The sequence below is a fragment of the Quercus robur genome, chromosome 6 (genome assembly GCF_932294415.1).
Source record: "Quercus robur chromosome 6, dhQueRobu3.1, whole genome shotgun sequence".
Taxonomy (NCBI): domain Eukaryota; kingdom Viridiplantae; phylum Streptophyta; class Magnoliopsida; order Fagales; family Fagaceae; genus Quercus; species Quercus robur.
This window is the reverse complement of record NC_065539.1, coordinates 29,349,815-29,493,993: the sequence shown is the minus strand read 5'-3', so window position 1 is coordinate 29,493,993 and position 144,179 is coordinate 29,349,815.

The following is a 144,179-nucleotide window of genomic DNA, read 5'->3' as shown; positions in this document are numbered from 1 at the left end:
TTTTTTTTTATTATCTATTTTTCGGCCTGTCCTGACCCGTTTCGTCTTGAAATGAAGCCTGGACGATGTTTTTTTATTTTTAAAATTTTTCTGCATTTATTTTTTAATTTTCTAACTTGGGTCGAGTTCGAACGGATAGGAAGGAAATTGTTTTTTTCTCTATTTTTCGGCCTGTCTTAGCCCGTTTCGACTTCAAATGAAGCCTGGACGATGTTTTTTAATTTTTAAAATTTTTTTGCATTTATATTTGAATTTTCTAACTCGTGTCGGGTTCGAACGGATAGGAAGAAAATTTTTTTTTCTCTATTTCTCGGTCTGATTTGGCCCGTTTTGTTGTGAAATGAAGTCTGGACGATGTTTTTTAGTTTTTAAAATTTTTTTCCATTTATATTTGAATTTTCTAACTCGTGTCAGGTTCAAAAGGATTGGGAGGAATTTTTTTTTTCTATTTTTCGGCCTGTCCTGACCCGTTTCGTCTTGAAATGAAGCCTGGATGATGTCTTTTAATTTTTAGAATTTTTTTGCATTTATTTTTGAATTTTCTAACTCGGGTCGGGTTCGAACGGATAGGAAGGAAATTTTTTTTTTCTCTATTTTCGGCCTGTCTATGCCCGTTTTGCCGTGAAATTAAGCTTGGCCGATGTTTTTTAATTTTAAAAATTTTTTTTGCATTTATATTTGAATTTTCTAACTCGGTATGGGTTCAAACGGATAGGGAGGAAATTTTTTTTATTCTCTATTTTTCGGCCAGTCCTGACCCGTTTCGTCTTGAAATGAACCCTGGATGATATTTTTTAATTTTTAAAATTTTTCTGCATTTATTTTTGAATTTTCTAACTCGGGTCGGGTTCGAACGGATAGGATGGAAATTGTTTTTGTTCTCTATTTTTCAGCCTGTCTTAGCCCGTTTCGTCTTGAAATAAAGCCTGGATGATGTTTTTTAATTTTTAAATTTTTTTTGCATTTATATTTGAATTTTTTCTATCCCGGGTCGGGTTCAAACGGATAGGGAGGAAATTTTTTTTATTCTCTACTTTTCGGCCTGTCCTGACCCGTTTCGTCTTGAAATGAAGCTTGGATGATGTCTTTTAATTTTTAGAATTTTTTTGCAATTATTTTTGAATTTTCTAATTCGGGTCGAGTTCGAACGGAAAGGAATGAATTTTTTTTTTCTCTATTTTTCGGCCTGTCTTAGCCCGTTTCGTCTTCAAATGAAGCCTGGACGATGTTTTTTAATTTTTAAAATTTTTTTGCATTTATATTTGAATTTTCTAACTCGGGTCGAGATCAAACGGATAGGGAGGAAATTTTTTTTATTCTCTGTTTTCCGGCCTCTCCTGACCCGTTTCGTCTTGAAATGAAGCCTGGATGATGTCTTTTAATTTTGAAATTTTTTTTGCACCTATATTTGAATTTTCTAACTCGGGTCGGGTTCGAAAAGATAGGAAGGAAATTATTTTTGTTCTCTATTTTTCGGCCTGTCTTATCCCTTTAAGTCTTGAAATGAAGTATGGATGATATTTTTTAATTTTTAAAAATTTTTTTACATTTATATTTGATTTTTCTAACTCGTGTCGGGTTCGAACGGATTGGAAGGAAATTTTTTTTTCTCTATTTTTCGGCCTGATTCGGCCCGTTTCGTTGTGAAATGAGGCCTGGACGATGTTTTTTAATTTTTTTTGCACTTATATTTGAATTTTCTAACTTGGGTCAGGTTCAAATGGATAGGGGGGAAATTTTTTTTATTATCCATTTTTCGGCCTGTCCTGACCCGCTTCGTCTTGAAATGAAGCCTGGATGATGTCTTTTAATTTCTATAATTTTTTTGCATTTATATTTGAATTTTCTAACTCGGGTCGGGTTCAAACTAATAGGGAGGAAATTTTTTTTATTCTCTATTTTTCGTCCTGTCCTGACCCGTTTCGTCTTGAAATGAAGCCTGGACGATGTTTTTTAATTTTTAAAATTTTTCTGCATTTATTTTTTAATTTTCTAACTTGGGTCGAGTTCGAACGGATAGGAAGGAAATTGTTTTTTTCTCTATTTTTCGGCCTGTCTTAGCCCATTTCGACTTCAAATGAAGCCTGGACGATGTTTTTTAATTTTTAAAATTTTTTTGCATTTATATTTGAATTTTCTAACTCGTGTCGGGTTCAAACGGATAGGAAGGAAATTTTTTTTTTTCTATTTCTCGGTCTGATTTGGCCCGTTTCGTTGTGAAATGAAGTCTGGACGATGTTTTTTAGTTTTTAAAATTTTTTTGCATTTATATTTGAATTTTCTAACTCGGGTCAAGTTCAAAAGGATTGGGAGGAATTTTTTTTTTTTCTATTTTTCGGCCTGTCCTGACCCGTTTCGTCTTTAAATGAAGCCTGGATGATGTCTTTTAATTTTTAGAATTTTTTTGCATTTATTTTTGAATTTTCTAACTCGGGTCGGGTTCGAACGGATAGGAAGGAAATTTTTTTTTTCTCTATTTTCGGCCTGTCTATGCCCGTTTTGCCGTGAAATTAAGCTTGGCCGATGTTTTTTAATTTTAAAAATTTTTTTTGCATTTATATTTGAATTTTCTAACTCGGTATGGGTTCAAACGGATAGGGAGGAAATTTTTTTTATTCTCTATTTTTCGGCCAGTCCTGACCCGTTTCGTCTTGAAATGAAGCCTGGATGATATTTTTTAATTTTTAAAATTTTTCTGCATTTATTTTTGAATTTTCTAACTCGGGTCGGGTTCGAACGGATAGGATGGAAATTGTTTTTGTTCTCTATTTTTCAACCTGTCTTAGCCCGTTTCGTCTTTAAATGAAGCCTGGACGATGTTTTTTAATTTTTAAAATTTTTTTGCATTTATTTTTGAATTTTCTAACTCAGGTCGGGGTCAAACGGATAGGGAGGAACTTTTTTTTGTTCTCTATTTTTCGGCCTGTCCTGACCCGTGTCGTCATGAAATGAAGCCTGGATGATGTTTTTTAATTTTTAAAATTTTGCTGCATTTATATTTGAATTTTCTAACTCGGGTCGGGTTCAAACGGATAGGGAGGAAATTTTTTTTATTCTCTATTTTTCGTCCTGTCCTGACCCGTTTTGTCTTCAAATGAAGCCTGGATGATGTTTTTTAATTTTTAAAATTTTCCTGCATTTATTTTAGAATTTTCTAACTTGGGTCGGGTTCGAACGGATAAGAAGGAAATTATTTTTGTTATCTATTTTTCGGCCTGTTTTAGCCCGTTTCGTCTTGAAATGAAGCCTGGACGATGTTTTTTTAATTTTGAAAATTTTTCTGCATTTATATTTGAATTTTTTAACTCGGGTCGGGTTCAAACGAATAGGGAGGAAATTTTTTTTATTCTTTATTTTTCGGGCTGTCCTGACCCGTGTCGTCATGAAATGAAGCCTGGATGATGTTTTTTAATTTTTAAAATTTTTCTGCATTTATTTTTGAATTTTCAAACTCGGGTTGGGTTCGAACGGATAGGAAGGAAATTTTTTTTGTTCTCTATTTTTCGGCCTGTCCTGACCCGTTTCGTCTTGAAATGAAGCCTAGATGATGTCCTTTAATTTTTAGAATTTTTTTACATTTATTTTTTAATTTTCTAACTCGGGTCGGGTTCGAACGGATAGGAAGGAAAATTTTTTTTTTCTCTATTTTTCGGCCTGTCTTGGCCTGTTTTGCCGTGAAATGAATTTTGGACGATGTTTTTTAATTTTTAAAATTTTTTTTGCATTTATATTTGAATTTTCTAACTCGAGTCGGGTTCAAACGGATAGGGAGGAAATTTTTTTTATTCTCTATTTTTTGGCCTGTCCTGACCCGTTTCGTCTTGAAATGAAGCCTAAATGATATTTTTTAATTTTTAAAATTTTTCTGCATTTATTTTTGAATTTTCTAACTCCTGTCGGGTTCGAACGGATAGGAAGGAAATTGTTTTTGTTCTCTATTTTTCCGCCTGTCTTAGCCCGTTTCGTCTTGAAATAAAGCCTGGATGATGTTTTTTAATTTTTAAATTTTTTTTGCATTTATATTTGAATTTTTTCTATCCCGGGTCGGGTTCAAACGGATAGGGAGGAAATTTTTTTTATTCTCTACTTTTCGGCCTGCCCTGACCCGTTTCGTCTTGAAATGAAGCTTGGATGATGTCTTTTAATTTTTAGAATTTTTTTGCAATTATTTTCGAATTTTCTAATTCGGGTCGTGTTCGAACGGAAAGGAAGGAATTTTTTTTTGCACTATTTTTCGGCCTGTCTTAGCCCGTTTCGTCTTCAAATGAAGCCTGGACGATGTTTTTTAATTTTTAAAATTTTTTTGCATTTATATTTGAATTTTCTAACTCGGGTCGGGATCAAACGGATAGGGAGGAAATTTTTTTTATTCTCTGTTTTCCGGCCTCTCCTGACCCGTTTCGTCTTGAAATGAAGCCTGGATGATGTTTTTTAATTTTGAAATTTTCTTTGCACCTATATTTGAATTTTCTAACTCAGGTCGGGTTCGAAAAGATAGGAAGGAAATTATTTTTGTTCTCTATTTTTCGGCCTGTCTTATCCCTTTAAGTCTTGAAATGAAGTCTGGATGATATTTTTTAATTTTTAAAATTTTTTTGCATTTATATTTGAATTTTCTAACTTGTGTCGGGTTCGAACGGATAGGAAGGAAATTTTTTTTTTTCTCTATTTTTCGGCCTGATTTGGCCCGTTTCGTTGTGAAATGAAGCCTGGACGTTGTTTTTTAATTTTTAATATTTTTTTGCATTTATATTTGAATTTTCTAACTCGGATCAGGTTCAAATGGATAGGGAGGAAATTTTTTTTATTCTTTATTTTTCGGCCTGTCCTCACCCGTTTCGTCTTGAAATGAAACCTGGATGATGTCTTTTAACTTTTAGAATTTTTTTGCATTTATTTTTGAATTTTCTAACTCGGGTCGGGTTCGAACGGATAGGAAGGAATTTTTTTTTTTTTTTTTTTCTGTTTTTTTCAGTCTGTCTCGGCCCGTTTTGCTGTGAAATGAAGCTTGGACGGTGTTTTTTAATTTTTAAAATTTTTGTTGCATTTCTATTTCAATTTTCTAACTCGGGTCGAGTTCAAATGGATAGGGAGGAAATTTTTTTTGTTCTCTATTTTTTGGCCTGTCCTGACCCGTTTCGTCTTGAAATAAAGCCTGGATGATGTCTTTTAATTTTTAAAATTTTTCCGCATTTATTTTTGAATTTTCTAACTCGGGTCGGGTTCGAACGGACAGGAAGGAAATTGTTTTAGTTCTCTATTTTTCGGCCTGTCTTAGCCCGTTTCATCTTGAAATGAAGCCTGGACGATGTTTTTTAATTTTGAAAATTTTTCTACATTTATATTTGAATTTTCTAACTCGGGTTGGGTTCAAACGGATAGGGAGGAAATATTTTTTATTCTCTATTTTTCGGCCTGTCCTGACCCGTTTCGTCTTGAAATGAAGCCTGGATGATGTCTTTTAATTTTTTGAAAAAAAATTTCAGTTATTTTTGTATTTTCTAACTCGGGTCGAGTTCAAACGGATAGGAAGGAAATTTTTTTTGTTCTCTATTTTTCGGCCTGTCCTGACCCGTTTTGTCGTGAAATGAAGCCTGAATGATGTGTTTTAATTTTTAAAATTTTTCGGCATTTATTTTTGAATTTTCTAACTCGGGTCGGGTTCGAACGGATAAGAAGGAAATTATTTTTGTTCTCTATTTTTCGGCCTGTCTTAGCCCGTTTCGTCTTCAAATGAAGCCTGGACGATGTTTTTTAATTTTTAAAATTTTTTTGCATTTATATTTGAACTTTCTAACTCGGGTCGGGTTCGAACGGATAGGAAGAAAATTTTTTTTCTTCTCTATTTTTCGGCCTGACTTCACCCGTTTCTTCTCGAAATGAAACCTGGATGATGTTTTTTAATTTTTAGAATTTTTTTCCATTTATTTTTGAATTTTCTAACTCGGGTCGGGTTTGAATGGATAGGGAGGAAATTTTTTTTATTCTCTATTTTTCGGTCTGTCCTGACCCGTTTCGTCTTGAAATGAAGCCTGGATGATGTCTTTTAATTTTTAAAATTTTTTTTCATTTATTTTTGAATTTTCTAACTCGGGTCGGGTTCGAACGGATAGGAAGAAAATTTTTTTTCTGCTCTATTTTTTGGCCTGTCTTGGCCCATTTCGTTTTGAAATAAAGCCTGGATGATGTTTTTTAATTTTTAAAATTTTTTGGCATTTATATTTGAATTTTCTAACTCGGGTCGGGTCCGAACGGATCGGAAGGAAATTATTTTTCTTCTCTATTTTTCAGCCTAATTTGTCCCGTTTCGTCGCTAAATGAAGCCTGGACGACGTTTTTTAATTTTTAAAATTTTTTTTGCATTTATATTTGAATTTTCTAACTCAGGTCGGGTTCAAACGGACAGGGAGGAAATTTTTTTTATTCTCTATTTTTCGGCCTGTCCTGACCCGTTTCAACTTGAAATGAAGCCTGGATGATGTCCTTTAATATTTAGAATTTTTTTGCATTTATTTTTGAATTTTCTAACTCGGGTCGGTTTCGAACGGATAGGAAGGAAAATTTTTTTTTTCTCTATTTTTCGGCCTGTCTTAGCCCGTTTTGCCGTGAAATGAAGCTTGAACGATGTTTTTTAATTTTTAATTTTTTTTTTTGCATTTATATTTGAATTTTCTAACTCGAGTTGGGTTCAAACGGATAGGGAGGAAATTTTTTTTATTCTCTATTTTTCGGCCTGTCCTGACCCGTTTCGTCTTTAAATGAAGCCTGGATGATGTCCTTTAATTTTTAGAATTTTTTTACATTTATTTTTGAATTTTCTAACTCGGGTCGGGTTCGTACGGATAGGAAGGAAATTTTTTTTTTCTCTATTTTTCGGCCTGTCTTGGCCCGTTTTGCCGTGAAATGAAGCTTGGACGATGTTTTTTAATTTTAAAATTTTTTTTTGCTTTTATATTTGAATTTTCTAACTCGGGTCGGGTTCAAACGGATAGGGAGGAAATTTTTTTTATTCTCTATTTTTCGGCCTGTGCTGACCCGTTTCGTCTTGAAATGAAGTCTGGATGATGTTTTTTAATTTTTAAAATTTTTCTGCATTTATTTTTGAATTTTCTAACTCGGGTCGGGTTCGAACGGATAGGAAGGAAATTTTTTTTTTCTCTATTTTTCGGCCTGTCCTGACCCGTTACGTCTTGAAATGAAGCCTAGATGATGTCCTTTAATTTTTAGAATTTTTTTACTTTTATTTTTGAATTTTCTAACTCGGGTCGGGTTCCAACGGATAGGAAGGAAAAATTTTTTTTTCTCTACTTTTCGGCCTGTCTTGGCCCGTTTTGCCGTGAAATGAATTTTGGACGATGTTTTTTAATTTTTAAAATTTTTTTTGCATTTATATTTGAATTTTCTAACTCGGGTCGGGTTCAAACGGATAGGGAGGAAATTTTTTTTATTCTCTATTTTTTGGCCTGTCCTGACCCGTTTCGTCTTGAAATGAAGCCTAGATGATATTTTTTAATTTTTAAAATTTTTCTGCATTTATTTTTGAATTTTCTAACTCGGGTCGGGTTCGAACGGATAGGAAGGAAATTGTTTTTGTTCTCTATTTTTCCGCCTGTCTTAGCCCGTTTCGTCTTGAAATAAAGCCTGGATGATGTTTTTTAATTTTTAAATTTTTTTTTGCCTTTATATTTGAATTTTTTCTATCCCGGGTCGGGTTCAAACAGATAGGGAGGAAATTTTTTTTATTATCTACTTTTCGACCAGCCTGACCCGTTTCGTCTTGAAATGAAGCTTGGATGATGTCTTTTAATTTTTAGAATTTTTTTGCAATTATTTTTGAATTTTCTAATTCGGGTCGAGTTCGAACGGAAAGGATGGAATTTTTTTTTTCTCTATTTTTCGGCCTGTCTTAGCCCGTTTCGTCTTCAAATGAAGCCTGGACAATGTTTTTTAATTTTTAAAATTTATTTGCATTTATATTTGAATTTTCTAACTCGGGTTGGGATCAAACGGATAGGGAGGAAATTTGTGTTATTCTCTGTTTTCCGGCCTCTCCTGACCCGTTTCGTCTTGAAATGAAGCCTGGATGATGTTTTTTAATTTTGAAATTTTTTTTGCACCTATATTTGAATTTTCTAACTCGGGTCGGGTTCGAAAAGATAGGAAGGAAATTATTTTTGTTCTCTATTTTTCGGCCTGTCTTATCCCTTTAAGTCTTGAAATGAAGTATGGATGATATTTTTTAATTTTTAAAAATTTTTTTGCATTTATATTTGAATTTTCTAACTCGTGTCGGGTTCGAACGGATAGGAAGGAAATTTTTTTTTCTCTATTTTTCGGCCTGATTCGGCCCGTTTCGTTGTGAAATGAGGCCTGGACGATGTTTTTTAATTTTTTTTGCACTTATATTTGAATTTTCTAACTCGGGTCAGGTTCAAATGGATAGAGGGGAAATTTTTTTTATTATCTATTTTTCGGCCTGTCCTGACCCGCTTCATCTTGAAATGAAGCCTGGATGATGTCTTTTAATTTCTAGAATTTTTTTGCATTTATATTAGAATTTTCTAACTCGGGTCGGGTTCAAACTAATAGGGAGGAATTTTTTTTTATTATCTATTTTTCGGCCTGTCCTGACCCGTTTCGTCTTGAAATGAAGCCTGGACGATGTTTTTTAATTTTTAAAATTTTTCTGCATTTATTTTTTAATTTTCTAACTTGGGTCGAGTTCGAACGGATAGGAAGGAAACTGTTTTTTTCTCTATTTTTCGGCCTGTCTTAGCCCGTTTCGACTTCAAATGAAGCCTGGACGATGTTTTATAATTTTTAAAATTTTTTTGCATTTATATTTGAATTTTCTAAATCGTGTCGGGTTCGAACGGATAGGAAGGAAATTTTTTTTTCTCTATTTCTCGGTCTGATTTGGCCCGTTTTGTTGTGAAATGAAGTCTGGACGATGTTTTTTAGTTTTTAAAATTTTTTTGCATTTATATTTGAATTTTCTAACTCGTGTCAGGTTCAAAAGGATTGGGAGGAATTTTTTTTTTTTCTATTTTTCGGCCTGTCCTGACCCGTTTCGTCTTGAAATGAAGCCTGGATGATGTCTTTTAATTTTTAGAATTTTTTTGCATTTATTTTTGAATTTTCTAACTCGGGTCGGGTTCGAACGGATAGGAAGGAAATTTTTTTTTTCTCTATTTTCGGCCTGTCTATGCCCGTTTTGCCGTGAAATTAAGCTTGGCCGATGTTTTTTAATTTTAAAATTTTTTTTTGCATTTATATTTGAATTTTCTAACTCGGTATGGGTTCAAACGGATAGGGAGGAAATTTTTTTTATTCTCTATTTTTCGGCCAGTCCTGACCCGTTTCGTCTTGAAATGAAGCCTGGATGATATTTTTTAATTTTTAAAATTTTTCTGCATTTATTTTTGAATTTTCTAACTCGGGTCGGGTTCGAACGGATAGGATGGAAATTGTTTTTGTTCTCTATTTTTCAGCCTGTCTTAGCCCGTTTCGTCTTGAAATAAAGCCTGGATGATGTTTTTTAATTTTTAAATTTTTTTTGCATTTATATTTGAATTTTTTCTATCCCGGGTCGGGTTCAAACGGATAGGGAGGAAATTTTTTTTATTCTCTACTTTTCGGCCTGTCCTGACCCGTTTCGTCTTGAAATGAAGCTTGGATGATGTCTTTTAATTTTTAGAATTTTTTTGCAATTATTTTTGAATTTTCTAATTCGGGTCGAGTTCGAACGGAAAGGAATGAATTTTTTTTTCTCTATTTTTCGGCCTGTCTTAGCCCGTTTCGTCTTCAAATGAAGCCTGGACGATGTTTTTTAATTTTTAAAATTTTTTTGCATTTATATTTGAATTTTCTAACTCGGGTCAGGATCAAACGGATAGGGAGGAAATTTTTTTTATTCTCTGTTTTCCTGCCTCTCCTAACCCGTTTCGTCTTGAAATGAAGCCTGGATGATGTTTTTTAATTTCGAAATTTTTTTTGCACCTATATTTGAATTTTCTAACTCGGGTCGGGTTCGAAAAGATAGGAAGGAAATTATTTTTGTTCTCTATTTTTCGGCCTGTCTTATCCCTTTAAGTCTTGAAATGAAGTATGGATGATATTTTTTAATTTTTAAAAATTTTTTTACATTTATATTTGAATTTTCTAACTCGTGTCGGGTTCGAACGGATTGGAAGGAAATTTTTTTTTTATCTATTTTTCGGCCTGATTCGGCCCGTTTCGTTGTGAAATGAGGCCTGGACGATGTTTTTTAATTTTTTTTGCACTTATATTTGAATTTTCTAACTCGGGTCAGGTTCAAATGGATAGGGGGGAAATTTTTTTTATTATCTATTTTTCGGCCTGTCCTGACCCGCTTCGTCTTGAAATGAAGCCTGGATGATGTCTTTTAATTTCTAGAATTTTTTTGCATTTATATTTGAATTTTCTAAATCGGGTCGGGTTCAAACTAATAGGGAGGAAATTTTTTTTATTCTCTATTTTTCGTCCTGTCCTGACCCGTTTCGTCTTGAAATGAAGCCTGGACGATGTTTTTTAATTTTTAAAATTTTTCTGCATTTATTTTTTAATTTTCTAACTTGGGTCGAGTTCGAACGGATAGGAAGGAAATTGTTTTTTTCTCTATTTTTCGGCCTGTCTTAGCCCGTTTCGAATTCAAATGAAGCCTGGACGATGTTTTTTAATTTTTAAAATTTTTTTGCATTTATATTTGAATTTTCTAACTCGTGTCGGGTTCAAACGGATAGGAAGGAAATTTTTTTTTTCTATTTCTCGGTCTGATTTGGCCCGTTTCGTTGTGAAATGAAGTCTGGACGATGTTTTTTAGTTTTTAAAATTTTTTTGCATTTATATTTGAATTTTCTAACTCGGGTCAAGTTCAAAAGGATTGGGAGGAATTTTTTTTTTTCTATTTTTCGGCCTGTCCTGACCCGTTTCGTCTTGAAATGAAGCCTGGATGATGTCTTTTAATTTTTAGAATTTTTTTGCATTTATTTTGGAATTTTCTAACTCGGGTCGGGTTCGAACGGATAGGAAGGAAATTTTTTTTTTCTCTATTTTCGGCCTGTCTATGCCCGTTTTGCCGTGAAATTAAGCTTGGCCGATGTTTTTTAATTTTAAAAATTTTTTTTGCATTTATATTTGAATTTTCTAACTCGGTATGGGTTCAAACGGATAGGGAGGAAATTTTTTTTATTCTCTATTTTTCGGCCAGTCCTGACCCGTTTCGTCTTGAAATGAAGCCTGGATGATATTTTTTAATTTTTAAAATTTTTCTGCATTTATTTTTGAATTTTCTAACTCGGGTCGAGTTCGAACGGATAGGATGGAAATTGTTTTTGTTCTCTATTTTTCAACCTGTCTTAGCCCGTTTCGTCTTTAAATGAAGCCTGGACGATGTTTTTTAATTTTTAAAATTTTTTTGCATTTATTTTTGAATTTTCTAACTCAGGTCGGGGTCAAACGGATAGGGAGGAACTTTTTTTTGTTCTCTATTTTTCGGCCTGTCCTGACCCGTGTCGTCATGAAATGAAGCCTGGATGATGTTTTTTAATTTTTAAAATTTTGCTGCATTTATATTTGAATTTTCTAACTCGGATCGGGTTCAAACGGATAGGGAGGAAATTTTTTTTATTCTCTATTTTTCGTCCTGTCCTGACCCGTTTTGTCTTCAAATGAAGCCTGGATGATGTTTTTTAATTTTTAAAATTTTCCTGCATTTATTTTAGAATTTTCTAACTTGGGTCGGGTTCGAACGGATAAGAAGGAAATTATTTTTGTTATCTATTTTTCGGCCTGTTTTAGCCCGTTTCGTCTTGAAATGAAGCCTGGACGATGTTTTTTTAATTTTGAAAATTTTTCTGCATTTATATTTGAATTTTTTAACTCGGGTCGGGTTCAAACGGATAGGGAGGAAATTTTTTTTATTCTCTATTTTTCGGGCTGTCCTGACCCGTGTCGTCATGAAATGAAGCCTGGATGATGTTTTTTAATTTTTAAAATTTTTCTGCATTTATTTTTGAATTTTCAAACTCGGGTCGGGTTCGAACGGATAGGAAGGAAATTTTTTTTGTTCTCTATTTTTCGGCCTGTCCTGACCCGTTTCGTCTTGAAATGAAGCCTAGATGATGTCCTTTAATTTTTAGAATTTTTTTACATTTATTTTTGAATTTTCTAACTCGGGTCGGGTACGAACGGATAGGAAGGAAAATTTTTTTTTTCTCTATTTTTCGGCCTGTCTTGGCCCGTTTTGCCGTGAAATGAATTTTGGACGATGTTTTTTAATTTTTAAAATTTTTTTTGCATTTATATTTGAATTTTCTAACTCGAGTCGGGTTCAAACGGATAGGGAGGAAATTTTTTTTATTCTCTATTTTTTGGCCTGTCCTGACCCGTTTCGTCTTGAAATGAAGCCTAGATGATATTTTTTAATTTTTAAAATTTTTCTGCATTTATTTTTGAATTTTCTAACTCCTGTCGGGTTCGAACGGATAGGAAGGAAATTGTTTTTGTTCTCTATTTTTCCGCCTGTCTTAGCCCGTTTCGTCTTGAAATAAAGCCTGGATGATGTTTTTTAATTTTTAAATTTTTTTTGCATTTATATTTGAATTTTTTCTATCCCGGGTCGGGTTCAAACGGATAGGGAGGAAATTTTTTTTATTCTCTACTTTTCGGCCTGCCCTGACCCGTTTCGTCTTGAAATGAAGCTTGGATGATGTCTTTTAATTTTTAGAATTTTTTTGCAATTATTTTCGAATTTTCTAATTCGGGTCGGGTTCGAACGGAAAGGAAGGAATTTTTTTTTGCACTATTTTTCGGCCTGTCTTAGCCCGTTTCGTCTTCAAATGAAGCCTGGACGATGTTTTTTAATTTTTAAAATTTTTTTGCATTTATATTTGAATTTTCTAACTCGGGTCGGGATCAAACGGATAGGGAGGAAATTTTTTTTATTCTCTGTTTTCCGGCCTCTCCTGACCCGTTTCGTCTTGAAATGAAGCTTGGATGATGTTTTTTATTTTTGAAATTTTCTTTGCACCTATATTTGAATTTTCTAACTCGGGTCGGGTTCGAAAAGATAGGAAGGAAATTATTTTTGTTCTCTATTTTTCGGCCTGTCTTATCCCTTTAAGTCTTGAAATGAAGTATGGATGATATTTTTTAATTTTTAAAAATTTTTTTGCATTTATATTTGAATTTTCTAACTCGGGTCGGGTTCGAACGGATAGGAAGGAAATTATTTTAGCTCTCAATTTTTCGGCCTGTCTTGGCCTGTTTCGTCGTGAAATGAAGCTTGGACGATGTTTTTTAATTTTTAAAATTTTTTTCCATTTATATTTGAATTTTCTAACTCGGGTCGGGTTCAAACGGACAGGGAGGAAATTTTTTTTATTCTCTATTTTTTAGACTGTCCTGACCCGTTTCCTCTTGAAATGAAGCCTGGATGATGTCTTTTAATATTTAGAATTTTTTTGCATTTATTTTTGAATTTTCTAACTCGGGTCGGTTTCGAACGGATAGGAAGGAAATTTTTTTTTCTCTATTTTTCGGCCTGTCTTGGCCCGTTTCCTCTTGAAATGAAGCTTGGATGATGTTTTTTAATTTTTAAATTTTTTTTTGCATTTATATTTGAATTTTCTAACTCTAGTCGGGTTCAAACGGATAGGGAGGAAATTTTTTTTATTCTCTATTTTTCGGCCTGTCCTAACCCGTTTCGTCTTGAAATGAAGCCTGGATGATGTTTTTTAATTTTTAAAATTTTTATGCATTTATTTTTGAATTTTCTAACTCGGGTCGGGTTCCAACGGATGAGAAGGAAATTATTTTTGTTCTCTATTTTTCGGCCTGTCTTAGACCGTTTCGTCTTCAAATGAAGCCTGGACGATGTTTTTTAATTTTTAAAATTTTTTTGCATTTATATTTGAACTTTCTAACTCGGGTCGGGTTCGAACGGATTGGGAGGAAATTTTTTTTATTCTCTGTTTTCCGGCTTGTCCTTACCCGTTTCATCTTGAAATGAAGCCTGGATGATGTTTTTTAATTTTGAAAAGTTTTTTGCACTTATATTTGAATTTTCTAACTCGGGTCGGGTTCGAACAGATAGGAAGGAAATTATTTTTGTTCTCTATTTTTCGGCCTGCCTTGTCCCTTTAAGTCTTGAAATGAAGTCTGGATGATATTTTTTAATTTTTAAAATTTTTTTGCATTTATATTTGAATTTTCTAACTCGTGTCGGGTTCGAACGGATAGGAAGGAAAATTTTTTTTTCTCTATTTTTCGGCCTGATTTGGCCCGTTTCGTTGTGAAATGAAGCCTGGACGATGTTTTTTAATTTTTAAAATTTTTTTGCATTTATATTTGAATTTTCTAAATCGGGTCAGGTTCAAATTGATAGGGAGGAAATTTTTTTTATTCTTTATTTTTCGGCCTGTCCTGACCCGTTTCGTCTTGAAATGAAGCCTGGATGATGTTTTTTAATTTTGAAAATTTTTTCGCACTTATATTTGAATTTTCTAACTCGGGTCGGGTTCGAACAGATAGGATGGAAATTATTTTTGTTCTCTATTTTTCGGCCTGTCTTGTCCCTTTAAGTCTTGAAATGAAGTCTGGATGATATTTTTTAATTTTTAAAACTTTTTTGCATTTATATTTTAATTTTCTAACTCGTGTCGGGTTCGAACGGATAGGAAGGAAAATTTTTTTTTTCTCTATTTTTCGGCCTGATTTGGCCCGTTTCGTTGTGAAATGAAGTCTGGACGATGTTTTTTAGTTTTTAAAATTTTTTTGCATTTATATTTGAATTTTCTAACTCGGGTCAGGTTCAAACGGATAGGGAGGAAATTTTTTTTATTTTCTATTTTTCGGCCTGTCCTGACCCGTTTCGTCTTGAAATGAAGCCTGGATGATGTCTTTTAATTTTTAGAATTTTTTTGCATTTATTTTTGAATTTTCTAACTCGGGTCGGGTTCGAACGGATAGGAAGGAAATTTTTTTTTCTCTATTTTCGGCCTGTCTATACCCGTTTTGCCGTGAAATTCAGCTTGGACGATGTTTTTTAATTTTAAAAATTTTTTTTGCATTTATATTTGGCTTTTCTAACTCGGTATGGGTTCAAATGGATAGGGAGGAAATTTTTTTTATTCTCTATTTTTCGGCCAGTCCTGACCCGTTTCGTCTTGAAATGTAGCCTGGATGATATTTTTTTAATTTTAAAATTTTCCTGCATTTATTTTTTAATTTTCTAACTAGGGTCGGGTTCAAACGGATAGGATGGAAATTGTTTTTGTTCTCTATTTTTCGGCCTGTCTTAGCCCGTTTCGTCTTGAAATGAAGCCTGGACGATGTTTTTTAATTTTGAAAATTTTTCTGCATTTATATTTGAATTTTCTAACTCAGGTCGGGTTCAAACGGATAGGGAAGAAATTTTTTTTATTCTCTATTTTTCGGCCTGTCCTGACCCGTGTCGTCATGAAATGAAGCCTGGATGATGTTTTTTAATTTTTAAAATTTTTCTGCATTTATATTTGAATTTTCTAACTCGGGTCGGGTTTAAACGGATAGGGAGGAAATTTATTTTATTCTCTATTTTACGGCATGTCCTGACCCGTTTTGTCTTCAAATGAAGCCTGGATGATATTTTTTAATTTTTAAAATTTTTCAGCATTTATTTTTGAATTTTCTAACTCGGGTCGGGTTCGAACGGATAAGAAGGAAATTATTTTTGTTATCTATTTTTCGGCCTGTCTTAGCCCGTTTCGTCTTGAAATGAAGCCTGGACGATGTTTTTTTAATTTTGAAAATTTTTCTGCATTTATATTTGAATTTTCTAACTCGGGCCGGGTTCAAACGGATAGGAAGGAAAATTTTTTTATTCTCTATTTTTCGGGCTGTCCTGACCCGTGTCGTCATGAAATGAAGCCTGCATGATGTTTTTTAATTTTTAAAATTTTTCTGCATTTATTTTTGAATTTTCTAACTCGGGTCGGGTTCGAACGGATAGGAAGGAAATTATTTTTGTTCTCTATTTTTCGGCCTGTCTTAGCCCGTTTCGTCTTGTATTGAAGCCTGGACGATGTTTTTTAATTTTTAAAATTTTTTTGCATTTATATTTGAATTTTATAACTCGGGTCGGGTTCAAACGGATAGGGATGAAATTTTTTTTATTCTCTATTTTTCGGCCTGTCCTGACCCGTTTCGTCTTGAAATGAAGCCTGGATGATGTCTTTTAATTTTTTAAATTTTTTTTCATTTATTTTTGAATTTTCTAACTCGGGTCGGGTTCGAACGGATAGGAAGAAAATTTTTTTTCTTCCCTATTTTTCGGCCTGGCTTCACCCGTTTCGTCTTGAAATGAGGCCTGGATGACGTTTTTTAATTTTAAGAATTTTTTTCCATTTATTTTTAAATTTTCTAACTCGGGTCGGGTTCGAATGGTTAGGAAGGAAATTATTTTAGCTCTCAATTTTTCGGCCTGTCTTGGCCCGTTTCCTCGTGAAATGAAGCTTGGACGATGTTTTCTAATTTTGAAAATTTTTTTCCATTTATATTCGAATTTTCTAGCTCATGTCGGGTTCGAACGGATAGGAAGGAAATTGTTTTTGTTCTCTATTTTTCGGCCTGTCCTGACCCGTTTCGTCTTGAAATGAAGGCTGGATGATGTCTTTTAATTTTTAAAATTTTTTTTCATTTATTTTTGAATTTTCTAACTCTGGTCGGGTTTGAACGGATAGGAAGAAAATTTTTTTTCTTCTCTATTTTTCGGCCTGGCTTCACCCGTTTCGTCTTGAAATGAAACCTGGATGATGTTTTTTAATTTTTAGAATTTTTTTCCATTTATTTTTGAATTTTCTAACACGGGTCGGGTTCGAACAGATAGGAAGGAAATTATTTTAGCTCTCAATTTTTCGGCCTTTCTTGGCCTGTTTCGTCGTGAAATGAAGCTTGGACGATGTTTTTTAATTTTTAAAATTTTTTTCCATTTATATTTGAATTTTCTAACTCGGGTCGGATTCAAACGGACAGGGAGGAAATTTTTATTATTCTCTATTTTTCAGACTGTCCTGACCCGTTTCATCTTGAAATGAAGCCTGGATGATGTCTTTTAATATTTAGAATTTTTTTGCATTTATTTTTGAATTTTCTAACTCGGGTCGGTTTCGAACGGATAGGAAGGAAAAAATTTTTTCTCTATTTTTCGGCCTGTCTTGGCCCGTTTTGCCGTGAAATGAAGCTTGGACGATATTTTTTAATTTTTAAATTTTTTTTTGCATTTATATTTGAATTTTCTAACTCTAGTCGGGTTCAAACGGATAGGGAGGAAATTTTTTTTATTCTCTATATTTCGGCCTGTCCTAACCCGTTTCGTCTTGAAATGAAGCCTGGATGATGTTTTTTAATTTTTAAAATTTTTATGCATTTATTTTTGAATTTTCTAACTCGGGTCGGGTTCCAACGGATAAAAAGGAAATTATTTTTGTTCTCTATTTTTCGGCCTGTCTTAGACCGTTTCGTCTTCAAATGAAGCCTGGACGATGTTTTTTAATTTTTAAAATTTTTTTGCATTTATATTTTAACTTTCTAACTCGGGTCGGGTTCGAACGGATTGGGAGGAAATTTTTTTTATTCTCTGTTTTCCGGCTTGTCCTTACCCGTTTCGTCTTGAAATGAAGCCTGGATGATGTTTTTTAATTTTGAAAAATTTTTTGCACTTATATTTGAATTTTCTAACTCGGGTCGGGTTCGAACAGATAGGAAGGAAATTATTTTTGTTCTCTATTTTTCGGCCTGCCTTGTCCCTTTAAGTCTTGAAATGAAGTCTGGATGATATTTTTTAATTTTTAAAATTTTTTTGCATTTATATTTGAATTTTCTAACTCGTGTCGGGTTCGAACGGATAGGAAGGAAAATTTTTTTTTCTCTATTTTTTGGCCTGATTTGGCCCGTTTCGTTGTGAAATGAAGCCTGGACGATGTTTTTTAATTTTTAAAATTTTTTTGCATTTATATTTGAATTTTCTAAATCGGGTCAGGTTCAAATTGATAGGGAGGAAATTTTTTTTATTCTTTATTTTTCGGCCTGTCCTGACCCGTTTCGTCTTGAAATGAAGCCTGGATGATGTTTTTTAATTTTGAAAATTTTTTTGCACTTATATTTGAATTTTCTAACTCGGGTCGGGTTCGAACAGATAGGATGGAAATTATTTTTGTTCTCTATTTTTCGGCCTGTCTTGTCCCTTTAAGTCTTGAAATGAAGTCTGGATGATATTTTTTAATTTTTAAAACTTTTTTGCATTTATATTTTAATTTTCTAACTCGTGTCGGGTTCGAACGGATAGGAAGTAAATTTTTTTTTTCTCTATTTTTCGGCCTGATTTGGCCCGTTTCGTTGTGAAATGAAGTCTGGACGATGTTTTTTAGTTTTTAAAATTTTTTTGCATTTATATTTGAATTTTCTAACTCGGGTCAGGTTCAAACGGATAGGGAGGAAATTTTTTTTATTTTCTATTTTTCGGCCTGTCATGACCCGTTTCGTCTTGAAATGAAGCCTGGATGATGTCTTTTAATTTTTAGAATTTTTTTGCATTTATTTTTGAATTTTCTAACTCGGGTCGGGTTCGAACGGATAGGAAGGAAATTGTTTTAGTTCTCTATTTTTCGGCCTGTCTTAGCCCGTTTCGTCTTGTATTGAAGCCTGGACGATGTTTTTTAATTTTTAAAATTTTTTTGCATTTATATTTGAATTTTATAACTCGGGTCGGGTTCAAACGGATAGGGAGGAAATTTTTTTTATTCTCTATTTTTCGGCCTGTCCTGACCCGTTTCGTCTTGAAATGTAGCCTGGATGATATTTTTTTAATTTTAAAATTTTCCTGCATTTATTTTTTAATTTTCTAACTCGGGTCGGGTTCAAACGGATTGGATGGAAATTGTTTTTGTTCTCTATTTTTCGGCCTGTCTTAGCCCGTTTCGTCTTGAAATGAAGCCTGGACGATGTTTTTTAATTTTGAAAATTTTTCTGCATTTATATTTGAATTTTCTAACTCAGGTCGGGTTCAAACGGATAGGGAAGAAATTTTTTTTATTCTCTATTTTTCGGCCTGTCCTGACCCGTGTCGTCATGAAATGAAGCCTGGATGATGTTTTTTAATTTTTAAAATTTTTCTGCATTTATATTTGAATTTTCTAACTCGGGTCGGGTTTAAACGGACAGGGAGGAAATTTTTTTTATTCTCTATTTTTCGGCCTGTCCTGACCCGTTTTGTCTTCAAATGAAGCCTGGATGATATTTTTTCATTTTTAAAATTTTTCAGCATTTATTTTTGAATTTTCTAACTCGGGTCGGGTTCGAACGGATAAGAAGGAAATTATTTTTGTTATCAATTTTTCGGCCTGTCTTAGCCCGTTTCGTCTTGAAATGAAGCCTGGACGATGTTTTTTTAATTTTGAAAATTTTTCTGCATTTATATTTGAATTTTCTAACTCGGGTCGGGTTCAAACGGATAGGGAGGAAATTTTTTTTATTCTCTATTTTTCGGCCTGTCCTGACCCGTGTCGTCATGAAATGAAGCCTGGATGATATTTTTTAATTTTTAAAATTTTTCTGCATTTATTTTTGAATTTTCTAACTCGGGTCGGGTTCGAACGGATAGGAAGGAAATTATTTTTGTTCTCTATTTTTCGGCCTGTCTTAGCCCGTTTCGTCTTGTATTGAAGCCTGGACGATGTTTTTTAATTTTTAAAATTTTTTTGCATTTATATTTGAATTTTATGACTCGGGTCGGGTTCAAACGGATAGGGAGGAAATTTTTTTTATTCTCTGTTTTTCGGCCTGTCCTGATCCGTTTCGGCTTGAAATGAAGCCTGGATGATGACTTTTAATTTTTTAAATTTTTTTTCATTTATTTTTGAATTTTCTAACTCGGGTCAGGTTCGAACGGATAGGAAGAAAATTTTTTTTTCTTTTCTATTTTTCGGCCTGGCCTGACCCGTTTTGTCTTCAAATGAAGCCTGGATGATGTTTTTTAATTTTTAAAATTTTTCTGCATTTATTTTTGAATTTTCTAACTCGGGTCGGGTTCGAACGGATAAGAAGGAAATTATTTTTGTTATCTATTTTTTGGCCTGTCTTAGACCGTTTCGTCTTGAAATGAAGCCTGGACGATGTTTTTTTAATTTTGAAAATTTTTCTGCATTTTCATTTGAATTTTCTAACTCGTGTCGGGTTCAAATGGATAGGGAGGAAATTTTTTTTATTCTCTATTTTTCGGCCTGTCCTAACCCGTTTCGTCTTGAAATGAAGCCTGGATGAAGTTTTTTAATTTTTAAAATTTTTATGCATTTATTTTTGAATTTTCTAACTCGGGTCGGGTTCCAACGGATAAGAAGGAAATTATTTTTGTTCTCTATTTTTCGGCCTGTCTTAGCCCGTTTCGTCTTCAAATGAAGCCTGGACGATGTTTTTTAATTTTTAAAATTTTTTTGCATTTATATTTGAACTTTCTAACTCGGGTCGGGTTCGAACGGTTAGGGAGGAAATTTTTTTTTATTCTCTGTTTTCCGGCTTGTCCTGACCCGTTTCGTCTTGAAATGAAGCCTGGATGATGTTTTTTAATTTTGAAAATTTTTTTGCACTTATATTTGAATTTTCTAACTCGGGTCGGGTTTGAACAGATAGGAAGGAAATTATTTTTGTTCTCTATTTTTCGGCCTGGCTTGTCCCTTTAAGTCTTGAAATGAAGTCTGGATGATATTTTTTAATTTTTGAAATTTTTTTGCATTTATATTTGAATTTTCTAACTCGTGTCGGGTTCGAACGGATAGGAAGGAAATTTTTTTTTTCTCTATTTTTCGGCCTGATTTGGCCCGTTTCGTTGTGAAATGAAGCCTGGACGATGTTTTTTAATTTTTAAAATTTTTTTACATTTATATTTGAATTTTCTAACTCGGGTCAGGTTCAAATGGTAGGGAGGAAATTTTTTTTATTCTTTATTTTTCGGCCTGTCCTGACCCGTTTCGTCTTGAAATGAAACCTGGATGATGTCTTTTAACTTTTAGAATTTTTTTGCATTTATTTTTGAATTTTCTAACTCGGGTCGGGTTCGAACGGATAGGAAGGAAATTTTTTTTTTTCTGTATTTTTCAGTCTGTCTCGGCCCGTTTCGCTGTGAAATGAAGCTTGGATGGTGTTTTTTAATTTATAAAATTTTTGTTGCATTTCTATTTCAATTTTCTAACTCGGGTCGAGTTCAAATAGATAGGGAGGAAATTTTTTTTGTTCTCTATTTTTCGGCCTGTCCTGACCCGTTTCGTCTTGAAATGAAGCCTGGATGAAGTTTTTTAATTTTGAAAATTTTTCTGCATTTATATTTGAATTTTCTAACTCGGGTTGGGTTCAAACAGATAGGGAGGAAATTTTTTTTATTCTCTATTTTTCGGCCTGTCCTGACCCGTTTCGTCTTGAAATGAAGCCTGGATGATGTCTTTTAATTTTTTTAAAAAAATTTCAGTTATTTTTGAATTTTCTAACTCGGGTCGGGTTCGGACGGATAGGAAGAAAATTTTTTTTCTTCTCTATTTTTCGGCCTGACTTCACCCGTTTCGTCTCGAAATGAAACCTAGATGATGTTTTTTAATTTTTAGAATTTTTTTCCTTTTATTTTTGAATTTTCTAACTCGGGTCGGATTCGAACGGATAGGAAGGAAATTATTTTTTTTCTCTATTTTTCGGCCTGTCTTGGCCCATTTCGTCTTCAAATAAAGCTTGGATGATCTTTTTTAATTTTTAAAATTTTTTTGCATTTATATTTGAATTTCCTAACTCGGGTCGGGTTCGAACGGATAGGAAGGAAATTATTTTTCTTCTCTATTTTTTGGCCTGATTTGGCCCATTTCGTCGTGAAATGAAGCCTGGACGATGTTATTTAATTTTTAAAATTTTTTTGCGTTGATATTTTAATTTTCTAACTCGGGTCGGGTTTAAACGGACAGGGAGGAAAATTTTTTTATTCTCTATTTTTCGGCCTGTCCTGATCCGTTTCATCTTGAAATGAAGCCTGGATGATGTCTTTTAATTTTTAAAATTTTTTTGCATTTATATTTGAATTTTATAACTCGGGTCGGGTTCAAACGGATAGGGAGGAAATTTTTTTTATTCTCTATTTTTCGGCCTGTCCTGATCCGTTTCGGCTTGAAATGAAGCCTGGATGATGACTTTTAATTTTTTAAATTTTTTTTCATTTATTTTTGAATTTTCTAACTCGGGTCAGGTTCGAACGGATAGGAAGAAAATTTTTTTTTCTTTTCTATTTTTCGGCCTGGCCTGACCCGTTTTGTCTTCAAATGAAGCCTGGATGATGTTTTTTAATTTTTAAAATTTTTCTGCATTTATTTTTGAATTTTCTAACTCGGGTCGGGTTCGAACGGATAAGAAGGAAATTATTTTTGTTATCTATTTTTTGGCCTGTCTTAGACCGTTTCGTCTTGAAATGAAGCTTGGACGATGTTTTTTTAATTTTGAAAATTTTTCTGCATTTTCATTTGAATTTTCTAACTCGTGTCGGGTTCAAATGGATAGGGAGGAAATTTTTTTTATTCTCTATTTTTCGGCCTGTCCTAACCCGTTTCGTCTTGAAATGAAGCCTGGATGAAGTTTTTTAATTTTTAAAATTTTTATGCATTTATTTTTGAATTTTCTAACTCGGGTCGGGTTCCAACGGATAAGAAGGAAATTATTTTTGTTCTCTATTTTTCGGCCTGTCTTAGCCCGTTTCGTCTTCAAATGAAGCCTGGACGATGTTTTTTAATTTTTAAAATTTTTTTGCATTTATATTTGAACTTTCTAACTCGGGTCGGGTTCGAACGGTTAGGGAGGAAATTTTTTTTATTCTCTGTTTTCCGGCTTGTCCTGACCCGTTTCGTCTTGAAATGAAGCCTGGATGATGTTTTTTAATTTTGAAAATTTTTTTGCACTTATATTTGAATTTTCTAACTCGGGTCGGGTTTGAACAGATAGGAAGGAAATTATTTTTGTTCTCTATTTTTCGGCCTGGCTTGTCCCTTTAAGTCTTGAAATGAAGTCTGGATGATATTTTTTAATTTTTGAAATTTTTTTGCATTTATATTTGAATTTTCTAACTCGTGTCGGGTTCGAACGGATAGGAAGGAAATTTTTTTTTTCTCTATTTTTCGGCCTGATTTGGCCCGTTTCGTTGTGAAATGAAGCCTGGACGATGTTTTTTAATTTTTAAAATTTTTTTGCATTTATATTTGAATTTTCTAACTCGGGTCAGGTTCAAATGGTAGGGAGGAAATTTTTTTTATTCTTTATTTTTCGGCCTGTCCTGACCCGTTTCGTCTTGAAATGAAACCTGGATGATGTCTTTTAACTTTTAGAATTTTTTTGCATTTATTTTTGAATTTTCTAACTCGGGTCGGGTTCGAACGGATAGGAAGGAAATTTTTTTTTTTCTGTATTTTTCAGTCTGTCTCGGCCCGTTTCGCTGTGAAATGAAGCTTGGACGGTGTTTTTTAATTTATAAAATTTTTGTTGCATTTCTATTTCAATTTTCTAACTCGGGTCGAGTTCAAATAGATAGGGAGGAAATTTTTTTTGTTCTCTATTTTTCGGCCTGTCCTGACCCGTTTCGTCTTGAAATGAAGCCTGGATGAAGTTTTTTAATTTTGAAAATTTTTCTGCATTTATATTTGAATTTTCTAACTCGGGTTGGGTTCAAACAGATAGGGAGGAAATTTTTTTTATTCTCTATTTTTCGGCCTGTCCTGACCCGTTTCGTCTTGAAATGAAGCCTGGATGATGTCTTTTAATTTTTTTAAAAAAATTTCAGTTATTTTTGAATTTTCTAACTCGGGTCGGGTTCGGACGGATAGGAAGAAAATTTTTTTTCTTCTCTATTTTTCGGTCTGACTTCACCCGTTTCGTCTCGAAATGAAACCTAGATGATGTTTTTTAATTTTTAGAATTTTTTTCCTTTTATTTTTGAATTTTCTAACTCGGGTCGGATTCGAACGGATAGGAAGGAAATTATTTTTTTTCTCTATTTTTCGGCCTGTCTTGGCCCATTTCGTCTTCAAATAAAGCTTGGATGATCTTTTTTAATTTTTAAAATTTTTTTGCATTTATATTTGAATTTTCTAACTCGGGTCGGGTTCGAACGGATAGGAATGAAATTATTTTTCTTCTCTATTTTTTGGCCTGATTTGGCCCATTTCGTCGTGAAATGAAGCCTGGACGATGTTATTTAATTTTTAAAATTTTTTTGCGTTGATATTTTAATTTTCTAACTCGGGTCGGGTTTAAACGGACAGGGAGGAAAATTTTTTTATTCTCTATTTTTCGGCCTGTCCTGATCCGTTTCATCTTGAAATGAAGCCTGGATGATGTCTTTTAATTTTTAAAATTTTTTTGCATTTATATTTGAATTTTCTAACTCGGGTCAGGTTCAAATGGATAGGGAGGAAATTTTTTTTATTCTTTATTTTTCGGCCTGTCCTGACTCGTTTCGTCTTGAAATGAAACCTGGATGATGTCTTTTAACTTTTAGAATTTTTTTGCATTTATTTTTGAATTTTCTAACTCGGGTCGGGTTCGAACGGATAGGAAGGAATTTTTTTTTTTCTGTATTTTTCAGTCTGTCTCGGCCCGTTTTGCTGTGAAATGAAGCTTGGATGGTGTTTTTTAATTTTTAAAATTTTTGTTGCATTTCTATTTCAATTTTCTAACTCGGGTCGAGTTCAAATGGATAGGGAGGAAATTTTTTTTGTTCTCTATTTTTTGGCCTGTCCTGACCCGTTTCGTCTTGAAATAAAGCCTGGATGATGTCTTTTAATTTTTAAAATTTTTCTGCATTTATTTTTGAATTTTCTAACTCGGGTCGGGTTCGAACGGACAGGAAGGAAATTGTTTTAGTTCTCTATTTTTCGGCCTGTCTTAGCTCGTTTCATCTTGAAATGAAGCCTGGACGATGTTTTTTAATTTTGAAAATTTTTCTGCATTTATATTTGAATTTTCTAACTCGGGTTGGGTTCAAACGGATAGGGAGGAAATATTTTTTATTCTCTATTTTTCGGCCTGTCCTGACCCGTTTCGTTTTGAAATGAAGCCTGGATGATGTCTTTTAATTTTTTTAAAAAAAAATTCAGTTATTTTTGTATTTTCTAACTCGGGTCGAGTTCAAACGGATAGGAAGGAAATTTTTTTTGTTCTCTATTTTTCGGCCTGTCCTGACCCGTTTTGTCTTGAAATGAAGCCTGGATGATGTCTTTTAATTTTTAAAATTTTTCTGCATTTATTTTTTGTAAGGTTGAATTTATTCAACCATCTAATTGGCTTTATTCCGTGCCAAATTTGCTTGTAATTCAGCATTTAGTAACCCTGTATTTAGGTGGGATTGTTGTAAGGGTAGTGAGTGAGTTAGTGTGAAGATTGCTCAAGAGTGTGCAAGAAAACAGAGTGTCGCGGCTGGGACTCGCGGGTGGACTCGCGGCTTCAACCCGCCAGAAGATGCACACGTGCCAAGCATGCTGGAAGATGAACAGTCATGCTAGCTGGAGCACTACAGGACAAAACAGGACAACTGGCCATACGGTTAACTCGCGACTGGATCTCGCGACTTAGTCAAGCCGCGAGGTCAAGCCGCGAGCCACCCCTGTTTTGGAAAAACCTGACGTTTCGCATTCCTCTTCACTCCAGTATAAATACCCTTTTAACCCACGATTGAAAGAGAGCTTCCAGAGAGAATTTTGAGAGAGAAACCCTAAAGAAAAACCAGATTGTTTCACCCACAATCTCTACCTTAGAGTCTCATCAAATTCCCTCACTCTCTTCCTCTCCATTGTCAAATCCTTGAGAGGCATTATCCCAAACCTGGTTCTCACCATTATCATCCCTGTGAGACAGACGTTTGGAGTTCTGGGAAGCAATTAGGAAGGAGCCAATATTCATTGGTTGATGCTACGGTGTAGTAGCGGAATCCGGAAAGCTAGAAAAGAAAAAGGTTCGGCGCAACCTCGTTGGAGCAAGAAGCTTGGAGGGCTTAGGTGCATTGGGTAGATTAGGCTTGGAGGGTCTATTGCTGTCCTTGTATCCCAACTGTATTTTCTAGTGGATTGATTACCGCTTGGAGGGCGGCGGAGAGGTTTTTCGCCGAGGTCTTCGGTTTCCTCTTCGATAACATATCTGGTGTTATCTCTGTGTTTGCATCTTCCTTCCTCTCTATCTCTGCCTTTACATTATCTGCTGTGGTTTATTTTGTTGTGGCTTAGATAGTTGTTTAATCAATTCCATATTATAGTATATGTTAAGTTTCCGCACACTAGTTGTTTAACATATTGCGTGTGTTGATTAAATTAGTTTTTGGGGGTCTAAACGTTCAAAAGTGTTTTTGTACACGTTTTTGAACTTTCAATTGGTATCAGAGCGGGTACACAGGTGTTTGGTTTCATTACCATTGTGTGATCCTTGACTCCCTTTCTTTTTGAGATGGATAGGTCTCAATCCCTTAATGCACCTCCATATTTTGATGGAAGTAATTATGCATTTTGGAAGGTTCGTATTAGAGCCTTTTTATGCTCTATTGATGAATCCGTGTGGGATGCTGTTGAGATTGGTTGGGCCAAACCTGAGGCAGCCAAATCCACATGGGATAAGGCAGCACTTGCTACATCTAATGCTAACAGTAAAGCACTAAATGCTATTTTCTGTGGTGTGACTCCAGATGAATTTCACAGGATTTCTCACATTACTGTTGCCAAAGATGCATGGGAGATTCTGGAAACAACTTATGAAGGCACGAAGAAGGTGAAAGATACCAAGTTACAAATGCTGACCACTCGGTTTGAGGAGCTCAAGATGAGTGAGGATGAGTCTTTCGACTCGTTCTATGGGAAGTTAAATGAAGTGGTTGTCAGTAAGTTTAACTTGGGGGAGAAGATGGAGGACTCTAAGATTGTAAGGAAGATCTTTCGATCATTGCCGGAAAGCTTCCGTGCTAAAGTGACAGCCATTGAAGAGAGCAAGGATCTTGACGACATCAAGGTACAGGAGCTGGTTGGATCTCTACAGACCTATGAGATGTCACTGCCAAATCAACGGAAGGGTAAATCCCTTGCTCTAAAGACCACTAATGAGAAGGTGGAAGATCAAGGCTCATCGGGAGAAGATATGGTGGACAAGGATGTAGCCTATCTTGTTAAAAATTTCAAGAAGTTTTTGAAATTCAAAAACAATGGAAAATTTGATGATAAGAGAAAATTCCAAAATTCTGGAAGGGAGAAGAGGGATTTCAACAGGAAAGATGGAAAAGAATCCCAATCCACACAAGGTGTCACTTGTTTTGAATGCAACGGGCATGGACACTTTAAGAGGGAATGTCCGAATTATTTGAAGTCAAAAGGCAAGGTGTATGCCACGACCCTGAGTGACTCAGATTCGTCCGACTCAGAATCTAAAGAGAGCTGTGACGGAGAAGGGAACTATTCAGCTTTCATGACTATTGATCATGTTGAGTCGTCGGATGAGTTAAATTTGCTTGTACAAGACCTTGGAGAACATAGTGATGATGAATCACTAGGAATTGTTGAAGAATCAGAAGCTGAAGAAGAAGAAAGCACAGCAACTCTTCAAGAAAATTACAACTCACTTTTGGAGAAGTCTGGTGAATACACAAGGGTGGCCAAGGCTGCTGTGAGAAAGATGAAGAAGGCTGAGGAGGACTACAAAAGTCTCCTGATCCGGTATAGGGAGGCCAAATGCAAGATTGAAACTTTGAATGGTGAGCTCTCCGAAGCTTACACTAAAGTGAGATTTCTTGAAAGTGAGGTTGTCCAAGCAAATGCAAAAATAGAGAGGGTCACCACCAAGAAGCTAGATGATGTTATATCATCTCAGAAGAGCTTTTCAGACAAATCCGGACTGGGATTTACCGGAGGAAGTAGCTCAACTGGAAATGTCACTAAAGAAGTGAAGTTTGTGAAGGCCAAAGATCCAGTTGTAGCTGACCCTATTGGTGTGAAGCTCGAGGTGGAGGAGAAGAAGAATGTGGTGGACCAACGGATGCTGAATCATCGTAATCAGTATGTAGGCAGGTCTGAGTCTCGTACCAAGTCACGTCCTCGACCACAAAGAGGTCCTAGAGGAATGTATGTGTGCCATTATTGCGGACTTCAAGGGCACACTCGACCAAATTGCCAAAAGCTGAGAGCAAAGAACAGTGCTACTCCTCAAAGGTCAGGAGGACCAAGAATTGATAGGAGAACTTGGGCAGGGGATCAACCTAGAGAGCAAAATGGAGATCCCGGAATGATGGACGTGATGAAGATGATTGGTGCATTCACCAACTGCTTGGAAAGCTTCTCACGAAGGTTTGAAAGCCCTAACTCCCGTACCCAATCCTTTAAGGAAATCACCGCAAACGCAAGTGACGTGTGGGTGAAAAGGGGTACTCATGCATAAGCATTACAACATGTCCATGCATTAATACTTCCTATGCTTTGTGACTATGTTTGTTTGGTATGCTTGTTGTGTTTGTTCTTGGTTGCTTGGTTATTCTTCTTGTGAATATTTCTTAATTGTGTTTTATCAATCGTTTTGTTTCTTGAGTCAAAAAATCCAAAAATTACATAAAAATTTGAAAATCAAAAAGCTTGATTGACTTTGTTGAGTTTTTGTCTTAAAACTCATTTTGCCTTGTACCTTTGTGCTAATGGCTTTGTGCATTTTCGAGCATTGCTTGTTTTCATGCACTCATATCACTATGGGAAAAATCTGGAAATCTATGTGATTGTTGTAAATAGATCTTCAAGCTTGTCATGAATGATTAGTGAATGGTTATGTTGATCTTGAAACATGCATAGACTTGTGTCTATATCTCTTCCCACTTTTTATTTTTTTTGCTAAAAAGAGCTCACCAAATGTAAATCTCCAAATGAAAAGAGATATTGAGCTGCAAAAGCCTGTCGCACATTCTAGTATTTGACTAGGAAAAAGGGTAAGCGACCTTATATTAAAAGTGAAATTTTATTCAAAAAGGCCAAAGGCCTGTTCTTCAAAGAGAAATGTTACATATCCCTCTCACAATGAGAGATGATTGTCTCAAAAAGATCAAATGTTATGATTGAAAGTGGAGTCAAATGAAAAGCTCCAAGTTATGTTATCAAGTTGTGTGGGAGGTCATATATTCATATTTCTATAATTGAGATTGGTCACATGATCTAGTGCTAATTGTGTATGCCTTGGTTGAATTGATCATTGAAGCTTCACATTAGACAAAGGACTATCTCATTGTTGATATCCACACACAACACACAAGTTTATGTTCAATAAATGCCTTATTCATTTGTGTGATTGTACTTGATAAAATGTGTTTTCACATGCTCAATCTTTGTTAATTCAAGCACAAAAAGATTTTTGAGTGTTTTAAGTGTTTTTGGAAAGTGTTTTGTTGGAAAAATCTGAAAATTTCAAAAATACAGTTTTGCCCTGTTTTGGCGGCTCAGTCGCGGGTATGTCAAGTCGCGAGCCTCAGTCGCATCTTCGCTGGTCAGTTTTGGCAACTTGTTCGCGAGTGGAAGGTCCAGTCGCGAGATTCACTCAGAGATTTTCGCGGCTCAGCTCGCGACTCACTCGCGGGTAGACCTTCCAGTCGCGAAAAACACTTAGAAAATTTTTTCAAAATTTGGTTCTTGAGTGCTTTGGCGGCTTGAGCTGGCGACTGTGTGGCGACTTAATCCAGTCGCGAAAATCGCGTGTTTTGCAGAAACAGGAGCAGTTTTTAAACCTCTTTCAGTTTTTCCCTCGAACTTTTGTAACTGTTCATCTTCTCTTAAAACTGTTGTTTCCTCCCAAAACTCTTCGTGAATCCATTTTTCAAAACCCCTTTGGTGCTTCGTTTCTTCTCCAAATCATCAAGAAAAGGTATGGGTTTTGTCTTCTCAATCTCTCATTTTCTTTCTCCTGCATATTTCTGTTACTGTTTGGTCTGGTATTGTATTCGTTATACTTATCTCTATGTGTAATGGGTATGGAGTGTCTTGTTTGATATTGTTCTCCCATGTTTTCATGCTGAGCAGTCACAATGTGTTTTTCATTGTTCTGATTTTTGCTTATTATTGTATCTGAGAATCTTTTCTGAAATGGGTTTGATGTCTATGTGACTTACTCATTACACTTGCCTGAATATTGATGTTGGTGTTTGTTTTTGGTCACTGAGTGGTTTTGATATCATAATGTATGTCTCTCATCCACGTGCTCCCGTGTGGATGTTTGGTTTCTTCATGTTTGAAATATTCTCCCTATGTTCATTCCTCTGATGAAGTGTTTTATGCTATCTGCTCAAAATGTTCAAATGCTGTTTCTAATTGCATATCATGGTCATGTTAACCTGACTCAATGACAGTTGTGGTGTCTTTCTTTGTCTTGGTGCACTTTTACCAAGTTTGTTGCTCGTATTAGTTTGTACTTCTGTGTTTTGTTGGAAGGTTTGGTTGGGTCTGCACTATATTAAGTCTAGTTTTCATATTGCATACTGTTTATACTGAATCTTGTTGACAATTTTTTGTGGGGTATTGTTGCTTGGTTCTTTCCTGTTGGCCTGTTCTCTTGCAGATGTCTCGTCGATCTTCCAGGGGTAAAGACACTGTTGCTGACGAACCAGCAACCCCAGTTGCTAAAAGGACTCGTCTATCATCTCAAGCATCTCAAGATCCCAATGAGGATAGATTCAGAGTTCCCCTGAACTCACACGCTTACTCAAATGTGTTTGACAAGTCAACAACTATAGTGGAGCGGGTAGTAGAGTTCAACACCTTAGGGACTACATTCATCCCTCGAATCTTTGAGAAACGAGACTGGGCAAACTTGTTCGGAAACTTTGATGATCCAATGGATGAGCTGGTCAAAGAATGCTTCTCCAATGCATCTGATCTTGGACCTGTCCTCGTTTTCTGGGTCAGAGGAACAGAGTTTAGTGTTACCCCAGACTCCATCGCAGATCTTCTCGGCATCACCAGACCTCAGAATGTGAATTTAACTCCCTATGATGAACGAAATCCAGAGGTTGGGGAAATTCTACAAATCCTAGGACACGATCATGAGGTGTCTAGTGCAGGAACTTCCATCAGCACCGCAAAGTTTGCACCTGAGTTGACCACACTGAAGTTGATCATGTTCACCAATCTCTACCCACTGTCCAACACTACATTCATCAATCTTGGGAGAGCTATATTTCTGTGTGATCTCATTACCGGAGCCCCCATTGATATATGTGCTCACATCTACTACAACTTGAGGAAGACCGCGTGTCGATCTACAGCTCGAGGAATCATTCCATTTTGCAGTCTCGTCATGAAGCTCATCTTTAGTGCAGGCATTACTCCTCCTGCAGATGGTAAAATGTTGACTCGTCAACGTCCCATTTCTTTGTTCACTCTTCAAGCGAGTAGAAGTCACTCCTCCAAATCACCAAGAAGTGCTCACATCTCTCCGGTTCCTTCATTTGCTCCTGACTCAGAGACACCTGCACATACCACATCTGCATCTCGTGATGTTCCTGAAGCTTCACAGGCTGGTATTCCGCAAGCACAAACTGCTTCTCATACTGACAGAGTTGGCAGTGTTCTTGAGCATATTCAGAAACACGTTGATGAGCTTGTGGCACTTCTCTATTCCACAAACAACCATGTCCAAATGCGCCTCGAAACTATGGAAAATCAGCTAGATGAGATTCAACGAAAGTTGGACGAGAGTCTTTAGCTATTCGTGACAAAAAGGGGGAGAGCATTCAGTAAGGGGGAGAAAAGTTCAAAGGGAAGTGTGCATAGTGATAGGGGGAGTACACACATACTTTTGTTTTTCGTCTTATCTTCTAAACTTATGGTTTTTATGGTTTTGATACACTGTGTTTTGGTGTATATCTGTTTCTAACTCTCTTCATATACTCATGGTTTAAACTTTAATATATGTTGATGATGTTATTCAGGTATTTGTTGGTTTGTACCCATATGCTTATGTAAGCTTTTAGGGTTATTGTTTTATGCATAGTTTGTAGGCTTTATGGTATGTACCATGCTTAAGTGCAGCCTTTATGCTATGTTGAAATCAGTACTTTAATCTAAATGTTCTGCATTGTGATTGTTGTACTGTCACTCTTGTGCCCTTGTAGGATTGTTCCTAGATGCATATGCCTTGTGTGCTATGCATTGGTTGAGTGTTGAGCATACAAGTGTCTTGCCTTGTGCTTGTTAACTTGTATGTCCTTGTGTTCATTCCAAGTGTGAATGAGCACTGTGATCACTATCTTGTGGTGATTCACTTGGTTGATCAAGCCATGGTTTGTTTATTAACTCCATTCTTGCTTGATCTCATATTGCCTGCTTCATATGCATTTATAATTTTCTGCTTACAATGATCATGGTGTATTGTTGTGTTTCAGGAGTTTATGTTCATATGATTCAAGTGCTTCACAGCTTCTAGAGTTAGGTGTGAGTGAGTTTTGATCAACTGTTCCCAACTCACATGTTAAGTCTAGAGTCTGTTTTAGGGTTTTGTCACGGAATAGCCAAAGGGGGAGATTGTAAGGTTGAATTTATTCAACCATCTAATTGGCTTTATTCCGTGCCAAATTTGCTTGTAATTCAGCATTTAGTAACCCTGTATTTAGGTGGGATTGTTGTAAGGGTAGTGAGTGAGTTAGTGTGAAGATTGCTCAAGAGTGTGCAAGAAAACAGAGTGTCGCAGCTGGGACTCGCGGGTGGACTCGCGGCTTCAACCCGCCAGAAGATGCACACGTGCCAAGCATGCTGGAAGATGAACAGTCATGCTAGCTGGAGCACTACAGGACAAAACAGGACAACTGGCCATACGGTTAACTCACGATTGGATCTCGCGACTTAGTCAAGCCGCGAGGTCAAGCCGCGAGCCACCCTTGTTTTGGAAAAACCTGACGTTTCGCATTCCTCTTCACTCCAGTATAAATACCCTTTTAACCCACGATTGAAAGAGAGATTCCAGAGAGAATTTTGAGAGAGAAACCCTAAAGAAAAACCAGATTGTTTCACCCACAATCTCTACCTTAGAGTCTCATCAAATTCCCTCACTCTCTTCCTCTCCATTGTCAAATCCTTGAGAGGCATTATCCCAAACCTGGTTCTCACCATTATCATCCCTGTGAGACAGACGTTTGGAGTTCTGGGAAGCAGTTAGGAAGGAGCCAATATTCATTGGTTGATGCTACGGTGTAGTAGCGGAATCCGGAAAACTAGAAAAGAAAAAGGTTCGGCGCAACCTCGTTGGAGCAAGAAGCTTGGAGGGCTTAGGTGCATTGGGTAGATTAGGCTTGGAGGGTCTATTGCTGTCCTTGTATCCCAACTGTATTTTCTAGTGGATTGATTACCGCTTGGAGGGCGGCGGAGAGGTTTTTCGCCGAGGTCTTCGGTTTCCTCTTCGATAACATATCTGGTGTTATCTCTGTGTTTGCATCTTCCTTCCTCTCTATCTCTGCCTTTACATTATCTGCTGTGGTTTATTTTGTTGTGGCATAGATAGTTGTTTAATCAATTCCATATTATAGCATATGTTAAGTTTCCGCACACTAGTTGTTTAACATATTGCGTGTGTTGATTAAATTAGTTTTTGGGGGTCTAAACGTTCAAAAGTGTTTTTGTACACGTTTTTGAACTTTCATTTTTGAATTTTCTAACTCGGGTCGGGTTCGAACGGATAAGAAGGAAATTATTTTTGTTCTCTATTTTTCGGCCTGTCTTAGCCCGTTTCGTCTTCAAATGAAGCCTGGACGACGTTTTTTAATTTCTAAAATTTTTTTGCATTTATATTTGAACTTTCTAACTCGGGTCGGGTTCGAACGGATAGGAAGAAAATTTTTTTTCTTCTCTATTTTTCGGCCTACCTTCAACCGTTTCGTCTCGAAATGAAACCTGGATGATGTTTTTTAATTTTTAGAATTTTTTTCCATTTATTTTTGAATTTTCTAACTCGGGTCGGGTTCGAACGGATAGGGAGGAAATTTTTTTTATTCTATATTTTTCAGCCTGTCCTGACCCGTTTCGTCTTGAAATTAAGCCTGGATGATGTCTTTTAATTTTTAAAATTTTTTTTCATTTATTTTAGAATTTTCTAACTCGGGTCGGGTTCGAACAGATAGGAAGAAAATTTTTTTTCTTCTCTATTTTTTGGCCTGTCTCGGCCCATTTCGTTTTGAAATAAAGCCTGGATGATGTTTTTTAATTTTTAAAATTTTTTGGCATTTATATTTGAATTTTCTAACTCGGGTCGGGTCCGAACGGATCGGAAGGAAATTATTTTTCTTCTCTATTTTTCAGCCTAATTTGGCCCGTTTCGTCGTGAAATGAAGCCTGGACGACGTTTTTTAATTTTTAAAATTTTTTTGCATTTATATTTGAATTTTCTAACTCAGGTCGGGTTCAAACGGACAGGGAGGAAATTTTTTTTATTCTCTACTTTTCGGCCTGTCCTGACCCGTTTCAACTTGAAATGAAGCCTGGATGATGTCCTTTAATATTTAGAATTTTTTTGCATTTATTTTTGAATTTTCTAACTCGGGTCGGTTTCGAACGGATAGGAAGGAAAAATTTTTTTTCTCTATTTTTTGGACTGTCTTGGCCTGTTTTGTCGTGAAATAAAGCTTGAACGATGTTTTTTAATTTTTAAATTTTTTTTTTGCATTTATATTTGAATTTTCTAACTTGAGTTGGGTTCAAACGGATAGGGAGGAAATTTTTTTTATTCTCTATTTTTCGGCCTGTCCTGACCCGTTTCGTCTTGAAATGAAGCCTGAATGATGTCTTTTAATTTTTAGAATTTTTTTACATCTATTTTTGAATTTTCTAACTCGGGTCGGGTTCGAACGGATAGGAAGGAAATTTTTTTTTTCTCTATTTTTCGGCCTGTCATGGCCCGTTTTGCCGTGAAATGAAGCTTGGACGATGTTTTTTAATTTTTAAATTTTTTTTTGCATTTATATTTGAATTTTCTAACTCGGGTCGGGTTCAAACGGATAGGGAGGAAATTTTTTTTATTCTCTATTTTTCGGCCTGTCCTGACCCGTTTCGTCTTGAAATGAAGTCTGGATGATGTTTTTTAATTTTTAAAATTTTTCTGCATTTATTTTTGAATTTTCTAACTCGGGTCGGGTTCGAACGGATAGGAAGGAAATTTTTTTTGTTCTCTATTTTTCGGCCTGTCCTGACCCGTTTCGTCTTGAAATGAAGCCTAGATGATGTCCTTTAATTTTTAGAATTTTTTTACATTTATTTTTGAATTTTCTAACTCGGGTCGGGTTCGAACGGATAGGAAGGAAAATTTTTTTTTTCTCTCTTTTTCGGCCTGTCTTGGCCCGTTTTGCCGTGAAATGAATTTTGGACGATGTTTTTTAATTTTTAAAATTTTTTTTGCATTTATATTTGAATTTTCTAACTCGGGTCGGGTTCAAACGGATAGGGAGAAAATTTTTTTTATTCTCTATTTTTTGGCCTGTCCTGACCCGTTTCGTCTTGAAATGAAGCCTAGATAATATTTTTTAATTTTAAAAATTTTTCTGCATTTATTTTTGAATTTTCTAACTCGGGTCGGGTTCGAACGGATAGGAAGGAAATTGTTTTTCTTCTCTATTTTTCCGCCTGTCTTAGCCCGTTTCGTCTTGAAATAAAGCCTGGATGATGTTTTTTAATTTTTAAATTTTTTTTGCATTTATATTTGAATTTTTTCTATCTCGGGTCGGGTTCAAACGGATAGGGAGGAAATTTTTTTTATTCTCTACTTTTCGGCCTGTCCTGACCCGTTTCGTCTTGAAATGAAGCTTGGATGATGTCTTTTAATTTTTAGAATTTTTTTGCAATTATTTTTGAATTTTCTAATTCGGGTCGGGTTCGAACGGAAAGGAAGGAATTTTTTTTTTCTCTATTTTTCGGCCTATCTTGGCCCGTTTTGCCGTGAAATGAAGCTTGGACGATGTTTTTTAATTTTTAAAATTCTTTTTGCATTTATATTTGAATTTTCTAACTCGGGTCAGGTTCAAATGGATACGGAGGAAATTTTTTTTATTCTCTATTTTTCGGCCTGTCCTGACCCGCTTCGTCTTGAAATGAAGCCTGGATGATGTCTTTTAATTTGTAGAATTTTTTTGCATTTATTTTTGAATTTTCTAACTCGGGTCGGGTTCGAACGGATAGGAAGGAAATTTTTTTTTTCTCTATTTTTCGGCATGTCTCGGCCCGTTTTGCCGTGAACTGAAGCTTGGACGATGTTTTTTAATTTTTGAAATTTTTTTTGCATTTATATTTGAATTTTCTAACTCGGGTCGGGTTCAAACGGATAGGGAGGAAATTTTTTTTATTCTCTATTTTTCGGCCTGTCCTGACCCGTTTCGTCTTGAAATGAAGCCTGGATGATGTTTTTTAATTTTTAAAATTTTTCTGCATTTATTTTTTAATTTTCTAACTTGGGTCGGGTTCGAACGGATAGGAAGGAAATTGTTTTTTTCTCTATTTTTCGGCCTGTCTTAGCCCGTTTCGACTTGAAATGAAGCCTGGACGATGTTTTTTAATTTTTAAAATTTTTTTGCATTTATATTTTAACTTTCTATCTCGGGTCGGGTTCTAACGGATAGGGAGGAAATTTTTTTTTTCTCTATTTTTCGGCCTGTCCTGACCCGTTTCGTCTTGAAATGAAGCTTGGATGATGTCTTTTAATTTTTAGAATTTTTTTGCAATTATTTTTGAATTTTCTAATTCGGGTCGGGTTCGAACGGAAAGGAAGGAATTTTTTTTTTCTCTATTTTTCGGCCTATCTTGGCCCGTTTTCCCGTGAAATGAAGCTTGGACGATGTTTTTTAATTTTTAAAATTCTTTTTGCATTTATATTTAAATTTTCTAACTCGGGTCGGGTTCAAACGGATAGGGAGGAAATTTTTTTTATTCTCTTTTTTTCGGCCTGTCCTGACCCGTTTCGTCTTGAAATGAAGCCTGGATGATGTTTTTTAATTCTTAAAATTTTTTTGCATTTATTTTTGAATTTTCTAACTCGGGCCGGGTTCAAACGAATAAGAAAGAAATGATTTTTGTTCTCTATTTTTCAGCCTGTCTTAGCCCGTTTCATCTTGAAATGAAGCCTGGACGATGTTTTTTAATTTTGAAAATTTTTCTGCATTTATATTTGAATTTTCTAACTCGGGTTGGGTTCAAACGGATAGGGAGGAAATTTTTTTTATTCTCTATTTTTCGTCCTGTCCTGACCCGTTTCGTCTTGAAATGAAGCCTGGATGATGTCTTTTAATTTTTAAAAAAAAATTTCAGTTATTTTTGAATTTTCTAACTCGGGTCGGGTTCGGACGGATAGGAAGAAAATTTTTTTTCTTCTCTATTTTTCGGCCTGACTTCACCCGTTTCGTCTCGAAATGAAACCTGGATGATGTTTTTTAATTTTTAAAATTTTTTTCCTTTTATTTTTGAATTTTCTAACTCGGGTCGGATTCGAACGGATAGGAAGGAAATTATTTTTGTTCTCTATTTTTCGGCCTGTCTTGGCCCATTTCGTCTTCAAATAAAGCCTGGATGATCTTTTTTAATTTTTAAAATTTTTTTGCATTTATATTTGAATTTTCTAACTCGGGTCGGGTTCGAACGGATAGGAAGGAAATTATTTTTCTTCTCTATTTTTCGGCCTGATTTGGCCCATTTCGCCGTGAAATGAAGCCTGGACGATGTTATTTAATTTTTAAAATTTTTTTACATTGATATTTGAATTTTCTAACTCGGGTCGGGTTCAAACGGACACGGAGGAAATTTTTTTTATTCTCTATTTTTCGCCCTGTCCTGATCCGTTTAATCTTGAAATGAAGCCTGGATGATATCTTTTAAATTTTAAAATTTTTCTGCATTTATTTTTGAATTTGCTAACTCGGGTCGGGTTCGAACGGATAAGAAGGAAATTATTTTTGTTCTCTATTTTTCGGCCTGTCTTAGCCCGTTTCGTCTTCAAATGAAGCCTGGACGATGTTTTTTAATTTTTTAAATTTTTTTGCATTTATATTTGAATTTTCTAACTCGGGTCGGGATCAAACGGATAGGGAGGAAATTTTTTTTATTCTCTGTTTTCCGGCCTCTCCTGACCCGTTTCGTCTTGAAATGAAGCCTGGATGAGGTTTTTTAATTTTGAAATTTTTTTTGCACCTATATTTGAATTTTCTAACTCGGGTCGGGTTCGAAAAGATAGGAAGGAAATTATTTTTGTTCTCTATTTTTCGGCCTGTCTTATCCCTTTAAGTCTTGAAATGAAGTATGGATGATATTTTTTAATTTTTAAAAATTTTTTTGCATTGATATTTGAATTTTCTAACTCGTGTCGGGTTCGAATGGATAGGAAGGAAATTTTTTTTTCTCTATTTTTCGGTCTGATTCGGCCCGTTTCGTTGTGAAATGAGGTCTGGACGAGGTTTTTTAATTTTTTTTGCAATTATTTTTGAATTTTCTAACTCGGGTCAGGTTCAAATGGATAGGGGGGAAATTTTTTTTATTATCTATTTTTCGGCCTGTCCTGACCCGCTTCGTCTTGAAATGAAGCCTGGATGATGTCTTTTAATTTCTAGAATTTTTTTGCATTTATTTTTGAACTTTCTAACTCGGGTCGGGTTCGAACGGATAGGAAGGAAATTTTTTTTTCTCTATTTTTCGGCCTGTCTCGGCCCGTTTTGCCGTGAACTGAAGCTTGGACGATGTTTTTTAATTTTTGAAATTTTTTTTGCATTTATATTTGAATTTTCTAACTCGGGTCGGGTTCAAACTAATAGGGAGGAAATTTTTTTTATTCTCTATTTTTCGGCCTGTCCTGACCCGTTTCGTCTTGAAATGAAGCCTGGATGATGTTTTTTAATTTTTAAAATTTTTCTGCATTTATTTTTTAATTTTCCAACTTGGGTCGGGTTCGAACGGATAGGAAGGAAACTGTTTTTTTCTCTATTTTTCGGCCTGTCTTAGCCCGTTTTGACTTCAAATGAAGCCTGGACGATGTTTTTTAATTTTTAAAATTCTTTTGCATTTATATTTGAATTTTCTAAGTCGTGTCGGGTTCGAACGGATAGGAAGGAAACTTTTTTTTTCTCTATTTCTCGGCCTGATTTAGCCCGTTTCGTTGTGAAATGAAGTCTGGACGATGTTTTTTAGTTTTTAAAATTTTTTTGCATTTATATTTGAATTTTCTAACTCGGGTCAGGTTCAAAAGGATTGGGAGGAATTTTTTTTTTTTTTTTTTTTTTTTTTTTTTTTTTTTTTTTTTTTTTTTTTTTTTTTTTTTTTTTCGGCCTATCCTGACCCGTTTCGTCTTGAAATGAAGCCTGGATGATGTCTTTTAATTTTTAGAATTTTTTTGCATTTATTTTTGAATTTTCTAACTCGGGTCGGGTTCGAACGGATAGGAAGGAAATTTTTTTTTTCTCTATTTTCGGCCTGTCTGTGCCCGTTTTGCCGTGAAATTAAGCTTGGACGATGTTTTTTAATTTTAAAAAATTTTTTTGCGTTTATATTTGAATTTTCTAACTCGGTATGGGTTCAAACGGATAGGGAGGAAATTTTTTTTATTCTCTATTTTTCGGCCAGTCCTGACCCATTTCGTCTTGAAATGAAGCCTGGATGATATTTTTTAATTTTTAAAATTTTTCTGCATTTATTTTTGAATTTTCTAACTCGGGTCGGGTTCGAACGGATAGGATGGAAATTGTTTTTGTTCTCTATTTTTCAGCCTGGCTTAGCCCGTTTCATCTTGAAATGAAGCCTGGACGATGTTTTTTAATTTTTAAATTTTTTTTGCATTTATTTTTGAATTTTCTAACTCAGGTCGGGTTCAAACGGATAGGGAGGAACTTTTTTTTGTTCTCTATTTTTCGGCCTGTCCTGACCCGTGTCGTCATGAATGAAGCCTGGATGATGTTTTTTAATTTTTAAAATTTTGCTGCATTTATATTTGAATTTTCTAACTCGGGTCGGGTTCAAACGGATAGGGAGGAAATTTTTTTTATTCTCTATTTTTCGTCCTGTCCTGACCCGTTTTATCTTCAAATGAAGCCTGGATGATGTTTTTTAATTTTTAAAATTTTTCTGCATTTATTTTTGAATTTTCTAACTCGGGTCGGGTTCGAACGGATAAGAAGGAAATTATTTTTGTTATCTATTTTTCGGCCTGTCTTAGCCCGTTTTGTCTTGAAATGAAGCCTGGACGATGTTTTTTTTAATTTTGAAAATTTTTCTGCATTTATATTTGAATTTTCTAACTCGGGTCGGGTTTAAACGGATAGGGAGGAAATTTTTTTTATTCTTTATTTTTCGGCCTGCCTTTGCCCGTTTCGTCTTGTAATGAAGCCTGGACGATGTTTTTTAATTTTTAAAATTTTTCTGCATTTATATTTGAATTTTTTAACCCGGGTCGGGTTCAAACGGATAGGGAGGAAATTTTTTTTATTCTCTATTTTTCGTCCTGTCCTGACCCGTTTTGTCTTCAAATGAAGCCTGGATGATGTTTTTTAAATTTTAAAATTTTTCTGCATTTATTTTAGAATTTTCTAACTCGGGTCGGGTTCGAACGGATAAGAAGGAAATTATTTTTGTTATCTATTTTTCGGCCTGTCTTAGCCTGTTTCATCTTGAAATGGAGCCTGGACGATGTTTTTTTAATTTTGAAAATTTTTCTGCATTTATATTTGAATTTTCTAACTCGGGTCGGGTTCAAACGGATAGGGAGGAAATTTTTTTTTATTCTCTATTTTTCGGGCTGTCCTGACCCGTGTCGTCATGAAATGAAGCCTGGATGATGTTTTTTAATTTTTAAAATTTTTCTGCATTTATTTTTGAATTTTCTAACTCAGGTCGGGTTCGAACGGATAGGAAGGAAATTGTTTTTGTTCTCTATTTTTCGGCCTGCCTTTGCCCGTTTCGTCTTGTAATGAAGCCTGGACGAAGTTTTTTAATTTTTAAAATTTTTTTGCATTTATATTTGAATTTTATAACTCGGGTCGGGTTCAAACGGATAGGGAGGAAATTTTTTTTATTCTCTATTTTTCGGCCTGTCCTGACCCGTTTCGTCTTGAAATGAAGCCTGGATGATGTCTTTTAATTTTTTAAATTTTTTTTCATTTATTTTTGAATTTTCTAACTCGGGTCGGGTTCGAACGGATAGGAAGAAAATTTTTTTTCTTCTCTATTTTTCGGCCTGGCTTCTCCCGTTTCGTCTTGAAATGAAGCCTGGATGATGTTTTTTAATTTTTAGAATTTTTTTTCCATTTATTTTTGAATTTTCTAACTCGGGTCGGGTTCGAACGGATAGGAAGGAAATTATTTTAGCTCTCAATTTTTCGGCCTGTCTTGGCCCGTTTCGTCGTGAAATGAAGCTTGGACGATGTTTTTTAATTTTGAAAATTTTTTTCCATTTATATTTGAATTTTCTAGCTCATGTCGGGTTCGAACGGATAGGAAGGAAATTGTTTTTGTTCTCTATTTTTCGGCCTGTCCTGACCCGTTTCGTCTTGAAATGAAGGCTGGATGATGTCTTTTATTTTTTAAATTTTTTTTCATTTATTTTTGAATTTTCTAACTCGGGTCGGGTTTGAACGGATATGAAGAAAATTATTTTTCTTCTCTATTTTTCGGCCTGGCTTCTCCCGTTTCATCTTGAAATGAAGCCTGGATGATGTTTTTTAATTTTTAGAATTTTTTTCCATTTATTTTTGAAATTTCTAACTCGGGTCGGGTTCGAACAGATAGGAAGGAAATTATTTTAGCTCTCAATTTTTCGGCCTGTCTTGGCCCGTTTTGTCGTGAAATGAAGCTTGGACGATGTTTTTTAATTTTTAAAATTTTTTTCCATTTATATTTGAATTTTCTAACTCGGGTCGGGTTCAAACGGACAGGGAGGAAATTTTTTTTATTCTCTATTTTTGAGCCTGTCCTGACCCGTTTCATCTTGAAATGAAGCCTGGATGATGTCTATTAAAATTTAGAATTTTTTTGCATTTATTTTTGAATTTTCTAACTCGGGTCGGTTTCGAACGGATAGGAAGGAAATTTTTTTTTTCTCTATTTTTCGGCCTGTCTTGGCCTGTTTTGCCGTGAAATGAAGCTTGGACGATGTTTTTTAATTTTTAAATTTTTTTTTGCATTTATATTTGAATTTTCTAACTCTAGTCGGGTTCAAACGGATAGGGAGGAAATTTTTTTTATTCTCTATTTTTCGGCCTGTCCTAACCCGTTTCGTCTTGAAATGAAGCCTGGATGATGTTTTTTAATTTTTAAAATTTTTATGCATTTATTTTTGAATTTTCTAACTCGGGTCGGGTTCCAACGGATAAGAAGGAAATTATTTTTGTTCTCTATTTTTCGGTCTGTCTTAGACAGTTTCGTCTTCAAATGAAGCTTGGACGATGATTTTTAATTTTTAAAATTTTTTTGCATTTATATTTGAACTTTCTAACTCGGGTCGGGTTCGAACGGATTGGGAGGAAATTTTTTTTATTCTCTGTTTTCCGGCTTGTCCTTACCCGTTTCGTCTTGAAATGAAGCCTGGATGATGTTTTTTAATTTTGAAAATTTTTTTGCACTTATATTTGAATTTTCTAACTCGGGTCGGGTACGAACAGATAGGAAGGAAATTATTTTTGTTCTCTATTTTTCGGCCTGTCTTGTCCCTTTAAGTCTTGAAATGAAGTCTGGATGATATTTTTTAATTTTTAATATTTTTTTGCATTTATATTTGAATTTTCTAACTCGTGTCGGGTTCGAACGGATAGGAAGGAAATTTTTTTTTTTCTCTATTTTTCTGCCTGATTTGGCCAGTTTCGTTGTGAAATGAACCTTGGACGATGTTTTTTAATTTTTAAAATTTTTTTGCATTTATATTTGAATTTTCTAAATCGGGTCAAGTTCAAATTGATAGGGAGGACATTTTTTTTATTCTTTATTTTTCGGCCTGTCCTGACCCGTTTCGTCTTGAAATGAAGCCTGGATGATGTTTTTTAATTTTGAAAATTTTTTTGCACTTATATTTGAATTTTCTAACTCGGGTCGGGTTCGAACAGATAGGATGGAAATTATTTTTGTTCTCTATTTTTCGGCATGTCTTGTCCCTTTAAGTCTTGAAATGAAGTCTGGATGATATTTTTTAATTTTTAAATTTTTTTTGCCTTTATATTTGAATTTTCTAACTCGTGTCGGGTTCGAACGGATAGGAAGGAAATTTTCTTTTTTCTCTATTTTTCGGCCTGATTTGGCTCGTTTCGTTGTGAAATGAAGTCTGGACAATGTTTTTTAGTTTTTAAAATTTTTTTGCATTTATATTTGAATTTTCTAACTCGGGTCAGGTTCAAACGGATAGGGGGGAAATTTTTTTTATTTTCTATTTTTCGGCCTGTCCTTACCCGTTTCGTCTTGAAATGAAGCCTGGATGATGTCTTTTAATTTTTAGAATTTTTTTGCATTTATTTTTGAGTTTTCTAACTCGGGTCGGGTTCGAACGGATAGGAAGGAAATTTTTTTTTTCTCTATTTTCGGCCTGTCTATGCCCGTTTTGCCGTGAAATTAAGCTTGGACGATGTTTTTTAATTTTAAAAAATTTTATTGCATTTATATTTGAATTTTCTAACTCGGTATGGGTTCAAACGGATAGGGAGGAAATTTTTTTTATTCTCTATTTTTCGGCCAGTCCTGACCCGTTTCGTCTTGAAATGAAGCCTGGATGATATTTTTTAATTTTTCAAATTTTTCTGCATTTATTTTTGAATTTTCTAACTCGGGTCGGGTTCGAACGGATAGGATGGAAATTGTTTTTGTTTTCTATTTTTCGGCCTGTCTTAGCCCGTTTCGTCTTGAAATGAAGTCTGGACGATGTTTTTTAATTTTGAAAATTTTTCTGCATTTATATTTGAATTTTCTAACTCAGGTCGGGTTCAAACGGATAGGGAAGAAATTTTTTTTATTCTCTATTTTTCGGCCTGTCCCGACCCGTGTCGTCATGAAATGAAGCCTGGATGATGTTTTTTAATTTTTAAAATTTTTCTGCGTTTATATTTGAATTTTCTAACTCGGGTCGGGTTTAAACGGATAGGGTGGAAATTTTTTTTATTCTCTATTTTTCGGCCTGTCCTGACCCGTTTTGTCTTCAAATGAAGCCTGGATGATATTTTTTAATTTTTAAAAATTTTCAGCATTTATTTTTGAATTTTCTAACTCGGGTCGGGTTCGAACGGATAAGAAGGAAATTATTTTTGTTATCTATTTTTCGGCCTGTCTTAGCCCGTTTCGTCTTGAAATGAAGCCTGGACGATGTTTTTTTAATTTTGAATATTTTTCTGCATTTATATTTGAATTTTCTAACTCGGGTCGGGTTCAAACGGATAGGGAGGAAATTTTTTTTATTATCTATTTTTCGGCCTGTCCTGACCCGTGTCGTCATGAAATGAAGCCTGGATGATGTTTTTTAATTTTTAAAATTTTTCTGCATTTATTTTTGAATTTCCTAACTTGGGTCGGGTTCGAACGGATAGGAAGGAAATTGTTTTTGTTCTCTATTTTTCGACCTGTCTTAGCCCATTTCGTCTTGTAATGAAGCCTGGACGATGTTTTTTAATTTTTAAAATTTTTTTGCATTTATATTTGAATTTTCTAACTCGGGTCGGGTTCAAAAGGATTGGGAGGAATTTTTTTTTCTATTTTTCGGCCTGTCCTGACCCGTTTCGTCTTGAAATGAAGCCTGGATGATGTCTTTTAATTTTTAGAATTTTTTTTGCATTTATTTTTGAATTTTCTAACTCGGGTCGGGTTCGAACGGATAGGAAGGAAATTTTTTTTTTCTCTATTTTGGGCCTGTCTATGCCCGTTTTGCCGTGAAATTAAGCTTGGACGATGTTTTTTAATTTTAAAAAATTTTATTGCATTTATATTTGAATTTTCTAACTCAATATGGGTTCAAACGGATAGGGAGGAAATTTTTTTTATTCTCTATTTTTCGGCCAGTCCTAACCCGTTTCGTCTTGAAATGAAGCCTGGATGATATTTTTTAATTTTTAAAATTTTTCTGCATTTATTTTTGAATTTTCTAACTCGGGTCGGGTTCGAACGGATAGGATGGAAATTGTTTTTGTTCTCTATTTTTCAGCCTGTCTTAGCCCGTTTCGTCTTGAAATGAAGCCTGGACGATGTTTTTTAATTTTTAAAATTTTTTTGCATTTATTTTTGAATTTTCAAACTCAGGTCGGGTTCAAACGGATAGGGAGGAACTTTTTTTTGTTCTCTATTTTTCGGCCTGTCCTGACCTGTGTCGTCATGAAATGAAGCCTGATTGATCTTTTTTAATTTTTAAAATTTTGCTGCAGTTAAATTTGAATTTTCTAACTCGGGTCGGGTTCAAACGGATAGGGAGGAAATTTTTTTTATTCTCTATTTTTCGTCCTGTCCTGACTCGTTTTGTCTTCAAATGAAGCCTGGATGATGTTTTTTAATTTTTAAAATTTTTCTGCATTTATTTTAGAATTTTCTAACTCGGGTCGGGTTCGAACGGATAAGAAGGAAATTATTTTTGTTATCTATTTTTCGGCCTGTCTTAGCCCGTTTCGTCTTGAAATGAAGCCTGGACGATGTTTTTTTAATTTTGAAAATTTTTCTGCATTTATATTTGAATTTTCTAACTCGGGTCGGGTTCAAACGGATAGGGAGGAAATTTTTTTTATTCACTATTTTTCGGCCTGTCCTGACCCGTGTCGTCATGAAATGAAGCCTGGATGATGTTTTTTAATTTTTAAAATTTTTCTGCATTTATTTTTGAATTTCCTAACTCGGGTCGGGTTCGAACGGATAGAAAGGAAATTGTTTTTGTTCTCTATTTTTCGGCCTGTCTTAGCCCGTTTCGTCTTGTAATGAAGCCTGGACGATGTTTTTAAATTTTTAAAATTTTTTTGCATTTATATTTGAATTTTCTAACTCGGGTCGGGTTCAAATGGATTGGGAGGAATTTTTTTTTCTATTTTTCGGCCTGTCCTGACCCGTTTCGTCTTGAAATGAAGCCTGGATGATGTCTTTTAATTTTTATAATTTTTTTGCATTTATTTTTGAGTTTTCTAACTCGGGTCGGGTTCGAACGGATAGGAAGGAAATTTTTTTTTTCTCTATTTTCGGCCTGTCTATGCCCGTTTTGCCGTGAAATTAAGCTTGGACGATGTTTTTTAATTTTAAAAAATTTTATTGCATTTATATTTGAATTTTCTAACTCGGTATGGGTTCAAACGGATAGGGAGGAAATTTTTTTTATTCTCTATTTTTCGGCCAGTCCTGACCCGTTTCGTCTTGAAATGAAGCCTGGATGATATTTTTTAATTTTTCAAATTTTTCTGCATTTATTTTTGAATTTTCTAACTCGGGTCGGGTTCGAACGGATAGGATGGAAATTGTTTTTGTTTTCTATTTTTCGGCCTGTCTTAGCCCGTTTCGTCTTGAAATGAAGTCTGGACGATGTTTTTTAATTTTGAAAATTTTTCTGCATTTATATTTGAATTTTCTAACTCAGGTCGGGTTCAAACGGATAGGGAAGAAATTTTTTTTATTCTCTATTTTTCGGCCTGTCCCGACCCGTGTCGTCATGAAATGAAGCCTGGATGATGTTTTTTAATTTTTAAAATTTTTCTGCATTTATATTTGAATTTTCTAACTCGGGTCGGGTTTAAACGGATAGGGTGGAAATTTTTTTTATTCTCTATTTTTCGGCCTGTCCTGACCCGTTTTGTCTTCAAATGAAGCCTGGATGATATTTTTTAATTTTTAAAAATTTTCAGCATTTATTTTTGAATTTTCTAACTCGGGTCGGGTTCGAACGGATAAGAAGGAAATTATTTTTGTTATCTATTTTTCGGCCTGTCTTAGCCCGTTTCGTCTTGAAATGAAGCCTGGACGATGTTTTTTTAATTTTGAATATTTTTCTGCATTTATATTTGAATTTTCTAACTCGGGTCGGGTTCAAACGGATAGGGAGGAAATTTTTTTTATTATCTATTTTTCGGCCTGTCCTGACCCGTGTCGTCATGAAATGAAGCCTGGATGATGTTTTTTAATTTTTAAAATTTTTCTGCATTTATTTTTGAATTTCCTAACTTGGGTCGGGTTCGAACGGATAGGAAGGAAATTGTTTTTGTTCTCTATTTTTCGACCTGTCTTAGCCCATTTCGTCTTGTAATGAAGCCTGGACGATGTTTTTTAATTTTTAAAATTTTTTTGCATTTATATTTGAATTTTCTAACTCGGGTCGGGTTCAAAAGGATTGGGAGGAATTTTTTTTTCTATTTTTCGGCCTGTCCTGACCCGTTTCGTCTTGAAATGAAGCCTGGATGATGTCTTTTAATTTTTAGAATTTTTTTTGCATTTATTTTTTAATTTTCTAACTCGGGTCGGGTTCGAACGGATAGGAAGGAAATTTTTTTTTTCTCTATTTTGGGCCTGTCTATGTCCGTTTTGCCGTGAAATTAAGCTTGGACGATGTTTTTTAATTTTAAAAAATTTTATTGCATTTATATTTGAATTTTCTAACTCAATATGGGCTCAAACGGATAGGGAGGAAATTTTTTTTATTCTCTATTTTTCGGCCAGTCCTAACCCGTTTCGTCTTGAAATGAAGCCTGGATGATATTTTTTAATTTTTAAAATTTTTCTGCATTTATTTTTGAATTTTCTAACTCGGGTCGGGTTCGAACGGATAGGATGGAAATTGTTTTTGTTCTCTATTTTTCAGCCTGTCTTAGCCCGTTTCGTCTTGAAATGAAGCCTGGACGATGTTTTTTAATTTTTAAAATTTTTTTGCATTTATTTTTGAATTTTCAAACTCAGGTCGGGTTCAAACGGATAGGGAGGAACTTTTTTTTGTTCTCTATTTTTCGGCCTGTCCTGACCTGTGTCGTCATGAAATGAAGCCTGATTGATCTTTTTTAATTTTTAAAATTTTGCTGCAGTTAAATTTGAATTTTCTAACTCGGGTCGGGTTCAAACGGATAGGGAGGAAATTTTTTTTATTCTCTATTTTTCGTCCTGTCCTGACTCGTTTTGTCTTCAAATGAAGCCTGGATGATGTTTTTTAATTTTTAAAATTTTTCTGCATTTATTTTAGAATTTTCTAACTCGGGTCGGGTTCGAACGGATAAGAAGGAAATTATTTTTGTTATCTATTTTTCGGCCTGTCTTAGCCCGTTTCGTCTTGAAATGAAGCCTGGACGATGTTTTTTTAATTTTGAAAATTTTTCTGCATTTATATTTGAATTTTCTAACTCGGGTCGGGTTCAAACGGATAGGGAGGAAATTTTTTTTATTCACTATTTTTCGGCCTGTCCTGACCCGTGTCGTCATGAAATGAAGCCTGGATGATGTTTTTTAATTTTTAAAATTTTTCTGCATTTATTTTTGAATTTCCTAACTCGGGTCGGGTTCGAACGGATAGAAAGGAAATTGTTTTTGTTCTCTATTTTTCGGCCTGTCTTAGCCCGTTTCGTCTTGTAATGAAGCCTGGACGATGTTTTTTAATTTTTAAAATTTTTTTGCATTTATATTTGAATTTTCTAACTCGGGTCGGGTTCAAATGGATTGGGAGGAATTTTTTTTTTCTATTTTTCGGCCTGTCCTGACCCGTTTCGTCTTGAAATGAAGCCTGGATGATGTCTTTTAATTTTTATAATTTTTTTGCATTTATTTTTGAGTTTTCTAACTCGGGTCGGGTTCGAACGGATAGGAAGGAAATTTTTTTTTTCTCTATTTTCGGCCTGTCTATGCCCGTTTTGCCGTGAAATTAAGCTTGGACGATGTTTTTTAATTTTAAAAAATTTTATTGCATTTATATTTGAATTTTCTAACTCGGTATGGGTTCAAACGGATAGGGAGGAAATTTTTTTTATTCTCTATTTTTCGGCCAGTCCTGACCCGTTTCGTCTTGAAATGAAGCCTGGATGATATTTTTTAATTTTTCAAATTTTTCTGCATTTATTTTTGAATTTTCTAACTCGGGTCGGGTTCGAACGGATAGGATGGAAATTGTTTTTGTTTTCTATTTTTCGGCCTGTCTTAGCCCGTTTCGTCTTGAAATGAAGTCTGGACGATGTTTTTTAATTTTGAAAATTTTTCTGCATTTATATTTGAATTTTCTAACTCAGGTCGGGTTCAAACGGATAGGGAAGAAATTTTTTTTATTCTCTATTTTTCGGCCTGTCCCGACCCGTGTCGTCATGAAATGAAGCCTGGATGATGTTTTTTAATTTTTAAAATTTTTCTGCATTTATATTTGAATTTTCTAACTCGGGTCGGGTTTAAACGGATAGGGTGGAAATTTTTTTTATTCTCTATTTTTCGGCCTGTCCTGACCCGTTTTGTCTTCAAATGAAGCCTGGATGATATTTTTTAATTTTTAAAAATTTTCAGCATTTATTTTTGAATTTTCTAACTCGGGTCGGGTTTGAACGGATAAGAAGGAAATTATTTTTGTTATCTATTTTTCGGCCTGTCTTAGCCCGTTTCGTCTTGAAATGAAGCCTGGACGATGTTTTTTTAATTTTGAATATTTTTCTGCATTTATATTTGAATTTTCTAACTCGGGTCGGGTTCAAACGGATAGGGAGGAAATTTTTTTTATTATCTATTTTTCGGCCTGTCCTGACCCGTGTCGTCATGAAATGAAGCCTGGATGATGTTTTTTAATTTTTAAAATTTTTCTGCATTTATTTTTGAATTTCCTAACTTGGGTCGGGTTCGAACGGATAGGAAGGAAATTGTTTTTGTTCTCTATTTTTCGACCTGTCTTAGCCCATTTCGTCTTGTAATGAAGCCTGGACGATGTTTTTTAATTTTTAAAATTTTTTTGCATTTATATTTGAATTTTCTAACTCGGGTCGAGTTCAAAAGGATTGGGAGGAATTTTTTTTTCTATTTTTCGGCCTGTCCTGACCCGTTTCGTCTAGAAATGAAGCCTGGATGATGTCTTTTAATTTTTAGAATTTTTTTTGCATTTATTTTTGAATTTTCTAACTCGGGTCGGGTTCGAACGGATAGGAAGGAAATTTTTTTTTTCTCTATTTTGGGCCTGTCTATGCCCGTTTTGCCGTGAAATTAAGCTTGGACGATGTTTTTTAATTTTAAAAAATTTTATTGCATTTATATTTGAATTTTCTAACTCAATATGGGTTCAAACGGATAGGGAGGAAATTTTTTTTATTCTCTATTTTTCGGCCAGTCCTAACCCGTTTCGTCTTGAAATGAAGCCTGGATGATATTTTTTAATTTTTAAAATTTTTCTGCATTTATTTTTGAATTTTCTAACTCGGGTCGGGTTCGAACGGATAGGATGGAAATTGTTTTTGTTCTCTATTTTTCAGCCTGTCTTAGCCCATTTCGTCTTGAAATGAAGCCTGGACGATGTTTTTTAATTTTTAAAATTTTTTTGCATTTATTTTTGAATTTTCAAACTCAGGTCGGGTTCAAACGGATAGGGAGGAACTTTTTTTTGTTCTCTATTTTTCGGCCTGTCCTGACCTGTGTCGTCATGAAATGAAGCCTGATTGATCTTTTTTAATTTTTAAAATTTTGCTGCAGTTAAATTTGAATTTTCTAACTAGGGTCGGGTTCAAACGGATAGGGTGGAAATTTTTTTTATTCTCTATTTTTCGTCCTGTCCTGACTCGTTTTGTCTTCAAATGAAGCCTGGATGATGTTTTTTAATTTTTAAAATTTTTCTGCATTTATTTTAGAATTTTCTAACTCGGGTCGGGTTCGAACGGATAAGAAGGAAATTATTTTTGTTATCTATTTTTCGGCCTGTCTTAGCCCGTTTCGTCTTGAAATGAAGCCTGGACGATGTTTTTTTAATTTTGAAAATTTTTCTGCATTTATATTTGAATTTTCTAACTCGGGTCGGGTTCAAACGGATAGGGAGGAAATTTTTTTTATTCACTATTTTTCGGCCTGTCCTGACCCGTGTCGTCATGAAATGAAGCCTGGATGATGTTTTTTAATTTTTAAAATTTTTCTGCATTTATTTTTGAATTTCCTAACTCGGGTCGGGTTCGAACGGATAGAAAGGAAATTGTTTTTGTTCTCTATTTTTCGGCCTGTCTTAGCCCGTTTCGTCTTGTAATGAAGCCTGGACGATGTTTTTAAATTTTTAAAATTTTTTTGCATTTATATTTGAATTTTCTAACTCGGGTCGGGTTCAAATGGATTGGGAGGAATTTTTTTTTTCTATTTTTCGGCCTGTCCTGACCCGTTTCGTCTTGAAATGAAGCCTGGATGATGTCTTTTAATTTTTATAATTTTTTTGCATTTATTTTTGAGTTTTCTAACTCGGGTCGGGTTCGAACGGATAGGAAGGAAATTTTTTTTTTCTCTATTTTCGGCCTGTCTATGCCCGTTTTGCCGTGAAATTAAGCTTGGACGATGTTTTTTAATTTTAAAAAATTTTATTGCATTTATATTTGAATTTTCTAACTCGGTATGGGTTCAAACGGATAGGGAGGAAATTTTTTTTATTCTCTATTTTTCGGCCAGTCCTGACCCGTTTCGTCTTGAAATGAAGCCTGGATGATATTTTTTAATTTTTCAAATTTTTCTGCATTTATTTTTGAATTTTCTAACTCGGGTCGGGTTCGAACGGATAGGATGGAAATTGTTTTTGTTTTCTATTTTTCGGCCTGTCTTAGCCCGTTTCGTCTTGAAATGAAGTCTGGACGATGTTTTTTAATTTTGAAAATTTTTCTGCATTTATATTTGAATTTTCTAACTCAGGTCGGGTTCAAACGGATAGGGAAGAAATTTTTTTTATTCTCTATTTTTCGGCCTGTCCCGACCCGTGTCGTCATGAAATGAAGCCTGGATGATGTTTTTTAATTTTTAAAATTTTTCTGCATTTATATTTGAATTTTCTAACTCGGGTCGGGTTTAAACGGATAGGGTGGAAATTTTTTTTATTCTCTATTTTTCGGCCTGTCCTGACCCGTTTTGTCTTCAAATGAAGCCTGGATGATATTTTTTAATTTTTAAAAATTTTCAGCATTTATTTTTGAATTTTCTAACTCGGGTCGGGTTCGAACGGATAAGAAGGAAATTATTTTTGTTATCTATTTTTTGGCCTGTCTTAGCCCGTTTCGTCTTGAAATGAAGCCTGGACGATGTTTTTTTAATTTTGAATATTTTTCTGCATTTATATTTGAATTTTCTAACTCGGGTCGGGTTCAAACGGATAGGGAGGAAATTTTTTTTATTATCTATTTTTCGGCCTGTCCTGACCCGTGTCGTCATGAAATGAAGCCTGGATGATGTTTTTTAATTTTTAAAATTTTTCTGCATTTATTTTTGAATTTCCTAACTTGGGTCGGGTTCGAACGGATAGGAAGGAAATTGTTTTTGTTCTCTATTTTTCGACCTGTCTTAGCCCATTTCGTCTTGTAATGAAGCCTGGACGATGTTTTTTAATTTTTAAAATTTTTTTGCATTTATATTTGAATTTTCTAACTCGGGTCGAGTTCAAAAGGATTGGGAGGAATTTTTTTTTCTATTTTTCGGCCTGTCCTGACCCGTTTCGTCTTGAAATGAAGCCTGGATGATGTCTTTTAATTTTTAGAATTTTTTTTGCATTTATTTTTGAATTTTCTAACTCGGGTCGGGTTCGAACGGATAGGAAGGAAATTTTTTTTTTCTCTATTTTGGGCCTGTCTATGCCCGTTTTGCCGTGAAATTAAGCTTGGACGATGTTTTTTAATTTTAAAAAATTTTATTGCATTTATATTTGAATTTTCTAACTCAATATGGGTTCAAACGGATAGGGAGGAAATTTTTTTTATTCTCTATTTTTCGGCCAGTCCTAACCCGTTTCGTCTTGAAATGAAGCCTGGATGATATTTTTTAATTTTTAAAATTTTTCTGCATTTATTTTTGAATTTTCTAACTCGGGTCGGGTTCGAACGGATAGGATGGAAATTGTTTTTGTTCTCTATTTTTCAGCCTGTCTTAGCCCGTTTCGTCTTGAAATGAAGCCTGGACGATGTTTTTTAATTTTTAAAATTTTTTTGCATTTATTTTTGAATTTTCAAACTCAGGTCGGGTTCAAACGGATAGGGAGGAACTTTTTTTTGTTCTCTATTTTTCGGCCTGTCCTGACCTGTGTCGTCATGAAATGAAGCCTGATTGATCTTTTTTAATTTTTAAAATTTTGCTGCAGTTAAATTTGAATTTTCTAACTCGGGTCGGGTTCAAACGGATAGGGTGGAAATTTTTTTTATTCTCTATTTTTCGTCCTGTCCTGACTCGTTTTGTCTTCAAATGAAGCCTGGATGATGTTTTTTAATTTTTAAAATTTTTCTGCATTTATTTTAGAATTTTCTAACTCGGGTCAGGTTCGAACGGATAAGAAGGAAATTATTTTTGTTATCTATTTTTCGGCCTGTCTTAGCCCGTTTCGTCTTGAAATGAAGCCTGGACGATGTTTTTTTAATTTTGAAAATTTTTCTGCATTTATATTTGAATTTTCTAACTCGGGTCGGGTTCAAACGGATAGGGAGGAAATTTTTTTTATTCACTATTTTTCGGCCTGTCCTGACCCGTGTCGTCATGAAATGAAGCCTGGATGATGTTTTTTAATTTTTAAAATTTTTCTGCATTTATTTTTGAATTTCCTAACTCGGGTCGGGTTCGAACGGATAGAAAGGAAATTGTTTTTGTTCTCTATTTTTCGGCCTGTCTTAGCCCGTTTCGTCTTGTAATGAAGCCTGGACGATGTTTTTTAATTTTTAAAATTTTTTTGCATTTATATTTGAATTTTCTAACTCGGGTCGGGTTCAAATGGATTGGGAGGAATTTTTTTTTTCTATTTTTCGGCCTGTCCTGACCCGTTTCGTCTTGAAATGAAGCCTGGATGATGTCTTTTAATTTTTATAATTTTTTTGCATTTATTTTTGAATTTTCTAACTCGGGTCGGGTTCGAACGGATAGGAAGGAAATTTTTTTTTTCTCTATTTTCGGCCTGTCTATGCCCGTTTTGCCGTGAAATTAAGCTTGGACGATGTTTTTTAATTTTAAAAAATTTTATTGCATTTATATTTGAATTTTCTAACTCGGTATGGGTTCAAACGGATAGGGAGGAAATTTTTTTTATTCTCTATTTTTCGGCCAGTCCTGACCCGTTTCGTCTTGAAATGAAGCCTGGATGATATTTTTTAATTTTTCAAATTTTTCTGCATTTATTTTTGAATTTTCTAACTCGGGTCGAGTTCTAACGGATAGGATGGAAATTGTTTTTGTTCTCTATTTTTCAGCCTGTCTTAGCCCGTTTCGTCTTGAAATGATGCCTGGACGATGTTTTTTAATTTTTAAAATTTTTTTGCATTTATTTTTGAATTTTCTAACTCAGGTCGGGTTCAAACGGATAGGGAGGAACTTTTTTTTGTTCTCTATTTTTCGGCCTGTCCTGACCCGTGTCGTCATGAATTGAAGCCTGGATGATGTTTTTTAATTTTTAAAATTTTGCTGCAGTTATATTTGAATTTTCTAACTCGGGTCGGGTTCAAACGGATAGGGAGGAAATTTTTTTTATTCTCTATTTTTCATCCTGTCCTGACCCGTTTTGTCTTGAAATGAAGCCTGGATGATGTTTTTTAATTTTTAAAATTTTTCTGCATTTATTTTAGAATTTTCTAACTCGGGTCGGGTTCGAACAGATAAGAAGGAAATTATTTTTGTTATCTATTTTTCGGCCTGTCTTAGCACGTTTCGTCTTGAAATGAAGCCTGGACGATGTTTTTTTAATTTTGAAAATTTTTCTGCATTTATATTTGAATTTTTGAACTCGGGTCGGGTTCAAACGGATAGGGAGGAAATTTTTTTTATTCTCTATTTTTCGGCCTGTCCTGACCCGTGTCGTCATGAAATGAAGCCTGGATGATTTTTTGTAATTTTTAAAATTTTTCTGCATTTATTTTTGAATTTTCTAACTCGGGTCGGGTTCGAACGGATAGGATGGAAATTGTTTTTGTTCTCTATTTTTCGGCCTGTCTTAGCCCGTTTCGTCTTGTAATGAAGCCTGGACGATGTTTTTTAATTTTTAAAATTTTTTGGCATTTATATTTGAATTTTATAACTCGGGTCGGGTTCAAACGGATAGGGAGGAAATTTTTTTTATTCTCTATTTTTCGGCCTGTCCTGACCCGTTTCGTCTTGAAATGAAGCCTGGATGATGTCTTTTAATTTTTTAAATTTTTTTTCATTTATTTTTGAATTTTCTAACTCGGGTCGGGTTCGAACGGATAGGAAGAAATTTTTTTTTCTTCTCTATTTTTTGGCCTGGCTTCACCCGTTTCGTCTTGAAATGAAGCCTGGATGATGTTTTTTAATTTTTAGAATTTTTTTCCATTTATTTTTGAATTTTCTAACTCGGTATGGGTTCAAACGGATAGGGACGAAATTTTTTTTATTCTCTATTTTTCGGCCAGTCCAGACCCGTTTCGTCTTGAAATGAAGCCTGGATGATATTTTTTAATTTTTAAAATTTTTCTGCATTTATTTTTGAATTTTCTAACTCGGGTCGGGTTCGAACGGATAGGATGGAAATTGTTTTTGTTCTCTATTTTTCAGCCTGTCTTAGCCCGTTTCGTCTTGAAATGAAGCCTGGACGATGTTTTTTAATTTTTAAAATTTTTTTGCATTTATTTTTTAATTTTCTAACTCAGGTCGGGTTCAAACGGATAGGGAGGAAATTTTTTTATTCTCTATTTTTCGGCCTGTCCTGACCCGTGTCGTCATGAAATGAAGCCTGGATGATGTTTTTTAATTTTTAAAATTTTTCTGCATTTATATTTGAATTTTCTAACTCGGGTCGGGTGGAGGAAATTTTTTTTATTCTCTATTTTTCGTCCTGTCCTGACCCGTTTTGTCTACAAATGAAGCCTGGATGATGTTTTTTAATTTTTAAAATTTTTCTGCGTTTATTTTAGAATTTTCTAACTCGGGTCGGGTTCGAACGGATAAGAAGGAAATTATTTTTGTTATCTATTTTTCGGCCTGTCTTAGCCCGTTTCGTCTTGAAATGAAGCCTGGACGATGTTTTTTTAATTTTGAAAATTTTTCTGCATTTATATTTGAATATTCTAACTCGGGTCGGGTTCAAACGGATAGGGAGGAAATTTTTTTTATTCTCTATTTTTCGGGCTGTCCTGACCCGTGTCGTCATGAAATGTAGCCTGGATGACGTTTTTTAATTTTTAAAATTTTTCTGCATTTATTTTTGAATTTTCTAACTCGGGTCGTGTTCGAACGGATAGGAAGGAAATTGTTTTTGTTCTCTATATTTCGGCCTGTCTTTGCCCGTTTCGACGATGTTTTTTAATTTTAAAAATTTTTTTTGCATTTATATTTGAATTTTCTAACTCGGTATGGGTTCAAATGGATAGGGAGGAAATTTTTTTTATTCTCTATTTTTCGGCCAGTCCTGACCCGTTTCATCTTGAAATGTAGCCTGGATGATATTTTTTTAATTTTTAAAATTTTTCTGCATTTATTTTTGAATTTTCTAACTCGGGTCGGGTTCGAACGGATAGGATGGAAATTGTTTTTGTTCTCTATTTTTCGGCCTGTCTTAGCCCGTTTCGTCTTGAAATGAAGCCTGGACGTTGTTTTTTAATTTGGAAAATTTTTCTTCATTTATATTTGAATTTTCTAGCTCAGGTCGGGTTCAAACGGATAGGGAAGAAATTTTTTTTATTCTCTATTTTTTGGCCTGTCCGGACCCGTGTCGTCATGAAATGAAGCCTGGATGATGTTTTTTAATTTTTAAAATTTTTCTGCATTTATAATTGAATTTTCTAACTCGGGTCGGGTTTAAACGGATAGGGAGGAAATTTTTTTTATTCTCTATTTTTCGGCCTGTCCTGACCCGTTTTGTCTTCAAATGAAGCCTGGATGATATTTTTTAATTTTTAAAATTTTTCAGCATTTATTTTTGAATTTTCTAACTTGGGTCGGGTTCGAACGGATAAGAAGGAAATTATTTTTGTTATCTATTTTTCGGCCTGTCTTAGCCCGTTTCGTCTTGAAATGAAGCCTGGACGATATTTTTTTAATTTTGAAAATTTTTCTGCATTTATATTTGAATTTTCTAACTCGGGTCGGGTTCAAACGGATAGGGAGGAAATTTTTTTTATTCTCTATTTTTCGGCCTGTCCTGACCCGTGTCGTCATGAAATGAAGCCTGGATGATGTTTTTTAATTTTTAAAATTTTTCTGCATTTATTTTTGAATTTTCTAAGTCGGGTTGGGTTCGAACGGATAGGAAGGAAATTGTTTTTGTTCTCTATTTTTCGGCCTGTCTTAGCCCGTTTCGTCTTGTAATGAAGCCTGGACGATGTTTTTTAATTTTTAAAATTTTTTTGCATTTATATTTGAATTTTATAACTCGGGTCGGGTTCAAACGGATAGGGAGGAAATTTTTTTTATTCTCTATTTTTCGGCCTGTCCTGATCCGTTTCGGCTTGAAATGAAGTCTGGATGATGTCTTTTAATTTTTTAAATTTTTTTTCATTTATTTTTGAATTTTCTAACTCGGGTCGGGTTCGAACGGATAAGAAGAAAATTTTTTTTCTTTTCTATTTTTCGGCCTGGCCTAACCCGTTTTGTCTTCAAATGAAGGCTGGATGATGTTTTTTAATTTTTAAAATTTTTCTGCACTTATTTTTGAATTTTCTAACTCGGGTCGGGTTTGAACGGATAAGAAGGAAATTATTTTTGTTATCTATTTTTTGGCCTGTCTTAGACCGTTTCGTCTTGGAATGAAGCCTGGACGATGTTTTTTTAATTTTGAAAATTTTTCTGCATTTATATTTGTAGTTTCTAACTCGTGTCGTGTTCAAACGGATAGGGAGGAAATTTTTTTTATTCTCTATTTTTCGGCCTGTCCTAACCCGTTTCGTCTTGAAATGAAGCCTGGATGATGTTTTTTAATATTTAAAATTTTTATGCATTTATTTTTGAATTTTCTAACTCGGGTCGGGTTCCAACGGATAAGAAGGAAATTATTTTTTTCTCTATTTTTCGGCCTGTCTTAGCCCGTTTCGTCTTCAAATGAAGCCTGGACGATGTTTTTTAATTTTTAAAATTTTTTTGCATTTATATTTGAACTTTCTAACTCGGGTCGGGTTCGAACGGATAGGGAGGAAATTTTTTTTATTCTCTGTTTTCCGGCTTGTCCTGACCCGTTTCGTCTTGAAATGATGCCTGGATGATGTTTTTTAATTTTGAAAATTTTTTTGCACTTATATTTGAATTTTCTAACTCGGGTCGGGTTCGAACAGATAGGAAGGAAATTATTTTTGTTCTCTATTTTTCGGCCTGGCTTGTCCCTTTAAGTCTTGAAATGAAGTCTGGATGATATTTTTTAATTTTTAAAATTTTTTTGCATTTATATTTGAATTTTCTAACTCGTGTCGGGTTCGAACGGATAGGAAGGAAATTTTTTTTTCTCTATTTTTCGGCCTGATTTGGCCCGTTTCGTTGTGAAATGAAGCCTGGACGATGTTTTTTAATTTTTAAAATTTTTTTGCATTTATATTTGAATTTTCTAACTCGGGTCAGGTTCAAATGGATAGGGAGGAAATTTTTTTTATTCTTTATTTTTCGGCCTGTCCTTACCCGTTTCGTCTTGAAATGAAACCTGGATGATGTCTTTTAACTTTTGGAATTTTTTTGCATTTATTTTTGAATTTTCTATCTGGGGTCGGGTTCGAACGGATAGGAAGGAAATTTTTTTTTTTCTGTATTTTTCAGTCTATCTCGGCCCGTTTCGCTGTGAAATGAAGCTTGGACGGTGTTTTTTAATTTATAAAATTTTTGTTGCATTTCTATTTCAATTTTCTAACTCGGGTCGAGTTCAAATGGATAGGGAGGAAATTTTTTTTGTTCTCTATTTTTTGGCCTGTCCTGACCCGTTTCGTCTTGAAATAAAGCCTGGATGATGTCTTTTAATTTTTAAAATTTTTCTGCATTTATTTTTGAATTTTCTAACTCGGGTTGGGTTCGAACGGACAGGAAGGAAATGGTTTTAGTTCTCTATTTTTCGGCCTGTCTTAGCCCGTTTCATCTTGAAATGAAGCCTGGACGATGTTTTTTAATTTTGAAAATTTTTCTGCATTTATATTTGAATTTTCTAACTCGGGTTGGGTTCAAACGGATAGGGAGGAAATATTTTTTATTCTCTATTTTTCGGCCTGTCCTGACCCGTTTCGTCTTGAAATGAAGCCTGGATGATGTCTTTTAATTTTTAAAATTTTTCTGCATTTATTTTCGAATTTTCTAACTCGGGTCGGGTTCGAACGGATAAGAAGGAAATTATTTTTGTTCTCTATTTTTCGGCCTGTCTTAGCCCGTTTCGTCTTCAAATGAAGCCTGGACGATGTTTTTTAATTTTTAAAATTTTTTTGCATTTATATTTGAACTTTCTAACTCGGGTCGGGTTCGAACGGATAGGAAGAAAATTTTTTTTCTTCTCTATTTTTCGGCCTGACTTCACTCGTTTCGTCTCGAAATAAAACCTGGATGATGTTTTTTAATTTTTAGAATTTTTTTCCATTTATTTTTGAATTTTCTAACTCGGGTCGGGTTCGAACGGATAGGGAGGAAATTTTTTTTATTCTCTATTTTTCTGCCTGTCCTGACCCGTTTCGTCTTGAAATGAAGCCTGGATAATGTCTTTTAATTTTTAAAATTTTTTTTCATTTATTTTTGAATTTTCTAACTCGGGTCGGGTTCGAACGGATAGGAAGAAAATTTTTTTTCTTCTCTATTTTTTGGCCTGTCTTGGCCCATTTCGTTTTGAAATAAAGCCTGGATGATGTTTTTTAATTTTTAAAATTTTTTGGCATTTATATTTGAATTTTCTAACTCGGGTCGGGTCCGAACGGATCGGAAGGAAATTATTTTTCTTCTCTATTTTTCAGCCTAATTTATCCCGTTTCGTCGTGAAATGAAGCCTGGACGACGTTTTTTAATTTTTAAAATTTTTTTGCATTTATATTTGAATTTTCTAACTCAGGTCGGATTCAAACGGACAGGGAGGAAATTTTTTTGATTCTCTATTTTTCGGCCTGTCCTGACCCGTTTCAACTTGAAATGAAGCCTGGATGATGTCCTTTAATGTTTAGAATTTTTTTGCATTTATTTTTGAATTTTCTAACTCGGGTCGGTTTCGAACGGATAGAAAGGAAAATTTTTTTTTTCTCTATTTTTCGGCATGTCTTGGCCTGTTTTGCCGTGAAAAGAAGCTTGAACGATGTTTTTTAATTTTTAAAATTTTTTTTTGCATTTATATTTGAATTTTCTAACTCGAGTTGGGTTCAAACGGATAGGGAGGAAATTTTTTTTATTCTCTATTTTTCGGCCTGTCCTGCCCCGTTTCGTCTTGAAATGAAGCCTGGATGATGTCTTTTAATTTTTAGAATTTTTTTACATTTATTTTTGAATTTTCTAACTCGGGTCGGGTTCGAACGGATAGGAAGGAAATTTTTTTTTTCTCTATTTTTCGGCCTCTCTTGGCCCGTTTTGCCGTGAAATGAAGCTTGGACGATGTTTTTTAATTTTTAAAATTTTTTTTGCATTTATATTAGAATTTTCTAACTCGGGTCGGGTTCAAACGGATAGGGAGGAAATTTTTTTTATTCTCTATTTTTCGGCCTGTTCTTACCCGTTTCGTCTTGAAATGAAGTCTGGATGATGTTTTTTAATTTTTTAAATTTTTCTGCATTTATTTTTGAATTTTCTAACTCGGGTCGGGTTCGAATGGATAGGAAGGAAATTTTTTTTGTTCTCTATTTTTCGGCCTGTCCTGACCCGTTTCGTCTTGAAATGAAGCCTAGATGATGTCCTTTAATTTTTAGAATTTTTTTACATTTATTTTTGAATTTTCTAACTCGGGTCGGGTTCGAACGGATAGGAAGGAAAATTTTTTTTTTCTCTATTTTTCGGCCTGTCTTGGCCCGTTTTGCCGTGAAATGAATTTTGGACGATGTTTTTTAATTTTTAAAATTTTTTTTGCATTTATATTTGAATTTTCTAACTCGGGTCGGGTTCAAACGGATAGGGAGGAAATTTTTTTTATTCTCTATTTTTTGGCCTGTCCTGACCCGTTTCGTCTTGAAATGAAGTCTAGATGATATTTTTTAATTTTTAAAATTTTTCTGCATTTATTTTTAAATTTTCTAACTCGTGTCGGGTTCGAACGGATAGGAAGGAAATTGTTTTTGTTCTCTATTTTTCCGCCTGTCTTAGCCCGTTTCGTCTTGAAATAAAGCCTGGATGATGTTTTTTAATTTTTAAATTTTTTTTACATTTATATTTGAATTTTTTCTATCTCGGGTCGGGTTCAAACGGATAGGGAGGAAAATTTTTTTATTCTCTACTTTTCGGCCTGTCCTAACCCGTTTCGTCTTGAAATGAAGCTTGGATGATGTCTTTTAATTTTTAGAATTTTTTTGCAATTATTTTTGAATTTTCTAATTCGGGTCGGGTTCGAACGGAAAGGAAGGAATTTTTTTTTCTCTATTTTTCGGCCTAGCTTGGCCCGTTTTGCCGTGAAATGAATCTTGGACGATGTTTTTTAATTTTTAAAATTCTTTTTGCATTTATATTTGAATTTTCTAACTCGGGTCAGGTTCAAATGGATAGGGAGGAAATTTTTTTTATTCTCTATTTTTCGGCCCGTCCTGACCCGCTTCGTCTTGAAATGAAGCCTGGATGATGTCTTTTAATTTCTAGAATTTTTTTGCATTTATTTTTGAATTTTCTAACTCGGGTCGGGTTCGAACGGATAGGAAGGAAATTTTTTTTTTCTCTATTTTTCGGCCTGTCTCGGCCCGTTTTGCTGTGAACTGAAGCTTGGACGATGTTTTTTAATTTTTGAAATTTTTTTTGCATTTATATTTGAATTTTCTAACTCGGGTCGGGTTCAAATGGATAGGGAGGAAATTTTTTTTATTCTCTATTTTTTGGCCTGTCCTGACCCGTTTCGTCTTGAAATGAAGCCTGGATGATGTTTTTTAATTTTTAAAATTTTTCTGCATTTATTTTTTAATTTTCTAACTTGGGTCGGGTTCGAACGGATAGGAAGGAAATTGTTTTTTTCTCTATTTTTCGGCCTGTCTTAGCCTGTTTCGTCTTGAAATGAAGCCTGGACGATGTTTTTTAATTTTTAAAATTTTTTTGCATTTATATTTTAACTTTCTATCTCGGGTCGGGTTCTAACGGATAGGGAGGAAATTTTTTTTTCTCTATTTTTCGGCCTGTCCTGACCCGTTTCGTCTTGAAATGAAGCTTGGATGATGTCTTTTAATTTTTAGAATTTTTTTGCAATTATTTTTGAATTTTCTAATTCGGGTCGGGTTCGAACGGAAAGGAAGGAATTTTTTTTTCTCTATTTTTCGGCCTATCTTGGCCCGTTTTCCCGTGAAATGAAGCTTGGACGATGTTTTTTAATTTTTAAAATTCTTTTTGCATTTATATTTGAATTTTCTAACTCGGGTCGAGTTCAAACGGATAGGGAGGAAATTTTTTTTATTCTCTTTTTTTCGGCCTGTCCTGACCCGTTTCGTCTTGAAATGAAGCCTGGATGATGTTTTTTAATTCTTAAAATTTTTCTGCATTTATTTTTGAATTTTCTAACTCGGGCCGGGTTCGAACGAATAAGAAAGAAATGATTTTTGTTCTCTATTTTTCAGCCTGTCTTAGCCCGTTTCATCTTGAAATGAAGCTTGTACGATGTTTTTTAATTTTGAAAATTTTTCTGCATTTATATTTGAATTTTCTAACTCGGGTTGGGTTCAAACGGATAGGGAGGAAATTTTTTTTATTCTCTATTTTTCGTCCTGTCCTGACCCGTTTCGTCTTGAAATGAAGCCTGGATGATGTCTTTTAATTTTAAAAAAAAAAAAAAAAATTCAGTTATTTTTGAATTTTCTAACTCGGGTCGGGTTCGGACGGATAGGAAGAAAATTTTTTTTCTTCTCTATTTTTCGGCCTGACTTCACCCGTTTCGTCTCGAAATGAAACCTGGATGATGTTTTTTAATTTTTAGAATTTTTTTCCTTTTATTTTTGAATTTTCTAACTCGGGTCGGATTCGAACGGATAGGAAGGAAATTATTTTTGTTCTCTATTTTTCGGCCTGTCTTGGCCCATTTCGTCTTAAAATAAAGCCTGGATGATCTTTTTTAATTTTTAAAATTTTTTTGCATTTATATTTGAATTTTCTAACTCGGGTCGGGTTCGAACGGATAGGAAGGAAATTATTTTTCTTTTCTATTTTTCGGCCTGGTTTGGCCCATTTCGTCGTGAAATGATGCCTGGACGATGTTATTTAATTTTTAAAATTTTTTTGCATTGATATTTGAATTTTCTAACTCGGGTCGGGTTCAAACGGACAGGGAGGAAAATTTTTTTATTCTCTATTTTTCGGCCTGTCCTGATCCGTTTAATCTTGAAATGAAGCCTGGATGATGTTTTTTAATTTTGAAATTTTTTTTGCACCTATATTTAAATTTTCTAACTTGGGTCGGATTCGAAAAGATGGGAAGGAAATTATTTTTGTTCTCTATTTTTCGGCCTGTCTTATCCCTTTAAGTCTTGAAATGAAGTATGGATGATATTTTTTAATGTTAAAAATTTTTTTTGCATTTATATTAGAATTTTCTAACTCGTGTCGGGTTCGAACGGATAGGAAGGAAATTTTTTTTTTCTCTATTTTTCGGCCTGATTCGGCCCGTTTCGTTGTGAAATGAGGCCTGGATGATGTTTTTTTAATTTTTTTTGCACTTATATTTGAATTTTCTAACTCGGGTCAGGTTCAAATGGATAGGGGGGAAATTTTTTTTATTATCTATTTTTCGGCCTCTCCTGACCCGCTTCGTCTTGAAATGAAGCCTGGATGATGTCTTTTAATTTCTAGAATTTTTTTGCATTTATTTTTGAATTTTCTAACTCGGGTCGGGTTCGAACGGATAGGAAGGAAATTTTTTTTTCTCTATTTTTCGGCCTGTCTCGGCCCGTTTTGCCGTGAACTGAAGCTTGGACGATGTTTTTTAATTTTTAAAATTCTTTTTGCATTTGTATTTCAATTTTCTAACTCGGGTCGGGTTCAAACGGATACGGAGGAAATTTTTTTTATTCTCTTTTTTTCGGCCTGTCCTGACCCGTTTCGTCTTGAAATGAAGCCTGGATGATGTTTTTTAATTCTTAAAATTTTTCTGCATTTATTTTTGAATTTTCTAACTCGGGCCGGGTTCGAACGAATAAGAAAGAAATGATTTTTGTTCTCTATTTTTCAGCCTGTCTTAGCCCGTTTCATCTTGAAATGAAGCTTGTACGATGTTTTTTAATTTTGAAAATTTTTCTGCATTTATATTTGAATTTTCTAACTCGGGTTGGGTTCAAACGGATAGGGAGGAAATTTTTTTTATTCTCTATTTTTCGTCCTGTCCTGACCCGTTTCGTCTTGAAATGAAGCCTGGATGATGTCTTTTAATTTTAAAAAAAAAAAAAATTCAGTTATTTTTGAATTTTCTAACTCGGGTCGGGTTCGGACGGATAGGAAGAAAATTTTTTTTCTTCTCTATTTTTCGGCCTGACTTCACCCGTTTCGTCTCGAAATGAAACCTGGATGATGTTTTTTAATTTTTAGAATTTTTTTCCTTTTATTTTTGAATTTTCTAACTCGGGTCGGATTCGAACGGATAGGAAGGAAATTATTTTTGTTCTCTATTTTTCGGCCTGTCTTGGCCCATTTCGTCTTAAAATAAAGCCTGGATGATCTTTTTTAATTTTTAAAATTTTTTTGCATTTATATTTGAATTTTCTAACTCGGGTCGGGTTCGAACGGATAAGAAGGAAATTATTTTTGTTCTCTATTTTTCGGCCTGTCTTAGCCCGTTTCGTCTTCAAAAGAAGCCTGGACGATGTTTTTTAATTTTTAAAATTTTTTTGCATTTATATTTGAATTTTCTAACTCGGGTCGGGATCAAACGGATAGGGAGGAAATTTTTTTTATTCTCTGTTTTCCGGCCTCTCCTGACCCGTTTCGTCTTGAAATGAAGCCTGGATGATGTTTTTTAATTTTGAAATTTTTTTTGCACCTATATTTAAATTTTCTAACTTGGGTCGGATTCGAAAAGATGGGAAGGAAATTATTTTTGTTCTCTATTTTTCGGCCTGTCTTATCCCTTTAAGTCTTGAAATGAAGTATGGATGATATTTTTTAATGATAAAAATTTTTTTTGCATTTATATTAGAATTTTCTAACTCGTGTCGGGTTCGAACGGATAGGAAGGAAATTTTTTTTTTCTCTATTTTTCGGCCTGATTCGGCCCGTTTCGTTGTGAAATGAGGCCTGGACGATGTTTTTTTAATTTTTTTTGCACTTATATTTGAATTTTCTAACTCGGGTCAGGTTCAAATGGATAGGGGGGAAATTTTTTTTATTATCTATTTTTCGGCCTCTCCTGACCCGCTTCGTCTTGAAATGAAGCCTGGATGATGTCTTTTAATTTCTAGAATTTTTTTGCATTTATTTTTGAATTTTCTAACTCGGGTCGGGTTCGAACGGATAGGAAGGAAATTTTTTTTTCTCTATTTTTCGGCCTGTCTCGGCCCGTTTTGCCGTGAACTGAAGCTTGGACGATGTTTTTTAATTTTTAAAATTCTTTTTGCATTTGTATTTCAATTTTCTAACTCGGGTCGGGTTCAAACGGATACGGAGGAAATTTTTTTTATTCTCTTTTTTTTCGGCCTTTCCTGACCCGTTTCGTCTTGAAATGAAGCCTGGATGATGTTTTTTAATTCCTAAAATTTTTCTGCATTTATTTTTGAATTTTCTAACTCGGGTCGGGTTCGAACGAATAAGAAGGAAATGATTTCTGTTCTCTATTTTTCGGCCTGTCTTAGCCCGTTTCATCTTGAAATGAAGCCTGGACGATGTTTTTTAATTTTGAAAATTTTTCTGCATTTATATTTGAATTTTCTAACTCGGGTTGGATTGAAACGGATAAGAAGGAAATTATTTTTGTTCTCTATTTTTCGGCCTGTCTTAGCCCGTTTCGTCTTCAAATGAAGCCTGGACAATGTTTTTTAATTTTTAAAATTTTTTTGCATTTATATTTGAATTTTCTAACTCGGGTCGGGATCAAACGGATAGGGAGGAAATTTTTTTTATTCTCTGTTTTCCGGCCTCTCCTGACCCGTTTCGTCTTGAAATGAAGCCTGGTTGATGTTTTTTAATTTTGAAATTTTTTTTGCACCTATATTTGAATTTTCTAACTGGGGTCGGGTTCGAAAAGATAGGAAGGAAATTATTTTTGTTCTCTATTTTTCGGCCTGTCTTATCCCTTTAAGTCTTGAAATGAAGTATGGATGATATTTTTTAATTTTAAAAATTTTTTTTGCATTTATATTAGAATTTTCTAACTCGTGTCGGGTTCGAACGGATAGGAAGGAAATTTTTTTTTTCTCTATTTTTCGGCCTGATTCGGCCCGTTTCGTTGTGAAATGAGGCCTGGACGATGTTTTTTAATTTTTTTTGCACTTATATTTGAATTTTCTAACTCGGGTCAGGTTCAAATGGATAGGGGGGAATTTTTTTTTATTATCTATTTTTCGGCCTGTCCTGACCCGCTTCGTCTTGAAATGATGCCTGGATGATGTCTTTTAATTTCTAGAATTTTTTTGCATTTATTTTTGAATTTTCTAACTCGGGTCGGGTTCGAACGGATAGGAAGGAAATTATTTTTCTTTTCTATTTTTCGGCCTGGTTTGGCCCATTTCGTCGTGAAATGAAGCCTGGACGATGTTATTTAATTTTTAAAATTTTTTTGCATTTATATTTGAATTTTCTAACTCGGATCGGGTTCAAACGGACAGGGAGGAAAATTTTTTTATTCTCTATTTTTCGGCCTGTCCTGATCCATTTAATCTTGAAATGAAGCCTGGATGATATCTTTTAAATTTTAAAATTTTTCTGCATTTATTTTTGAATTTGCTAACTCGGGTCGGGTTCGAACGGATAAGAAGGAAATTATTTTTGTTCTCTATTTTTCGGCCTGTCTTAGCCCGTTTCGTCTTCAAAAGAAGCCTGGACGATGTTTTTTAATTTTTAAAATTTTTTTGCATTTATATTTGAATTTTCTAACTCGGGTCGGGATCAAACGGATAGGGAGGAAATTTTTTTTATTCTCTGTTTTCCGGCCTCTCCTGACCCGTTTCGTCTTGAAATGAAGCCTGGATGATGTTTTTTAATTTTGAAATTTTTTTTGCACCTATATTTAAATTTTCTAACTTGGGTCGGATTCGAAAAGATGGGAAGGAAATTATTTTTGTTCTCTATTTTTCGGCCTGTCTTATCCCTTTAAGTCTTGAAATGAAGTATGGATGATATTTTTTAATGTTAAAAATTTTTTTTGCATTTATATTAGAATTTTCTAACTCGTGTCGGGTTCGAACGGATAGGAAGGAAATTTTTTTTTTCTCTATTTTTCGGCCTGATTCGGCCCGTTTCGTTGTGAAATGAGGCCTGGACGATGTTTTTTTAATTTTTTTTGCACTTATATTTGAATTTTCTAACTCGGGTCAGGTTCAAATGGATAGGGGGGAAATTTTTTTTATTATCTATTTTTCGGCCTCTCCTGACCCGCTTCGTCTTGAAATGAAGCCTGGATGATGTCTTTTAATTTCTAGAATTTTTTTGCATTTATTTTTGAATTTTCTAACTCGGGTCGGGTTCGAACGGATAGGAAGGAAATTTTTTTTTCTCTATTTTTCGGCCTGTCTCGGCCCGTTTTGCCGTGAACTGAAGCTTGGACGATGTTTTTTAATTTTTAAAATTCTTTTTGCATTTGTATTTCAATTTTCTAACTCGGGTCGGGTTCAAACGGATACGGAGGAAATTTTTTTTATTCTCTTTTTTTTCGGCCTTTCCTGACCCGTTTCGTCTTGAAATGAAGCCTGGATGATGTTTTTTAATTCCTAAAATTTTTCTGCATTTATTTTTGAATTTTCTAACTCGGGTCGGGTTCGAACGAATAAGAAGGAAATGATTTCTGTTCTCTATTTTTCGGCCTGTCTTAGCCCGTTTCATCTTGAAATGAAGCCTGGACGATGTTTTTTAATTTTGAAAATTTTTCTGCATTTATATTTGAATTTTCTAACTCGGGTTGGGTTGAAACGGATAGGGAGGAAATTTTTTTTATTCTCTATTTTTCGGCCTGTCCTGACCCGTTTCGTCTTGAAATGAAGCCTGGATGATGTCTTTTAATTTTTTAAAAAAATTTTCAGTTATTTTTGAATTTTCTAACTCGGGTCAGGTTCGGACGGACAGGAAGAAAATTTTTTTTCTTCTCTATTTTTCGGCCTGACTTCACCCGTTTCGTCTCGAAATGAAACCTGGATGATGTTTTTTAATTTTAAGAATTTTTTTCCTTTTATTTTTGAATTTTCTAACTCGGGTCGGGTTTGAACAGATAGGAAGGAAATTATTTTTGTTCTCTATTTTTCGGCCTGTCTTATCCCTTTAAGTCTTGAAATGAAGTCTGGATGATATTTCTTAATTTTTAAAATTTTTTTGCATTTATATTTGAATTTTCTAACTCGGGTCGAGTTTGAACGGATAGGAAGGAAATTATTTTTCTTCTCTATTTTTCGGCTTGATTTGGCTCATTTCGTCGTGAAATGAAGCCTGGACGATGTTTTTTAATTTTTAGAATTTTTTTCCTTTTATTTTTGAATTTTCTAACTCGGGTCAGGTTCAAATGGATAGGGAGGAAATTTTTTTTATTCTCTATTTTTCGGCCTGTCCTGACCCGTTTCGTCTTGAAATGAAGCCTGGATGATGTCTTTCAATTTCTAGAATTTTTTTGCATTTATTTTTGAATTTTCTAACTCGGGTCGGGTTCGAACGGATAGGGAGGAAATTTTTTTTATTCTCTATTTTTCGGCCTGTCCTGATCCGTTTCGGCTTGAAATGAAGCCTGGATGATGTCTTTTAATTTTTTAAATTTTTTTTCATTTATTTTTGAATTTTCTAACTCGGGTCGGGTTCGAACGGATAGGAAGAAAATTTTTTTTCTTTTCTATTTTTCGGCCTGGCCTGACCCGTTTTGTCTTCAAATGAAGCCTGGATGATGTTTTTTAATTTCTAAAATTTTTCTGCATTTATTTTTGAATTTTCTAACTCGGGTCGGGTTCGAACGGATAAGAAGGAAATTATTTTTGTTATCTATTTTTTGACCTGTCTTAGACCGTTTCGTCTTGAAATGAAGCCTGGACGATTTTTTTAATTTTGAAAATTTTTCTGCATTTATATTTGAATTTTCTAACTCGTGTCGGGTTCAAACGGATGGGGAGGAAATTTTTTTTATTCTCTATTTTTCGGCCTGTCCTAACCCGTTTCGTCTTGAAATGAAGCCTGGATGATATTTTTTAATTTTTAAAATTTTTATGCATTAATTTTTGAATTTTCTAACTCGGGTCGGGTTCCAACAGATAAGAAGGAAATTATTTTTGTTCTCTATTTTTCGGCCTGTCTTAGCTCGTTTCGTCTTCAAATGAAGCCTGGACGATGTTTTTTAATTTTTAAAATTTTTTTGCATTTATATTTGAACTTTCTAACTCGGGTCGGGTTCGAACGGATAGGGAGGAAATTTTTTTTATTCTCTGTTTTCTGGCTTGTCCTGACCCGTTTCGTCTTGAAATGAAGCCTGGATGATGTTTTTTAATTTTGAAAATTTTTTTGCACTTATATTTGAATTTTCTAACTCGTGTCGGGTTCGAACGGATAGGAAGGAAATTTTTTTTTTCTCTATTTTTCGGCCTGATTTGGCCCGTTTCGTTGTGAAATGAAGCCTGGACGATGTTTTTTAATTTTTAAAATTTTTTTGCATTTATATTTGAATTTTCTAACTCGTGTCAGGTTCAAATGGATATGGAGGAAATTTTTTTTATTCTTTTTTTTTCGGCCTGTCCTGACCCGTTTCGTCTTGAAATGAAACCTGGATGATGTCTTTTAACTTTTAGAATTTTTTTGCATTTATTTTTGAATTTTCTAACTCGGGTCGGGTTCGAACGGATAGGAAGGAAATTTTTTTTTTTTCTGTATTTTTCAGTCTGTCTCGGCCCGTTTCGCTGTGAAATGAAGCTTGGACGGTGTTTTTTAATTTATAAAATTTTTGTTGCATTTCTATTTCAATTTTCTAACTCGGGTCGAGTTCAAATGGATAGGGAGGAAATTTTTTTTGTTCTCTATTTTTCGGCCTGTCCTGACCCGTTTCGTCTTGAAATGAAGCCTGGATGAAGTTTTTTAATTTTGAAAATTTTTCTGCATTTATATTTGAATTTTCTAACTCGGGTTGGGTTCAAACGGATAGGTAGGAAATTTTTTTTATTCTCTATTTTTCGGCCTGTCCTGACCCGTTTCGTCTTGAAATGGAGCCTGGATGATGTCTTTTAATTTTTTTAAAAAAATTTCAGTTATTTTTGAATTTTCTAACTCGGGTCGGGTTCGGACGGATAGGAAGAAAATTTTTTTCTTCTATATTTTTCGGCCTGACTTCACCCGTTTCGTCTCGAAATGAAACCTAGATGATGTTTTTTAATTTTTAGAATTTTTTTCCTTTTATTTTTGAATTTTCTAACTCGGGTCGGATTCGAACGGATAGGAAGGAAATTATTTTTGTTCTCTATTTTTCGGCCTGTCTTGGCCCATTTCGTCTTCAAATAAATCTTGGATGATCTTTTTTAATTTTTAAAATTTTTTTGCATTTATATTTGAATTTTCTAACTCGGGTCGGGTTCGAACGGATAGGAAGGAAATTATTTTTCTTCTCTATTTTTCGGCCTGATTTGGCCCATTTCGTCGTGAAATGAAGCCTGGACGATGTTATTTAATTTTTAAAATTTTTTTGCATTGATATTTGAATTTTCTAACTCGGGTCGGGTTCAAACGGACAGGGAGGAAAATTTTTTTATTCTCTATTTTTCAGCCTGTCCTGATCCGTTTCATCTTGAAATGAAGCCTGGATGATGTCTTTTAATTTTTAAAATTTTTTTGCATTTATATTTGAATTTTCTAACGCGGGTCAGGTTCAAATGGATAGGGAGAAAAATTTTTTTATTCTTTATTTTTCGGCCTGTCCTGACCCGTTTCGTCTTGAAATGAAACCTGGATGATGCCTTTTAACTTTTAGAATTTTTTTGCATTTATTTTTGAATTTTCTAACTCGGGTCGGGTTCGAACGGATAGGGAGGAAATTTTTTTTATTCTCTATTTTTCGGCCTGTCCTGACCCATTTCGTCTAGAAATGAAGCTTGGATGATGACTTTTAATTTTTAGAATTTTTTTGCAGTTATTTTGGAATTTTCTAACTCCGGTCGGGTTCGAAAGGAAATGTAGGAAATTTTTTTTTCCCTATTTTTCGGCCTATCTTAGCCCGTTTTGCCGTGACATGAAGCTTGGACGATGTTTTTAATTTTTAAAATTCTATTTTTCGGCCTGTCTTAGCCCGTTCCGTCTTCAAATGAAGCCTGGACGATGCTTTTTTTTAATTTTGAAAATTTTTCTGCATTTATATTTGAATTTTCTAACTCGGGTCGGGTTCAAACGGATAGGGAGGAAATTTTTTTTATTCTCTATTTTTCGGCCTGTCCTGATCCGTTTCGGCTTGAAATGAAGCCTGGATGATGTCTTTTAATTTTTTAAATTTTTTTTCAATTATTTTTGAATTTTCTAACTCGGGTCGGGTTCGAACGGATAGGAAGAAAATTTTTTTTCTTTTCTATTTTTCGGCCTGGCCTGACCCGTTTTGTCTTCAAATGAAGCCTGGATGATGTTTTTTAATTTTTAAAATTTTTCTGCATTTATTTTTGAATTTTCTAACTCGGGTCGGGTTCGAACGGATAAGAAGGAAATTATTTTTGTTATCTATTTTTTGGCCCGTCTTAGACCGTTTCGTCTTGAAATGAAGCCTGGACGATGTTTTTTTAATTTTGAAAATTTTTCTGCATTTATATTTGAATTTTCTAACTCGTGTCGGGTTCAAACGGATAGGGAGGAAATTTTTTTTATTCTCTATTTTTCGGCCTGTCCTAACCCGTTTCGTCTTGAAATGAAGCCTGGATGATGTTTTTTAATTTTTAAAATTTTTATGCATTTATTTTTGAATTTTCTAACTCGGGTCGGGTTCCAACGGATAAGAAGGAAATTATTTTTGTTCTCTATTTTTCGGCCTGTCTTAGCCCGTTTCGTCTTCAAATGAAGCTTGGACAATGTTTTTTAATTTTTAAAATTTTTTTGCATTTATATTTGAACTTTCTAACTCGGGACGGGTTTGAACGGATAGGGAGGAAATTTTTTTTATTCTCTGTTTTCCGGCTTGTCCTGACCCGTTTCGTCTTGAAATGAAGCCTGGATGATGTTTTTTAATTTTGAAAATTTTTTTGCACTTATATTTGAATTTTCTAACTCGGGTCGGGTTCGAACAGATAGGAAGGAAATTATTTTTGTTCTCTATTTTTCGGCCTGGCTTGTCCCTTTAAGTCTTGAAATGAAGTCTGGATGATATTTTTTAATTTTTAAAATTTTTTTGCATTTATATTTGAATTTTCTAACTCGTGTCGGGTTCGAACGGATAGGAAGGAAATTTTTTTTTTCTCTATTTTTCGGCCTGATTTGGCCCGTTTCGTTGTGAAATGAAGCCTGGACGATGTTTTTTAATTTTTAAAATTTTTTTGCATTTATATTTGAATTTTCTAACTCGGGTCAGGTTCAAATGGATAGGGAGGAAATTTTTTTTATTCTCTATTTTTCGGCCTGTCCTGACCCGTTTCGTCTTGAAATGAAGCCTGGATGATGTCTTTTAATTTTTAAAAAAAAATTTCAGTTATTTTTGAATTTTCTAACTCGGGTCGGGTTCGGACGGATAGGAAGAAAATTTTCTTTCTTCTTTATTTTTCGGCCTGACTTCACCCGTTTCGTCTCGAAATGAAACCTAGATGATGTTTTTTAATTTTTAGAATTTTTTTCCTTTTATTTTTGAATTTTCTAACTCGGGTCGGATTCGAACGGATAGGAAGGAAATTATTTTTGTTCTCTATTTTTCGGCCTGTCGTGGCCCATTTCGTCTTCAAATAAATCTTGGATGATCTTTTTTAATTTTTAAAATTTTTTTGCATTTATATTTGAATTTTCTAACTCGGGTCGAGTTCGAACGGATAGGAAGGAAATTATTTTTCATCTCTATTTTTCGGCCTGATTTGGCCCATTTCGTCGTGAAATGAAGCCTGGACGATGTTATTTAATTTTTAAAATTTTTTTGCATTGATATTTGAATTTTCTAACTCGGGTCGGGTTCAAACGGACAGGGAGGAAAATTTTTTTATTCTCTATTTTTCGGCCTGTCCTGATCCGTTTCATCTTGAAATGAAGCCTGGATGATGTCTTTTAATTTTTAAAATTTTTTTGCATTTATATTTGAATTTTCTAACTCGGGTCAGGTTCAAATGGATAGGGAGGAAATTTTTTTTATTCTTTATTTTTCGGCCTGTCCTGACCCGTTTCGTCTTGAAATGAAACTTGGATGATGTCTTTTAACTTTTAGAATTTTTTTGCATTTATTTTTGAATTTTCTAACTCGGGTCGGGTTCGAACGAATAGAAAGGAATTTTTTTTTTCTGTATTTTTCAGTCTGTCTCGGGCCGTTTTGCTGTGAAATGAAGCTTGGACGGTGTTTTTTAATTTTTAAAATTTTTGTTACATTTCTATTTCAATTTTCTAACTCGGGTCGAGTTCAAATGGATAGGGAGGAAATTTTTCTTGTTCTCTATTTTTTGGCCTGTCCTGACCCGTTTCATCTTGAAATAAAGCCTGGATGATGTCTTTTAATTTTTTAAATTTTTCTGCATTTATTTTTGAATTTTCTAACTCGGGTCGGGTTCGAACGGACAGGAAGGAAATTGTTTTAGTTCTCTATTTTTCGGCCTGTCTTAGCCCGTTTCATCTTGAAATGAAGCCTGGACGATGTTTTTTAATTTTGAAAATTTTTCTGCATTTATATTTGAATTTTCTAACTCGGGTTGGGTTCAAACGGATAGGGAGGAAATATTTTTTCTTCTCTATTTTTCGGCCTGACTTCACCCGTTTCGTCTCAAAATGAAACCTGGATGATGTTTTTTAATTTTTAGAATTTTTTTCCTTTTATTTTTGAATTTTCTAACTCGGGTCGGGTTCGAACAGATAGGAAGGAAATTATTTTTGTTCTCTATTTTTCGGCCTGTCTTATCCCTTTAAGTCTTGAAATGAAGTCTGGATGATATTTCTTAATTGTTAAAATTTTTTTGCATTTATATTTGAATTTTCTAACTCGGGTCGAGTTTGAACGAATAGGAAGGAAATTATTTGTCTTCTCTATTTTTCGGCCTGATTTGGCCCATTTCGTCGTGAAATGAAGCCTGGACGATGTTTTTTAATTTTTAGAATTTTTTTCCTTTTATTTTTGAATTTTCTAACTCGGGTCAGGTTCAAATGGATAGGGAGGAAATTTTTTTTCTTCTCTATTTTTCGGCCTGTCCTGACCCGTTTCATCTTGAAATGAAGCCTGGATGATGTCTTTCAATTTCTAGAATTTTTTTGCATTTATTTTTGAATTTTCTAACTCGGGTCGGGTTCGAACGGATAGGGAGGAAATTGTTTTTATTCTCTATTTTTCGGCCTGTCCTGACCCATATCGTCTAGAAATGAAGCTTGGATGATGACTTTAAATTTTTAGAATTTTTTTGCAATTATTTTGGAATTTTCTAACTCCGGTCGGGTTCGAAAGGAAATGAAGGAAATTTTTTTTTCTCTATTTTTCGGCCTATCTTAGCTCGTTTTGCCGTGACATGAAGCTTGGACGATGTTTTTAATTTTTAAAATTCTATTTTTCGGCCCGTGTTAGCCCGTTCCGTCTGGAAATGAAGCCTGGACGATGCTTTTTTTTAATTTCGAAAATTTTTCTGCATTTAATTTGAATTTTCTAACTCGGGTCGGGTTCAAACGGATAGGGAGGAAATTTTTTTTATTCTCTATTTTTCGGCCTGTCCTGATCCGTTTCGGCTTGAAATGAAGCCTGGATGATGTCTTTTAATTTTTAAAATTTTTTTTCATTTATTTTTGAATTTTCTAACTCGGGTCGGGTTCGAACGGATAGGAAAAAAAATTTTTTTCTTTTCTATTTTTCGGCCTGGCCTGACCCGTTTTGTCTTCAAATGAAGCCTGGATGATGTTTTTTAATTTTTAAAATTTTTCTGCATTTATTTTTGAATTTTCTAACTCGTGTCGGGTTCAAACGGATAAGAAGGAAATTATTTTTGTTATCTATTTTTTGACCCGTCTTAGACCGTTTCGTCTTGAAATGAAGCCTGGACGATGTTTTTTTAATTTTGAAAATTTTTCTGCATTTATATTTGAATTTTCTAACTCGTGTCGGGTTCGAACGGATAGGAAGGAAATTATTTTTCTTCTCTATTTTTCGGCCTGATTTGGCCCATTTCGTCGTGAAATGAAGCCTGGACGATGTTATTTAATTTTTAAAATTTTTTTGCATTGATATTTGAATTTTCTAACTCGGGTCAGGTTCAAACGGACAGGGAGGAAAATTTTTTTATTCTCTATTTTTCGGCCTGTCCTGATCCATTTCATCCTGAAATGAAGCCTGGATGATGTCTTTTAATTTTTAAAATTTTTTTCATTTATATTTGAATTTTCTAACTCGGGTCAGGTTCAAATGGATAGGGAGGAAATTTTTTTTATTCTTTATTTTTCGGCCTGTCCTGACCCGTTTCGTCTTGAAATGAAACCTGGATGATGTCTTTTAACTTTTAGAATTTTTTTGCATTTATTTTTGAATTTTCTAACTCGGGTCGGGTTCGAACGGATAGAAAAGAATTTTTTTTTTCTGTATTTTTCAGTCTGTCTCGGCCCGTTTTGCTGTGAAATGAAGCTTGGACGGTGTTTTTTAATTTTTAAAATTTTTGTTGCATTTCTATTTCAATTTTCTAACTTGGGTCGAGTTCAAATGGATAGGGAGGAAATTTTTTTTGTTCTCTATTTTTTGGCGTGTCCTGACCCGTTTCGTCCTGAAATAAAGCCTGGATGATGTCTTTTAATTTTTTAAATTTTTCTGCATTTATTTTTGAATTTTCTAACTCGGGTCGGGTTCGAACGGACAGGAAGGAAATTGTTTTAGTTCTCTCTTTTTCGGCCTGTCTTAGCCCGTTTCATCTTGAAATGAAGCCTGGACGATATTTTTTAATTTTGAAAATTTTTCTGCATATATATTTGAATTTTCTAACTCGGGTTGGGTTCAAACGGATAGGGAGGAAATATTTTTTATTCTCTATTTTTCGGCCTGTCCTGATCCGTTTCATCTTGAAATGAAGCATGGATGATGTCTTTTAATTTTTTTAAAAAAAATTTCAGTTATTTTTGTATTTTCTAACTCGGGTCGAGTTCAAACGGATAGGAAGGAAATTTTTTTTGTTCTCTATTTTTCGGCCTGTCCTAACCCGTTTCGTCTTGAAATGAAGCCTGGATGATGTCTTTTAATTTTTAAAATTTTTCTGCATTTATTTTCGAATTTTCTAACTCGGGTCGGGTTCGAACGGATAAGAAGGAAATTATTTTTGTTCTCTATTTTTCGGCCTGTCTTAGCCCGTTTCGTCTTCAAATGAAGCCTGGACGATGTTTTTTAATTTTTAAAATTTTTTTGCATTTATATTTGAACTTTCTAACTCGGGTCGGATTCGAACGGATAGGAAGAAAATTTTTTTTCTTCTCTATTTTTCGACCTGACTTCACCCGTTCCATCTCGAAATAAAACCTGGATGATGTTTTTTCATTTTTAGAATTTTTTTCCATTTATTATTGAATTTTCTAACTCGGGTCGGGTTCGAACGGATAGGGAGGAAATTTTTTTTATTCTCTATTTTTTGGTCTGTCCTGACCCGTTTCGTCTTGAAATGAAGCTTGGATGATGTCTTTTAATTTTTAAAATTTTTTTTCATTTATTTTTGAATTTTCTAACTCGGGTCGGGTTCGAACGGATAGGAAGAAAATTTTTTTTCTTCTCTATTTTCTGGCCTGTCTTGGCCCATTTCTTTTTGAAATAAAGCCTGGATGATGTTTTTTAATTTTTAAAATTTTTTGGCATTTATATTTGAATTTTCTAACTCGGGTCGGGTCCGAACGGATCGGAAGGAAATTATTTTTATTCTCTATTTGTCAGCCTAATTTGGCCCGTTTCGTCGTGAAATGAAGCCTGGACGACGTTTTTTAATTTTTAAAATTTTTTTGCATTTCTATTTGAATTTTCTAAATCAGGTCGGGTTCAAACGGACAGGGAGGAAATTTTTTTTATTCTCTATTTTTCGGCCTGTCCTGACCCGTTTAAACTTGAAATGAAGCCTGGATGATGTCCTTTAATATTTTGAATTTTTTTGCATTTATTTTTGAATTTTCTAACTCGGGTCGGTTTTGAACGGATAGGAAGGAAAATTTTTTTTTTTCTCTATTTTTCGGCCTGTCTTGGCCTATTTTGCCGTGAAATGAAGCTTGAACGATGTTTTTTAATTTTTAAATTTTTTTTTTGCATTTATATTTGAATTTTCTAACTCGAGTTGGGTTCAAACGGATAGGGAGGAAATTTTTTTTATTCTCTATTTTTCGGCCTGTCCTGACCCGTTTCGTCTTGAAATGAAGCCTGGATGATGTCTTTTAATTTTTAGAATTTTTTTACATTTATTTTTGAATTTTCTAACTCGGGTCGGGTTCGAACGGATAGGAAGGAAAATTTTTTTTTTCTCTATTTTTCGGCCTGTCTTGGCCCGTTTTGCCGTGAAATGAAGCTTGGACGATGTTTTTTAATTTTTAAAATTTTTTTTGCATTTATATTTGAATTTTCTAACTCGGGTCGGGTTCAAACGGATAGGGAGGAAATTTTTTTTATTCTCTATTTTTCGGCCTGTCCAGACCCGTTTCGTCTTGAAATGAAGTCTGGATGATGTTTTTTAATTTTTAAAATTTTTCTGCATTTATTTTTGAATTTTCTAACTCGGGTCGGGTTCGAACGGATAGGAAGGAAATTTTTTTTGTTCTCTATTTTTCGGCCTGTCCTGACCCGTTTCGTCTTGAAATGAAGCCTAGATGACGTCGTTTAATTTTTAGAATTTTTTTACATTTATTTTTGAATTTTCTAACTCGGGTCGGGTTCGAACGGATAGGAAGGAAAATTTTTTTTTTCTCTATTTTTCGGCCTGTCTTGGCCCGTTTTGCCGTGAAATGAATTTTGGACGATGTTTTTTAATTTTTAAATTTTTTTTTGCATTTATATTTGAATTTTCTAATTCGGGTCGGTTCAAACGGATAGGGAGGAAATTTTTTTTATTCTCTATTTTTTGGCCTGTCCTGACCTGTTTCGTCTTGAAAAGAAGCCTCGATGATATTTTTTAATTTTTAAAATTTTTCTGCATCTATTTTTGAATTTTCTAACTCGGGTCGGGTTCGAACGGATAGGAAGGAAATTGTTTTTGTTCTCTATTTTTCCGCCTATCTTAGCCCGTTTCGTCTTGAAATAAAGTCTGGATGATGTTTTTTAATTTTTAAATTTTTTTTGCATTTATATTTGAATTTTTTCAATCTCGGGTCGGGTTCAAACGGATAGGGAGGAAAATTTTTTTATTCTCTACTTTTCGGCCTGTCCTGACCCGTTTCGTCTTGAAATGAAGCTTGGATGATGTCTTTTAATTTTTAGAATTTTTTTGCAATTATTTTTGAATTTTCTAATTTGGGTCGGGTTCGAACGGAAAGGAAGGAATTTTTTTTTTCTCTATTTTTCGGCCTATCTTGGCCCGTTTTGCCGTGAAATGAAGCTTGGACGATGTTTTTTAATTTTTAAAATTCTTTTCGCATTTATATTTGAATTTTCTAACTCGGGTCAGGTTCAAAAGGATAGGGAGGAAATTTTTTTTATTCTCTATTTTTCGGCCTGTCCTGACCCGCTTCGTCTTGAAATGAAGCCTGGATGATGTCTTTTAATTTCTAGAATTTTTTTGCATTTATTTTTGAATTTTCTAACTCTGGTCGGGTTCGAACGGATAGGAAGGAAATTTTTTTTTTCTCTATTTTTCGGCCTGTCTCGGCCCGTTTTGCCGTGAACTGAAGCTTGGACGATGTTTTTTAATTTTTGAAATTTTTTTTGCATTTATATTTGAATTTTCTAACTCGGGTCGGGTTCAAACGGATAGGGAGGAAATTTTTTTTATTCTCTATTTTTCGGCCTGTCCTGACCCGTTTCGTCTTGAAATGAAGCCTGGATGATGTTTTTTAATTTTTAAAATTTTTCTGCATTTATATTTGAATTTTCTAACTCGGGTCAGGTTCTAACGGATAGGGAGGAAATTTTTTTTTCTCTATTTTTCGGCCTGTCCTGACCCGTTTCGTCTTGAAATGAAGCTTGGATGATGTCTTTTAATTTTTAGAATTTTTTTGCAATTATTTTTGAATTTTCTAATTCGGGTTGGGTTCGAACGGAAAGGAAGGAATTTTTTTTTTCTCTATTTTTCGGCCTATCTTGGCCCGTTTTCCCGTGAAATGAAGCTTGGACGATGTTTTTTAATTTTTTAAATTCTTTTTGCATTTATATTTGAATTTTCTAACTTGGGTCGGGTTCAAACGGATAGGGAGGAAATTTTTTTTATTCTCTTTTTTTCGGCCTGTCCTGACCCGTTTCGTCTTGAAATGAAGCCTGGATGATGTTTTTTAATTCTTAAAATTTTTCTGCATTTATTTTTGAATTTTCTAACTCGGGCCGGGTTCGAACGAATAAGAAAGAAATGATTTTTGTTCTCTATTTTTCTGCCTGTCTTAGCCCGTTTCATCTTGAAATGAAGCCTGGACGATGTTTTTTAATTTTTAAAATTTTTCTGCATTTATATTTCAATTTTCTAACTCGGGTTGGGTTCAAACGGATAGGGAGGAAATTTTTTTTATTCTCTATTTTTTGTCCTGTCCTGACCCGTTTCATCTTGAAATGAAGCCTGGATGATGTCTTTTAATTTTTTTAAAAAAATTTCAGTTATTTTTGAATTTTCTAACTCGGGTCGAGTTCGGTCGGATAGGAAGAAAATTTTTTTTCTTTTCTATTTTTCGGCCTGACTTCACCCGTTTCGTCTCGAAATGAAACCTGGATGATGTTTTTTAATTTTTAGAATTTTTTTCCTTTTATTTTTGAATTTTCTAACTCGGGTCGGATTCGAACGGATAGGAAGGAAATTATTTTTGTTCTCTATTTTTCGGCCTGTCTTGGCCCATTTCGTCTTCAAATAAAGCCTGGATGATCTTTTTTAATTTTTAAAATTTTTTTGCATTTATATTTGATTTTTCTAACTCGGGTCGGGTTCGAACGGATAGGAAGGAAATTATTTTTCTTCTCTATTTTTCGGCCTGATTTGGCCCATTTCGTCGTGAAATGAAGCCTGGAAGATGTTATTTAATTTTTAAAATTTTTTTGCATTGATATTTGAATTTTCTAACTCGGGTCGGGTTCAAACGGACAGGGAGGAAAATTTTTTTATTCTCTATTTTTCGACCTGTCCTGATCCGTTTCATCTTGAAATGAAGCCTGGATGATGTCTTTTAATTTTTAAAATTTTTCTGCATTTATTTTTGAATTTGCTAACTCGGGCCGGGTTCGAACGAATAAGAAGGAAATTATTTTTGTTCTCTATTTTTCGGCCTGTCTTAGCCCGTTTCGTCTTCAAATGAAGCCTGGATGATGTTTTTTAATTTTTAAAATTTTTTTGCATTTATATTTGAATTTTCTAACTCATGTCGGGATCAAACGGATAGGGAGGAAATTTTTTTTATTCTCTGTTTTCCGGCCTCTCCTGACCCGTTTTGTCTTGAAATGAAGCCTGGATGATGTTTTTTAATTTCGAAATTTTTTTTGCACCTATATTTGAATTTTCTAACTCGGGTCGGGTTCGAAAAGATAGGAAGGAAATTATTTTTGTTCTCTATTTTTCGGCCTGTCTTATCCCTTTAAGTCTTGAAATGAAGTATGGATGATATTTTTTAATTTTTAAAATTTTTTTTGCATTTATATTTGAATTTTCTAACTCGTGTCGGGTTCGAACGGATAGGAAGGAAATTTTTTTTTTTCCTCTATTTTTCGGCCTAATTCGGCCCGTTTCGTTGTGAAATGAGGCCAGGACGATGTTTTTTAATTTTTTTTGCACTTATATTTGAATTTTCTAACTCGGGTCAGGTTCAAATGGATACGGGGGAAATTTTTTTTATTATCTATTTTTCGGCCTGTCCTGACCCGCTTCGTCTTGAAATGAAGCCTGGATGATGTCTTTTAATTTTTGAAATTTTTTTTGCATTTATATTTGAATTTTCTAACTCGGGTCGGGTTCAAACTAATAGGGAGGAAATTTTTTTTATTCTCTATTTTTCGGCCTGTCCTGACCCGTTTCGTCTTGAAATGAAGCCTGGATGGTGTTTTTTAATTTTTAAAATTTTTCTGCATTTATTTTTTAATTTTCTAACTTGGGTCGGGTTCGAACGGATAGGAAGGAAATTGTTTTTTTCTCTATTTTTCGGCCTGTCTTAGCCCGTTTCGACGTCAAATGAAGCCTGGACGATGTTTTTTAATTTTTAAAATTTTTTTGCATTTATATTTTAACTTTCTATCTCGGGTCGGGTTCTAACGGATTGGGAGGAAATTTTTTTTATTCTCTATTTTTCGGCCTGTCCTGACCCGTTTCGTCTTGAAATGAAGACTGGATGATGTCTTTTAATTTTTTTAAAAAAATTTCAGTTATTTTTGAATTTTCTAACTCGGGTCGGGTTCGGACGGATAGGAAGAAAATTTTCTTTCTTCTATATTTTTCGGCCTGACATCACCCGTTTCGTCTCGAAATGAAACCTAGATGATGTTTTTTCATTTTTAGAATTTTTTTCCTTTTATTTTTGAATTTTCTATCTCGGGTCGGATTCGAACGGATAGGAAGGAAATTATTTTTGTTCTCTATTTTTCGGACTGTCTTGGCCCGTTTCGTCTTCAAATAAATCTTGGATGATCTTTTTTAATTTTTAAAATTTTTTTGCAATTATATTTGAATTTTCTAACTCGGGTCGGGTTCGAACGGATAGGAAGGAAATTATTTTTCTTCTCTATTTTTCGGCCTGATTTGGCCCATTTCGTCGTGAAATGAAGCCTGGACGATGTTATTTAATTTTTAAAATTTTTTTGCATTGATATTTGAATTTTCTAACTCGGGTCGGGTTCAAACGGACAGGGAGAAAATTTTTTTATTCTCTATTTTTTGGCCTGTCCTGATCCGTTTCATCTTGAAATGAAGCCTGGATGATGTCTTTTAATTTTTAAAATTTTTTTGCATTTATATTTGAATTTTCTAACTCGGGTCAGGTTCAAATGGATAGGGAGGAAATTTTTTTTATTCTTTATTTTTCGGCCTGTCCTGACCCGTTTCGTCTTGAAATGAAACCTGGATTATGTCTTTTAACTTTTAGAATTTTTTTGCATTTATTTTTGAATTTTCTAACTCGGGTCGGGTTCGAACGGATAGAATGGAATTTTTTTTTTCTCTATTTTTCGGCCTGTCTTAGCCCGTTTCAACGTCAAATGAAGCCTGGACGATGTTTTTTAATTTTTAAAATTTTTTTGCATTTATATTTTAACTTTCTATCTCGGGTCGGGTTCTAACGGATAGGGAGGAAATTTTTTTTATTCTCTATTTTTCGGCCTGTCCTGACCCGTTTCGTCTTGAAATGAAGCCTGGATGGTGTTTTTTAATTTTTAAAATTTTTCTGCATTTATTTTTTAATTTTCTAACTTGGGTCGGGTTCGAACGGATAGGAAGGAAACTGTTTTTTTCTCTATTTTTCGGCCTGTCTTAGCCCGTTTCGACGTCAAATGAAGCCTGGACGATGTTTTTTAATTTTTAAAATTTTTTTGCATTTATATTTTAACTTTCTATCTCGGGTCGGGTTCTAACGGATAGGGAGGAAATTTTTTTTATTCTCTATTTTTCGGCCTGTCCTGACCCGTTTCGTCTTGAAATGAAGACTGGATGATGTCTTTTAATTTTTTTAAAAAAATTTCAGTTATTTTTGAATTTTCTAACTCGGGTCGGGTTCGGACGGATAGGAAGAAAATTTTCTTTCTTCTATATTTTTCGGCCTGACATCACCCGTTTCGTCTCGAAATGAAACCTAGATGATGTTTTTTCATTTTTAGAATTTTTTTCCTTTTATTTTTGAATTTTCTAACTCGGGTCGGATTCGAACGGATAGGAAGGAAATTATTTTTGTTCTCTATTTTTCGGACTGTCTTGGCCCGTTTCGTCTTCAAATAAATCTTGGATGATCTTTTTTAATTTTTAAAATTTTTTTGCATTTATATTTGAATTTTCTAACTCGGGTCGGGTTCGAACGGATAGGAAGGAAATTATTTTTCCTCTCTATTTTTCGGCCTGATTTGGCCCATTTCGTCGTGAAATGAAGCCTGGACGATGTTATTTAATTTTTAAAATTTTTTTGCATTGATATTTGAATTTTCTAACTCGGGTCAGGTTCAAACGGACAGGGAGAAAATTTTTTTATTCTCTATTTTTTGGCCTGTCCTGATCCGTTTCATCTTGAAATGAAGCCTGGATGATGTCTTTTAATTTTTAAAATTTTTTTGCATTTATATTTGAATTTTCTAACTCGGGTCAGGTTCAAATGGATAGGGAGGAAATTTTTTTTATTCTTTATTTTTCGGCCTGTCCTGACCCGTTTCGTCTTGAAATGAAACCTGGATTATGTCTTTTAACTTTTAGAATTTTTTTGCATTTATTTTTGAATTTTCTAACTCGGATCGGGTTCGAACGGATAGAAAGGAATTTTTTTTTTCTGTATTTTTCAGTCTGTCTCGGCTCGTTTTGCTGTGAAATGAAGCTTGGACGGTGTTTTTTAATTTTTTAAATTTTTGTTGCATTTCTATTTCAATTTTCTAACTCGGGTCGAGTTCAAATGGATAGGGAGGAAATTTTCTAACTCTGTTTTCTGGCTTGTCCTGACCCGTTTCGTCTTGAAATGAAGCCTGGATGATGTTTTTTAAATTTGAAAATTTTTTTGCACTTATATTTGAATTTTCTAACTCGGGTCGGGTTCGAACAGATAGGAAGGAAATTATTTTTGTTCTCTATTTTTCGGCCTGGCTTGTCCCTTTAAGTCTTGAAATGAAGTCTGGATGATATTTTTTAATTTTTAAAATTTTTTGGCATTTATATTTGAATTTTCTAACTCGTGTCGGGTTCGAATGGATAGGAAGAAAATTTTTTTTTTCTCTATTTTTCGGCCTGAGTTGGCCCGTTTCGTTGTGAAATGAAGCCTGGACGATGTTTTCTAATTTTTAAAATTTTTTTGCATTTATATTTGAATTTTCTAACTCGGGTCAGGTTCAAATGGATAGGGAGGAAATTTTTTTTATTCTTTTTTTTTCGGCCTGTCCTGACCCATTTTGTCTTGAAATGAAACCTGGATGATGTCTTTTAACTTTTTGAATTATTTTGCATTTATTTTTGAATTTTCTAACTCGGGTCTGGTTCGAACGGATAGGAAGGAAATTTTTTTTTTTTTGTATTTTTCAGTCTGTCTCGGTCCGTTTCGCTGTGAAATGAAGCTTGGACCGTGTTTTTTAATTTATAAAATTTTTGTTGCATTTCTATTTCAATTTTCTCACTCGGGTCAAGTTCAAATGGATAGGGAGGAAATTTTTTCTGTTCTCTATTTTTCGGGCTGTCCTGACCCGTTTCGTCTTGAAATGAAGCCTAGATGAATTTTTTTAATTTTGAAAATTTTTCTGCATTTATATTTGTATTTTCTAACTCGGGTTGGGTTCAAACGGCTAGGGAGGAAATTTTTTTTATTCTCTATTTTTCGGCCTGTCCTGACCCGTTTCGTCTTGAAATGAAGACTGGATGATGTCTTTTAATTTTTAAAAAAAAATTTCAGTTATTTTTGAATTTTCTAACTCGGGTCGGGTTCGGACGGATAGGAAGAAAATTTTCTTTCTTCTATATTTTTCGGCCTGACATCACCCGTTTCGTCTTGAAATGAAACCTGGATGATGTCTTTTAACTTTTAGAATTTTTTTGCATTTATTTTTGAATTTTCTAACTCGGGTCGGGTTCGAACGGATAGAAAGGAATTTTTTTTTTTTTTTCTGTATTTTTCAGTCTGTCTCGGCCCGTTTTGCTGTGAAATGAAGCTTGGACGGTGTTTTTTAATTTTTAAAATTTTTGTTGCATTTCTATTTCAATTTTCTAACTCGGGTCGAGTTCAAATGGATAGGGAGGAAATTTTTTTTGTTCTCTATTTTTTGGCCTGTCCTGACCCGTTTCATCTTGAAATAAAGCCTGGATGATGTCTTTTAATTTTTTAAATTTTTCTGCATTTATTTTTGAATTTTCTAACTCGGGTCGGGTTCGAACGGACAGGAAGGAAATTGTTTTAGTTCTCTATTTTTCGGCCTGTCTTAGCCCGTTTCATCTTGAAATGAAGCCTGGACGATGTTTTTTAACTTTGAAAATTTTTCTGCATTTATATTTGAATTTTCTAACTCGGGTTGGGTTCAAACGGATAGGGAGGAAATTTTTTTTATTCTCTATTTTTTCGGCCTGTCCTGACCCGTTTCGTCTTGAAATGAAGCCCGGATGATGTCTTTTAATTTTTTAAAAAAAAATTTCAGTTATTTTTGTATTTTATAACTCGGGTCGAGTTCAAACGGATAGGAAGGAAATTTTTTTTGTTCTCTATTTTTCGGCCTGTCCTGACCCGTTTCGTCTTGAAATGAAGCCTGGATGATGTCTTTTAATTTTTAAAATTTTTCTGCATTTATTTTCGAATTTTCTAACTCGGGTCGGGTTTGAACGGATAAGAAGGAAATTATTTTTGTTCTCTATTTTTCGGCCTGTCTTAGCCCGTTTCGTCTTCAAATGAAGCCTGGATGATGTTTTTTAATTTTTAAAATTTTTTTGCATTTATATTTGAACTTTCTAACTCGGGTCGGGTTCGAACGGATAGGAAGAAAATTTTTTTTCTTCTCTATTTTTCGGCCTGACTTCACCCGTTTCGTCTTGAAATAAAACCTGGATGATGTTTTTTAATTTTTAGAATTTTTTTCTATTTATTTTTGAATTTTCTAACTCGGGTCGGGTTCGAACGGATAGGGAGGAAAATTTTTTTATTCTCTATTTTTTGGCCTGTCCTGACCCGTTTCGTCTTGAAATGAAGCCTGGATGATGTCTTATAATTTTTAAAATTTTTTTTCATATATTTTTGAATTTTCTATCTCGGGTCGGGTTCGAACGGATAGGAAGAAAATTTTTTTTCTTCTCTATTTTTTGGCCTGTCTTGGCCCGTTTCGTTTTGAAATAAAGCCTGGATGATGTTTTTTAATTTTTAAAATTTTTTGGCATTTATATTTGAATTTTCTAACTCGGGTCGGGTCCGAACGGATCGGAAGGAAATTATTTTTCTTCTCTATTTTTCAGCCTAATTTGGCCCGTTTCGTCGTGAAATGAAGCCTGGACGACGTTTTTTAATTTTTAAAATTTTTTTGCATTTATATTTGAATTTTCTAACTCAGGTCGGGTTCAAACGGACAGGGAGGAAATTTTTTTTATTCTCTATTTTTCGGCCTGTCCTGACCCGTTTCAACTTGAAATGAAGCCTGGATGATGTCCTTTAATATTTTGAATTTTTTTGCATTTATTTTTGAATTTTCTAACTCGGGTCGGTTTTGAACGGATAGGAAGAAAATTTTTTTTTTCTCTATTTTTCGGCCTGTCTTGGCCTGTTTTGCCGTGAAATGAAGCTTGAACGATGTTTTTTAATTTTTAATTTTGTTTTTTGCATTTGTATTTGAATTTTCTAACTCGAGTTGGGTTCAAACGGATAGGGAGGAAATTTTTTTTATTCTCTATTTTTCGGCCTGTCCTGACCCGTTTCGTCTTGAAATGAAGCCTGGATGATGTCTTTTAATTTTTAGAATTTTTTTACATTTATTTTTGAATTTTCTAACTCGGGTCGGGTTCGAACGGATAGGAAGGAAATTTTTTTTTTCTCTATTTTTCGGCCTGTCTTGGCCTGTTTTGCCGTGAAATGAAGCTTGGACGATGTTTTTTAATTTTTAAAATTTTTTTTGCATTTATATTTGAATTTTCTAACTCGGGTCGGGTTCAAACGGATAGGGAGGAAATTTTTTTTATTCTCTATTTTTCGGCCTGTCCTGATCCGTTTCGTCTTGAAATGAAGTCTGGATGATTTTTTTTTAATTTTTAAAATTTTTCTGCATTTATTTTTGAATTTTCTAACTCGGGTCGGGTTCGAACGGATAGGAAGGAAATTTTTTTTGTTCTCTATTTTTCGGCCTGTCCTGACCCGTTTCGTCTTCAAATGAAGCCTAGATGATGTCCTTTAATTTTTAGAATTTTTTTACATTTATTTTTTTTAATTTTCTAACTCGGGTCGGGTTCGAACGAATAGGAAGGAAAATTTTTTTTTTCTCTATTTTTCGGCCTGTCTTGGCCCGTTTTGCCGTGAAATGAATTTTGGACGATGTTTTTTAATTTTTAAATTTTTTTTTGCATTTATATTTGAATTTTCTAACTCGGGTCGTGTTCAAACGGATAGGGAGGAAATTTTTTTTATTCTCTATTTTTTGGCCTGTCCTGACCCGTTTCATCTTGAAAAGAAGCCTAGATGATATTTTTTAATTTTTAAAATTTTTCTGCATTTATTTTTGAATTTTCTAACTCGGGTCGGGTTCGAACGGATAGGAAGGAAATTGTTTTTGTTCTCTATTTTTCCGCCTGTCTTAGCCCGTTTCGTCTTGAAATAAAGCCTGGATGATGTTTTTTAATTTTTAAATTTTTTTTGCATTTATATTTGAATTTTTTCTATCTCGGGTCGGGTTCAAACGGATAGGGAGGAAATTTTTTTTATTCTCTACTTTTCGGCCTGTCCTGACCCGTTTCGTCTTGAAATGAAGCTTGGATGATGTCTTTTAATTTTTAGAATTTTTTTGCAATGATTTTTGAATTTTCTAATTCGGGTCGGGATCGAACGGAAAGGAAGGAATTTTTTTTTTCTCTATTTTTCGGCCTATCTTGGCCCGTTTTGCCGTGAAATGAAGCTTGGACGATGTTTTTTAATTTTTAAAATTTTTTTGCATTTATATTTGAATTTTCTAACTCGGGTCAGGTTCAAATGGATAGGGAGGAAATTTTTTTTATTATCTATTTTTCGGCCTGTCCTGAGCCGCTTCGTCTTGAAATGAAGCCTGGATGATGTCTTTTAATTTCTAGAATTTTTTTGCATTTATTTTTGAATTTTCTAACTCAGGTCGGGTTCGAACGGATAGGAAGGAAATTTTTTTTTTCTCTATTTTTCGGCCTGTCTCGGCCCGTTTTGCCGTGAACTGAAGCTTGGACGATGTTTTTTAATTTTTGAAATTTTTTTTGCATTTATATTTGAATTTTCTAACTCGGGTCGGGTTCAAACGGATAGGGAGGAAATTTTTTTTATTCTCTATTTTTCGGCCTGTCCTGACCCGTTTCGTCTTGAAATGAAGCCTGGATGATGTTTTTTAATTTTTAAAATTTTTCTGCATTTATTTTTTAATTTTCTAACTTGGGTCGGGTTCGAACGGATAGGAAGGAAATTGTTTTTTTCTCTATTTTTCGGCCTGTCTTAACCCGTTTCGTCTTGAAATGAAGCCTGGACGATGTTTTTTAATTTTTAAAATTTTTTTGCATTTATATTTTATCTTTCTTTCTCGGGTCGGGTTCTAACGGATAGGGAGGAAATTTTTTTTCTCTATTTTTCGGCCTGTCCTGACCCGTTTCGTCTTGAAACGAAGCTTGGATGATGTCTTTTAATTTTTAGAATTTTTTTGCAATTATTTTTGAATTTTCTAATTCGGGTCGGGTTCGAACGGAAAGGAAGGAATTTATTTTTTTCTCTATTTTTCGGCCTATCTTGGCCCGTTTTCCCGTGAAATGAAGCTTGGACGATGTTTTTTAATTTTTAAAATTCTTTTTGCATTTATATTTGAATTTTCTAACTCGGGTCGGGTTCAAACGGATAGGGAGGAAATTTTTTTTATTCTCTTTTTTTCGGCCTGTCCTGACCCGTTTCGTCTTGAAATGAAGCCTGGATGATGTTTTTTAATTCTTAAAATTTTTCTGCATTTATTTTTGAATTTTCTAACTCGGGCCGGGTTCGAACGAATAAGAAAGAAATGATTTTTGTTCTCTATTTTTCAGCCTGTCTTATACCGTTTCATCTTGAAATGAAGCCTGGACGATGTTTTTTAATTTTTAAAATTTTTCAGCATTTATATTTGAATTTTCTAACTCGGGTTGGGTTCAAACGGATAGGGAGGAAATTTTTTTTATTATCTATTTTTCGTCCTGTCCTGACCCGTTTCATCTTGAAATGAAGGTTGGATGATGTCTTTTAATTTTTAAAAAAAAATTTCAGTTATTTTTGAATTTTCTAACTCGGGTCGAGTTCGGACGGATAGGAAGAAAATTTTTTTTCTTCTCTATTTTTCGGCCTGACTTCACCCGTTTCGTCTCGAAATGAAACCTGGATGATGTTTTTTAATTTTTAGAATTATTTTCCTTTTATTTTTGAATTTTCTAACTCGGGTCGGATTCGAACGGATAGGAAGGAAATTACTTTTGTTCTCTATTTTTCGGCCTGTCTTGGCCCATTTCGTCTTCAAATAAAGCCTGGATGATCTTTTTTAATTTTTAAAATTTTTTTGCATTTATATTTGAATTTTCTAACTCGGGTCGGGTTCGAATGGATAGGAAGGAAATTATTTTTCTTCTCTATTTTTCGGCCTGATTTGGCCCATTTCGTCGTCAAATGAAGCCTGGACGATGTTATTTAATTTTTTAAATTTTTTTGCATTGATATTTGAATTTTCTAACTCGGGTCGGGTTCAAACTAATAGGGAGGAAATTTTTTTTATTCTCTATTTTTCGGCCTGTCCTGACCCGTTTCGTCTTGAAATGAAGCCTGGATGGTGTTTTTTAATTTTTAAAATTTTTCTGCATTTATTTTTAAATTTTCTAACTTGGGTCGGGTTCGAACGGATAGGAAGGAAATTGTTTTTTTCTCTATTTTTCGGCCTGTCTTAGCCCGTTTCGACGTCAAATGAAGCCTGGACGATGTTTTTTAATTTTTAAATTTTTTTTGCATTTATATTTTAACTTTCTAACTCGGGTCGGGTTCAAACGGATAGGGAGGAAATTTTTTTTATTCTCTTTTTTTTTGGGCCTGTCCTGACCCGTTTCGTCTTGAAATGAAGCCTAGATGATGTTTTTTAATTCCTAAAATTTTTCTGCATTTATTTTTGAATTTTCTAACTCGGGTCGGGTTCGAACGAATAAGAAGGAAATGATTTCAGTTCTCTATTTTTCGGCCTGTCTTTGCCCGTTTCATCTTGAAATGAAGCCTGGACGATGTTTTTTAATTTTGAAAATTTTTCTGCATTTATATTTGAATTTTCTAACTCGGGTTGGGTTCAAACGGATAGGGAGAAAATTTTTTTTATTCTCTATTTTTCGGCCTGTCCTGACCCGTTTCGTCTTGAAATGAAGCCTGGATGATGTCTTTTAATTTTTTAAAAAAATTTTCAGTTATTTTTGAATTTTCTAACTCGGGTCGGGTTCGGATGGATAGGAAGAAAATTTTTTTTCTTCTCTATTTTTCGGCCTGACTTCACCCGTTTCGTCTCGAAATGAAACCTGGATGATGTTTTTTAATTTTTAGAATTTTTTTCCTTTTATTTTTGAATTTTCTAACTCGGGTCGGATTCGAACGGATAGGAAGGAAATTATTTTTGTTCTCTATTTTTCGGCCTGTCTTGGCCCATTTCGTCTTCAAATAAAGCCTGGATGATCTTTTTTAATTTTTAAAATTTTTTTGCATTTATATTTGAATTTTCTATCTCGGGTCGGGTTCGAACGGATAGGAAGGAAATTATTTTTCTTCTCTATTTTTCGGCCTGATTTGGCCCATTTCGTCGTCAAATGAAGCCTGGACGATGTTATTTATTTGTTAAAATTTTTTTGCATTGATATTTGAATTTTCTAACTCGGGTCGGGTTCAAACGGACAGGGAGGAAAATTTTTTTATTCTCTATTTTTCGGCCTGTCCTGATCCGTTTCATCTTGAAATGAAGCCTGGATGATGTCTTTTAATTTTTAAAATTTTTCTGCATTTATTTTTGAATTTGCTAACTCGGGTCGGGTTCGAACGGATAAGAAGGAAATTATTTTTTGTTCTCTATTTTTCGGCCTGTCTTAGCCCGTTTCATCTTCAAATGAAGCCTGGACGATGTTTTTTAATTTTTAAAATTTTTTTGCATTTATATTTGAATTTTCTAACTCGGGTCGGGATCAAACAGATAGGGAGGAAATTTTTTTTATTCTCTGTTTTCCGGCCTCTCCTGACCCGTTTCGTCTTGAAATGAAGCCTGGATGATGTTTTTTAATTTTGAAATTTTTTTTGCACCTATATTTGAATTTTCTAACTCGGGTCGGGTTCAAAAAGATAGGAAGGAAATTATTTTTGTTCTCTATTTTTCGGCCTGTCTTATCCCTTTAAGTCTTGAAATGAAGTATGGATGATATTTTTTAATTTTTTAAAATTTTTTTGCATTTATATTTGAATTTTCTAACTCGTGTCGGGTTCGAACGGATAGGAAGGAAAATTTTTTTTTCTCTATTTTTCGGCCTGATTCGGCCCGTTTCGTTGTGAAATGAGGCCTGGACGATGTTTTTTAATTTTTTTTGCACTTATATTTGAATTTTCTAACTCGGGTCAGGTTCAAATGGATAGGGGGGAAATTTTTTTTATTATCTATTTTTCGGCCTGTCCTGACCCGCTTCGTCTTGAAATGAAGCCTGGATGATGTCTTTTAATTTCTAGAATTTTTTTGCATTTATTTTTGAATTTTCTAACTCGGGTCGGGTTCGAACGGATAGGAAGGAAATTTTTTTTTCTCTATTTTTCGGCCTGTCTCGGCCCGTTTTGCCGTGAACTGAAGCTTGGACGATGTTTTTTAATTTTTGAAATTTTATTTGCATTTATATTTGAATTTTATAACTCGGGTCGGGTTCAAACTAGTAGGGAGGAAATTTTTTTTATTCTCTATTTTTCGGCCTGTCCTGACCCGTTTCGTCTTGAAATGAAGCCTGGATGGTGTTTTTTAATTTTTAAAATTTTTCTGCATTTATTTTTTAATTTTCTACCTTGGGTCGGGTTCGAACGGATAGGAAGGAAATTCTTTTTTTCTCTATTTTTCGGCCTATCTTAGCCCGTTTCGACTTCAACTTAAGCCTGGACGATGTTTTTTAATTTTAAAAATTTTTTTGCATTTATATTTTAACTTTCTATCTCGGGTCGGGTTCTAACGGATAGGGAGGAAATTTTTTTTATTCTCTATTTTTCGGCCTGTCCTGACCCGTTTCGTCTTGAAATGAAGCTTGGATGATGTCTTTTAATTTTTATAATTTTTTTGCAATTGTTTTTGAATTTTCTAACTTGGGTCGGGTTCGAACGGAAAGGAAGGAATTTTTTTTTTCTCTATTTTTCGGCCTATCTTGGCCCGTTTTCCCGTGAAATGAAGCTTGGACGATGTTTTTTAATTTTTAAAATTCTTTTTGCATTTGTATTTGAATTTTCTAACTCGGGTCGGGTTCAAACGGATGGGGAGGAAATTTATTTTATTCTCTTTTTTTTCGGCCTGTCCTGACCCGTTTCGTCTTGAAATGAAGCTTGGATGATGTTTTTTAATTCCTAAAATTTTTCTGTATTTATTTTTGAATTTTCTAACTCGGGTCGGGTTCGAACGAATAAGAAGGAAATGATTTATGTTCTCTATTTTTCGGCCTGTCTTAGCCCGTTTCATCTTGAAATGAAGCCTGGACGATGTTTTTTAATTTTGAAAATTTTTCTGCATTTATATTTGAATTTTCTAACTCGGGTTGGGTTCAAACGGATAGGGAGGAAATTTTTTTTATTCTCTATTTTTCGGCCTGTCCTGACCCGTTTCGTCTTGAAATGAAGCCTGGATGATGTCTTTTAATTTTTTTAAAAAAATTTCAGTTATTTTTGAATTTTCTAACTCGGGTCGGGTTCGGACGGATAGGAAGAAAATTTTTTTTCTTCTCTATTTTTCGGCCTGACTTCACCCGTTTCGTCTCGAAATGAAACCTGGATGATGTTTTTTAATTTTTAGAATTTTTTTTCCTTTTATTTTTGAATTTTCTAACTCGGGTCGGGTTCGAACAGATAGGAAGGAAATTATTTTTGTTCTCTATTTTTCGGCCTTTCTTATCCCTTTAAGTCTTGAAATGAAGTCTGGATGATATTTCTTAATTTTTAAAATTTTTTTACATTTATATTTGAATTTTCTAACTCGGGTCGAGTTTGAACGGATAGGAAGGAAATTATTTTTCTTCTCTATTTTTCGGCCTGATTTGGCCCATTTCGTCGTGAAATTCAGCCTGGATGATGTTTTTTAATTTTTAGAATTTTTTTCCTTTTATTTTTGAATTTTCTAACTCGGGTCAGGTTCAAATGGATAGGGAGGAAATTTTTTTTATTCTCTATTTTTCGGCCTGTCCTGACCCGTTTCGTCTTGAAATGAAGCCTGGATGATGTCTTTCAATTTCTAGAATTTTTTTGCATTTATTTTTGAATTTTCTAACTCGGGTCGGGTTCGAACGGATAGGGAGGAAATTTTTTTTATTCTCTATTTTTCGGCCTGTCCTGACCCATTTCGTGTAGAAATGAAGCTTGGATGATGACTTTTAATTTTTAGAATTTTTTTGCAATTATTTTGGAATTTTCTAACTCCGGTCGGGTTCGAAAAGAAATGAAGGAAATTTTTTTTTCTCTATTTTTCGGCCTATCTTAGCCCGTTTTGCCGTGACATGAAGCTTGGACGATGTTTTTAATTTTTAAAATTCTATTTTTCGGCCTGTCTTACCCGTTCCGTCTTGAAATGAAGCCTGGACGATGCTTTTTTTTAATTTTGAAAATTTTTCTGCATTTATATTTGAATTGTCTAACTCGGGTCGGGTTCAAACGAATAGGGAGGAAATTTTTTTTATTCTCTATTTTACGGCCTGTCCTGACCCGTTTCGTCGTGAAATGAAGCCTGGATGATTTTTTTAATTTTTTAAATTTTTCTGCATTTATTTTTGAATTTTCTAACTCGAGTCGGGTTCGAACGGATAGGAAGGAAATTGTTTTAGTTCTCTCTTTTTTGGCCTGTCTGAGCCCGTTTCGTCTTGAAATGAAGCCTGGACGATATTTTTTAATTTTTAAAATTTTTTTGCATTTATATTTGAATTTTCTAACTCGGGTCGGGTTCAAACGGATAGGGAGGAAATTTTTTTTATTCTCCATTTTTCTGACTGTCCTGACCTGTTTCGTCGTGAAATGAAGCCTGGATAATGTTTTTTAATTTTTAAAATTTTTCTGCATTTATTTTTTAATTTTCTAACTCAGGTCGGGTTCGAACGGATAGGAAGGAAATTGTTTTAGTTCTCTATTTTTCGACCTGTCTTTGCCCGTTTCGTCTTGAAATGAAGCCTGGACGATGTTTTTTAATTTTTAAAATTTTTTGCATTTATATTTGAATTTTCTAACTTGGGTCGAGTTCGAACGGATAAGAAGGAAATTATTTTTGTTCTCTATTTTTCGGCCTGTCTTAGCCCGTTTCGTCTTCAAATGAAGCCTGGACGATGTTTTTTAATTTTTAAAATTTTTTTACAATTATATTTGAATTTCCTAACTCGGGTCGTGTTCAAACGAATAGGGAGAAAATTTTTTTTTTCTCTATTTTTCAACCTGTCTCGGCCCGTTTTGCCGTGAAATGAAGCTTGGACGATGTTTTTTAATTTTTGAAATTCTTTTTTCATTTATATTTGAATTTTCTAACTCGGGTCGGGTTCAAACGGATAGGGAGGAAATTTTTTTTATTCTCTATTTTTCGTCCTGTCCTGACCCGTTTCGTCTTGAAATGAAGACTGGATGATGTTTTTTAATTTTTAAAATTTTTCTGCATTTATTTTTTAATTTTCTAACTTGGGTCGGGTTCGAACGGATAGGAAGGAAATTGTTTTTTTCTCTATTTTTCGGCCTGTCTTTGCCCGTTTCGTCTTGAAATGAAGCCTGGACGATGTTTTTTAATCTTTAAAATTTTTTTGCCTTTATATTTTAATTTTATATCTCGGGTCGGGTTCTAACGGATAGGGAGGAAATTTTTTTTATTCTCTATTTTTCGGCCTGTCCTGACCCGTTTCGTCTAGAAATGAAGCTTGGATGATGACTTTTGATTTTTATAATTTTTTTGCAATTATTTTGGAATTTTCTAACTCCGGTCGGGTTCGAAAGGAAATGAAGGAAATTTTTTTTTCTCTATTTTTCGCCCTATCTTAGCCCGTTTTGCCGTGAAATGAAGCTTGGACGATGTTTTTTAATTTTTAAAATTCTTTTTGCATTTATATTTGAATTTTCTAACTCGGGTCGGGTTCAAACGGATAGGGACGAAATTTTTTTTATTCTCTATTTTTCGGCCTGTCCTGACCCGTTTCGTCTTGAAATGAAACCTGGATGATGTTTTTTAATTTTTTAAATTTTTCTGCATTTATTTTTTAATTTTCTAACTTGGGTCGGGTTCGAACGGATAGGAAGGAAATTGTTTTTTTCTCTATTTTTCGGCCTGTCTTAGCCCGTTTCGTCTTGAAATGAAGCCTGGACGATGTTTTTCAATTTTTAAATTTTTTTTGCATTTATATTTTAATTTTCTATCTCGGGTCGGGTTCTAACGGATAGGGAGGAAATTTTTTTTATTCTCTATTTTTCGGCCTGTCCTGACCCGTTTCATCTCGAAATGAAGCTTGGATGACGTTCTTTAATTTTTAGAATTTTTTTGCAATTATTTTGGAATTTTCTACCTCCGGTCGGGTTTGAAAGGAAATGAAGGAAATTTTTTTTTTCTCTATTTTTCGGCCTATCTTATCCCGTTTTGCCGTGAAATGAAGCTTGGATGATGTTTTTTAATTTTTAAAATTCTTTTTGCATTTATATTTGAATTTTCTAACTCGGGTCGGGTTCAAACGGATAGGGATGATGTTTTTTAATTTTTAAAATTTTTCTGCATTTATTTTTTAATTTTCTAACTTGGGTCGGGTTCGAACGGATAGGAAGGAAATTGTTTTTTTCTCTATTTTTCGGCCTGTCTTAGCCCGTTTCGTCTTGAAATGAAGCCTGGATGATGTTTTTCAATTTTTAAATTTTTTTTGCATTTATATTTTAATTTTCTATCTCGGGTCGGGTTCTAACGGACAGGGAGGAAATTTTTTTTATTCTCTATTTTTCGGCCTGTCCTGACCCGTTTCGTCTCGAAATGAAGCTTGGATGACGTTCTTTAATTTTTAGAATTTTTTTGTAATTATTTTGGAATTTTCTAACTCCGGTCGGGTTTGAAAGGAAATGAAGGAAAATTTTTTTTTTCTCTATTTTTCGGCCTATCTTAGCCCGTTTTGCCGTGAAATGAAGCTTGGATGATGTTTTTTAATTTTTAAAATTCTTTTTGCATTTATATTTGAATTTTCTAACTCGGGTCGGGTTCAAACGGATAGGGAGGAAATTTTTTTTATTCTCCATTTTTCGGCCTGTCCTGACCTGTTTCGTCTTGAAATGAAGCCTGGATGATGTTTTTTAATTTTTAAAATTTTTCTGCATTTATTTTTGAATTTTCTAACTCGGGTCGGGTTCGAACGGATAAGAAGGAAATTATTTTTCTTCTCTATTTTTTGGCCTGATTTGGCCCATTTCGTCGTGAAATGAAGCCTAGATGATGTTTTTTAATTTTTAAAATTTTTTTGCATTGATATTTGAATTTTCTAACTCGGGTCGGGTTCAAACGGACAAGGAGGAAAATTTTTATATTCTCTATTTTTTGGCCTGTCCTGATCCGTTTCATCCTGAAATGAAACCTGGATGATGTCTTTTAATTTTTAAAAATTTTCTGCATTTATTTTTGAATTTGCCAACTCGGGTCGGGTTCGAACGGATAGGAAGGAAATTATTTTTGTTCTCTATTTTTTGGCCTGTCTTAGCCCGTTTCGTCTTCAAATGAAGCCTGGACGATGTTTTTTAATTTTTAAAATTTTTTTGCATTTATATTTGAATTTTCTAACTCGGGTCGGGTTCAAACGGATAGGGAGGAAAATTTTTTTATTCTCTGTTTTCCGGCCTCTCCTGACCCGTTTCATCTTGAACTGAAGCCTGGATGATGTTTTTTAATTTAGAAAATTTTTTCGCACTTATATTTGAATTTTCTAACTCGGGGCGGGTTCGAACAGATAGGAAGGAAATTATTTTTGTTCTCTATTTTTCGGTCTGTCTTAGCCCGTTTCGTCTTCAAATGAAGCCTGGACGATGTTTTTTAATTTTTAAAATTTTTTGGCATTTATATTTGGATTTTCTAACTCGTGTCGTGTTCGAACGGATAGGAAGGAAATTTTTTTTTTCTCTATTTTTCGGCCTGATTCGGCCCGTTTCGTTGTGAAATGGGGCCTGGACGACGTTTTTTAATTTTTAAATTTTTTTTGCATTTATATTTGAATTTTCTAACTCGGGTCAGGTTCAAATGGATAGGGAGGAAATTTTTTTTATTCTCTATTTTTCGGCCTGTCCTGACCCGTTTCGTCTTGAAATGAACCCTGGATGATGTCTTTTAATTTTTAGAATTTTTTTGCATTTATTTTTGAATTTTCTAATTCGGGTCGGGTTCGAACGGATAGGAAGGAAATTTTTTTTTTTTTTTTTTCGGCCTGTCTCGGTCCGTTTTGCCGTGAAATGAAGCTTGGACGATATTTTTTAATTTTTGAAATTTTTTTTGCATTTATATTTGAATTTTCTAACTCGGGTCGGGTTCAAACGGATATGGAGGAAATTTTTTTTATTCTCTATTTTTCGGCCTGTCCTGACCCGTTTTGTCTTGAAATGAAGCCTGGATGATGTTTTTTAATTTTTAAAATTTTTCTGCATTTAGTTTTTAATTTTCTAACTCGGGTCGGGTTCGAACGGATAGGAAGGAAATTCTTTTTTTCTCTATTTTTCGGCCTGTGTTAGCCCGTTTCGTCTTGAAATAAAGCCTGAACTATGTTTTTTAATTTTTAAAATTCTTTTTGCATTTATATTTGAATTTTCTAACTCGGGTCGGGTTCAAACGGATAGGGAGGAAATTTTTTTTATTCTCTATTTTTCGGCATGTCCTGACCCGTTTCGCCTTGAAATGAAGCCTGGATGATGTTTTTTAATTTTTAAAATTTTTCTGCATTTATTTTTGAATTTTCTAACTCGGGTCGGGTTCGAATGGATAAGAAGGAAATTATTTTTGTTATCTATTTTTCGGCCTGTCTTAGCCCGTTCCGTCTTGAAATGAAGCCTGGACGATGCTTTTTTTTAATTTTGAAAATTTTTCTGCATTTATATTTGAATTTTCTAACTCGGGTCGGGTTCAAACGGATAGGGAGAAATTTTTTTTTATTCTCTATTTTTCTGTCTGTCCTGACCCGTTTCGTCGTGAAATGAAGCCTGGATGATTTTTTTAATTTTTAAAATTTTTCTGCATTTATTTTTGAATTTTCTTACTCGGGTCGAGTTCGAACGGATAGGAAGGAAATTGTTTTAATTCTCTATTTTTTGGCCTGTCTGAGCCCGTTTCGTCTTGAAATGAAGCCTGGGCGATGTTTTTTAATTTTAAAATTTTTTTTGCATTTATATTTGAATTTTCTAACTCGGGTCGGGTTCAAACGGATAGGGAGGAAATTTTTTTTATTCTCTATTTTCCTGCCTGTTCTGACCCGTTTCGTTGTGAAATGAAGCCTGGATAATGTTTTTTAATTTTTAAAATTTTTCTGCATTTATTTTTGAATTTTCTAACTCGGGTCGGGTTCGAACGGATAGGAAGGAAATTGTTTTAGTTCTCTATTTTTCGGCCTGTCTTAGACCGTTTCGTCTTGAAATGAAGCCTGGACGATGTTTTTTAATTTTTAAAATTTTTTTGCATTTATATTTGAATTTTCTAACTCGGGTCGGGTTCAAACGGATAGGGAGGAAATTTTTTTTATTCTCTATTTTTCGGCCTGTCCTGACCCGTTTCGTATTAAAATGAAGCCTGGATGATGTCTTTTAATTTTTGATTTTTTTTTTCATTTATTTTTGAATTTTCTAACTCGGGTCGGGTTCGAACGGATAAGAAGGAAATTATTTTTGTTCTCTATTTTTCGGTCTGTCTTAGCCCGTTTCGTCTTCAAATGATGCCTGGACGATGTTTTTTAATTTTTAAAATTTTTTTGCATTTATATTTGAATTTTCTAACTCGGGTCGGGTTCAAACGGATAGGGTGGAAATTTTTTTTATTCTCTATTTTTCGTCCTGTCCTGACCTATTTCGTCTTGAAATGAAGCCTGGATGATGTTTTTTAATTTTTAAAATTTTTCTGCATTTATTTTTTAATTTTCTAACTTGGGTCGGGTTCGAACGGATAGGAAGGAAATTGTTTTTTTCTCTATTTTTCGGCCTGTCTTAGCCTGTTTCGTCTTGAAATGAAGCTTGGACGATGCTTTTTAATTTTTAAAATCTTTTTGCATTTATATTTGAAATTTCTAACTCGGGTCGGGTTCAAACGGATAGGGAGGAAATTTTTTTTATTCTCTATTTTTCGGTTTGTCTTGACCCGTTTCGTCTTGAAATGAAGCCGGGATGATGTTTTTTAATTTTTAAAATTTTTCTGCATTTATTTTTGAATTTTCTAGCATTTATTTTTGAATTTTCTAACTCGGGTCGGGTAGGAACGGATAAGAAGGAAATTATTTTTGTTCTCCATTTTTCGGCCTGATTTGGCCCATTTCGTTGTGACATGAAGCCTGGACGATGTTTTTTAATTTTTAAAATTTTTTTGCATTGATATTTGAATTTTCTAACTCGGGTCGGGTTTAAGCAAACAGGGTGGAAAATTTTTTTATTCTCTATTTTTCGGCCTGTCCTGATCCGTTTCATCTTGAAATGAAGCCTGGATGATGTCTTTTAATTTTTAAAATTTTTCTGCATTTATATTTGAATTTTCTAACTCGGGTCGGGTTCGAACGGATAGGAAGGAAATTGTTTTAGTTCTCTATTTTTCGGCCTGTCTTAGCCCGTTTCGTCTTGAAATGAAGCCTGGATGATGTTTTTTAATTTTTAAAATTTTTTTGCATTTATATTTGAATTTTCTAACTCGGGTCGGGTTCAAACGGATAGGGAGGAAATTTTTTTTATTCTCTATTTTTCGGCCTGTCCTGACCCGTTTCGTCTTGAAATGAAGCCTGGATGATGTTTTTTAATTTTTAAAATTTTTCTGCATTTATTTTTTAATTTTCTAACTCGGGTCGGGTTCGAACGGATAGGAAGGAAATTGTTTTTTTCTCTATTTTTCGGCCTATCTTAGCCCGTTTCGTCTTGAAATGAAGCCTGGACGATGTTTTTTAATTTTTAAAATTTTTTTGCATTTATATTTTAATTTTCTATCTCGGGTCGGGTTCTAATGGATAGGGAGGAAATTTTTTTTATTATCTATTTTTCGGCCTATCCTGACCCGTTTCGTCTGGAAATGAAACTTGGATAATGTCTTTTAATTTTTAGAATTTTGTTGCAATTATTTTGGAATTTTCTAACTCGGGTTGGGTTCGAAAGGAAAGGAAGGAAAGTTTTTTTTTCTCTATTTTTCGGCCTATCTTAGCCCGTTTTGCCGTGAAATGAAGCTTGGACGATGTTTTTTAATTTTTAAAATTCTTTTTGCATTTATATTTGAATTTTCTAACTCGGGTCGGGTTCAAACGGATAGGGAGGAAATTTTTTTTATTCTCTATTTTTCGGCCTGTCTTGACCCGTTTCGTCTTGAAATGAAGCCTGGATGATGTTTTTTAATTTTTAAAATTTTTCTGCATTTATTTTTGAATTTTCTAACTTGGGTCGGGTTCGAACGGATAAGAAGGAAAATTTTTATTTCTCTATTTTTCGGCCTGATTCGGCTTGTTTCATTGTGAAATGAGGCCTGGACGATGTTTTTTAATTTTTAAATTTTCTTTGCATTTTTATTTGAATTTTCTAACTCGGGTCAGGTTCAAATGGATAGGGAGGAAATTTTTTTTATTCTCTATTTTTCGGCCTGTCCTGACTCGTTTCGTCTTGAAATGAAGCCTGGATGATGTTTTTTAATTTTTAAAATTTTTCATCATTTATTTTTTAATTTTCTAACTCGGGTCGGGTTCGAACGGATAGGAAGGCAATTGTTTTTTTTCTCTATTTTTCGGCTTGTCTTAGCCCGTTTCGTCTTGAAATTAAGCCTGGACGATGTTTTTAAATTTGAAAATTTTTTTCCATTTATATTTTAATTTTCTATCCCGGGTCGGGTTCTAACGGATAGGAAGAAAATTTTTTTTATTACCTATTTTTCGGCCTGTCCTGACCCGTTTCGTCTTGAAATGAAGCCTGGATGATGTTTTTCAATTTTTAAATTTTTTTTGCATTTATATATTAATTTTCTATCTCGGGTCGGGTTCTAACGGATAGGGAGGAAATTTTTTTTATTCTCTATTTTTCGGCCTGTCCTGACCCGTTTCGTCTCGAAATGAAGCTTGGATGACGTTCTTTAATTTTTAGAATTTTTTTGTAATTATTTTGGAATTTTCTAACTCCGGTCGGGTTTGAAAGGAAATGAAGGAAAATTTTTTTTTTCTCTATTTTTCGGCCTATCTTAGCCCGTTTTGCCGTGAAATGAAGCTTGGATGATGTTTTTTAATTTTTAAAATTCTTTTTGCATTTATATTTGAATTTTCTAACTCGGGTCGGGTTCAAACGGATAGGGAGGAAATTTTTTTTATTCTCTATTTTTCGGCCTGTCCTGACCTGTTTCGTCTTGAAATGAAGCCTGGATGATGTTTTTTAATTTTTAAAATTTTTCTGCATTTATTTTTGAATTTTCTAACTCGGGTCGGGTTCGAACGGATAAGAAGGAAATTATTTTTCTTCTCTATTTTTTGGCCTGATTTGGCCCATTTCGTCGTGAAATGAAGCCTAGATGATGTTTTTTAATTTTTAAAATTTTTTTGCATTGATATTTGAATTTTCTAACTCGGGTCGGGTTCAAACGGACAAGGAGGAAAATTTTTATATTCTCTATTTTTTGGCCTGTCCTGATCCGTTTCATCATGAAATGAAGCCTGGATGATGTCTTTTAATTTTTAAAAATTTTCTGCATTTATTTTTGAATTTGCTAACTCGGGTCGGGTTCGAACGGATAAGAAGGAAATTATTTTTGTTCTCTATTTTTTGGCCTGTCTTAGCCCGTTTCGTCTTCAAATGAAGCCTGAACGATGTTTTTTAATTTTTAAAATTTTTTTGCATTTATATTTGAATTTTCTAACTCGGGTCGGGTTCTAACGGATAGGGAGGAAATTTTTTTTATTCTCTGTTTTCCGGCCTCTCCTGATCCGTTTCATCTTGAACTGAAGCCTGGATGATGTTTTTTAATTTAGAAAATTTTTTCGCACTTATATTTGAATTTTCTAACTCGGGTCGGGTTCGAACAGATAGGAAGGAAATTATTTTTGTTCTCTATTTTTCGATCTGTCTTAGCCCGTTTCGTCTTCAAATGAAGCCTGGACGATGTTTTTTAATTTTTAAAATTTTTTGGCACTTATATTTGAATTTTCTAACTCGGGTCGGGTTCGAACAGATAGGAAGGAAATTATTTTTGTTCTCTATTTTTCGATCTGTCCTGACCCGTTTCGTCTTAAAATGAAGCCTGGATGATGTTTTTTAATTTTTAAAATTTTTCTGCATTTATTTTTGAATTTTCTAACTCGGGTCGGGTACGAACGGATAAGAAGGAAATTATTTTTGTTCTCCATTTTTCGCCCTGATTTGGCCTATTTCGTTGTGACATGAAGCCTGGACGATGTTTTTTAATTTTTAAATTTTCTTTGCATTTATATTTGAATTTTCTAACTCGGGTCAGGTTCAAATGGATAGGGAGGAAATTTTTTTTATTCTCTATTTTTCGGCCTGTCCTGACCCGTTTCGTCTTGAAATGAACCCTGGATGATGTCTTTTAATTTTTAGAATTTTTTTGCATTTATTTTTGAATTTTCTAATTCGGGTCGGGTTCGAACGGATCGGAAGGAAATTTTTTTTTCTGTTTTTTGGCCTGTCTCGGTCCGTTTTGCCGTGAAATGAAGCTTGGACGATATTTTTTAATTTTTGAAATTTTTTTTGCATTTATATTTGAATTTTCTAACTCGGGTCGGGTTCAAACGGATATGGAGGAAATTTTTTTTATTCTCTATTTTTCGGCCTGTCCTGACCCGTTTTGTCTTGAAATGAAGCCTGGATGATTTTTTTTAATTTTTAAAATTTTTCTGCATTTAGTTTTTAACTTTCTAACTCGGGTCGGGTTCGAACGGATAGGAAGGAAATTCTTTTTTTCTCTATTTTTCGGCCTGTGTTAGCCCGTTTCGTCTTGAAATAAAGCCTGAACTATGTTTTTTAATTTTTAAAATTCTTTTTGCATTTATATTTGAATTTTCTAACTCGGGTCGCGTTCAAACGGATAGGGAGGAAATTTTTTTTATTCTCTATTTTTCGGCATGTCCTGACCCGTTTCGCCTTGAAATGAAGCCTGGATGATGTTTTTTAATTTTTAAAATTTTTCTGCATTTATTTTTGAATTTTCTAACTCGGGTCGGGTTCGAATGGATAAGAAGGAAATTATTTTTGTTATCTATTTTTCGGCCTGTCTTAGCCCGTTCCGTCTTGAAATGAAGCCTGGACGATGCTTTTTTTTAATTTTGAAAATTTTTCTGCATTTATATTTGAATTTTCTAACTCAGGTCGGGTTCAAACGGATAGGGAGAAATTTTTTTTTATTCTCTATTTTTCTGCCTGTCCTGACCCGTTTCGTCGTGAAATGAAGCCTGGATGATTTTTTTAATTTTAAAAATTTTTCTGCATTTATTTTTGAATTTTCTTACTCGGGTCGGGTTCGAACGGATAGGAAGGAAATTGTTTTAATTCTATATTTTTTGGCCTGTCTGAGCCCGTTTCGTCTTGAAATGAAGCCTGGGCGATGTTTTTTAATTTTAAAATTTTTTTTGCCTTTATATTTGAATTTTCTAACTCGGGTCGGGTTCAAACGGATAGGGAGGAAATTTTTTTTATTCTCTATTTTTCGGCCTGTTCTGACCCGTTTCGTCGTGAAATTAAGCCTGGATAATGTTTTTTAATTTTTAAAATTTTTCTGCATTTATTTTTGAATTTTCTAACTCGGGTCGGGTTCGAACGGATAGGAAGGAAATTGTTTTAGTTCTGTATTTTTCGGCCTGTCTTAGACCGTTTCGTCTTGAAATGAAGCCTGGACGATGTTTTTTAATTTTTAAAATTTTTTTGCATTTATATTTGAATTTTCTAACTCGGGTTGGGTTCAAACGGATAGGGTGGAAATTTTTTTTATTCTCTATTTTTCGTCCTGTCCTGACCCGTTTCGTCTTGAAATGAAGCCTGGATGATGTTTTTTAATTTTTAAAATTTTTCTGCATTTATTTTTTAATTTTCTAACCTGGGTCGGGTTCGAACGGATAGGAAGGAAATTGTTTTTTTCTCTATTTTTCGGCCTGTCTTAGCCCGTTTCGTCTTGAAATGAAGCCTGGACGATGTTTTTTAATTTTTAAAATTTTTTTGCATTTATATTTTAATTTTCAATCTCGGGTCGGGTTCTAACGGATAGGGAGGAAATTTTTTTTATTCTCTATTTTTCGGCCTGTCCTGACCCGTTTCGTCTAGAAATGAAGCCTCGATGATGTCTTTTAATTTTTGGAATTTTTTTGCAATTATTTTGGAATTTTCTAATTCCGGTCGGGTTCGAAAGGAAATGAAGGAAATTTTTTTTTCTCTATTTTTCGGCCTATCTTAGCGCGTTTTGCCATGAAATGAAGCTTGGATGATGTTTTTTAATTTTTAAAATCTTTTTGCATTTATATTTGAAATTTCTAACTCGGGTCGGGTTCAAACGGATAGGGAGGAAATTTTTTTTATTCTCTATTTTTCGGCCTGTCTTGACTCGTTTCGTCTTGAAATGAAGCCTGGATGATGTTTTTTAATTTTTAAAATTTTTCTGCATTTATTTTTGAATTTTCTAGCATTTATTTTTGAATTTTCTAACTCGGGTCGGGTAGGAACGGATAAGAAGGAAATTATTTTTGTTCTCCATTTTTCAGCCTGATTTGGCCCATTTCGTTGTGACATGAAGCCTGGACGATGTTTTTTAATTTTTAAAATTTTTTTGCATTGATATTTGAATTTTCTAACTCGGGTCGGGTTTAAGCAAACAGGGAGGAAAATTTTTTTATTCTCTATTTTTCGGCCTGTCCTGATCCGTTTCATCTTTAAATGAAGCCTGGATGATGTCTTTTAATTTTTAAAATTTTTCTGCATTTATTTTTGAATTTTCTAACTCGGGTCGGGTTCGAACGGATAGGAAGGAAATTGTTTTAGTTCTCTATTTTTTGGCCTGTCTTAGCCCGTTTCGTCTTGAAATGAAGCCTGGATGATGTTTTTTAATTTTTAAAATTTTTTTGCATTTATATTTGAATTTTCTAACTCGGGTCGGGTTCAAACGGATAGGGAGGAAATTTTTTTTATTCTCTATTTTTCGGCCTGTCCTGACCCGTTTCGTCTTGAAATGAAGCCTGGATGATGTTTTTTAATTTTTAAAATTTTTCTGCATTTATTTTTTAATTTTCTAACTCGGGTCGGGTTCGAACGGATAGGAAGGAAATTGTTTTTTTCTCTATTTTTCGGCCTATCTTAGCCCGTTTCGTCTTGAAATGAAGCCTGGACGATGTTTTTTAATTTTTAAAATTTTTTTGCATTTATATTTTAATTTTCTATCTCGGGTCGGGTTCTAATGGATAGGGAGGAAATTTTTTTTATTATCTATTTTTCGGCCTATCCTGACCCGTTTCGTCTGGAAATGAAACTTGGATAATGTCTTTTAATTTTTAGAATTTTGTTGCAATTATTTTGGAATTTTCTAACTCGGGTTGGGTTCGAAAGGAAAGGAAGGAAAGTTTTTTTTTCTCTATTTTTTGGCCTATCTTAGCCCGTTTTGCCGTGAAATGAAGCTTGGACGATGTTTTTTAATTTTTAAAATTCTTTTTGCATTTATATTTGAATTTTCTAACTCGGGTCGGGTTCAAACGGATAGGGAGGAAATTTTTTTTATTCTCTATTTTTCGGCCTGTCCTGACCCGTTTCGTCTTGAAATGAAGCCTGGATGATGTTTTTTAATTTTTAAAATTTTTCTGCATTTATTTTTGAATTTTCTAACTTGGGTCGGGTTCGAACGGATAAGAAGGAAAATTTTTATTTCTCTATTTTTCGGCCTGATTCGGTTTGTTTCGTTGTGAAATGAGGCCTGGACGATGTTTTTTAATTTTTAAATTTTCTTTGCATTTTTATTTGAATTTTCTAACTCGGGTCAGGTTCAAATGGATAGGGAGGAAATTTTTTTTATTCTCTATTTTTCGGACTGTCCTGACCCGTTTCGTCTTGAAATGAAGCCTGGATGATGTTTTTTAATTTTTAAAATTTTTCATCATTTATTTTTTAATTTTCTAACTCGGGTCGGGTTCGAACGGATAGGAAGGAAATTGTTTTTTTCTCTATTTTTCGGCTTGTCTTAGCCCGTTTCGTCTTGAAATTAAGCCTGGACGATGTTTTTAAATTTTAAAATTTTTTTCCATTTATATTTTAATTTTCTATCCCGGGTCGGGTTCTAACGGATAGGAAGAAAATTTTTTTTATTATCTATTTTTCGGCCTGTCCTGACCCGTTTCGTCTTGAAATGAAGCCTGGATGATGTCTTTTAATTTTTAGAATTTTTTTGCAATTATTTCGGAATTTTTTAACTCGGGTTGGGTTCGAAAGGAAAGGAAGGAAAAATTTTTTTTTTCTCTATTTTTCGGCCTATCTTAGCCTGTTTTGCCATGAAATGAAGCTTGGACGATGTTTTTTAATTTTTAAAATTCTTTTTGCATTTAGATTTGAATTTTTTAACTCGGGTCGGGTTCAAACGGATAGGGAGGAAATTTTTTTTATTCTCTATTTTTCGGCCTGTCCTGACCCGTTTCGTCTTGAAATGAAACCTGGAGGATGTTTTTTAATTTTTAAAATTTTTCTGCATTTATTTTTGAATTTTCTAACTCGGGTCTGGTTCGAACGGAAAAGAAGGAAATTATTTTTGTTATCTATTTTTCGGCCTGTCTTAGCCCGTTCCGTCTTGAAATGAAGCCTGGACGATGCTCTTTTTAATTTTGAAAATTTTTCTGCATTTATTTTGGAATTTTCTAACTCGGGTCGGGTTCGAACGGATAGGAAGGAAATTGTTTTAGTTCTCTATTTTTCGGCCTGTCTTAGCCCGTTTCGTCTTGAAATGAAGCCTGGACGATGTTTTTTAATTTTTCAAATTTTTTTGCATTTATATTTGAATTTTCTAACTCGGGTCGGGTTCTAACGGATAGGGAGGAAATTTTTTTTATTCTCTATTTTTCGGCCTGTCTTGACCCGTTTCGTCTTGAAATGAAGCCTGGATGATGTTTTTTAATTTTTAAAATTTTTCTGCATTAATTTTTTAATTTTCTAACTTGGGTCGGGTTCGAACGGATAGGAAGGAAATTGTTTTTTTCTCTATTTTTCGGCCTGTCTTAGCCCGTTTCGTCTTGAAATGAAGCCTGGACGATGTTTTTTAATTTTTTAAATTTTTTTGCATTTATATTTGAATTTTCTAACTCGGGTCGGGTTCTAACGGATAGGGAGGAAATTTTTTTTATTCTCTATTTTTCGGCCTGTCCTGACCCGTTTCGTCTTGAAATGAAGCCTGGATGATGTTTTTTAATTTTTAAAATTTTTCTGCATTAATTTTTTAATTTTCTAACTTGGGTCGGGTTCGAACGGATAGGAAGGAAATTGTTTTTTTCTCTATTTTTCGGCCTATCTTAGCCCGTTTCGTCTTGAAATGAAGCCTGGACGATGTTTTTTAATTTTAAAATTTTTTTGCATTTATATTTTAATTTTCTATCTCGGGTCGGGTTCTAACGGATAGGGAGGAAATTTTTTTTATTATCTATTTTTCGGCCTGTCCTGACCCGTTTCGTCTTGAAATGAAGCCTGGATGACGTCTTTTAATTTTTAGAATTTTTTTGCAATTATTTTGGATTTTTCTAACTCGGGTCGGGTTCGAAAGGAAATGATGGAAATTGTTTTTTTCTCTATTTTTCGGCCTATCTTAGCCCGTTTTGCCGTGAAATGAAGCTTGGACGATGTTTTTTAATTTTTAAAATTCTTTTTGCATTTATATTTCAATTTTCTAACTCGGGTCCGGTTCAAACAGATAGGGAGAAAATTTTTTTTATTCTCTATTTTTCGGTCTGTCCTGACCCGTTTCGTCTTGAAATGAAGCCTGGATGATGTTTTTTAATTTTTAAAATTTTTCTGCATTTATTTTTGAATTTTCTAACTCGGGTCGGGTTCGAACGGATAAGAAGGAAAATTTTTATTTCTCTATTTTTCGGCCTGATTCGGCTCGTTTCGTTGTGAAATGAGGCCTGGACGATGTTTTTTAATTTTTAAATTTTTTTTGCATTTATATTTGAATTTTCTAACTCGGGTCAGGTTCAAATGGATAGGGAGGAAATTTTTTTTGTTCTCTATTTTTCGGCCTGTCCTGACCCGTTTCGTCTTCAAATGAAGCCTGGATGATGTTTTTTAATTTTTAAAATTTTTCTGCATTTATTTTTTAATTTTCTAACTCGGGTCGGGTTCGAACGGATAGGAAGGAAATTGTTTTTTTCTCTATTTTTCGGCCTGTCTTAGCCCGTTTTGCCGTGAAATGAAGCTTGGACGATGTTTTTTAATTTTTAAAATTCTTTTTGCATTTATATTTCAATTTTCTAACTCGGGTCCGGTTCAAACAGATAGGGAGAAAATTTTTTTTATTCTCTATTTTTCGGCCTGTCCTGACCCGTTTCGTCTTGAAATGAAGCCTGGATGATGTTTTTTAATTTTTAAAATTTTTCTGCATTTATTTTTGAATTTTCTAACTCGGGTCGGGTTCGAACGGATAAGAAGGAAAATTTTTATTTCTCTATTTTTCGGCCTGATTCGGCTCGTTTCGTTGTGAAATGAGGCCTGGACGATGTTTTTTAATTTTTAAATTTTTTTTGCATTTATATTTGAATTTTCTAACTCGGGTCAGGTTCAAATGGATAGGGAGGAAATTTTTTTTGTTCTCTATTTTTCGGCCTGTCCTGACCCGTTTCGTCTTCAAATGAAGCCTGGATGATGTTTTTTAATTTTTAAAATTTTTCTGCATTTATTTTTTAATTTTCTATCTCGGGTCGGGTTCTAACGGATAGGGAGGAAATTTTTTTTTTTCTCTATTTTTCGGCCAGTCCTGACCCATTTCGTCTAGAAATGAAGCTTGGATGATGACTTTTAATTTTTAGAATTTTGTTGCAATTATTTTGGAATTTTCTAACTCGGGTTGGGTTCGAAAGGAAAGGAAGGAAAGTTTTTTTTTCTCTATTTTTCGGCCTATCTTAGCCCGTTTTGCCGTGAAATGAAGCTTGGACGATGTTTTTTAATTTTTAAAATTCTTTTTGCATTTATATTTGAATTTTCTAACTCGGGTCGGGTTCAAACGGATAGGGAGGAAATTTTTTTTATTCTCTATTTTTCGGCCTGTCCTGACCCGTTTCGTCTTGAAATGAAGCCTGGATGATGTTTTTTAATTTTTAAAATTTTTCTGCATTTATTTTTGAATTTTCTAACTCGGGTCGGGTTCGAACGGATAAGAAGGAAAATTTTTATTTCTCTATTTTTCGGCCTGATTCGGCTCGTTTCGTTGTGAAATGAGGCCTGGATGATGTTTTTTAATTTTTAAATTTTTTTTGCATTTATATTTGAATTTTCTAACTCGTGTCAGGTTCAAATGGATTGGGAGGAAATTTTTTTTATTCTCTATTTTTCGGCCTGTCCTGACCCGTTTCGTCTTGAAATGAAGCCTGGATGATGTTTTTTAATTTTTAAAATTTTTCTGCATTTATTTTTTAATTTTCTAACTCGGGTCGGGTTCGAACGGATAGGAAGGAAATTGTTTTTTTCTCTATTTTTTCGCCAGTCTTAGCCCGTTTCGTCTTGAAATGAAGCCTGGACGATGTTTTTTAATTTTAAAATTTTTTTGCATTTATATTTTAATTTTCTATCTCGGGTCGGGTTCTAACGGATAGGGAGGAAATTTTTTTTATTATCTATTTTTCGGCCTGTCCTGACCCGTTTCGTCTTGAAATGAAGCCTGGATGACGTCTTTTAATTTTTAGAATTTTTTTGCAATTATTTTGGAATTTTCTAACTCGGGTTGGGTTCGAAAGGAAAGGAAGGAAATTTTTTTTTCTCTATTTTTCGGACTATCTTAGCCCGTTTTGCCGTGAAATGAAGCTTGGACGATGTTTTTTAATTTTTAAAATTCTTTTTGCATTTATATTTGAATTTTTTAACTCGGGTCGGGTTCAAACGGATAGGGAGGAAATTTTTTTTATTCTCTATTTTTCGGCCTGTCCTGACCCGTTTCGTATTGAAATGAAACCTGGATGATGTTTTTTAATTTTTAAAATTCTTCTGCATTTATTTTTGAATTTTCTAACTCGGGTCGGGTACGAACGGATAAGAAGGAAATTATTTTTGTTCTCCATTTTTCGGCCTGATTTGGCCCATTTCGTTGTGACATGAAGCCTGGAAGATGTTTTTTAATTTTTAAAATTTTTTTGCATTGATATTTGAATTTTCTAACTCGGGTCGGGTTTAAGCGAACAGGGAGGAAAATTTTTTTATTCTCTATTTTTCAGCCTGTCCTGATCCGTTTCATCTTGAAATGAAGCCTGAATGATGTCTTTTAATTTTTAAAATTTTTCTGCATTTATTTTTGAATTTTCTAACTCAGGTCGGGTTCAAACGGATAGGGAGGAAATTTTTTTTGTTCTCTATTTTTCGGCCTTTCCTGACCCGTTTCGTCATGAAATGATGCCTGGATAATGTTTTTTAATTTTTACAATTTTTCTGCATTTATTTTTGAATTTTCTAACTCGGGTCGGATTCGAACGGATAGGAAGAAAATTGTTTTAGTTCTCTATTTTTCGGCCTGTCTTAGACCGTTTCATCTTGAAATGAAGCCTGGATGATGTTTTTTAATTTTTAAAATTTTTTTACATTTATATTTGAATTTTCTAACTCGGGTCGGGTTCAAACGGATAGGGAGGAAATTTTTTTTATTCTCTATTTTTCGGCCTGTCCTGACCCGTTTCGTCTTGAAATGAAGCCTGGATGATGTTTTTTCATTTTTAAAATTTTTCTGCATTTATTTTTTAATTTTCTAACTCGGGTCGGGTTCGAACGGATAGGAAGGAAATTGTTTTTTTCTCTATTTTTCGGCCTATCTTAGCCCGTTTCGTCTTGAAATGAAGCCTGGACGATGTTTTTTAATTTTTAAAATTTTTTTGCATTTATATTTTAATTTTCTATCTCGGGTTGGGTTCTAATGGATTGGGAGGAAATTTTTTTTATTATCTATTTTTCGGCCTGTCCTGACCCGTTTCGTCTTGAAATGAAACTTGGATAATGTCTTTTAATTTTTAGAATTTTGTTGCAATTATTTTGGAATTTTCTAACTCGGGTTAGGTTCGAAAGGAAAGGAAGGAAAGTTTTTTTTTCTCTATTTTTCGGCCTATCTTAGCCCGTTTTGCCGTGAAATGACGCTTGGACGATGTTTTTTAATTTTTAAAATTCTTTTTGCATTTATATTTGAATTTTCTAACTCGGGTCGGGTTCAAACGGATAGGGAGGAAATTTTTTTTATTCTCTATTTTTCGGTCTGTCCAGACCCGTTTCGTCTTAAAATGAAGCCTGGATGATGTTTTTCAATTTTTAAAATTTTTCTGCATTTATTTTAGAATTTTCTAACTCGGGTCGGGTTCGAACGGATAAGAAGGAAAATTTTTATTTCTCTATTTTTCGGCCTGATTCGGCTTGTTTCGTTGTGAAATGAGGCCTGGACGATGTTTTTTAATTTTTAAATTTTCTTCGCATTTTTATTTGAATTTTCTAACTCGGGTCAGGTTCAAATGGATAGGGAGGAAATTTTTTTTATTCTCTATTTTTCGGCCTGTCCTGACCCGTTTCGTCTTGAAATGAAGCCTGGATGATGTTTTTTAATTTTTAAAATCTTTCTATATTTATTTTTTAATTTTCTAACTCGGGTCGGGTTCGAACGGATAGGAAGGAAATTGTTTTTTTCTCTATTTTTCGGCTTGTCTTTGCCCGTTTCGTCTTGAAATTAAGCCTGGACGATGTTTTTAAATTTTAAAATTTTTTTCCATTTATATTTTAATTTTCTATCTCGGGTCGGGTTCTAACGGATCGGAAGGAAATTTTTTTTATTATCTATTTTTCGGCCTGTCCTGACCCGTTTCGTCTTGAAATGAAGCCTGGATGATGTCTTTTAATTTTTAGAATTTTTTTGCAATTATTTTGGAATTTTTTAACTCGGATTGGGTTCGAAAGGAAAGGAAGGAAATTTTTTTTTTTCTCTATTTTTCGGCCTTTCTTAGCCCGTTTTGCCGTGAAATGAAGCTTGGACGATGTTTTTTAATTTTTAAAATTCTTAATTGCATTTATATTTGAATTTTTTAACTCGGGTCGGGTTCAAACGGATAGGGAGGAAATTTTTTTTATTCTCTATTTTTCGGCCTGTCCTGACCCGTTTCGTCTTGAAATGAAACCTGGACGATGTTTTTTAATTTTTAAAATTTGTCTGCATTTATTTTTGAATTTTCTAACTCGGGTCGGGTTCGAACGGAAAAGATGGAAATTATTTTTGTTATCTATTTTTCGGCCTGTCTTAGCCCGTTCCGTCTTGAAATGAAGCCTGGACGATGCTCTTTTTAATTTTGAAAATTTTTCTGCATTTATTTTCGAATTTTCTAACTCGGGTCGGGTTCGAACGGATAGGAAGGAAATTGTTTTAGTTCTCTATTTTTCGGCCTGTCTTAGCCCGTTTCGTCTTGAAATGAAGCCTGGATGATGTTTTTTAATTTTTAAAATTTTTTTACATTTATATTTGAATTTTCTAACTCGGGTCGGGTTCAAACGGATAGGGAGGAAATTTTTTTTATTCTCTATTTTTCGGCCTGTCCTGACCCGTTTCGTCTTGAAATGAAGCCTGGATGATGTTTTTTAATTTTTAAAATTTTTCTGCATTTATTTTTTAATTTTCTAACTCGGGTCGGGTTAGAACGGATAGGAAGGAAATTGTTTTTTTCTCTATTTTTCTGCCTATCTTAGCCCGTTTCGTCTTGAAATGAAGCCTGGACGATGTTTTTTAATTTTTAAAATTTTTTTGCATTTATATTTTAATTTTCTATCTCGGGTTGGGTTCTAATGGATAGGGAGGAAATTTTTTTTATTATCTATTTTTCGGCCTGTCCTAACCCGTTTCGTCTTGAAATGAAACTTGGATAATGTCTTTTAATTTTTAGAATTTTGTTGCAATTATTTTGGAATTTTCTTACTCGGGTTGGGTTCGAAAGGAAAGGAAGGAAAGTTTTTTTTTCTCTATTTTTCGGCATATCTTAGCCCGTTTTGCCGTGAAATGAAGCTTGGACGATGTTTTTTAATTTTTAAAATTCTTTTTGCATTTATATTTGAATTTTCTAACTCGGGTCGGGTTCAAACGGATAGGGAGGAAATTTTTTTTATTCTCTATTTTTCGGCCTGTCCTGACCCGTTTCGTCTTAAAATGAAGCCTGGATGATGTTTTTTAATTTTTAAAATTTTTCTGCATTTATTTTTGAATTTTCTAACTCGGGTCGGGTACGAACGGATAAGAAGGAAATTATTTTTGTTCTCCATTTTTCGCCCTGATTTGGCCTATTTCGTTGTGACATGAAGCCTGGACGATGTTTTTTAATTTTTAAATTTTCTTTGCATTTTTATTTGAATTTTCTAACTCGGGTCAGGTTCAAATGGATAGGGAGGAAATTTTTTTTATTCTCTATTTTTCGGCCTGTCCTGACCCGTTTCGTCTTGAAATGAAGCCTGGATGATGTTTTTTAATTTTTAAAATTTTTATGCATTTATTTTTTAATTTTCTAACTCGGGTCGGGTTCGAACGGATAGGAAGGAAATTGTTTTTTTCTCTATTTTTCGGCTTGTCTTAGCCCGTTTCGTCTTGAAATTAAGCCTGGACGATGTTTTTAAATTTTAAAGTTTTTTTCCATTTATATTTTAATTTTCTATCTCGGGTTGGGTTCTAACGGATAGGAAGGACATTTTTTTTATTATCTATTTTTCGGCCTGTCCTGACCCGTTTCGTCTTGAAATGAAGCCTGGATGATGTTTTTTAATTTTTAAAATTTTTCTGCATTAATTTTTTAATTTTCTAACTTGGGTCGGGTTCGAACGGATAGGAAGGAAATTGTTTTTTTCTCTATTTTTCGGCCTATCTTAGCCCGTTTCGTCTTGAAATGAAGCCTGGACGATGTTTTTTAATTTTTAAAATTTTTTTGCATTTATATTTTAATTTTCTATCTCGGGTTGGGTTCTAATGGAAAGGGAGGAAATTTTTTTTATTATCTATTTTTCGGCCTGTCCTGACCCGTTTCGTCTTGAAATGAAACTTGGATAATGTCTTTTAATTTTTAGAATTTTGTTGCAATTATTTTGGAATTTTCTTACTCGGGTTGGGTTCGAAAGGAAAGGAAGGAAAGTTTTTTTTTCTCTATTTTTCGGCCTATCTTAGCCCGTTTTGCCGTGAAATGACGCTTGGACGATGTTTTTTAATTTTTAAAATTCTTTTTGCATTTATATTTGAATTTTCTAACTCGGGTCGGGTTCAAACGGATAGGGAGGAAATTTTTTTTATTCTCTATTTTTTGGTCTGTCCAGACCCGTTTCGTCTTAAAATGAAGCCTGGATGATGTTTTTTAATTTTTAAAATTTTTCTGCATTTATTTTAGAATTTTCTAACTCGGGTCGGGTTCGAACGGATAAGAATGAAAATTTTTATTTCTCTATTTTTCGGCCTGATTCGGCTTGTTTCGTTGTGAAATGAGGCCTGGACGATGTTTTTTAATTTTTAAATTTTCTTCGCATTTTTATTTGAATTTTCTAACTCGGGTCAGGTTCAAATGGATAGGGAGGAAATTTTTTTTATTCTCTATTTTTCGGCCTGTCCTGACCCGTTTCGTCTTGAAATGAAGCCTGGATGATGTTTTTTAATTTTTAAAATTTTTCTATATTTATTTTTTAATTTTCTAACTCGGGTCGGGTTCGAACGGATAGGAAGGAAATTGTTTTTTTCTCTATTTTTCGGCTTGTCTTTGCCCGTTTCGTCTTGAAATTAAGCCTGGACGATGTTTTTAAATTTTAAAATTTTTTTCCATTTATATTTTAATTTTCTATCTCGGGTCGGGTTCTAACGGATCGGAAGGAAATTTTTTTTATTATCTATTTTTCGGCCTGTCCTGACCCGTGTCGTCTTGAAATGAAGCCTGGATGATGTCTTTTAATTTTTAGAATTTTTTTGCAATTATTTTGGAATTTTTTAACTCGGGTTGGGTTCGAAAGGAAAGGAAGGAAATTTTTTTTTTCTCTATTTTTCGGCCTATCTTAGCCCGTTTTGCCGTGAAATGAAGCTTGGACTATGTTTTTTAATTTTTAAAATTCTTTTTGCATTTATATTTGAATTTTTTAACTCGGGTCGGGTTCAAACGGATAGGGAGGAAATTTTTTTTATTCTCTATTTTTCGGCCTGTCCTGACCCGTTTCGTCTTGAAATGAAACCTGGACGATGTTTTTTAATTTTTAAAATTTTTCTGCATTTATTTTTGAATTTTCTAACTCGGGTCGGGTTCGAACGGAAATGAAGGAAATTATTTTTGTTATCTATTTTTCGGCCTGTCTTAGCCCGTTCCGTCTTGAAATGAAGCCTGGACGATGCTCTTTTTAATTTTGAAAATTTTTCTGCATTTATTTTAGAATTTTCTAACTCGGGTCGGGTTCGAACGGATAGGAAGGAAATTGTTTTAGTTCTCTATTTTTCGGCCTGTCTTAGCCCGTTTCGTCTTGAAATGAAGCCTGGACGATGTTTTTTAATTTTTTAAATTTTTTTGCATTTATATTCGAATTTTCTAACTCGGGTCGGGTTCTAACGGATAGGGTGGAAATTTTTTTTATTCTCTATTTTTCGGCCTGTCCTGACCCGTTTCGTCTTGAAATGAAGCCTGGATGATGTTTTTTAATTTTTAAAATTTTTCTGCATTAATTTTTTAATTTTCTAACTTGGGTCGGATTCGAACGGATAGGAAGGAAATTGTTTTTTTCTCTATTTTTCGGCCTGTCTTAGCCCGTTTCGTCTTGAAATGAAGCCTGGACGATGTATTTTAATTTTTAAAATTTTTTTGCATTTAAATTTTAATTTTCTATCTCGGGTCGGGTTCTAACGGATAGGTTGGAAATTTTTTTATTCTCTATTTTTCGGCCTGTCCTGACCCGTTTCGTCTCGAAATGAAGCTTGGATGATGTCTTTTAATTTTTAGAATTTTTTTGCAATTATTTTGGATTTTTCTAACTCGGGTCGGGTTCGAAAGGAAATGATGGAAATTTTTTTTTCTCTATTTTTCGGCATATCTTAGCCCGTTTTGCCGTGAAATGAAGCTTGGACGATGTTTTTTAATTTTTAAAATTCTTTTTGCATTTATATTTGAATTTTCTAACTCGGGTCGGGTTCAAACAGATAGGGAGGAAATTTTTTTTATTCTCTATTTTTCGGCCTGTCCTGACCCGTTTCGTCTTGAAATGAAGCCTGGATGATGTTTTTTAATTTTTAAAATTTTTCTGCATTTATTTTTGAATTTTCTAACTCGGGTCGGGTTCGAACGGATAAGAAGGAAAATTTTTATTTCTCTATTTTTCGGCCTGATTCGGCTAGTTTCGTTGGGAAATGAGGCCTGGACGATGTTTTTTAATTTTTAAATTTTTTTTGCATTTATATTTGTATTTTCTAACTCGGGTCAGGTTCAAATGGATAGGGAGGAAATTTTTTTTATTCTCTATTTTTCGGCCTGTCCTGACCCGTTTCGTCTTGAAATGAAGCCTGGATGATATTTTTTAATTTTTAAAATTTTTCTGCATTTATTTTTTAATTTTCTAACTCGGGTCGGGTTCGAACGGATAGGAAGGAAATTGTTTTTTTCTCTATTTTTCGGCCTGTCTTAGCCCGTTTCGTCTTGAAATGAAGCCTGGACAATGTTTTTTAATTTTAAAATTTTTTTGCATTTATATTTTAATTTTCTATCTCGGGTCGGGTTCTAACGGATAGGGAGGAAATTTTTTTTATTATCTATTTTTCGGCCTGTCCTGACCCGTTTCGTCTAGAAATGAAGCCTGGATGACGTCTTTTAATTTTTAGAATTTTTTTGCAATTATTTTGGAATTTTCTAACTCGGGTTGGTTTCGAAAGGAAAGGAAGGAAATTTTTTTTTTCTCTATTTTTCGGCCTATCTTAGCCCGTTTTGCCGTGAAATGAAGCTTGGACGATGTTTTTTAATTTTTAAAATTCTTTTTGCATTTATATTTGAATTTTTTAACTCGGGTCGGGTTCAAACGGATAGGAAGGAAATTTTTTTTATTCTCTATTTTTCGGCCTGTCCTGACCCGTTTCGTATTGAAATGAAACCTGGATGCTGTTTTTTAATTTTTAAAATTTTTCTGCATTTATTTTTGAATTTTATAACTCGGGTTGGGTTCGAACGGATAAGAAGGAAATTATTTTTGTTATCTATTTTTCGGCCTGTCTTAGCCCGTTCCGTCTTGAAATGAAGTCTGCACGAGGCTCTTTTTAATTTTGAAAATTTTTCTGCATTTATTTTGGAATTTTCTAACTCGGGACGGGTTCGATCGGATAGGAAGGAAATTGTTTTAGTTCTCTATTTTTCGGCCTGTCTTAGCCCGTTTCGTCTTGAGATGAAGCCTGGACGATGTTTTTTAATTTTTTAAATTTTTTTGCATTTATATTTGAATTTTCTAACTCGGGTCGGGTTCTAACGGATAGGGAGGAAATTTTTTTTATTCTCTATTTTTCGGCCTGTCCTGACCCTTTTCGTCTTGAAATGAAGCCTGGATGATGTTTTTTAATTTTTAAAATTTTTCTGCATTTATTTTTGAATTTTCTAACTCGGGTCGGGTTCGAACGGATAAGAAGGAAAATTTTAATTTCTCTATTTTTCGGCCTGATTCGGCTCGTTTCGTTGTGAAATGAGGCCTGGACGATGTTTTTTAATTTTTAAATTTTTTTTGCATTTATATTTGAATTTTCTAACTCGTGTCAGGTTCAAATGGATAGGGAGGAAATTTTTTTTATTCTCTATTTTTCGGCCTATCCTGACCCGTTTCGTCTTGAAATGAAGCCTGGATGATGTTTTTTAATTTTTAAAATTTTTCTGCATTTATTTTTTAATTTTCTAACTCGGGTCGGGTTCGAACGGATAGGAAGGAAATTGTTTTTTTCTCTATTTTTCGGCCTGTCTTAGCCCATTTCGTCTTGAAATGAAGCCTGGACGATGTTTTTTAATTTTAAAATTTTTTTGCATTTATATTTTAATTTTCTATCTCGGGTCGGGTTCTAACGGATAGGGAGGAAATTTTTTTTATTATCTATTTTTCGGCCTGTCCTGACCCGTTTCGTCCTGAAATGAAGCCTGGATGACGTCTTTTAATTTTTAGAATTTTTTTGCAATTATTTTGGAATTTTCTAACTCGGGTTGGGTTCGAAAGGAAAGGAAGGAAATTTTTTTTTCTCTATTTTTCGGCCTATCTTAGCCCGTTTTGCCGTGAAGTGAAGCTTGGACGATGTTTTTTAATTTTTAAAATTCTTTTTGCATTTATATTTGAATTTTTTAACTCGGGTCGGGTTCAAACGGATAGGGAGGAAATTTTTTTTATTCTCTATTTTTCGGCCTGTCCTGACCCGTTTCGTATTGAAATGAAACCTGGATGATGTTTTTTAATTTTTAAAATTTTTCTGCATTTATTTTTGAATTTTCTAACTCGGGTCGGGTACGAACGGATAAGAAGGAAATTATTTTTGTTCTCCATTTTTCGGCCTGATTTGGCCCATTTCGTTGTGACATGAAGCCTGGACGATGTTTTTTAATTTTTAAAATTTTTTTGCATTGATATTTGAATTTTCTAACTCGGGTCGGGTTTAAGCGAACAGGGAGGAAAATTTTTTTATTCTCTATTTTTCGGCCTGTCCTGATCCGTTTCATCTTGAAATGAAGCCTGGATGATGTCTTTTAATTTTTAAAATTTTTCTGCATTTATTTTTGAATTTTCTAACTCGGGTCGGGTTCAAACGGATAGGGAGGAAAATTTTTTTATTCTCTATTTTTCGGCCTGTCCTGATCCGTTTCATCCTGAAATGAAGCCTGGATGATGTCTTTTAATTTTTAAAATTTTTCTGCATTTATTTTTGAATTTTCTAACTCGGGTCGGATTCGAACGGATAGGAAGAAAATTGTTTTAGTTCTCTATTTTTCGGCCTGTCTTAGCCCGTTTCGTCTTGAAATGAAGCCTGGATGATGTTTTTTAATTTTTAAAATTTTTTTACATTTATATTTGAATTTTCTAACTCGGGTCGGGTTCAAACGGATAGGGAGGAAATTTTTTTTATTCTCTATTTTTCGGCCTGTCCTGACCCGTTTCGTCTTGAAATGAAGCCTGGATGATGTTTTTTAATTTTTAAAATTTTTCTGCATTTATTTTTTTAATTTTCTAACTCGGGTCGGGTTAGAACGGATAGGAAGGAAATTGTTTTTTTCTCTATTTTTCGGCCTATCTTAGCCCGTTTCGTCTTGAAATGAAGCCTGGACGATGTTTTTTAATTTTTAAAATTTTTTTGCATTTATATTTTAATTTTCTATCTCGGGTTGGGTTCTAATGGATAGGGAGGAAATTTTTTTTATTATCTATTTTTCGGCCTGTCCTGACCCGTTTCGTCTTGAAATGAAACTTGGATAATGTCTTTTAATTTTTAGAATTTTTTTGCAATTATTTTGGATTTTTCTAACTCGGGTCGGGTTCGAAAGGAAATGATGGAAATTTTTTTTTTTCTCTATTTTTCGGCATATCTTAGCCCGTTTTGCCGTGAAATGAAGCTTGGACGATGTTTTTTAATTTTTAAAATTCTTTTTGCATTTATATTTGAATTTTCTAACTCGGGTCGGGTTCAAACAGATAGGGAGGAAATTTTTTTTATTCTCTATTTTTCGGCCTGTCCTGACCCGTTTCGTCTTGAAATGAAGCCTGGATGATGTTTTTTAATTTTTAAAATTTTTCTGCATTGATTATTGAATTTTCTAACTCGGGTCGGGTTCGAACGGATAAGAAGGAAAATTTTTATTTCTCTATTTTTCGGCCTGATTCGGCTAGTTTCGTTGTGAAATGAGGCCTGGACGATGTTTTTTAATTTTTAAATTTTTTTTGCATTTATATTTGAATTTTCTAACTCGGGTCAGGTTCAAATGGATAGGGAGGAAATTTTTTTTATTCTCTATTTTTCGGCCTGTCCTGACCCGTTTCGTCTTCAAATGAAGCCTGGATGATGTTTTTTAATTTTTAAAATTTTTCTATATTTATTTTTTTATTTTCTAACTCGGGTCGGGTTTGAACGGACAGGAAGGAGATTGTTTTTTTCTCTATTTTTCGGCCTATCTTAGCCCGTTTTGCCGTGAAATGAAGCTTGGACGATGTTTTTTAATTTTAAAATTTTTTTGCATTTATATTTTAATTTTCTATCTCGGGTCGGGTTCTAACGGATAGGGAGGAAATTTTTTTTATTATCTATTTTTCGGCCTGTCCTGACCCGTTTCGTCTTAAAATGAAGCCTGGATGACGTCTTTTAATTTTTAGAATTTTTTTGCAATTATTTTGGAATTTTCTAACTCGGGTTGGGATCGAAAGGAAGGAAGGAAATTTTTTTTTTCTCTATTTTTCGGCCTATCTTAGCCCGTTTTGCCGTGAAATGAAGCTTGGACGATGTTTTTTAATTTTTAAAATTCTTTTTGCATTTATATTTGAATTTTTTAACTCGGGTCGGGTTCAAACGGATAGGGAGGAAATTTTTTTTATTCTCTATTTTTCGGCCTGTCCTGACCCGTTTCGTATTGAAATGAAACCTGGATGATGTTTTTTAATTTTTAAAATTTTTCTGCATTTATTTTTGAATTTTATAACTCGGGTTGGGTTCGAACGGATAAGAAGGAAATTATTTTTGTTATCTATTTTTTGGCCTGTCTTAGCCCGTTCCGTCTTGAAATGAAGCCTGCACGAGGCTCTTTTTAATTTTGAAAATTTTTCTGCATTTATTTTGGAATTTTCTAACTCGGGTCGGGTTCGATCGGATAGGAAGGAAATTGTTTTAGTTCTCTATTTTTCGGCCTGTCTTAGCCCGTTTCGTCTTGTGATGAAGCCTGGACGATGTTTTTTAATTTTTTAAATTTTTTTGCATTTATATTCGAATTTTTTAACTCGGGTCGGGTTCTAACGGATAGGGAGGAAATTTTTTTTATTCTCTATTTTTCGGCCTGTCCTGACCCGTTTCGTCTTGAAATGAAGCCTGGATGATGTTTTTTAATTTTTAAAATTTTTCTGCATTAATTTTTTAATTTTCTAACTTGGGTCGGGTTCGAACGGATAGGAAGGAAATTGTTTTTTTCTCTATTTTTCGGCCTGATTCGGCCCGTTTCGTTGTGAAATGAGGCCTGGACGATGTTTTTTAATTTTTAAATTTTTTTTGCATTTATATTTGAATTTTCTAACTCGGGTCAGGTTCAAATGGATAGGGAGGAAATTTTTTTTATTCTCTATTTTTCGGCCTGTCTCGGCCCGTTTTGCCGTGAAATGAAGCTTGGACGATATTTTTTAATATTTGAAATTTTTTTTGCATTTATATTTGAATTTTCTAAGTCGGGTCAGGTTCAAACGGATAGGGTGGAAATTTTTTTTATTCTCTGTTTTTCGGCCTGTCCTGACCCGTTTCGTCTTGAAATGAAGCCTGGATGATGTTTTTTAATTTTTAAAATTTTTCTGCATTTATTTTTTAATTTCCTAACTCGGGTCGGGTTCGAACGGATAGGAAGGAAGTTGTTTTTTTCTCTATTTTTCGGCCTGTCTTAGCCCGTTTCGTCTTGAAATTAAGCCTGGACGATATTTTTTAATTTTTAAAATTTTTTTGCATTTATATTTTAATTTTCTATCTCGGGTCGGGTTCTAACGGATAGGGAGGAAATTTTTTTTATTCTCTATTTTTCGGCCTGTGCTGACCCGTTTCGTCTTGAAATGAAGCTTGGATGATGTCTTTTAATTTTTAGAATTTTATTGCAATTATTTTGGAATTTTCTAACTCGAGTCGGGTTCGAAAGGAAAGGAAGGAAATTTTTTTTTTCTCTATTTTTCGGCCTATCTTAGCCCGTTTTGCCGTGAAATGAATCTTGGACGATGTTTTTTAATTTTTAAAATTCTTTTTGCATTTATATTTGAATTTTTTAACTCGGGTCGGGTTCAAACGGATAGGGAGGAAATTTTTTTTATTCCCTATTTTTCGGCCTGTCCTGACTCATTTCGTCTTGAAATGAAGCCTGGATGATGTTTTTTAATTTTTAAAATTTTTCTGCATTTATTTTTGAATTTTCTAACTCGGGTCGGGTTCGAACGGATAAGAAGGAAATTATTTTTGTTATCTATTTTTCGGCCTGTCTTAGCCCGTTACGTCTTGAAATGAAGCCTGGACGATATTTTTTTAATTTTGAAAATTTTTCTGCATTAATTTTGGAATTTTCTAACTCGGGTCGGGTTCGAACGGATAGGAAGGAAATTGTTTTAGTTCTCTATTTTTCGGCCTGTCTTAGCCCGTTTCGTCTTGAAATGAAGCCTGGACGATGTTTTTTAATTTTTAAAATTTTTTTGCATTTATATTTGAATTTTCTAACTCGGGTCGGGTTCAAACGGATAGGGAGGAAATTTTTTTTATTCTCTATTTTTCGGCCTGTCCTGACCCGTTACGTCGTGAAACGAAGCCTGGATGATGTTTTTTAATTTTTAAAATTTTTCTGCATTTATTTTTGAATTTTCTAACTCGGGTCGGGTACAAACGGATAGGAAGGAAATTGTTTTAGTTCTCTATTTTTCGGCCTGTCTTAGCCCGTTTCGTCTTGAAATGAAGCCTGGACGATATTTTTTAATTTTTAAATTTTTTTGCATTTATATTTGAATTTTCTAACTCGGGTCGGGTTCAAACGGATAGGGATGAAATATTTTTTATTCTTTATTTTTCGGCCTGTCCTAACCCGTTTCGTCTTGAAATGAAGCTTGGATGATGTCTTTTAATTTTTAAAATTTTTCTGCATTTATTTTTGAATTTTCTAACTCGGGTCGGGTTCGAACGGATAAGAAGGAAATTATTTTTGTTATCTATTTTTCGGCCTGTCTTAGCCCGTTCCGTCTTGAAATGAAGCCTGGACGATGCTTTTTTTAATTTTGAAAATTTTTCTGCATTTATTTTGGAATTTTCTAACTCGGGTCGGGTTCGAACGGATAGGAAGGAAATTGTTTTAGTTCTCTATTTTTCGGCCTGTCTTAGCCCGTTTCGTCTTGAAATGAAGCCTGGACGATGTTTTTTAATTTTTTTAAATTTTTTTGCATTTATAGTTGAATTTTCTAACTCGGGTCGGGTTCAAACGGATAGGGAGGAAATTTTTTTTATTCTCAATTTTTCGGCCTGTCCTGAACCGTTTCGTCTTCAAATGAAGCCTGGATGATGTCTTTTAATTTTTAAATTTTTTTTTCATTTATTTTTGAATTTTCTAACTCGGGTCGGGTTCGAACGGATAAGAAGGAAATTATTTTTTTTCTCTATTTTTCGGCCTGTCTTAGCCCGTTTCGTCTTCAAATGAAGCCTGGACAATGTTTTTTAATTTTTAAAATTTTTTTGCATATATATTTGAATTTCCTAACTTGGGTCGGGTTCAAACGGATAGGGAGGAAATTTTTTTTATTCTCTGTTTTAGGGCCTGTCCTTACCCGTTTTGTCTTGAAATGAAGCCCGGATGATGTCTTTTAATTTTTAGAATTTTCTTTGCATTTATATTTGAATTTTTTAACTCGGGTCAGGTTCAAATGGATAGGAAGGAAATTGTTTTAGTTCTCTATTTTTCGGCCTATCTTAGCCCGTTTCGTCTTGAAATGAAGCCTGGACGATGTTTTTTAATTTTTAAAATTTTTTTGCATTTATATTTTAATTTTCTAACTCGGATCGGGTTCAAACGGATAGGGAGGAAATTATTTTTATTCTCTATTTTTTGGCCTGTCCTGACCCGTTTCGTCTTGAAATGAAGCCTGGATGATGTCTTTTAATTTTTAAAATTTTTTTTCATTTATTATTGAATTTTCTAACTCGGGTCGGGTTCGAACGGATAAGAAGGAACTTATTTTCGTTGTCTATTTTTCGGCCTGTCTTAGCCCGTTTCGTCTTCAAATGAAGCCTGGACGATGTTTTTTAATTTTTAAAATTTTTTTGCATTTATATTTGAATTTTCTAACTCGGGTCGGGTTGTAATGGATAGGGAGGAAATTTTTTTTATTCTCTGTTTTAGGGCCTGTCCTTACCCGTTTTGTCTTGAAATGAAGCCCGGATGATGTCTTTTAATTTTTAGAATTTTTTTGCATTTATTTTTGAATTTTCTAACTCGGGTCGGGTTCGAACGGATAGGAAGGAAGTTTTTTTTTTCTCTATTTTTCGGCCTGTCTCGGCCCGTTTTGCCTTGAAATGAAGCTTGGACGATATTTTTTAATTTTTGAAATTTTTTATGCATTTATTTTTGAATTTTCTAACTCGGGTCGAGTTCGAACGGATAGGAAGGAAATTTTTTTTTTCTCTATTTTTCGGCCTATCTTTGCCCGTTTCGTCTTGAAATGAAGCCTGGACGATGTTTTTTAATTTTTAAAATTTTTTTGCATTTATATTTGAATTTTTTAACTCGGGTCGGGTTCAAACGGATAGGGAGGAAATTTTTTTTATTCTCTATTTTTCGGCCTGTCCTGACCCGTTTCGTCTTGAAATGAAGCCTGGATGATGTTTTTCAATTTTTAAAATTTTCCTGCATTTATTTTTGAATTTTCTAACTCGGGTCGGGTTCGAACGGATAAGAAGGAAATTATTTTTGTTATCTATTTTTCGGCCTGTCTTAGCCCGTTCCGTCTTTAAATGAAGCCTGGACGATGTTTTTTTAATTTTGAAAATTTTTCTGCATTTATATTTGAATTTTCTAACTCGGGTCGGGTTCAAACGGATGGGGAGGAAATTTTTTTTATTCTCTATTTTTCGGCCTGTCCTGACCCGTTTCGTCGTGAAATGAAGCCTGGATGATGTTTTTTAGTTTTTAAAATTTTTCTGCATTTATTTTTGAATTTTCAAACTCGGGTCGGGTTCGAACGGATAGGAAGGAAATTGTTATAGTTCTCTATTTTTCGGCCTGTCTTAGCCCGTTTCGTCTTGAAATGAAGCCTGGACGATGTTTTTTAATTTTAAAAATTTTTTTGCATTTATATTTGAATTTTCTAACTCGGGTCGGGTTCAAACGGATAGGGAGGAAATTTTTTTTATTCTCTATTTTTCTGCCTGATTCAGCCCGTTTCGTTGTGAAATGAGGCCTAGATGATGTTTTTTAATTTTTAAAATTTTTCTGCATTTATTTTTGAATTTTCTAACTTGGGTCGGGTTCGAACGGATAAGAAGGAAAAATTTTTTTTCTCTATTTTTCGGCCTGATTCGGCCCGTTTCGTTGTGAAATGAGGCCTGGATGATGTTTTTTAATTTTTAAATTTTCATTGCATTTATATTTGAATTTTCTAACTCGGGTCAGGTTCAAATGGATGGGGAGGAAATTTTTTTTATTCTCTCTTTTTCGGCCTGTCCTAACCCGTTTCGTCTTGAAATGAAGCCTGGATGATGTCTTTTAATTTTTAGAATTTTTTTGTATTTATTTTTTAATTTTCTAACTAGGGTTGGGTTCGAACGGATAGGAAGGAAATTTTTTTTTCTCTATTTTTCGGCCTGTCTCGGCCCGTTTTGCCTTGAAATGAAGCTTGGACGATATTTTTTAATTTTTGAAATTTTTTTTGCATTTATATTTGAATTTTCTAACTCGGGTCTGGTTCAAACGGATAGGGAGGAAATTTTTTTTATTCTCTATTTTTCGGCCTGTCCTGACCCGTTTCGTCTTAAAATGAAGCCTGGATGATGTTTTTTAATTTTTAAAATTTTTCTGCATTTATTTTTGAATTTTCAAACTCGGGTCGGGTTCGAACGGATAGGAAGGAAATTGTTATAGTTCTCTATTTTTCGGCCTGTCTTAGCCCGTTTCGTCTTGAAATGAAGCCTGGACGATGTTTTTTAATTTTAAAAATTTTTTTGCATTTATATTTGAATTTTCTAACTCGGGTCGGGTTCAAACGGATAGGGAGGAAATTTTTTTTATTCTCTATTTTTCTGCCTGATTCAGCCCGTTTCGTTGTGAAATGAGGCCTAGATGATGTTTTTTAATTTTTAAAATTTTTCTGCATTTATTTTTGAATTTTCTAACTTGGGTCGGGTTCGAACGGATAAGAAGGAAAAATTTTTTTTCTCTATTTTTCGGCCTGATTCGGCCCGTTTCGTTGTGAAATGAGGCCTGGATGATGTTTTTTAATTTTTAAATTTTCATTGCATTTATATTTGAATTTTCTAACTCGGGTCAGGTTCAAATGGATGGGGAGGAAATTTTTTTTATTCTCTCTTTTTCGGCCTGTCCTAACCCGTTTCGTCTTGAAATGAAGCCTGGATGATGTCTTTTAATTTTTAGAATTTTTTTGTATTTATTTTTTAATTTTCTAACTCGGGTTGGGTTCGAACGGATAGGAAGGAAATTTTTTTTTCTCTATTTTTCGGCCTGTCTCGGCCCGTTCTGCCTTGAAATGAAGCTTGGACGATATTTTTTAATTTTTGAAATTTTTTTTGCATTTATATTTGAATTTTCTAACTCGGGTCTGGTTCAAACGGATAGGGAGGAAATTTTTTTTATTCTCTATTTTTCGGCCTGTCCTGACCCGTTTCGTCTTAAAATGAAGCCTGGATGATGTTTTTTAATTTTTAAAATTTTTCTGCATTTATTTTTGAATTTTCAAACTCGGGTCGGGTTCGAACGGATAGGAAGGAAATTGTTATAGTTCTCTATTTTTCGGCCTGTCTTAGCCCGTTTCGTCTTGAAATGAAGCCTGGACGATGTTTTTTAATTTTAAAATTTTTTTTGCATTTATATTTGAATTTTCTAACTCGGGTCTGGTTCAAACGGATAGGGAGGAAATTTTTTTTATTCTCTATTTTTCGGCCTGTCCTGACCCGTTTCGTCTTGAAATGAAGCCTGGATGATGTTTTTTAATTTTTAAAATTTTTCTGCATTTATTTTTTAATTTTCTAACTCGGGTCGGGTTCTAACGGATAGGAAGGGAATTGTTATTTTCTCTATTTTTCAGCCTGTCTTAGCCCGTTTCGTCTTGAAATGAAGCCTGGACGATGTTTATTAATTTTTAAAATTTTTTTGCATTTATATTTTAATTTTCTATCTCGGGTCGGGTTCTAACGGATAGGGAGGAAATTTTTTTTATTCTCTATTTTTCGGCCTGTCCTGACCCGTTTCGTCTTGAAATGAAGCTTGGATGATGTCTTTTAATTTTTAGAATTTTTTTGCAATTATTTTGGAATTTTCTAACTCGGGTCGGGTTCGAAAGGAAAGGATGGAAATTTTTTTTTTCTCTATTTTTCGGCCTATCTTAGCCCGTTTCACCTTGAAATGAAGTCCGGACGATGTTTTTTAATTTTTAAAATTTTTTTGCATTTATATTTGAATTTTCTAACTCGGGTCGGGTTCAAACGGATAGGGAGGAAATTTTCTTTATTCTGTATTTTTCGGCCTGTCCTGACCTGTTTCGTCGTGAAATGAAGCCTGGATGATGTTTTTTAATTTTTAAAATTTTTCTGCATTTATTTTTGAATTTTCTAACTCGGGTCGGGTTCGAACGGATAGGAAGGAAATTGTTTTAGTTCTCTATTTTTCGGCCTGTCTTAGCCCGTTTCGTCTTGAAATGAAGCCCGGACGACGTTTTTTAATTTTTAAAATTTTTTTGCATTTATATTTGAATTTTCTAACTCGGGTCGGGTTCAAACGGATAGGGAGGAAATTTTTTTTATTCTCTATTTTTCGGCCTGTCCTGACCCGTTTCGTCGTGAAATGAAGCCTGGATGATGTTTTTTAATTTTTAAAATTTTTCTGCATTTATTTTTGAATTTTCTAACTCGGGTCGGGTTCGAACGGATAGGAAGGAAATTGTTTTAGTTCTCTATTTTTCGGCCTGTCTTAGCCCGTTTCGTCTTGAAATGAAGCCTGGACAACGTTTTTTAATTTTTAAAATTTTTTTGCATTTATATTTGAATTTTCTAACTCGGGTCGGGTTCAAACGGATAGGGAGGAAATTTTTTTTATTCTCTATTTTTCGGCCTGTCCTGACCCGTTTCGTCGTGAAATGAAGCCTGGATGATGTTTTTTAATTTTTAAAATTTTTCTGCATTTACTTTTGAATTTTCTAACTCGGGTCGGGTTCGAACGGATAGGAAGGAACTTATTTTTGTTCTCTATTTTTCGGCCTGTCTTAGCCCGTTTCGTCTTCAAATGAAGCCTGGACGATGTTTTTTAATTTTAAAAATTTTTTTGCATTTATTTTTTAATTTTCTAACTCGGGTCGGGTTCTAACGGATAGGAAGGGAATTGTTATTTTCTCTATTTTTCAGCCTGTCTTAGCCCGTTTCGTCTTGAAATGAAGCCTGGACGATGTTTATTAATTTTTAAAATTTTTTTGCATTTATATTTTAATTTTCTATCTCGGGTCGGGTTCTAACGGATAGGGAGGAAATTTTTTTTATTCTCTATTTTTCGGCCTGTCCTGACCCGTTTCGTCTTGAAATGAAGCTTGGATGATGTCTTTTAATTTTTAGAATTTTTTTGCAATTATTTTGGAATTTTCTAACTCGGGTCGGGTTCGAAAGGAAAGGATGGAAATTTTTTTTTTCTCTATTTTTCGGCCTATCTTAGCCCGTTTCATCTTGAAATGAAGTCCGGACGATGTTTTTTAATTTTTAAAATTTTTTTGCATTTATATTTGAATTTTCTAACTCGGGTCGGGTTCAAACGGATAGGGAGGAAATTTTCTTTATTCTGTATTTTTCGGCCTGTCCTGACCCGTTTCGTCGTGAAATGAAGCCTGGATGATGTTTTTTAATTTTTAAAATTTTTCTGCATTTATTTTTGAATTTTCTAACTCGGGTCGGGTTCGAACGGATAGGAAGGAAATTGTTTTAGTTCTCTATTTTTCGGCCTGTCTTAGCCCGTTTCGTCTTGAAATGAAGCCCGGACGACGTTTTTTAATTTTTAAAATTTTTTTGCATTTATATTTGAATTTTCTAACTCGGGTCGGGTTCAAACGGATAGGGAGGAAATTTTTTTTATTCTCTATTTTTCGGCCTGTCCTGACCCGTTTCGTCGTGAAATGAAGCCTGGATGATGTTTTTTAATTTTTAAAATTTTTCTGCATTTATTTTTGAATTTTCTAACTCGGGTCGGGTTCGAACGGATAGGAAGGAAATTGTTTTAGTTCTCTATTTTTCGGCCTGTCTTAGCCCGTTTCGTCTTGAAATGAAGCCTGGACGACGTTTTTTAATTTTTAAAATTTTTTTGCATTTATATTTGAATTTTCTAACTAGGGTCGGGTTCAAACGGATAGGGAGGAAATTTTTTTTATTCTCTATTTTTCGGCCTGTCCTGACCCGTTTCGTCGTGAAATGAAGCCTGGATGATGTTTTTTAATTTTTAAAATTTTTCTGCATTTACTTTTGAATTTTCTAACTCGGGTCGGGTTCGAACGGATAGGAAGGAACTTATTTTTGTTCTCTATTTTTCGGCCTGTCTTAGCCCGTTTCGTCTTCAAATGAAGCCTGGACGATGTTTTTTAATTTTAAAATTTTTTTTGCATTTATATTTGAATTTTCTAACTCGGGTCGGGTTCAAACGGATAGGGAGGAAATTTTTTTTATTCTCTGTTTTAGGGCCTGTCCTGACCCGTTTTGTCTTGAAATGAAGCCTGGATGATGTTTTTTAATTGTGAAAATTTTTTTGCTCTTATATTTGAATTTTCTAACTCGGGTCGGGTTCGAACGGATAGGAAGGAAATTATTTTTCTTCTCTATTTTTAAGCCTGTCTTAGCCCGTTTCGTCTTGAAATGAAGCCTGGACGAGGTTTTTTAATTATTAAAATGTTTTGCATTTATATTTGATTTTCTAACTCGAGTCGGGTTCAAACGGATAGGGAGGAAATTTTTTTTATTCTCTATTTTTCAGCCTCTCCTGACCCGTTTCGTCTTGGAATGAAGCCTGGATGATGTCTTTTAATTTTTAAAATTTTTCTGCATTTATTTTTTAATTTTCTAACTCGGGTCGGGTTCGAACGGATAGGAAGGAAATTGTTTTAGTTCTCTATTTTTCAGCCTGTATTAGCCCGTTTTGTCTTCAAATGAAGCCTGGACGATGTTTTTTAATTTTTAAAATTTTTTTGCATTTATATTCGAAATTTCTAACTCGGGTCGGGTTCAAAAGGATATGCAGAAATTTTTTTTTATTCTTTATTTTTCGGCCTTTCCTGACCCGTTTCGTCTTGAAATGAAGCCTGGATGATGTTTTTAAATTTTTAAAATTTTTTTGCATTTATTTTTTAATTTTCTAACTCGGGTCGGGTTCGAACGGATAGGAAGGAAATTGTTTTTTCTCTATTTTTCGGCCTGTCTTAGCCTGTTTTGTCTTCAAATGAAGCCTGGACGATGTTTTTTAATTTTTAAAATTTTTTTACATTTATATTTTAATTTTCTATCTCGGGTCGGATTCTAACGAATAGGGAGGAAATTTTTTTTATTCTCTATTTTTCGGCCTGTCCTGACCCGTTTCGTCTTGAAATGAAGCTTGGATGATGTCTTTTAATTTTTAGAATTTTTTTGTAATTATTTTGGAATTTTCTAACTCGGGTCGGGTTCGAAAGGAAAGGAAGGAAATCTTTTTTTTCTCTATTTTTCGGCCTATCTTTGCCCGTTTTGCCGTGAAATGAAGCTTGGACGATGTTTTTTAATTTTTAAAATTCTTTTTGCATTTATATTTGAATTTTCTAACTCGGGTCGGGTTCAAACGAATCGGGAGGAAATTTTTTTTATTCTCTATTTTTCGGCCTGTCCTGACCCGTTTCGTCTTGAAATGTAGCCTGGATGATGTTTTTTAATTTTTAAAATTTTTCTGCATTTATTTTTGAATTTTCTAACTCGGGTCGAGTTCGAACGGATAAGAAGGAAATTATTTTTCTTCTCTATTTTTCGGCCTGATTTGGCCCATTTCGTCGTGAAATGAATCCTGGACGATGTTTTTTAATTTTTAAAATTTTTTTGCATTGATATTTGAATTTTCTAACTCGGGTTAGGTTCAAACGGACAGGGATGAAAATTTTTTTATTCTCTATTTTTCGGCCTGTCTTATCCTTTTAAGTCTTGGAATGAAGTCTGGATGATATTTTTTAATTTTTAAAATTTTTTTGCATTTATATTTGAATTTTCTAACTCGTGTCGTGTTCGAACGGATAGGAAGGAAATTTTTTTTTCTCTATTTTTCGGCCTGATTCGGCTCGTTTCGTTGTCAAATGAGGCCTGGACGATGTTTTTTAATTTTTAAATTTTTTTTGCATTTATATTTGAATTTTCTAACTCGGGTCAGGTTCAAATGGATAGGGAGGAAATTTTTTTTATTCTCTATTTTTCGGCCTGTCTTGACCCGTTTCGTCGTGAAATGAAGCCTGGATGATGTTTTTTAATTTTTAAAATTTTTCTGCATTTATTTTTTAATTTTCTAACTCGGGTCGGGTTCGAACGAATATGAAAGAAATTGTTTTAGTTCTCTATTTTTCGGCCTGTCTTAGCCCGTTTCGTCTTGAAATGAAGCCTGGATGATGTTTTTTAATTTTTAAAATTTTTTTGCATTTATATTTGAATTTTCTAACTCGGGTCGGGTTCAAACGGATAGGGAGGAAATTTTTTTATTCTCTATTTTTCGGCCTGTCCTGACCCGTTTCGTCTTGAAATGAAGCCTGGATGATGTTTTTTAACTGTGAAAATTTTTTTGCACTTATATTTGAATTTTCTAACTCGGGTCGGGTTCGAACAGATAGGAAGGAAATTATTTTTCTTCTCTATCTTTCGGCCTGATTTGGCCCATTTCGTCGTGAAATGAAGCCTGGACGATGTTTTTTAATTTTTAAATTTTTTTGCAATTGATATTGGAATTTTCTAACTGGGGTCGGGTTCAAACGGACGGGGAGGAAAATTTTTTTATTCTCTATTTTTCGGCCAGTCCTGACCCGTTTCATCTTGAAATGAAGCCTGGATGACGTCTTTTAATATTTAGAATTTTTTTGCATTAATTTTTGAATTTTCTAACTCAGGTCGGTTTCGAACGGATAGGAAGGAAATTTTTTGTTCCCTATTTTTCGGCCTGTCTTGGACCGTTTTCCCGTGAAATGAAGCTTGGACGATGTTTTTTAATTTTTAATTTTTTTTTTGCATTTATATTTGAATTTTCTAACTCGAGTTGGGTTCAAACGGATAGGGAGGAAATTTTTTTTATTCTCTATTGTTCGGCCTCTCCTGACCCGTTTCGTCTTGAAATGAAGCCTGGATGATGTTTCTTAATTTTTAAAATTTTTCCGCATTTATTTTTTAATTTTCTAACTCGGGTCGGGTTCGAACGGATAGGAAGGAAATTGTTTTTTTCTCTATTTTTCGGCCTGTCTTAGCCCGTTTTGTCTTCAAATGAAGCCTGGACGATGTTTTTTAATTTTTAAAATTTTTTTACATTTATATTTTAATTTTCTATCTCGGGTCGGGTTCTAACGGATAGGGAGGAAATTTTTTTTATTCTCTATTTTTCGGCCTGTCCTGACCCGTTTCGTCTTGAAATGAAGCTTGGATGATGTCTTTTAATTTTTAGAATTTTTTTGCAATTATTTTGGAATTTTCTAACTCGGGTCGGGTTCGAAAGGAAAGGAAGGAAATCTTTTTTTCTCTATTTTTCGGCCTATCTTTGCCCGTTTTGCCGTGAAATGAAGCTTGGACGATGTTTTTTAATTTTTAAAATTCTTTTTGCATTTATATTTGAATTTTCTAACTCGGGTCGGGTTCAAACGGATCGGGAGGAAATTTTTTTTATTCTCTATTTTTCGGCCTGTCCTGACCCGTTTCGTCTTGAAATGTAGCCTCGAGGATGTTTTTTAATTTTTAAAATTTTTCTGCATTTATTTTTGAATTTTCTAACTCGGGTCGGGTTCGAACGGATAAGAAGGAAATTATTTTTCTTCTCTATTTTTCGGCCTGATTTGGCCCATTTCGTCGTGAAATGAATCCTGGACGATGTTTTTTAATTTTTAAAATTTTTTTGCATTGATATTTGAATTTTCTAACTCGGGTCAGGTTCAAACGGACAGGGATGAAAATTGTTTTATTCTCTATTTTTCGGCCTGTCTTATCCTTTTAAGTCTTGGAATGAAGTCTGGATGATATTTTTTAATTTTTAAAATTTTTTTGCATTTATATTTGAATTTTCTAACTCGTGTCGTGTTCGAACGGATAGGAAGGAAATTTTTTTTTTCTCTATTTTTCGGCCTGATTCGGCCCGTTTCGTTGTCAAATGAGGCCTGGACGATGTTTTTTAATTTTTAAATTTTTTTTGCATTTATATTTGAATTTTCTAACTCGGGTCAGGATCAAATGGATAGGGAGGAAATTTTTTTTATTCTCTATTTTTCGGCCTGTCTTGACCCGTTTCGTCGTGAAATGAAGCCTGGATGATGTTTTCTAATTTTTAAAATTTTTCTGCATTTATTTTTTAATTTTCTAACTCGGGTCGGGTTCGAACGAATATGAAGGAAATTGTTTTAGTTCTCTATTTTTCGGCCTGTCTTAGCCCGTTTCGTCTTGAAATGAAGCCTGGATGATGTTTTTTAATTTTTAAAATTTTTTTGCATTTATATTTGAATTTTCTAACTCGGGTCGGGTTCAAACGGATAGGGAGGAAATTTTTTTTATTCTCTATTTTTCGGCCTGTCCTGACCCGTTTTGTCTTCAAATGAAGACTGGACGATGTTTTTTAATTTTTAAAATTTTTCAGCATTTATTTTTGAATTTTCTAACTCGGGTCGGGTTCAAACGGATAAGAAGGAAATTATTTTTCTTCTCTATTTTTCGGCCTGATTTGGCCCATTTCGTCGTGAAATGAAGCCTGGACGATGTTTTTTAATTTTTCAAATTTTTATGCATTGATATTTGAATTTCTAACTCGGGTCGGGTTCACACGGACAGGGATGAAAATTTTTTTATTCTCTATTTTTCGGCCTGTCTTATCCCTTTAAGTCTTGAAATGAAGTCTGAATGGTATTTTTTAATTGTTTAAATTTTTTTGCATTTATATTTGAATTTTCTAACTCGTGTCGTGTTCGAACGGATAGGAAGAAAATTTTTTTTTCTCTATTTTTCGGCCTGATTCGGCCCGTTTCGTTGTGAAATGAGGCCTGGATGATGTTTTTTAATTTTTAAATTTTTTTTGCATTTATATTTGAATTTTCTAACTCGGGTCAGGTTCAAATGGATAGGGAAGAAATTTTTTTTATTCTCTATTTTTCGGCCTATCTTGACCCGTTTCGTCTTGAAATGAAGCCTGGATAATGTCTTTTAATTTTTAGAATTTTTTTGCATTTATTTTAGAATTTTCTAACTCGGGTCGGGCTCAAACGGATAGGAAGGAAATTTTTTTTTCTCTATTTTTCGGCCTGTCTCGGCCCGTTTTGCCGTGAAATGAAGCTTTGACGATGTTTTTTAATTTTTGAAATTTTTTTTGCGTTTATATTTGAATTTTCTAACTCGGGTCGGGTTCAAACGGATAGGGAGGAAATTTTTTTTATTCTCTATTTTTCGGCCTGTCCTGACCCGTTTCGTCTTGAAATGATGCGTGGATGATGTTTTTTAATTTTTAAAATATTTCTGCATTTATTTTTTAATTTTCTAACTTGGGTCGGGTTCGAACGGATAGGAAAGAAATTGTTTTTTTCTCTATTTTTTGGCCTGTCTTAGCCCGTTTCGTCTTGAAATGAAGCCTGGACGATGTTTTTTAATTTTTAAAATTTTTTTGCATTTATATTTTAATTTTCTATCTCGGGTCGGGTTCTAACGGATAGGGAGGAAATTTTTTTTATTCTCTATTTTTTGGCTTGTCCTGACCCGTTTCGTCCTGAAATCAAGCTTGGACGATGTCTTTTAATTTTTAGAATTTTTTTGCAATTATTTTGGAATTTTCTAACTCGGGTCGGGTTCGAAAGGAAAGGAAGGAAATTTTTTTTTTTCTCTATTTTTCGGCCTATCTTAGCCCGTTTTGCCGTGAAATGAAGCTTGGACGATGTTTTTTAATTTTTAAAATTCTTTTTGCATTTATATTTGAATTTTCTAACTCGGGTCGGGTTCAAACGGATAGGGAGGAAATTTTTTTTATTCTCTATTTTTCGGCCTGTCCTGACCCGTTTCGTCTTGAAATGAAGCCTGGATGATGTTTTTTAATTGTGAAAATTTTTTTGCACTTATATTTGAATTTTCTAACTCGGGTCGGGTTCGAACGGATAGGAAGGAAATTATTTTTCTTCTCTATCTTTCGGCCTGATTTGGCCCATTTCGTCGTGAAATGAAGCCTGGACGATGTTTTTTAATTTTCAAATTTTTTTGCAATTGATATTTGAATTTTCTAACTCGGGTCGGGTTCAAACGGACAGGGAGGAAAATTTTTTTATTCTCTATTTTTCGGCCGGTCCTGACCCGTTTCATCTTGAAATGAAGCCTGGATGATGTCTTTTAATATTTAGAATTTTTTTGCATTTATTTTTGAATTTTCTAACTCAGGTCGGTTTCGAACGGATAGGAAGGAAATTTTTTTTTCCCTATTTTTCGGCCTGTCTTGGACCGTTTTGCCGTGAAATGAAGCTTGGACGATGTTTTTTAATTTTTAAATTTTTTTTTGCATTTATATTTGAATTTTCTAACTCGAGTTGGGTTCAAACGGATAGGGAGGAAATTTTTTTTATTCTATATTTTTCGGCCTCTCCTGACCCGTTTCGTCTTGAAATGAAGCCTGGATGATGTTTCTTAATTTTTAAAATTTTTCCGCATTTATTTTTAAATTTTCTAACTCGGGTCGGGTTCGAACGGATAGGAAGGAAATTGTTTGTTTCTCTATTTTTCGGCCTGTCTTAGCCCGTTTTGTCTTCAAATGAAGCCTGGACGATGTTTTTTAATTTTTAAAATTTTTCAGCATTTATTTTTGAATTTTCTAACTCGGGTCGGGTTCACACGGATAAGAAGGAAATTATTTTTCTTCTCTATTTTTCGGTCTGATTTGGCCCATTTCGTCGTGAAATGAAGCCTGGGCGATGTTTTTTAATTTTTCAAATTTTTATGCATTGTTATTTGAATTTTCTAACTCGGGTCGGGTTCACACGGACAGGGATGAAAATTTTTTTATTCTCTATTTTTCGGCCTGTCTTATCTCTTTAAGTCTTGAAATGAAGTCTGACTGATATTTTTTAATTTTTAAAATTTTTTTGCATTTATATTTGAATTTTCTAACTCGTGTCGTGTTCGAACGGATAGGAAGAAAAATTTTTTTTTTCTCTATTTTTCGGCCTGATTCGGCCCGTTTCGTTGTGAAATGAGGCCTGGATGATGTTTTTTAATTTTTAAATTTTTTTTGCATTTATATTTGAATTTTCTAACTCGGGTCAGGTTCAAATGGATAGGGAAGAAAGTTTTTTTATTCTCTATTTTTCGGCCTATCCTGACCCGTTTCGTCTTGAAATGAAGCCTGGATAATGTCTTTTAATTTTTAGAATTTTTTTGCATTTATTTTTGAATTTTCTAACTCGAGTCGGGTTCGAACGGATAGGAAGGAAATTTTTTTTTTTTCTCTATTTTTCGGCCTGTCTCGGCCCGTATTGCCGTGAAATGAAGCTTGGACGATGTTTTTTAATTTTTGAAATTTTTTTTGCGTTTATATTTGAATTTTCTAACTCGGGTCGGGTTCAAACGGATAGGGAGGAAATTTTTTTTATTCTCTATATTTCGGCCTGTCCTGACCCGTTTCGTCTTGAAATGATGCGTGGATGATGTTTTTTAATTTTTAAAATATTTCTGCATTTATTTTTTAATTTTCTAACTCGGGTCGGGTTCGAACGGATAGGAAGGAAATTGTTTTTTTTCTCTATTTTTTGGCATGTCTTAGCCCGTTTCGTCTTGAAATGAAGCCTGGGCGATGTTTTTTAATTTTTAAAATTTTTTTGCATTTATATTTTAATTTTCTATCTCGGGTCGGGTTCTAACGGATAGGGAGGAAATTTTTTTTATTCTCTATTTTTTGGCCTGTCCTGACCCGTTTCGTCCTGAAATCAAGCTTGGACGATGTCTTTTAATTTTTAGAATTTTTTTGCAATTATTTTGGAATTTTCTAACTCGGGTCGGGTTCGAAAGGAAAGGAAGGAAAATTTTTTTTTCTCTATTTTTCGGCCTATCTTAGCCCGTTTTGCCGTGAAATGAAGCTTGGACGATGTTTTTTAGTTTTTAAAATTCTTTTTGCATTTATATTTGAATTTTCTAACTCGGGTCGGGTTCAAACGGATAGGGAGGAAATTTTTTTTATTCTCTATTTTTCGGCCTGTCCTGACCCGTTTCGTCCTCAAATGAAGCCTGGATGATGTTTTTTAATTTTTAAAATTTTTCGGCATTTATTTTTGAATTTTCTATCTTGTGTTGGGTTCGAACGGATAAGAAGGAAATTATTTTTGTTATCTATTTTTCGGCCTGTCTTAGACCGTTCCGTCTTGAAATGAAGCCCGGACGATGTTTTTTTAATTTTAAAAATTTTTCTGCATTTATATTTGAATTTTCTAACTCGGGTCGGGTTCAAACGGATAGGGAGAAATTTTTTTTTATTCTCTATTTTTCGGCCTGTCCTGACCCGTTTCGTCCTGAAATCAAGCCTGGATGATGTTTTTTAATTTTTAAAATTTTTCTGCATTTATTTTTGAATTTTCTAACTCGGGTCGGGTTCGAACGGATTGGAAGGAAATTGTTTTAGTTCTCTGTTTTTCGGCCTGTCTTAGCCCGTTTCGTCTTGAAATGAAGCCTGGACGATGTTTTTTAATTTTTAAAATTTTTTTGCATTTATATTTGAATTTTCTAACTCGGGTCGGGTTCAAACGGATGGGGAGGAAATGTTTTTTATTCTCTATTTTTCGGCCTGTCCTGACCCGTTTCGTCTTGAAATGAAGCCTGGATGATGTATTTTAATTTTTTAAATTTTTTTTCATTTATTTTCGAATTTTCTAACTCGGGTCGGGTTCAAACGGATAGGAAGGAAATAGTTTTTTTCTCTATTTTTCGGCCTGTCTTAGCCCGTTTTGTCTTCAAATGAAGCCTGGACGATGTTTTTTAATTTTTAAAATTTTTCAGCATTTATTTTTGAATTTTCTAACTCGGGTCGGGTTCAAACGGATAAGAAGGAAATTATTTTTCTTCTCTATTTTTCGGCCTGATTTGGCCCATTTCGTCGTGAAATGAAGCCTGGACGATGTTTTTTAATTTTTCAAATTTTTATGCATTGATATTTGAATTTTCTAACTCGGGTCGGGTTCACACGGACAGGGATGAAAATTTTTTTATTCTCTATTTTTCAGCCTGTCTTATCCCTTTAAGTCTTGAAATGAAGTCTGAATGATATTTTTTAATTTTTAAAATTTTTTTGCATTTATATTTGAATTTTCTAACTCGTGTCGTGTTCTAACGGATAGGAAGGAAATTTTTTTTTCTCAATTTTTCGGCCTGATTCGGCCCGTTTCGTTGTGAAATGAGGCCTGGATGATGTTTTTTAATTTTTAAATTTTTTTTGCATTTATATTTGAATTTTCTAACTCGGGTCAGGTTCAAATGGATAGGGAAGAAATTTTTTTTATTCTCTATTTTTCGGCCTATCCTGACCCGTTTCGTCTTGAAATGAAGCCTGGATGATGTCTTTTAATTTTTAGAATTTTTTTGCATTTATTTTTGAATTTTCTAACTCGGGTCGGGTTCGAACGGATAGGAAGGAAATTTTTTTTTCTCTAATTTTCGGCCAGTCTCGGCCCGTTTTGCCGTGAAATCAAGCTTGGACGATGTTTTTTAATTTTTGAAAGTTTTTTTGCGTTTATATTTGAATTTTCTAACTCGGGTCGCGTTCAAACGGATAGGGAGGAAATTTTTTTTATTCTCTATTTTTCGGCCTGTCCTGACCCGTTTCGTCTTGAAATGATGCCTGGATGATGTTTTTTAATTTTTAAAATATTTCTGCATTTATTTTTTTATTTTCTAACTCGGGTCGGGTTCGAACGGATAGGAAGGAAATTATTTTTTTCTCTATTTTTCGGCCTGTCTTAGCCCGTTTCGTCTTGAAATGAAGCCTGGACGATGTTTTTTAATTTTTAAAATTTTTTTGCATTTATATTTTAATTTTCTATCTCGGGTCGGGTTCAAACGGATAGGGAGGAAATTTTTTTTATTCTCTATTTTTCGGCCTGTCCTGACCAGTTTCGTCCTGAAATGAAGCCTGGATAATGTTTTTTAATTTTTAAAATTTTTCTGCATTTATTTTTGAATTTTCTAACTTGTGTTGGGTTCGAACGGATAAGAAGGAAATTATTTTTGTTATCTATTTTTCGGCCTGTCTTAGCCCGTTCCGTCTTGAAATGAAGCCCGGACGATGTTTTTTTAATTTTAAAAATTTTTCTGCATTTATATTTGAATTTTCTAACTCGGGTCGGGTTCAAACGGATAGGGAGAAATTTTTTTTTATTCTCTATTTTTCGGCCTGTCCTGACCCGTTTCGTCCTGAAATCAGGCCTGGATGATGTTTTTTAATTTTTAAAATTTTTCTGCATTTATTTTTGAATTTTCTAACTCGGGTCGGGTTCGAACGGATTGGAAGGAAATTGTTTTAGTTCTCTATTTTTCGGCCTGTCTTAGCCCGTTTCGTCTTGAAATGAAGCCTAGACGATGTTTTTTAATTTTTAAAATTTTTTTGCATTTATATTTGAATTTTCAAACTCGGGTCGGGTTCAAACGTATGGGGAGGAAATGTTTTTTATTCTCTATTTTTCGGCCTGTCCTGACCCGTTTCGTCTTGAAATGAAGCCTGGATGATGTATTTTAATTTTTTAAATTTTTTTTCATTTATTTTCGAATTTTCTAACTCGGGTCGGGTTCAAACGTATAGGGAGGAAATGTTTTTTATTCTCTATTTTTCGGCCTATCCTGACCCGTTTCGTCTTGAAATGAAGCCTGGATGATGTATTTTAATTTTTTAAATTTTTTTTCATTTATTTTCGAATTTTCTATCTCGGGTCGGGTTCAAACGGATAGGAAGGAAATTTTTTTTATTCTCTACTTTTCGGCCTGTCCTGACCCGTTTTGTCTTGAAATGAAGCTTGGATGATGTCTTTTAATTTTTAGAATTTTTTTGCAATTATTTTTGAATTTTCTAACTCGGGTCGGGTTTGAACGGAAAGGAAGGAATTTTTTTTTTCTCTATTTGTCGGCCTATCTTGGCCCGTTTTGCCGTGAAATGAAGCTTGGACGATGTTTTTTAATTTTTAAAATTCTTTTTGCATTTATATTTGAATTTTCTAACTCGGGTCGAGTTCAAACGGATAGGGAGGAAATTTTTTTTATTCTCTTTTCTTTGGCCTGTCCTGACCCGTTTCGTCTTGAAATGAAGCCTGGATGATGTTTTTTAATTTTTAAAATATTTCTGCTTTTATTTTTGAATTTTCTAACTCGGGTCGGGTTCGAACGAATAAGAAGGAAATTATTTTTGTTCTCTATTTTTCGGCCTGTCTTAGCCCGTTTCATCTTGAAATGAAGCCAGGACGATGTTTTTTAATTTTTAAAATTTTTCTGCATTTATATTTGAATTTTCTAACACGGGTTGGGTTCAAACGGATAGGGAGGAAATTTTTTTTATTCTGTATTTTTCGGCCTGTCCTGACACGTTTCGTCTTGAAATGAAGCCTGGATGATGTCTTTTAATTTTTAAAAAAAATTTTCAGTTATTTTTGAATTTTCTAACTCGGGTCGGGTTCGGACAAATAGGAAGAAAATTTTTTTTCTTCTCTATTTTTCGGCCTGACTTCACCTGTTTCGTCTCGAAATGAAAGCTGGATGATGTTTTTTAATTTTTAGAATTTTTTTCCTTTTATTTTTGAATTTTCTAACTCGGGTCGGGTTCGAACGGATAGGAAGTAAATTATTTTTGTTCTCTATTTTTCGGCCTGTCTTGGCCCATTTCGTCTTCAAATAAAGCTTGGATGATGTTTTTTAATTTTTAAAATTTTTTTGCATTTATATTTGAATTTTCTAACTCGGGTTGGGTTCGAACGTATAGGAAGGAAATTATTTTTCTTCTCTATTTTTCGGCCTGATTTGGCCCATTTCTTCGTGAAATGAAGCCTGGACGATGTTTTTTAATTTTTAAAAATTTTTTTGCATTGATATTTGAATTTTCTAACTCGGGTCGGGTTCAAACGGACAGTGAGGAAAATTTTTTTATTCTCTATTTTTCGGCCTGTCCTAATCCGTTTCATCTTGAAATGAAGCCTGGATGAAGTCTTTTAATTTTTAAAATTTTTCTGCATTTATTTTTTAATTTGCTAACTCGGGTCGGGTTCGAACGGATAAGAAGGAAATTATTTTTGTTCTCTATTTTTCGGCCTGTCTTAGCCCGTTTCGTCTTCAGATGAAGCCTGGACGATGTTTTTTAATTTTTAAAATTTTTTGCATTTATGTTTGAATTTTCTAACTCGGGTCGGGTTCAAACAGATGGGGAGGAAATTTTTTTATTCTCTGCTTTAGGGCCTGTCCTGACCCGTTTCGTCTTGAAATGAAGCCTGGATGATGTTTTTTAATTGCTAAAATTTTTTTGAACTTATATTTGAATTTTCTAACTCGGGTCGGGTTCGAACAAATAGGAAGGAAATTATTTTTGTTCTCTATTTATCGGCCTGTCTTGGGCCATTTCGTCTTGAATTAAAGCCTGGATGTGGTTTTTTAATTTTTAAAATTTTTTTGCATTTATTTTTGAATTTTCTATTTCGGGTCGGTTTCGAACGGATAGGAAGGAAACTTTTTTTTTCTCTATTTTTCGGCCTGTCTTGGCCCGTTTTGCCGTGAAATGAAGCTTGGACGATGTTTTTAAATTTTTAAATTTTTTTTTGCATTTTATTTGAATTTTCTAACTCGAGTCGGGTTTAAACGGATATGGAGGAAATTTTTTTTATTCTCTATTTTTCGGCCTGTACTGACCCTTTTCATCTTGAAATGAAGCCTGAATGATGTCTTTTAATATTTAGAATTTTTTTGCATTTATTTTTTAATTTTCTAACTCGGGTCGGTTTCGAACGGATAGGAAGGAAATTTTTTTTTCTCTATTTTTCGGCCTGTCTTGGCCCGTTTTGCCGTGAAATGAAGCTTGGACGATGTTTTTTAATTTTTAAATTTTTTTTTGCATTTATATTTGAATTTTCTAACTCGAGTTGGGTTTAAACGGATAGGGAGGAAATTTTTTTTATTCTCTATTTTTCGGCCTGTCCTGACCCGTTTCGTCTTGAAATGAAGCCTGGATGATGTCTTGTAATTTTCAGAATTTTTTTACATTTATTTTTGAATTTTCTAACTCGGGTCGGGTTCGAACGGATAGGATGGAAATTTTTTTTTTTTCTATTTTTCGGCCTGTCTTGGCCCGTTTTGCCGTGAAATGAAGCTTGGACGATGTTTTTTAATTTTTAAAATTGTTTTTGCATTTATATTTGAATTTTCTAACTCGGGTCGGGTTCTAACGGATAGGGAGGAAATTTTTTTTATTCTCTATTTTTCGGCCTGTCTTGACCCGTTTCGTCTTGAAATGAAGCCTGGATGATGTTTTTTAATTTTTAAAATTTCTCTGCATTTATTTTTGAATTTTCTAACTCGGGTCGGGTTCGAACGGATAGGAAGGAAATTGTATTTGTTCTCTATTTTTCAGCCTGTCTTAGCCCGTTTCGTCTTGAAATGAAGCCTGGACGATGTTTTTTAATTTTTAAATTTCTTTTGCGTTTATATTTGAATTTTCTATCTCGGGTCGGGTTCAAACGGATAGGGAGGAAATTTTTTTTATTCTCTACTTTTCGGCCTATCCTGACCCGTTTCGTCTTGAAATGATGCTTGGATGATGTCTTTTAATTCTTAGAATTTTTTTGCAATTATTTTTTAATTTTCTAACTTGGGTCGGGTTCGAATGGAAAGGAAGGAATTTTTTTTTTCTCTATTTGTCGGCCTATCTTGGCCCGTTTTGCCGTGAAATGAAGCTTGGACGATGTTTTTTAATTTTTAAAATTCTTTTTGCATTTATATTTGAATTTTCTAACTCGGGTCGGGTTCAAACG